The sequence below is a fragment of the Pagrus major genome, chromosome 2 (assembly GCF_040436345.1).
Source record: "Pagrus major chromosome 2, Pma_NU_1.0".
Taxonomy (NCBI): Eukaryota; Metazoa; Chordata; class Actinopteri; order Spariformes; family Sparidae; genus Pagrus; species Pagrus major.
In genome coordinates, this window is record NC_133216.1 from 24,397,304 (window position 1) to 24,522,531 (window position 125,228).

The 125,228-nt window shown below is 40.6% G+C and overlaps 6 protein-coding genes across 11 annotated transcripts; 2 read left to right on the plus strand and 4 right to left on the minus strand.

Moving 5' to 3' along the window:
* Nucleotides 1-8,450: 8,450 nt before the first annotated feature.
* On the minus strand, nucleotides 8,451-18,301 carry tsku (tsukushi small leucine rich proteoglycan homolog (Xenopus laevis)). Of its 2 annotated transcripts, none has more exons than XM_073481029.1 (3): nucleotides 18,070-18,301; nucleotides 12,110-12,421; nucleotides 8,451-11,456 (listed from the first exon to the last, which is right to left on the minus strand). In XM_073481029.1, exons 1-3 carry the CDS (start codon nucleotides 18,082-18,084, stop codon nucleotides 10,716-10,718), a joined length of 1,068 nt encoding a protein of 355 aa, XP_073337130.1. In that variant the 5' UTR covers nucleotides 18,085-18,301; the 3' UTR covers nucleotides 8,451-10,715. The 2 variants fall into 2 exon arrangements, with proteins under 2 accessions (XP_073337130.1, XP_073337137.1); XM_073481036.1 differs by lacking the exon at nucleotides 18,070-18,301 and adding an exon at nucleotides 13,130-13,224.
* Nucleotides 18,302-24,164: 5,863 nt separating this feature from the next.
* On the plus strand, nucleotides 24,165-35,910 carry gucy2f (guanylate cyclase 2F, retinal). Its single transcript, XM_073488734.1, has 18 exons — nucleotides 24,165-24,906; nucleotides 26,620-26,921; nucleotides 28,370-28,724; nucleotides 28,843-28,927; nucleotides 29,695-29,791; nucleotides 29,965-30,090; nucleotides 30,578-30,658; nucleotides 30,896-31,072; nucleotides 31,216-31,372; nucleotides 31,499-31,648; nucleotides 31,811-31,959; nucleotides 32,899-33,062; nucleotides 33,184-33,376; nucleotides 33,600-33,774; nucleotides 34,651-34,749; nucleotides 34,847-34,941; nucleotides 35,052-35,137; nucleotides 35,829-35,910. Exons 1-18 carry the CDS (start codon nucleotides 24,165-24,167, stop codon nucleotides 35,908-35,910), a joined length of 3,315 nt encoding a protein of 1,104 aa, XP_073344835.1.
* A 2,892-nt stretch (nucleotides 35,911-38,802) lies between these two features.
* serpinh1b (serpin peptidase inhibitor, clade H (heat shock protein 47), member 1b) lies at nucleotides 38,803-42,621 on the minus strand. Of its 3 annotated transcripts, XM_073493515.1 has the most exons (8): nucleotides 42,539-42,576; nucleotides 41,899-41,930; nucleotides 40,990-41,139; nucleotides 40,684-40,876; nucleotides 40,321-40,591; nucleotides 40,116-40,214; nucleotides 39,789-40,021; nucleotides 38,803-39,683 (listed from the first exon to the last, which is right to left on the minus strand). In XM_073493515.1, exons 3-8 carry the CDS (start codon nucleotides 41,106-41,108, stop codon nucleotides 39,381-39,383), a joined length of 1,218 nt encoding a protein of 405 aa, XP_073349616.1. In that variant the 5' UTR covers nucleotides 41,109-41,139; nucleotides 41,899-41,930; nucleotides 42,539-42,576; the 3' UTR covers nucleotides 38,803-39,380. The 3 variants fall into 3 exon arrangements, with proteins under 3 accessions (XP_073349616.1, XP_073349607.1, XP_073349598.1); XM_073493506.1 differs by lacking the exon at nucleotides 41,899-41,930 and having other exon boundaries at nucleotides 42,539-42,621; XM_073493497.1 differs by lacking the exon at nucleotides 42,539-42,576 and having other exon boundaries at nucleotides 41,899-42,496.
* A 7,374-nt stretch (nucleotides 42,622-49,995) lies between these two features.
* gdpd5b (glycerophosphodiester phosphodiesterase domain containing 5b) lies at nucleotides 49,996-96,461 on the plus strand. 2 transcript variants are annotated; one of them, XM_073485606.1, is made up of 17 exons: nucleotides 49,996-50,400; nucleotides 66,313-66,486; nucleotides 78,633-78,736; nucleotides 80,777-80,870; nucleotides 81,073-81,132; nucleotides 81,536-81,634; nucleotides 83,044-83,137; nucleotides 84,461-84,606; nucleotides 85,934-86,016; nucleotides 88,202-88,352; nucleotides 89,708-89,929; nucleotides 90,108-90,265; nucleotides 90,377-90,524; nucleotides 91,719-91,801; nucleotides 92,777-92,791; nucleotides 94,354-94,466; nucleotides 95,175-96,461. In XM_073485606.1, exons 2-17 carry the CDS (start codon nucleotides 66,370-66,372, stop codon nucleotides 95,258-95,260), a joined length of 1,773 nt encoding a protein of 590 aa, XP_073341707.1. In that variant the 5' UTR covers nucleotides 49,996-50,400; nucleotides 66,313-66,369; the 3' UTR covers nucleotides 95,261-96,461. The 2 variants fall into 2 exon arrangements, with proteins under 2 accessions (XP_073341707.1, XP_073341698.1); XM_073485597.1 differs by lacking the exons at nucleotides 92,777-92,791; nucleotides 95,175-96,461 and adding an exon at nucleotides 94,735-94,892.
* A 597-nt stretch (nucleotides 96,462-97,058) lies between these two features.
* On the minus strand, nucleotides 97,059-102,085 carry hspa13 (heat shock protein 70 family, member 13). The gene is made up of 5 exons (XM_073480172.1): nucleotides 101,955-102,085; nucleotides 101,504-101,844; nucleotides 100,324-100,537; nucleotides 99,886-100,053; nucleotides 97,059-99,342 (listed from the first exon to the last, which is right to left on the minus strand). Exons 1-5 carry the CDS (start codon nucleotides 101,977-101,979, stop codon nucleotides 98,762-98,764), a joined length of 1,329 nt encoding a protein of 442 aa, XP_073336273.1. The 5' UTR covers nucleotides 101,980-102,085; the 3' UTR covers nucleotides 97,059-98,761.
* An 829-nt stretch (nucleotides 102,086-102,914) lies between these two features.
* On the minus strand, nucleotides 102,915-111,834 carry samsn1a (SAM domain, SH3 domain and nuclear localisation signals 1a). 2 transcript variants are annotated; one of them, XM_073487044.1, is made up of 8 exons: nucleotides 108,918-109,077; nucleotides 107,939-108,019; nucleotides 107,420-107,548; nucleotides 106,815-106,932; nucleotides 106,531-106,682; nucleotides 106,203-106,418; nucleotides 105,637-105,784; nucleotides 102,915-103,715 (listed from the first exon to the last, which is right to left on the minus strand). In XM_073487044.1, exons 1-8 carry the CDS (start codon nucleotides 108,969-108,971, stop codon nucleotides 103,561-103,563), a joined length of 1,053 nt encoding a protein of 350 aa, XP_073343145.1. In that variant the 5' UTR covers nucleotides 108,972-109,077; the 3' UTR covers nucleotides 102,915-103,560. The 2 variants fall into 2 exon arrangements, with proteins under 2 accessions (XP_073343145.1, XP_073343153.1); XM_073487052.1 differs by lacking the exon at nucleotides 108,918-109,077 and adding an exon at nucleotides 111,556-111,834 and having other exon boundaries at nucleotides 103,479-103,715.
* Between the last annotated feature and the right edge of the window lie 13,394 nt (nucleotides 111,835-125,228).

Below are 125,228 nucleotides of genomic sequence, written 5' to 3' on the forward strand. Positions count from 1 at the left end.
TTTCTTTATGTTTCAACGTTACGTTTAAATTTTAAATTGTATGTTGTGACAACAAAGTGCTCATGGTCTGGTTAGGTTTAGGCACAAAAATCGCTTGGTTACAGTTAGGAAAATATCATAAAATATTTTTTGGCGTCTCATTAAAAATATCCGTTTTTGTTGCCACACAGACGGCTGAAAAAAAACAAACAACAGTCACTAAAACTTCAGTCAGACTGATGAATTATGGTTTATTCATTTGTAATGCTTCCTGGAGCCCTCATGCAAACTATCAGATGATGTAGCCTTGAAGAAAAGTGTATGATATTATAGACTAGCGTTGAGCTGAACACAGTTGAGAATTGGAGGAATTACTATTTATTTATGGCACAAATATTCAACAAACTCCTCAGAGTTTCACAGTGAGTCACTGAATATGTAGAAGCAGTATGGTACATGTACTTGTAATTATCTACCTTATCCACTAGAGAGCACTGCTTTCAACCATTTGAGTGCACAAAAGTCCTACTTTGACCCGAGACCTGACAGCTCTGAGACAGATTAAGCAACAAATAGAAAAATATATCTAATACACAAGATATAAGCAACATCATGACAATATTCCACTGTGTGGTGCGAGGTCTCTATGCCATCAAGCGTCTCCAAGATGGGAAAAAAATCAGTCTATGCTTCATTAGCACAAAAAATGTCAGTGAAAATGGCCACATTAGACCTGAACATACCACATATCAAACAGACTAAGCACTAATCATATTAATAAAGAGCCATTACACTCGGTATCTTCATCCTCCAGCCTTCTCTAACAACCCAGAGCCAATGATTTCATTTGTATGTGAGTTGTTTTTCAGGAAATTAAGGATTTGCGTATTGTGAGCAGCCCAGTTTTTGAAAGGTCAGTAGAGTATCTCTTGCTGAAGTTTAGAAAACAGTGTAGCTTGAGCCAAGCAGCATAATCCACAGGCCCAATCATGTGGATGTAATTACAGTGCAGTGAAGCAGTCACCTCATTTGCTCATTTCCGAGGTATTGCGCTGTGGAGGCTGCACCACCGGTTCACAAATCCTGTGTGTTCATCACCGGTGTTCCTTTGAAAGTCTAAGCTCCAGTTTTACAGAAACACAGATGGTTGATCTGAGAGTAATGTGCCTTTTACATGACCCCCTTTTTTTTTTAATCAAATCAAGATTATAATCATTTGCATGTGTCAGAAATGATACTCTCCCTTTAGATCACCACTTCAGAGTTCATGTGTTTTTGAACAGGATTTGTAATTTTGCAGTGGGCAATGGAAAATGAGGAGGAGAGACAAAGGCAACATTTAAACAAGGGAGCTCATTGTGTTATGCGAACAGCAGTAACCGCTGATACTGCTACAACTGACTCCAGGCCTGTGTTAAATGGTTTACAATCCTCCCTTTTCCTGTAACTTCACCTTGATGCTTATCATGTTTAGAGATGCATGTTAGTGGGCTGAGAGAAAGTAGATCCCATCCAACTCTGCAAAGAGGCACTCACAGAAAAATAGCAAAGGTGTCAGATTTAAAGATCAAGCTTTAAATGTTTATCCCAGTGTGAGGATCACTCTTGTCTCGTATACTTGGATGCGTCTTCACTACTTTGGAAAAATGAACTAGTCTTTAACTAAATATTTACTGCTGCTCCTTGGTGGTTTGCTCCCCTTTGGGTATTGACATGACGTTTTTAGAGCAGTGCAACTAAGAAACATCAAAAATTGAGCCACTTTGAGCCAGTGTGGATTTAGAGGTCGTGTAAGTCTCCTTATTTTCCTGCCCCAGTCGAAAGTCATTACCACATCCAACTCTTTCTGCTCATTCAAAATGCAGCATCGAGGATTTGAACCGGAGCCAAATGAAAAGGTCATAAAGCCTGAATTTTAATGTCTCTGCACTGGTTACATGTGAGGCTGAGAAGTGTTACTGCGTTTATTGATATTTCAGGAACAGCCAGGTCAACTTTTAGCTACATTGCAGAGCACTCGCTGACCTGTGAGCAGAGGATTTTGATCCTGCAGCCAAGACTCAAGAAAAGGTGGGTGCGGTTCAGCCATCAGTGCTCTTAGTATGGAATGAGCTCCCTGAAGCTAGAAAATTAACCTTTATCTTCTCATCCACCTCTTATTTTTCCATTTTATTATTTTAATGTTATGTTGAACAGTTATTCAAATTAATCTGTGTTTTTTCTAACTTCAGTTTTATGGGGATATTTGATTACTCATTTGTTTGCCTCTGTTTAGGTACTATAGCACTCTGGAGTTAATAGAGCAAGGGAAGAGACAGTTCAAAGAGGTCAATGGAGAAAAAAAGTAGGAGGTTAAAACAAAGGTGGTATCCTTTGAGGAAACCTTTACGCAGTCCAGCCCAGCAGCTCCTGATGGAAACCAGATGGAGGAGAATGACAGAAAGGGCGGCAGTCTCAGGATATATCCCTTTTCCTCTGGGAAACTCCCTCCTTCAGACCACCAATATGAGAAGGGTGATGCAAGACTCCTGCTGCACCAACACTGAGCTGATTATTCTGAGGGTGGCCAAGCAACAAGACATGGTTCTGGGGAGTTATGAGCATTATTAAGAAAAAAAGCTTTTTCATTGAAACCTTCATTTATGCTCTTTAAACACCTACGAACTGCATATTTGAGTGTTGGGCGATTTAAATGATCTTGTTACACTTTATGTCTCCTGACACACTGGACACATTTCTAAACATGCATGTCAGTCAGTGTGCAGGTCAGCATGTCCTTGTTTCATGTCCTCTTCTTGTTTTTTAAGTGATGAATGTGTCTTTTATAGTGTCCATCCAAATATGTTTATTTTCTGTTTCCTTCTATTGAACTTCTTGTCTCCTGGTTGTTATTCTCAGTGTTGTAAAAAGAATGCAAAGGTCATTCTTGAGTTAAATTAAGGGTTGAGTGTTAAAATAAAGAAGTAAAAAAAAAAAAACCCGTACACCCATACAAATAGTATATGAGTAAAAGTCTTAAAGTATCTGATATGACATGTACTTAAGTATTAAATTAAACAAGTAAAAGTAAATTAAACATACATTTGCATGTATATGCTGTTGCCGTTATCAACCAGGTCAATTTTCAGATCTGATATTCAGCATTTGTCTGATTATCAGAATGTATCAGAGTGGTTTTTTTTTTATTTTTCTTTAATTTGATTGCGGATAAAATGAATTAATTTACAAATGTGCTGCTTTGGCTCGGTTGCAGCATGCAATCTGCAACATAACTAGTAGCTAAAGTTATCAAATATGTACTTGACTAAAAAGTACAACATTTGCAGTACATATAATATGTAAAGTATCGTAAAATGTAAATACTAAAGTAATAAACAAGAGCCTCAGAGTTGTACTTAAGTACAGTACTTTAGTAAATGTACTTAGTTACATGCCATCACTGGTTATTCTTTGTTTTCCCTGCATAGAATAAAGAAATCCTGAAGACAAAGTGTTTTTAAAGCAGCCAGTGCTTCACTGAAAAGGTGCCGTCTGTGTTCCTTCCTGCTGGAATGTGGAGAAAGTCTGAATTAAGCTCTGTGTTGACCCATGAGTAGCTAAGTCTGAACAGATATGACCCCGGGGGCAGATAGGGCTTTGTCGTAAAAGTGACCAATCAATTCAGTAAAAGAGTTCATCTCTTTGGTGCAACAGCACAGCTGGCAGCGCACTTTGAAAATTAGTGGCTATAATGTTTTTAAAAAAAACTTAAGGTGTTATTCGCAGAAGATTAATTAAAGCCGATATTAGTATTTTGTGAAGAAGCGCAGGCAAGGCCTTAGTTGAGAACACAGGAGTCTCTGTATTTTATAAAAATGGACCCTCACCAGTATGCTCTCAGAAACAACAGACCCAGAGAGCATGCCATATCTACTGCCCGTCACTCGGTCTTCAATTCTCAGGCTGTGAGACTGAGACTCCTTAGAAATAAGTTGATCAGCATAATTCTGTCAGTAGCACTGTCAGGGTGTTGCCGTTTCCAGCTGTCTTTGTGTGTGTGATTATGCTTCTTCTTTTCACTCCGTGTAAGAAAACACAGTGTAGGCCAAAATGCAAATAAGCCATTTGTCATTGAGAGTAACACGATCCAGGATTTGTTCCCTGACAAGCAAAGTCATGCTTTTCTCTCACATACCTCATGTCGCACACTGTAGATACAAAACAGATGACCTGAAGCTGACCTAAGGAACAAGATGTAGATAGCATCATGTCATGGTGGTGCAAAGTCAGTGATATATATGGAGGGGAATAATACAACAACCAACCTGTTCCATCATGTGTCACATTGTCTCTGATATTCAAGGGAGATGTGTAAAAGTCAAGTATTATTTCTAACAGTCTGGCTGAGTAACATCTAAATCTGACACATTATAAAATTACTTTGTATGTTAAGTTAAACACAAGCAAAAAATGAATAAATAAAAACATATGGGAAAACTATCTGAACTTGATTTGTGTCGTTTTAACCAGTTAGCGTACACTTGTAATGTGAATACAGCAGCAAACAATTGTTCCGACATGACCTCAATTTGCATTCGACATGAACACACGTCGAATGCAAACTTGTTCTACAAGGTCCTCTCGAAGCAAAATACAACAATCAGCGCAACACAACTGCTACTGTGCTGCTGCTGGTGACCATGAGCTGGTCGTCCACATGCTGAGTCAGCTTTTTTAAATAACGGCTCGATTTAAAGAGTTTTTTATTCTTCTTGAGATGTTTCACTTTTAGCTGATGGGGAGATTTTCGAAAGCCACAGCAGCATTTTTGGAAAGCAGTGGTTCCCAATCTGTTTTTGATCATGATCCCTGAAAACAAAGCAGTGTTTACAGTTTGCATTCATTTGTCCTCAGATTGTGATAAAGAGTGATTTTTTAACAAACTATTTTAATTTGATCTTAGAAACCTAGAGTAAAAGATAGAATTTTTTTTTAAGAAATGTATATTTTTTTCTACTTCCCTCTGTTATTAATCATATGCAAGCCCCTTTGGAGAATCCCAATGACTGTCTCAAACTACAAAGTGGCATCATGTCTTTTATGAGAGTCAAATTCAATGAATATGTCGCATTTTCATTGTTTAAACCAAGTCTAATAGGATTTACCAAATGCATAATAATGCCATACATTGGCACAAACTCCAACAGTTTTAGTGGCTCTTAGACAAACAAGCAAATCTTTGTGGCCCGTGACAAGTTGAGCTGATCTTTTGTTTGTGTGAAAAACAAAACCTCTGTGCTGAGCTGCAGTGCGCTGACACAGTGCCTTGGTGTCTATTGTCACGGCAGCACGACAAGCCAGAGAGCATTCGGAGCATCAATACGTCAATATCACTGCTGTCCAATGAAAACTTCAAATCTGCTTCAACTCTTCTGGAAATACAAAAACAGGTTATTGTCAAGTAAATAAACACTCTAAACAAATAGCTTCTGGGAGTTGCTCCTAGAAAAAAACATTCTTGAGTTTCACGGCGTCCCGCGGGAATGAAAAGTAAAACCTTGCAGAGTTCGGAGCGGTACGGGCTCATTGTTGAGGCAAAGTGAATTAGCTGCTTGGATAGCCTGATCCTCCAGAGGGTCTATCAGGGAAGGTCAAATTACATTTGTTTGATAGCTGCTCAAGCAAGAACAGCGCACTTAATAAAGACACCCTGGTTCTGCTTGCCTGAATTAATTATACACAGTTCAAAGCTTCCCTCTGCTTTGAAGTAATTACATCTCGGAGCCAGACCTCTGCAGAGAGGCAAGTGATTGCCTTATGATTTGTTCGCTCACATGTCCCACACTCCACAAAAACACACCTAAATTGAGTTGTTTTCAAAATATGAAATGAATTGTGATGCTTGAAAATGCTCTTTAAACCGTGGGTGTGCTTTGAAAAACAAACTGAGAACAAGAAATTCAGGTAGATAAAGCCCCCTTTTATTCAGTAAAAGCTGAGGCAAGTCTTATTAAGTCCTGTTTAAACTTGCATAAATGTGAATCTGCTGTTTGTTTAGTAGAGATTGCACCACAAACATAGGCACATTAAAATGCTGTCTTTTCAGGCATCACCTGACTGAAAGCACGTCCCACTCACTCAAGGTCTCTATTGACCCACTATCAACTTTATCTACAGAGAACAACCAGAAAAAGGATCTTTGCTCTCCTGATTACTGTCCCTCTTCCTATCTGACTGTTATTTAGAGTAGGCACTGTATTTATGTGATGACATTACTTCAAACCAAGAAAACAAGATGTCATGACAAAACTTCCAACACTGTCATTGCTCCATGGACGTATTTGAACACGCCTGGGTTCTTTACTTTCATGGGAAGTTAACCTTCTGTTTCAACCGTTAGGCAACCGTATCCAGGTTAACTCTTGGTCACTGCACCTCTTTTTGAGTTCAGCATGGTTTGTTTTTCCAGTGTCAAGCAGAAATGTCAACATTTCTGTTCAGATCTCTATCGATTCCAGCTCTGACAAGAACTTCTGCAACCCCGCTAGCTGTAAACACGTCCAAGTTGCCAGAATGAAACGTTAGCGTTGCACGCTTGTGCGTTAAAGGTACGATATGTAATTATTTCAGGTGAAAATGCTCAAAAATAGATTAAAATCATCAACAGAATGTGAGAAAATAACAGTTTTGACATTACATCGAAGACGTCTATGTAGTGTGTTGCAGAGATATTTGCTGAAGTTATACCACTCTGAGCTAGCTTACCGCTAGCTGCATGGCTAACTGAGCTAGTTGGCTAACGGCAGCTATAGATAGCAGCGGTTTGTGGTCAATCTGATGATCTGCTACCCCCTATTTGTTTAAAGTACGAATTTGAGAGGAGGCCAATTTTTACATATTGCATCTTTAAATGTGTACGTTCCATACGTTATCATATCAACATTTCTACAATCCCAACATAAACAAATGTAAAGTTTCAACATAAATATGGTTTTTAGCATTTATTCTGGCTGGGTTGGGTTAGTAAAACATTGTTAGATGTTCTCTCATAGATTGTGCTTCATCGTGTGTTTTCTTGGAACTGAGCAGCAGACACATGTACAAAGCATCATTGTTGTCAGCCAGCAAGTCTGCAATGTATCATAAAGATCGCAGGACATGTGTGCTGCTTTTCAACACATCTCTGGAGCAGACAGATGGGCATTGTGAGGAGCAAACTGAAATGTAAACAGACACATGACCTGATCTTCACTCGGTGTATCTTTCTGATTAAGTCCTTGCCCCCACTAAAATCTTAGTCATGTGGCAAACACACGGCACTTCAACCTGAAACCATAATGACACACACTTGACTTCATGTGCAGACATGAAGAGCTACAACCGTGGGACCACAGTGAAAAAAAATCCTCTTACTTTTGATGTGTAACCTGATTTGTTGTGCTGATGCATTCCCTGAATGTCTCTGCAATTTCACAGTGACATTCATCACCGCGCTACTGAATGCAACAGGGACTGTTTCTGATGGATGGCTGGTTCCTTAGGTCTCAACATGCCAGCACTTCAGGAGATGGACAAAAAACACCACCAACATCTGGAAGTGTTTTCTGCAATGGGGTCAATCCAGAGAGGGCTCTCCAGCAGCCTCATACCCACTTGAAGAGAATAGTCCCATTCACACATACACCAGCTTAAAGTGACTCAAACACAACTGGAGGGAATTTGGCTTGTTTAAAGACTCACCAGAGGTCCTCTGTATTCTCAAGCACGTACAACCATGATGCAATCTGTGAAAAAAACCTTTAGTTTAGTCAGCCTTACTTTGGCTGTTTCTGGGTGTCTCGGAGTTTAAAAGATGTGTCACAGGAAGGAGGGCATATACATACATGAGTGTTTTCTCTGTCTCACAGGACAAAAACACTCATTGTCAGACACCACACAGGAGATCTGTAAACTGCCATGACTGAAACCCGGCTTTCTTTCCCTCTTCCTCTTTTCTCTTCTCGTCTCCTTCCCTGCCACCTCCTTGGCAGGTTACCAGCAGTGTAGCGTGGTATTCTGTCAAACCCTGGCGTTTCTGCCCACTTTACTGTGTTTTTTAAGGACCGTTCAAAACCACAAGTGTGTGTATGACAGTGTCTGTGCATCCAGACACTTTCAAGTAAATACAGCAACAACAAAAAAAAAGCTCTACACAAAAACATGCTACTGAGCTGTAAAAAGAAAAGAAGCTGTTGTGAGGGTGAAGCTTTGAAATCCAAGCTTTCCTCTTGTCCTATAGAGGGGCACACCCTGCTATGAGTCAGTCCAGTGCTTACAAACGCATCACACTTTGCTTTGAAAAACAGGATCTCATGCAAACCGTTAAATACAGTGTTGACACAGGCACGTTCTTTCCTTGTTTGTGGTTTTCGCTTTTAATGTGTGTTTATGCTCCTTCGCTGACACACCCAACAATTCTTTGTCATTCCTTACATCAAACAGCGAGCCGCAAGTGTGAGAATAGTCATTTTATTACACATATGATTCATATACAGTATATATAAAGTTATATACAATATAGTTACATACACACACATATAAACTTCTACACCGAGACTGGGCTAATTTGACTTTCAATTAACCAAGTTAAAAAAGGTGGATTTCCTTTCAAATTTCCAAACCAAAACACTAAAGGCCATGAGCCTTTTACACATTGCTGACATTCAAAAACCCTAACATGCAGTCTTGAGGCTGATCGTCCCCTTGGGTCCACAGAAATACCACAGGAATGCCAAGGTAAGGCTACACAAGACAGCACAGTGCGGCATGCCGTTTAGTCATCAACATCAACATACTGGCATCACTTCATTACATGTGAAAGTTGCCGTACTTCATTGGTCAAAGTTTGCATTAAAACAGCGGTCTTGCTCAACTGGAGGCTGATTTGACAGCAGGTCAAAATAAAGTCCCGGTCAACGTGGTCACATGTTTGTTTACGCCTGTTGTGTAAAAACAAACAAAACACAAATCAGCGAGCGAGATGTCAAAGGCTGCATGAACCGAATTTGCAAAGGCTGTGCACCGAACCTCGTCTCATTATGAGGACTCATTTTCCAAACACAATGGACAAGTTGTCAGACTCGGGCTAGTATTCATGGAGACTAATTCAAGTAATGAAATGGTCATTTTGCGGGTGTAACAAGAAAAGATCTTTACACTCAGCTGGGTTTAGTTACAGTGTGTGTAACAAGACTTTACTGGAGGTTTCCCAACCAGACCGTTCTCAATAAAAGTATCCTAGTCCTTGGATTGTACATTTTCACATTTTTGGGAAGAACACCATTAGCCTTCTCACTGAGAGTTAGATAAGAACACTGACACCACTCTTATGTCTGTAAGGTAATACAAAGCTACAGCCAGCAGCCAAGATAATCCAGTTAGCTTAGCTGGGAATAAAGACAGGAAACAGGTGGAAACAGCGAGCCTGGCTCTGTCCAAAAGAAAAATAATCCAGCTATTTAACAGATTATATCTCATTTCTTTATACGCAGAACAATCACAAGTGTAGAAACAACAGCTTGTGGTTGTTCAGGGGATCTCCGCCGGTTGCTTTGAGACCTCATGGTGAGGACATCAAGACTCAAGGAAGTCGCTGAACTGGCCATGAAACAGCACCTCCCCCTACAACCACGACCACTTTACTTTGGTGTTCGATGGCTTAAACAAACAAGACATATCATGTTAATTACTGAGCTTTAGTGCTGGTAGGTGGATTTGTACTGTTGGACAGCATTAGGCTCGCTCTTTCCCCCCGTTTCCATTCTTTGTGCTAAGCTATGCTAGCTTGAAGCTATCAATCTTCAGATCTAACTCACCTCTAGAAAGTGAATATGTGCATTTCCCAAAACTCTCCCTTTAATCGTTTCAATAAAGCATCACATTCAAAGTCAAATGAAAAATCTTAGTGGTCAACAGTCGTAAAATATTTCTTCAGTCGGGATATTATGAGCGATGCATTGCTGGTTTTATGTTAGACTGGGTGACATTTCGGCCATGTGTAAGTGCATCGTCATTAAAAAAAATACCATGACTGGAAAAAGTGCAAATAACTCTTAATATGGTCCCACTTTAAATGAAGTACATGATGTAAAAACATTGCTTAAAGTTTTGGTTTGATGAAAGGTTCTGAAATGGTTCTGTGCTATCAAAGATAACATCTTGTCATAGTGTTTCAAAGAAGGTACAAGAGTTCATGAAGGCTACATTAAACCTTTAAGGCATATTCCAGTTTCACCTCAGAACAGAGGTAATTAAGTAGGGGTATCACAAAAAAATGTTTTGCATATCAAAGACGATAAGGCACGGCTCTGGCATCAAGATTGTGAGGGCTGGAGGTTATTCTCTATCAGAACTAGATTGTACAATGCGCTGTCGGACCACATCGGAAAGTGTTATCGTTGTTATGAATGACGACAAAAGAAGGCGCAGTGAAAAGCCAGCCATCATGGGTTGCAGTATTGTTTAAAAAGTGGGGATGATGGAGAACATTTTTACTTGGTGTTGCACTCGGTTGTACATATGAAATGTTAGAGAAATAGTTGTGTCAAGAATGAAAAAAACATAAAGTTGGTGTGAATGTCAGATCCTCAGTTTCAGAATGACACAGAAATGGTCAGACACAGCCTCCTCTAATCCAACATTGAAAAGCTTCAGGTACAACCTATTCAACCACCCAATGAGTTTACTGGCCGCTTCAGGAGTGGTCCATGTCCACAGCCTCACAACACAACACCCTCCACATTACAGGTGAGCACCTCGTTGTGTTGGACCTGACCCAGCTGCCGGTGGAACTGTCCCTGTTTCTGGGTCCTCCAGCACTGGATGCTTTCTCCCAGTGTAATGCTCTTTATACTGGGCAAGTGGGTCAACATGTTATTTGGCAAGGACACCACACCAGAGCCAGACAAATTCAGCTCTTGCAGGGAGTCCAGTCCGCTGAAGACCGCGGGGCTCAGATTCTTGAGCTTGGGGTTGTTTGAGAGATCCAGAACTTGCAGGCTCTGCAGGCCATTGAAGCTGTGTGGCTCGATTTCCTGAAGCTCAGGAAGGCCACTGATGTATAAATAAACCAGATCTTTCAGCTGAGCGAAAGCCCCCTCCTTGATGCAGGTGATGGGGTTATCGTCTAGATTGAGGTACCTCAGCGGAAGACCTCCAAGCTTCGGTACGCTCAGCAGCCGATTTGCTGACAGATTTAAGCTTTGAATGTGTAGTACTCTTCCATGCAAAGTCATGGAGACCGACACAAGCTTGTTATGAGACAGATCCACGTTGAGAGGTTCCCCATTGACTTTAGAAGTGAACGCGTCCATGTCAAACTCTTGGAAGCTGTTGTGGCTGAGGTCAACTTCAGCCAAAGGGAGGCCGGAGAAACAGCTCGGGGAGAGGCTCTCCAGGTGGTTCTGGCTGAGATCCAGAGTCTCCAGGTAACGCAGCTTGGACAAAGCATTGGGGCTTATCTGAAAATGTGAAGGCGAGGGAGAGCAGAACAAAGATGCATTCAGAGACACAAGTTGAAGATATAGTGAAATAATAATATACTGTGAGATTTGACATATATATCCTCATATAAATCAAATACTGTTTAAAAAAAATCATTTTTTAGTATTTCTGTACAATAAAAAAAAAGATCACTTTTAAATACTTTTAATGACTCCGGTACAATCTACAGTGTACAGTGTACAACACACATCTATCCAAACAAAATGAACTGTGCTCTTATGTCATTTAAATAAAATAAAGAGACAAATCGCCAGAAACGCGTCACCAGCAAAACCATTGCTTCCCTAAGGGAAAAGGAGGGGGTGCTCCTTTCTTGCTCTATGTGTCATGTTTTTTTTGCAGTTTTTAGAAGTTAATATATAATGTAATGTAATTTATGTAATATAAAACAACTTGTCATTAAATCAGTCACATATGATGGATGGATGCGCACAGCCTGGCTCCACAGGCTGTAACACCAAAAGTTCACTGAATTCAGAATGGATGAATTATTAATTATAAATAAAACTTTTTTTTTTTGTTTGTCTCAGTAAGAATGTGTGACCTTTTTAAAGGCTACATCTCATTATAGACCAAAAAAGTCTTTACTCAAGTTCCTCAAACCACTGACCTTTGTTATATGGTTGCTGCTTAGGTCCAAGCTAACCAGGGTAGTGTAGCCTGGACCAGCTAACATGGTGTCACTGAGCGGGCCCATGGTGATGGAGGACAGGTCTAGGTGAGAAGTGTCCAGCGGGATGGGGATGGGCATGGCGGTGCTGGGTCCCAGCCCTCGGCAGTCCACCCTGGTCAGGCTAAAGCTGTCGAACAGGCCGAAGCTTTCCACCTCACAGCGGCAACCAGGGTGGCAGTTCTTGACGGCGCTGGACTGGACAGAGGCCAGCAGTGATAGGCTGAGCCACAGGAGGAGTGCCATTATAGCCTGGAGAGAGAGCAAGTTCTTTATTTACATCTGAAGTCTTTTTAACCTGCCACTCTCACTGAGGTAGGAGTAAAAAACATCTTTTATGATGTTCAAAACAGCTTTCATGCTACAATCAGAGAGAGAAAAATGCACAACTACAGTCACCAGATCAGATCAGTACACTTTGTCCAAACTAATTAAAAAGAACACCTTGTTTGTGTTAGAAACTGGAGGAGCTGTCCCTGCCCCAATATGACCTTCAAGGTATTTATTAAGCTCTGTGAGAAGATTTTAAGCTTTTATTTGTGCAACGTGAGTAGCCCCAATTTCCCTCCTTCTTGGCTTCCCAACGGGCGTGACCTAATTTATTTTGATCAAAGAGTTCATTTGCACTTTCTTCGTTTACTCTGTACGCGTGATTGTAATAATGAAAATTTGAGCGGCTAATCCCTGCTCCATTTTAATATTCGGGAAAAAAAACTTCTTAACTTCTCCTTCTGAAAAAGATACTGTAATGGTCTAATACCACAGTAGCACTGCAAGTGAGATAATAGAGGAAGCTTCAAAATCTAAAAAGGAAACACAGCATGCACATTCAAAAATTATGAAACAATAACTTTACAGTATGAATTACAAACTCCTAAAGAAGAGAATAAAATATGACATAATATAATATATAAATGAAAAAGACAGTTTTGTTTAAAACCAGAGAAGATCCTGTCATACCTTTCTTTCAACTGTTTCTGCAGCTGTTGCTGTCCCTCTATGTGTGTCAGTCTGTGTGTAAATCAGTGGTGCTCACCGAGTTCAACTTGAGCAACGTGTACAGTACACACGCGCACACAAACACTTAAATAAGTATGAAAATTGGACAGAGGTGAAGAGTTGCGTAACAGGTGCACATGAACAGTCATGGTCTAGTGACTCATGACACAGCAGAGCAGTGTGTTTCAGATACCATCCAGAGTTTTACAGCACCATGTTAAGTTAAATAAAGCTTTTCAAAATACATTTAAAGCTCAAAACCTGATGCAGAATTGTAGAATTTGTTATTTGTTTTCTCATATTCTTGAAGGTGTTTGTTTATATTATAAACAAGTAAGTTACTGAGCGCACTCTTGTTCAAAATTCAGTTAGATTTTTAATAAGCAAATCCAACCTTTCAGAGAAATGTATGTTCCTGCTAAAATCAGTACAATTAAATGCTCTGTAATCCTCGGACTGACCTGTGTTTTAAATTCAGACAGACTTTTTAGAGTGTGCAGTTAAGATGCGCTAAGTGACTCAGGTTATGGCTGTAATCAGGTATATTATCTAACAGGGGTAAATGTTATTCATCTAGGCTTATGTAACAGGATGAGGTTGCAAGCCCGCATAGTACTTGTGGGTCAACATATGTAGGCTGATTACAATGGCTCAAAGTCTGCTCAGACAGAGCTGTGTTTCTTTAGTTTTAACCCATGAACTCACTTATTGGCTGCTTGTAACACTGAGAATGTCTGATTCTATAATGAAATCACCTGACTGATTGTAGTGTAGCGCGCTTGTGACAACGAAAGTACAAGGGCCATGTATGTTTTAGTCTTTGAGGTGAGAGTTCAGTCACTGTTATCTTATTCTCCTACATAAAGAATGTAACTTTAAATGGTGACAAACTAGATTTGAAGCACCTTTCAACTAAATCCAGGGAATCTTAATATAAAGAAAACAAGCAAAAAATAGTTTAGTGACTGAAAAACACAAGTTTTTGTTAACTTTGTTGGTGTTCAGTCTCTTAACATAAAAAAGACAATAATAAAATCAGTATGTGAAGTTGTCTCTAGCCTCCAGACGCTATGATTTCATGATTATGTGTGTGTGTGCGTGCATGCGTTCTTGCGTGTGTATACAAATGTACCTACTGCATAACCTGACGCACAGACAGTTTGTTACACATCTGCGAAGTCGCCCTTTGAAACCATTGTGGAAAAGGACAGACACAAAACTTCTCAACAGGTGACCGGATGAACCACCCGTCTGTCACCGTCTATCACGGGCTAACTTCTACAAACCACATCAACAGTAGGGGAGTGCTACCACCAGTGGAGCCCTTTGGTAAAAGAAAGAAAGGGTTTTAAGGGTAAGGTTAGAATTAAGTTCAGCTTAGGGTGAGGGTTTAGGGTTGGGCAATTAGTTGTGATGGTTTAGGATAAGGGGCTAGAGAATGCATTATGTCAATTAGGGTGTGTGTGTGTTTTGAGTTCAGGCTAGAGTCCGTCAGCTGTGTAGGTTCCTCTCCTTACCAATTAAGCTGAGGATACAAATCTTTCACCCGCTGGACAAAATTTAACCAGATGTTTAATGGTTGAGCTATTGAGAAGCTCAATAATAATCCACCCATGCAATGAATCACTCATAAAAGACAGAGAGGAATGTCAATGAATGACCTGATCAATGGATTCTCGATATCTTAAAAGATATTGGTAGTATGAGACCAGATTTCATACATAGTGTTTAGGATATTAACTCCACACTTCGAGGTTTTATAGCAACTGCTAAACTTGTATTTTTCTGTGTATATATCACATCATTGGCTGATTTAATAATGATAATAAGGTCCTTCTCAGCCCTCCCTGCAATTACAAGTTTTGTTCAACCTCAAGCAAACTGCAGGCCTCAAAAGAGATCAGCCTCGTTGTTAAACCACAAAGAAGCCACATGCAGACTAAACATGGGAAACTGCCAGTAAAACCAAGTGGTCATACGTTTTTTTTTACCACACCGCCCATCAGCAGCAGCTCGTCATCTACGTGTGGTTTCGCAGCCACATTCATTCGTCCCTCCTTCCTTTTTCCAAGCGTCCTTTGCTCCATCTGTTACTTCAGCGTGGATTGTGAACTTTCTGCGCCAGCTGTTCCTCTCAACCTCCTGCCAATAAATCTCAGCTAACAGCAAACTGCTGTTGCCGCTGCCTTCAAATCAGACACAGTCTAACTACCGCTATTACCCAAAGGCAACGGCAGTTCGGGCTGCGAACCCCCTGAGTGGACAATTGGCAAAGACCTGTGAAGTCACGCCCCAACACCTTCTCACTTTCAGAGGCCTCTTCACACCTTCTTGTCCTGGGAAAGAAGCACAACAACCCCTGCTGTCCTCCGAGGATCATCAGCCATTAGTTGTTTATTATGTATTTACCATCCTACAGCTACTGTATACTTTTCATGGCACAATTTTAACTAAACTACAACTTTTGCCAAACTTTTATTGTGATAATCCTATTACCGTTATCATCGTTATCGTGGTATCATCGTAAACACAATGATTAAATGTGTATCAAAATCCAATATAAAGCCCCATTTTTATTGCCCACAAGCAATATGCTTATCTTAAGTCAAGTAGCAGACTTTTTTTTCCAGCTGACTGTTTCTTTATCAAAATGCACAAAAAACAACACACATAAGAAACTATGCATTTAAAGCAGAAGACAGAATGAAGATCTGCTTTGGTTATCCCATTTACAACATTCATTTGCATCTATGTCACACATCATCTAGCCCTCAATTTGTTCAGCATCCTCTCCTCTTCTTCATCAGTCTTCTGATGTATCCTTCATGTCATTGAGACCGCTCTCTCCCAATTTAATCTTCCAGTTGAAGGCTGAAAACTGTGTAATTAGAAGATGGATGCCACGCTAATCCTTTTAGGCCAAATTAATGCATGACACTGAGGAGGAGGCTGTGAGTTTAAATTAAATTGATAGTACTTAAGTGTTTTAAAACAATTAGGCACCAGTGGGATGCCTACAATGACGGTGAATAAATTCATTCACAAGTCAGGAGACTGATCAAATTCATCAAAGTACATTTTAACGAAGCTGGAAGAGACAGTATTTCAGAAAAAGTGATGAAAGATTCAAAGGAGGTGTGGTTTAACGGCATGGTCTGAATATAATGACCACTTTTTTTCAAGAGACAATCTGATGTAATAGTTTAACTTCAGTATAGGCTGATCTCTGGCTAAAAGACGGTGAACTTTAATGTTGTGTATGTAAGACAGACCTTCAGACTTTTTTTCTCCAAGTTGATTTCAGCCAATAACAACATGATTGTTTCATTTGACACAACAAAATGCTGAAGTTGATATTAAAAGTCTAACTTACCAGAGGAGAAGAAAAGGCCGAAACCTTTCAGTCCTCTGCCTGTATTATAACAGTAGTGATGGTAGTGATGGTAGATGAAACTGATACTGATTTATCAGCTGATATGATCCATCAAAACTTGTTTGTCAGACATTTGTGACAAAGATACGTGATGGATATTTTACTTTTACTTCATTGTCTAAAACGACATCAGTGCACTGAAATAGTGCATTTTAAAGGTCTCAAGGAGACCGATAACTGATACTCCGAATCAATATAGATTTGCACAATCTTGGTGCAATTTCCTTGATTTTTCTCCATTTTCTGCCACTCTATGCTTACTCTCCACTACAATTTTTTGATAACCTAAGTGACTATTGCCAAAGTAGCACATTTTAAATTCATTATTATTTTTATCAGCAAATGGATGGAAAAAAAACACTGATACTGATAATAGGAAAAACGCACAATATCAGCCCAGATAATCAGCCAGGCTCATGATCAGCCTAGCCCTTGTAAATTAACTGGGCATTTAATAATTATAATGTATACAAAGAACCTTTTTTCTGCGTTATAATCTCTAAAAGAGGAGATGTTTTTATACGGAGGAGTATCAGACAGCATTTACGCCGATACTGATGTATCTGTGACGGGCCAATATCGGCCAAACGACAAATCAGTCAGGCTCTATTAGACAGTGATTTATCAGTAATAATAATCTGCTTATTGAAAACATGTTACAACACAGACACATTAAAAAGTAAGCTCCTTTTACAACTAAACAATATGCAACTTATTGCACCATTGCTACTTTTACATCAGTGACAAACTTCTTCCACCACTCTCTCTGTTACAACCAGCAGCTATCCTAACAAACCCTTATTATGCTCTTATTTTCCCCCTTTTTACACCTTCTGCATCATTTATAAGTCTGGCCAACTGAATTAGTCACTGCTCTCCCTGCATTACCACAGTGAGCCACTGCCCTGTCCCGGGAAGTTACCACAGGAGGCGGGTATACAGTCCCTGCATGGGCACCTCTGCAGATCAGATTTCCAGCAGCCGTACGTGGCAACCCGAGGAGAGGCGAGGACGCTGCTGCAGCCCTTTTTCGGTGAAATTAAACAAAACTGCGATGACATGTTCATCTCTGAGCACCGTTATTAATACCCTCAATGTCAACCCCGCCCCTCTTCAGCTGTCAATCACAACTCCACATGTCACCTCTGCGCGCATCAGTCGCAGGAGTTTTACGCTCTGCGTGAAAGTTTGTGTCTCCGTCTCAACATGTTGCGGTAACGACACACTTGAGCCCGGTCAGCTCGGTCGGGGCACCAGGGGCGGGTTTCTGAAACGCGGAGGCAAAACGTGAAATCTGATCCTCACCACGGAGGTCCGCTGGTTCCGCTGCGCGTGTCCGAAACTCCGCCGCCGAGAGACGAAGACCGAGCACACGCTTTTCTGACCGACACCGGAGGAACGTAATAATGAAACTGTCCCACTTTTTGGGACTTTTTCTCGCTTCGCCTGTGCTCGGAGAGCAACTTACTTTGGTGCCGTTCATCCAGACAGTCCGCTCTTCGGCCGTTTGTTTCACTTCACCGCTCCCATTTTCCAGACCCCCGCAGCGCTCCTGTGTCCCGCTGGCTCGCGTGTCTGCGGGTCCGCATGAGCTCCGCAGCTCCCTCCGTGTGTCTGCCCCGCCGCAAGAAACTGTCAGGAGCTGGAAACACTGGGACACACTCGTCTCTTCCCATCCCACAAAGTCCTCCGCCTCGCTTTTACCGCTGTCAAGCACGCCCGTTCACAAAATAAGCGCACTTCCGGTCTGTACTTTCCAAAATAAAACGCATAAAAGTGCAACTTTTACTTGTTACATTTCACTTCTGGTTTCATTCGTTTATGTCGCAACAGTTAGCTATATTCAGCCCATTAAATGTTGTGATCCTGTTCATAGTTCGTTCTTTCATTGTGTTGCCATGGTGCTTTTAATGTCAGTTTTTTTTTTTTTTTATTAATTATTTCACCTGCTAGCCTAATTAGCTTAGCTAAAACACATCAAGGTAAACTACACCTAAAGTTTTTTATTCCTTTGTTTTATTATAGTATGTATTTATTTTTTTTAGGTTGAACTTGAATAATTGGATTCAAATGGAAAACATAATTTTATGCACATGACCCCTCCAGGAAAATAGGCTATTTAATCTGGTCAGTATCATCATGGGTAAATACTATAATCATTCATGTAAGTCAAGAAAGTGTGGTATGGAAACGAATAAGCCTAAAATATTATCTTATCTTCTTTATTGATACTAGCTGATGAAAACCAGCCAACACACAGCCTGACTCTGCTGCCACATGGGTTGACTGTGTGATTTGCTGATAGGGTGAAACAATATAAATGAAGTGTGGTACAGTGGTATGTTTTGGCTGTGTATAGGGATCTATTTGAGGACTGTTACACTGACTGCTGAAATGAGAAGATGCCTTCATTACTTTTTTTGTGGGCTACACCTGCTATTATTTCATTTTTATGTTTCATTTATCTATGGATCTATTTTTATGCATTGTAAAAACAGCCTTATTGTTTTTGAGGGAATGCACAATCAATATTCCTACTCGAAACTGTAACGCACTAAATTGTTCTCCCTCGACCAATCTCACGCTTTTATTTTTGAAGGCCCAAACGTGTAGCTTCCGGTCTGGGTCTGCTGTCTCAGGTAGTCTGGACGCTGTTTGTCAGTGCGCCCTCTAGTGGAGAGGCCGCAAACAAAACCACATGCAAAGAAACCGAAAACATTGTTGCGCAACAACAAGGCGGCGGTTTGTTTCATTTGGCCTGCAGTTCACATTTTGATGAAACTGATTAAATAAAGTGAACAGGAAACCCAGACGCTTCCTGTTTCTGCCTAAGCAGCATATCTGGCCTGTGCAAAGAAAACAGCCATTAGTGTGGTAAACAACATTTTCAGAGACGGATCCTGCAGGTTTATATAAAGTAATAATAATAAATATGTAGTATGCTTACATTATGAGGAAACAGTTCTAGACAGGAATATTACAAAAGAGCCAAATGCAGCTTATTACAGGACAACGTGTGTGTGCATTGTTAAAGAACATAGAAAATATGTGGAGACGTTAGACTGCGTCCTCTTAGATGAGACACTGTAACAAGTTCTCTCAAAGGAGGGCCAGAAACACTCAGGTCAAGTGTGATGAATTATGATGAACATCTGTTACTGCTCACACAATGCTGAGGGGCCTCTGCTCGTCATCTGCTCCCTCAGCCATTGTTTTCCTCCTGAGAACATGACAGCATCACAGCACAGCACAGCACACACCCATACAAACTACACTCGCACTCTCAACAATACACACACGGCTTTTGTCTGAAATTAAGGGAAAAAAGAAACAAAAGAATGATGGCTGTGTCCTCTCAAGTCACGGGTAACTGTCGTACAGTAAGCTGCGGTGGAAAGAGGAACCTATTTGGCGTTACCCAACATGTAGATACTTGTATACACACACATCTCTTGCTTGTTGTGGTGTCTGGGAATCTTCAAGGGTGTAAAGATAAGATAAGGCTGGAGGCAGACAGAAAGCAGGGTGCAGGGTCAGTCTGAAAAAAGAACAACAACAAAAAAAACCTCAGAATCTGTGATATATGATAATGAATATCCTACACAGAGCAGACACTGCGATCACCAGATAGTGGATGTTTGTTGTTGTAGTCCACAAGTTTTACACGTTTTGAAATACAGTCCCACATTGTACTCCTATAACACTGTTGGACTTTCAAAACCTGGCATCCACATTTCCCACAATGCAACTTAACCCTTGAGTGACATCATTGGAGGCAGTTCAGATTGCATGCAGCTTCCTCTGGAGCCAGAAAACGGCATTGTGCTACTTCCCCCCCAAGACATGTAAACATATTTTAATGCATAAAAATCTGTGAAATGACCCTTTAAAAAAGAAAAAAAAAGGATTCCCAATGCAGAGTGTTGTCATGGAAATCATCCCTACTGAATCTAGGTTGAAAGAAGCAGTTATTCAGGTTTTTTTAGCATCCAAAGAGGTGAATCTTATGATACATGGGGTCTGTTCACTTTTATTCCAGTGCACAGTACAGTAAGTGTCACTGCAGGCTCGTCCACTAGATGGTGCCAGAGCTAAAAAATCCTCTAATAAACTGTCTGCAGTTGCACAGTAAAGGCTCATGAAGCAATTCAGATAAAGCAAGTCACTTTTAAACATACGAGTGCATTAATCGAAAATAACAGAAAATTAAAACGAGGTCAGTGCAGGTGCCACATTACAATAGTCAATAGCATTCCACCGTTCAGTATTGATTCATGACCTGTGCCTCAGCTGTGACCACCAAATGTGTGTATTGTGTTCTGGGTAGCTCTTCAGAAACCTTAATTTAAATTATGTTTAATATAGGCCTGAGATTTGTATTGATTCTGCATGAATAAAGCTGAACGTTATGTCCCAAAAGAGACTATAATGTTATTAAGAGTCTGTCTGAGCCAAAAGCAGTCTCACTCACATTGTTGCTCAAATGTGCCTTGATACAACCCTACTCTCCCTAATCAAGAAAAAGTCATTTAATTCATAGAGTGAATTGTATCTCATTCAGATCACATCATAATTAGTGGCGAATCCTCCTCAGTCTTGGTTGTAGCCCAAGTAACATTAAAGGATGGCCCATTGCAGGATAAGTTCACGAAAAAAAAAAGAAAATCCAGATGTTATCTCCTCACCCTCGTGCTGATGGAATGTTGGGTGAAGTTTTGTAGTCCACAAAACATTTCTGGAGCTTCACAACAAAACAGGGTTCCTTAACAATTGAAGTAGATGGGGACTTGTTAAAGATCGTAAAAAAAGCCACCAAGAAAAATCATGAAATGGCTCCAGCTCACCTGGAGTAATAAAAGTCTCCAGAAGCCCTGAGATCCCAAATTGATTTGAAAAGATGATATTTACACCCTTGATGTACGGTCAAGCTTGTGCGACCACTTCAGACAAGGTGCGTGCTAACACCTTTAGCTTAGCAGCTACAGTGAAGATTTTGGCTAAAAAGACGTGAATTACACCAGCCAAGCTGTGTGGAGCCATTGTAGGTCATTTTTCAGTTATTTTTTTTACATGTAAATCTCCATCTGTTGTTGTTAAGGAGAATGCTGCAACGCTGTTTTGCTGTGAAGCGCTAAAAAATGTTATGTGGACTACAGAACATCACCCGACTAATGTTCAGTAGATAATGACAGAATTGTTCATTTTTGGGTGACCTAATCCTTTAAGGGGTCTTGACCTTAACATTGACATGCAAGGTGTGATTGACTTTAAAATACAGTTCAAAATATTAATACACAGCAATTTTGTTCCCAGGTATCTTTATCTGCCTTTCACTGGTGTATTATTTCATGCCATCGCCTCATTTATTCTGTTATCCAAGCACCTGTTTATCTCCTTTTTACCCACTCAGCATTTCAGATATTTCTCCTTGTTCTACACAGATATGTGACTTGGCTTTGTTTGATTCATTTTAAGTCATTTTATTGATCTCCCTGTTCTACATTTTGAATCGTTACGTATTTTTGTTTTGCATCTGTTTATTCCATGACACTACTTTTTCACGTTTTTGGCTTGTGGAGACAAGCCGTCTGAGCAACATCAGATGTGCTGCGTTCACTGCTCGCTGGGTGGACGTAGTGCATAGCGCTGAGTCGTCGCTTCTGGCCTCTATTCCTGGATGCGGGACAGCGTTGTCAAGGTGGTACGTTTAAGAGGCTCATCAGCTTATGTGGGATATGGGTCAACAAAGGTGGAATCACTTTTCCAGCTCCATGTGCACACAATGCAGCGTAATATTCCTGCTGCATTTATGTGATGTTTCTTTACGGGTTTCACTGCCTTTCGTGCCGAGCAGTCAGGATTGAATTTGTCCTCCAGAGACACACACAGTGTCTCTCTGTCTGTCACACACACACAGAGGCAGCAAGCAGCCTTAGCCTGGTGTTGGTTGAAGCTCACCTTGGTTACTTGAAGCTTTGGTTGCTTTTACCTGAAACCAAACATAATGGCTCTGTCTTTGTAGTATTTATTTCCCTTCCTGATTATTTTAACAGTCAGTAAGCATGCAACATTACTTGTTTAGGCTGAAATTGATCATTTTTGCAGTGCTCTTGACAAATAAACACACCATAACGTGATATCAGGTAGTGGAGGCACCTGAACCTGAAGAATCTGCTGAAAAACAACAGATTTTTGATGTATTTTTGCAGTTGTTTGCTTTGTAATAATCACAGTCTAATCACAACCACTGCATGGTGTCATATGGTTCTGTTAAGTCATCCATCCAGCCCACATTTGTGCCTTGCGCCCTGTCATGCAAGGTTGATGTTGTGGCAACCAGCTGTTCCAGGGATCATTTAGCAGGCAGGCTGCGTCACCTGGTGGAGTCTTTTAAAAAAAAAAGACTGACGCAGGCAAAACGCAGCAGAACTCAGGGGACCCACAGGGAGAGCCCTTCGTTATCTTTAATTACCACCACTCCACCAGGGTTCAAATTCATTTTAATCTGCTGCACCGTGGGCATATTAGACCAATTAAAGCACGGAGTGCCATGTGGCTGAGGTGTCTCCATGGCGAGAAAAATGACCCCAGTCTGCACATCTGAACATGTTTGTTTACTAAATCAATCATATCATTAACTGAAATCAAATGGGGAAAAAGTGACTTGTGACTACACGTCCGGAGGAGTGTGATGGGGGAAGGCCTTGTTGGCTCTCCAGCCTGAATGATAACAAAGCTTTTAGAGTGGACTAAGGCCTGCTGTCAATCCTCTTATATTGTGCCTCACTGAAAATGGATTAGTGAATAACACCTATTGGCCCCAGGTCACTTTGGAGGGATTTGATTGAATGGGCCTGTAGCTGACACTGGCCTCCCATATTGATAATACAACAAACAGGCCTACTCGTCCATTTTTGTTATTTTAGAATAGTCTTTTTGGGAGGAAGGTTGCTCGTTTTTGCGTCACCTGGACTATGTGATTTTTTAAAAAAATTTTTTAAATACATATGAATGGGAGAAAAGCAGAGGAGCAGAGCAGAGGTGTTTTTTCCTCCTCCTCCTCCTCCTTCTTCAGACATGCAGCCTGTGAACAGAGGTGTTTGTGGAAACGCACGGGAGCCTTGAGAGGCGCTGACTGCGGGGCGTAAGCAGCTCTCCAGGGTGCTGAAGTTGTCTCCAAACGCCGGAGCGCTGCCTGTCAACTTCCAGCCCCTAATCCAAACACGATGACCTGTGTGCGTCTACTCCGAGGCGACGCCGTGGACCCTCGGGGTGAATAGGTGAGGTTTTCAGGGATGGTTAGGTGACGAATCGTGCGGATAAAGCAGATCCGAGAGGACACCTGTGCGATTGTCTCATCGGATCCAGACGCTGCCCTGATGGAGTCAAACAAACGGTGAGAGGCGCGTTCGTTTTCAACCCAGCCTTGTAATGATTTATAATCCGACTGTGAGGGAATGACCGAGGCTGTTGTGTTTTACCCGTTTTTGCAGGTGGTCTAACTGACAGCCTGCTCCAACAGTGACCACAGAGACTCACCACCTTGGATACCCCTGAAGGACAATGCAACATATTCCTCCAAGCTTCAGAGGGGCGCTATGGGAGTCCAACCATCCATGTATGCCCATAATTAAAAGCAGGCCGACGTTAACGACGCTGCCCTTTTATAACTTTCTGTTATGGGTGCTGCTCGGAGTGCTGACGTTCCCCTGCTGTGTCCGCTGTTTGATATTCAAAGTGGGGGTCCTGGGGCCCTGGAACTGCGACCCTGTCTACTACAGGGCCCTGCCCGCCGCGGCCGCCAGGCTCGCCGTGAGCAGGATAAACGGAGACCTGAGTCTGGACCTGGGTCTGAAAATGGAGTTCATCATCCTCCAGGAGCCGTGCGAAACCTCCAAAGCCCTCACCGCGTTCATTTACTACGAGAAGATGGCGGACGCGTTCGTGGGCCCCACCAACCCGGGGTACTGCGTCGCTGCGTCTCTGCTGGCCAAGAACTGGGATAAAGCCATCTTCTCTTACGGCTGTGTCAACTACGAGCTGGACCGGGTCATAGGTTACCCCACCTTTGCCAGGAGCGTGCCGTTCCCCTCTGACGTGCTGTTCACCGTGCTGAAGCACTTCAGGTGGGCCAGCGTCGTGGTGGTCTCATCCAATGAGGACATATGGAGGGACACCGCGGGGAGGGTGGCCACCGCCCTGAGGAATAAGGGGCTCCCAGTCGGCCTGGTTGCATCCATGGGTATAAATGAGACAGAGGTGGAGAGCACGCTGAGGAGGATCCAGGCTGCGGGGGAGGTCAGGGGTGAGTGTGCAAGACTATTATGTGAAAGTGATACCAGAGGAGATAACCACAGTGTAGTGTAAGATCATTATGAAGCCACAGTTGAAATAGAGGATTTATAGCAATTAATAATATAAAACCTGTAATTAAAAAAACAAACAAGAAGGGGAGCAGTTTGTACATCCCAGCTGGAGACATCCTCTCCAGCTGGCTTATCACTCCACCACCTGACTAGGACGCCATTTTGACTCTGCAGGTGTCACCTTGTTGTTGAGGTGAACTGGGACAACAATAAGGGCTGGGCTGTATGCTGACAGCACCGTTATCTTCGTGATATGAGACCTCATATCATCTCAGATTTTTTGATGTCATGGTGTCGTGACACGGCATACGTGTTGTCTTTTCATTTCCTCAACTTCCCAGACTGTTCTGCTTGTTCAAACACTCACCTTTACCCAGTGTGTCATTATGTCCCCATTACTGATGGTTATGTGCCTTCTCTGCTCGATCATAGAGAGCTGTAAGGAAAAAGCGGAGAGGGAGAAAGGTCTGTGGCGAAATTCAATTATTGTAGATGTTATGTGGTCGGTTCAGAAAGGCCCCCAATCCTCCAGTGCACCCCATCAACTCATTTTTGGAGTGTTTTTTAACCTGTCCAAGGGTCAAAGGGCTGTAAGTGCCTACCAACCCACACTGTATATTCATAAGAAGAAGTAAATAATGAATATATAGTAGATCCATGCCCCACGCATGAACCTTGGGAGTGTGCTGGTGGCTGAACTCTAGTAAGTCTGCTAGCTGCTATGCTAAAGTCAACTTAAAACAAGAGATGTGTCACACATTTTTATTTACTGTTAACACTCAATAGAATAAAACACATTTACAGTTATAACCAGACTGCATTTTGTTTGGTCCTTTACCTCGTAAGTGAATCTTCTGCGTCAATGTGACTGTATATGTCAATATGGGAACATAGCAGCTTCTTTTAACATGCTGGTGCAACCCTAAAGTTATTTACCCGTCGATTATCCAGTGTGGTTTGATAGTAGTCATCAGCATTTCTTCTATATGCATTTAGTATAACAGTGTTTTTGGCGGCACCATTGGTGTCCCCTTCAGGAATTGCTCTGGAGAAATGTTTCTGTTCATTGTCCCCTCCCCCCCAACAATGAAGTGAAATATCCTTATCCCTTGTTTTGAGTATATCGCTGTCACTTCACTTTAAGGGGACATTAGAGTAATCTATCCAACACTGCATTCGTCACTAGGGCTGCAACTGACAATTACTTCCATTATTGATTAATCTGCCAAATATTTTCACGATTAATAATCAGTAAATCATTAAGTTGGTAAAATGTCGAAAAGAATGTGAAAAAAGCTCATCACGATCTCCCAGAGCCCGAGGTGACGTCTTCAAATTGCTTGTTTTGTTCAAACAACATTCCAAAACCCAAAGACTCTTCATTTATTACTATAAATGACAAAGAAAAGCAGCAAATCCTCACATTTCAGAATCAGGAGCCAGCAAATGTTTAACATTTATGCTCAGAAAAATGACTAATGATTAATTAATAATCAAAAAAGTAGCAACTGAAGTGATTAATTGACTAATCATTCCAGCTTTATTTGTCCCCTACTGACACATACAATCATTATGATGCTGAGTTCAGTCATGTTACTATCCAACTAATATTTTAACAAAACCCCATCTTATGTTTTCCTCCTCTGTTTCAGTCATCGTCATGTGCATGCACTCCATCCTGGTTGGAGGCGAGCAGCAGGCTACTTTTCTTCTAAAAGCGCAGAAAATGGGCCTGACCTCGGGGAAGTACGTGTTTGTGCCCTACGACACCCTCCTCTACAGCGTGCCCTACACCAACGTCTCCTACCTCCCCCTGCTGAACAACAGCAGGCTGAGGGAGGCCTACGACGCTGTGCTCACCATCACTGTGGCCTCGGAGCCTCTGTCTTTCAACGAGGCGTTCACTGCCGCCCAGAGGAGCGAGGAAGTGACGTTAGCTGTGCAGCCAGAGCGGGTAGGAAATTAACGGATAGGATCACATTTTGTAAAGCTCACATTTCAATGTATACAGTAAAAAAGGTAGTGGTTGTCCATACTGACCATGAAGTGAATCCTTGAATCCTAGCATGACATGATGAGAGATTGGAGGTAAAATCCACAGTCCTAAATGCAAACTATTATGAGTTAGTTGTCTTTTTTTAGACATTCGGTTTCAGCTTTGTCCAGCAAAGTTTATTCACATTTTTAAAGCAGCATTATGTAACTTTTTTACCTTACAATAACAGCCTAAAATCATGTTGCTGGTACAGTGTCTTGTAATAGGCTGAATGGTGTCTCTGTCTCAGCCACTCCACCCCCCATCACTTGTTTCTGCTCTATGTAACTTCAGTGAGAGGGTAGGATCACAGCGTTACATACATGTTTACTTCAACATACACGTTTTCAACACATAACATTGTTATGATGTAATGAGTTTTCTTTGTAGTTAGCACCTACATTAGGTCTGACAAACTGTTACAGACCTGGGATTTGTGTTTATAACAGTGGTGTTGCACTCAGAAACTGCGGGGGGCGTCAAATCACACAAAATGCCATTTTCTACATAATGTTGCTTTAAATGACTGCTCAAAATCTGTGCATTTTACAATGTTGTTCCATATTGTGTGCCCTGTAATTATCAGCAAAATGTGACTGTGTCTGTGGTTTTCACATATACCTTCAATTCCAACTCATGCCTGTCTGCTCGTCAGTATGGCAAACATCGAGTGGACTGGAAGTATAAAGTAGCAGAAAATTTAAATATTCAAGTAAAGTAACCCATCATTTTTACCTAAAGTGACAGCAGACAACTCCCCCCCTCCCCCTTGCATTTCCAACTCCTATCATTGTTGGCATCACTGTTGCAAAGACAACTGGATCATTTCCATTTTCCTCAGTTTTTTAATCATTTAGTCTGTAATAGAAATGGATCGCCAGTTAACCTTGCCTGTCCTTCTCGAAATTCTCTAGATTTTAATCTTTTAAAGATTTTTTTTTTTTTTGGCTTTCAGCCTTTATTTGAGTGGACAGTTCATAGAGTAATAGAGAAGAAATTAACTCATCCTCTGCACATCTTCACTGATATGAATTTGCAGTAAAACCTTTACATTTTATAGGTCACCCTGGTAGTTTGCCTGGTAGAGTGTACATCCCATAAAATTAAATTTTTACTGCAAATGCATATCAGTTCTGAATACCGGTCCTCAGTCTCCTCGGCCCTGAAAATAACTCATTTGTGTCCCTACTAAAAACATCCTATACATACTTATTATACATATTTTTGTCTCCATCTTCACTGAGCCCTCTATGTCAGCCCAGCTCTGAAACATCTGATTGGGTCCCTGTCATTCCTACAGAGGACGATTTCAAATAGTTTGAATCACCTGCTTGTACATTTCATGTCTTTTCTTGTGCCTCTTGCAGGTTAACCCTCTCTTTGGGACCATCTATAACAGCATCTACCTGCTGGCCAAGTCCATCCACAATGCCAGGAGAGCAGGCATGCCGCTGTCAGGCTCAAACCTGGCCTACTTCACCAAGAACACCACCTTCAGCGGCTTCAACCAGAAGGTTTGGGTGGACACTGGTGGGGAAGTTAAGACCAACTACGTCGTCCTGGACACTGACAACAGGGGGAGCCGGCTGTACCAGACCTATATGGTGGATGTAAAGTCCGGAGTGCTTCGTTTTGCAGGGAGGTCCATTAATTTTCCAGGAGGGTCTCCTCCGCCGTCTGACTCCAGCTGCTGGTTTGATAAGAACGCCATCTGTAAAGGAGGTAATAGGCACATGGATGTATGGGTGGATGTGTTTGCTCTATGTTCTCATAAACATTTTGCCATTCATTCATCATTCCTCATTTACCACAACATCAAGTTACCTGCTGTCATCCTCAGGTGTGGAGGTCACCTACATCATAGTGGTGCTGGCTGTCATCTTCATTCTGGCTGTAGGAGGGCTCGCTATAAGTCTTTATATCAGGTACAGCCTGTAAACACAGACAAACTCATCTTTTCCACCAAACAACTCTTCCAGACTTTTTTTATCAGACAAGATGCATTCATATATTCGATGATGTGATGTGCACAATAATGGATGGTCTGTGCAAATGCTTGAAAATTAGAAAGGAAGATTTGCGAAAATAGTCCCCCAAAGACATCGTCTCTGGAGGAAAGGGAATCATAGCTGAACAAAACAAAGATGAAAACTTGAAGATCATCTCAATTATTTCAGTAGATTGGTCCGACATCAAACGTCTTGTTTTGTCCACGGCCCAAAGATATCCAGCTTACTGTCATAGAGGAGAAGAGAAACCAAAAAATATTCACATTTAAGAAGATGGAATCAGAGAACTTATACCTATTTTCCTTTAAAAAGAAATACTCAAACCGATGAATCGATTATCAAAATAGTTGCTGATTAATCGATTATCATTTAAACCGCACTATAGTGGCGTAGACGTAGATGTCAAAGTAACCTTTACTTTGAAAGTACCTTAAGCAAGTGCTTTTAACAACACAAGTGAATGTAATCCAAAAGTAAAGACTTGATTACTCATATCAGAAAACCTGACCCTTTTTATATTCTCCCATCTGACTACAGGAGACTAAAAGTAGTTCTTAGATAAGGCCGAGCTTTCCTTGTTCATCATCTGTCTTTGATCCAAAGATCATCTCTGACGTAGTTTTAGGAAACACTCTGCCATCGGTTGAACTGATTTCCTTATCTTTTCTAAATCTCATTGATAGGAGGAGACTTCAACAAATCCAGCTGGTCAAAGGTCCCAATCGGATCGTCCTGACCTTAGAGGATCTCACATTTATCAATCCTCAGCTTAGCAAAAAGGTAAGCAGCATCACCGTCATCCAATCAAACTAACGCACATTTAATCTATTGTTTGTTTGTTTCCACATTCTTTGGACACAACTCGTTCAATTTTAGTTCAAAATATGGAATAATGTGCACATTTGACAAATAAAATGTTTCAGGATGCAGCTAATTTGTTTGATGCCACACAGAAAATCACTTTGGAGGATTTGAGTGAGTCTAAGAGCGCTATCGAGGAGAAATCTGCCGACCGCTCACACTCTATGAACAGCCTGCAGACGGCAACTCATGAGACCACCAATGTAGCTGTGTACGAGGTAGGTGACACTAACAGAGTCATCGCGCTTCAGTCTGTACGTATACACAACATTTAAAAATGCAGTCAGTATGTAAGTAAGGAAGGGAAGGGTCTGGGCCTCATAACACTGCTTTGCATTATTTTGTTTGAGATCACTATTTTAGGGGGTTCTGGTCAGGCTGAATCCATTCAATTGTTTTGGCTAAAGTTTGAGTTAAGTTTTATGTTTGTTTTGTTTTCCAAAAACATTTTCTCATTAATTCAAAAATGACTTTAATGCCTTTTTTCTACAATCTACAGTTTTCTGTAAGATTGAGGTCATTTTTTGTGTGGGGTGGATGAACAGGCAGCAGTTAAAATAGGTATTGACTTATTTAGAAGTAAAAAAAAAAAAAAGGTTTAATACCTCTTTCAGGAAGTAACACCATCTTCTTTTTTATGCGCATGGCAGAAAGTACTTGAGCCAAACGTTTGAACCTGCTGTAACAACACGGCTTCTCTTCCAGGGTGACTGGGTGTGGCTGAAGAAATTTGAGGAGGGACACTTCAAGGAAGTGAAGCAGAGCACCACAAAGATTTTCACAAAGGTAGAGCAACTTGTCTCGATCCGTAAGAAGAAACACTGGTGCCGAATTATATTTTTACTGTAATAAGGTGGTTTGAAAAAGCTACACACTACCACAAACTCATTGGCCTCATATTCAGGGCAACAAATATTGCAGTTGTTAAAAGATAGAACCTACACATTAAGTCCCAGTAACAAGGCATACTGTAGATTAATCTGTTGTGACAACCTCCATGAACTTGTTTATCTGCTTCCTCAGATGAAAGACCTGAGAAACGAGAACGTGAATCCATTCCTCGGCTTCTTCTCCGACTTCTCCATGTTCGCGGTGGTAACGGAGCACTGCTCACGGGGCAGCCTGCAGGACCTGCTGAGGAACGAGGACGTTAAATTAGACTGGATGTTCAAATCCTCGCTTGTGCTTGACCTCATCAAGGTAAAACACTCATATCCTGAATAAAATTAATAATGATTATCCACCGTGTGTTCCAGTTGTCCTGGTCATCTTGCACATGCACAGTTTATTGTGCGATATTTGCTTTATGATTAATTACACTGTTGAACTTATTGTGCTTCCAGGGTATGAAATACCTTCACCACAGAGATTTCCCCCATGGCAGACTAAAATCTCGTAACTGTGTGGTAGACGGGCGCTTTGTCCTCAAGATTACTGACTATGGCTTCAATGAGCTGCTGGAGTCGCAGAAAGCTCCTATAGAGGAACCTCCACCTGAAGGTACCTAAATGTCTCATTACTGTTCACGGCCAGCCATATATTATCCTTTATGTGCAGTACATTTCTGTGGAAAGAAGGTACCAGGTCCCAACTCTAATTCTCAATCTTTTCTCTGTCTTCACTCAGATCTATTTTGGACAGCTCCTGAGTTCTTAAGGGACCTTGCTAACTCACGTAAGGGAACCTACAAGGGAGACGTGTACAGCTTTTCTATCATACTTCAAGAGGTGGTGGTCAGAGGGCCGCCGTACTGCATGCTGGGTCTGCCACCCGAAGGTGTGTATCCATCAGGGAGGAAGAGGTGTAGATAAAGAGATGCCTTCATGATAATGTGTTTTTCTCCCTCTAACATACAGCAGAGCTAACAGTGTAACAGAATACTGATGTGGTACATGTTGTAATTTAAAACATGACTGGCGTGTCCCATCTCCTCACCAGAGATCATCCGCAAGGTGAAGAAGCCTCCTCCAATGTGTCGGCCCACCGTGGCCCCGGACCAGGCTCCTCTGGAGTGCATCCAGCTGATGAAGCAGTGCTGGAGCGAGCTGCCTGAGCGCAGGCCAGCATTCGATGAGATCTTTGATAGGGTATATTTCTGGAGACTACTTTATCTGTAAAGCCCTTTTTAAAACATGGTTTTAAAGTGTTTTAGAAAACAAGATTAAACAGTACACACAGTCAATACAGAAACAAAAAAGTAGCACAAACCGTCAAAATAAAAAACAACCAGAGTAAAAACATAAAACACAAGACCTGAGTGTATTATAAAAGCACACAGATAAAAGTGATAAACGAGGGATAGAAAGTAAATACAAAACAGGTTTATTATAAAAGTGAGTTTTACCTCAGTTCCTTAAGGAGTTTCACAGTCTCTATAGAAAGGAGAAACGCTATGGTCTAAAATACTCTATTACAAGTAAAGTCTTGAGTTCAAAATGCTACTTAAATCAAAGTACAGAAGTATTGTTATCAAAATGTCTGATATTAATTTGTATGTATTTAAATTTGAATTTATAGTGATGTACATGTATTAATCACTTTCTTATTAGCCATGTGTGAGCGGATTGTAACGTGGCGTGAAAAATGAGACCCTCCCCATTTCTCTCGGTTGCCTATACAAGCCTGTTTAAGTTGTCTCATGCTGCTTGACTGTGCAGCATGAGACTTTCTTTGTGTAGGACTCTCGGTGCCTCTCTCCGCTACTAGAAAGTCGCTAGTAACAAGAAGTGTCAAATAAATGTAGTGGAGTAAAAAGTACAATATTTCCCTCTGAATTGTAATGGAGAAGAAGTGTAAAGTGTCTTAAAATGGAACTACTCCAGTGAACAAGTATGTCAGAATTGTAATTAAGCACAGTACTTGAGTAAATATACTTGATTACATTCCACCACTGCACCCTTGCAGCCTTATTGTTTTCGAACCTGACAGTTAACTGTTATCCAACTTAAGTCAACCAGTTTTAAAATATTAAATGTGTATTTATATAATATATACTCATTGTTTAATATGATGTTGAACTTCTTTAGTTCAAGTTAATCAACAAGGGGAAGAAGACGAACATCATCGACTCCATGCTGAGGATGTTAGAGCAATACAGCTCCAACCTGGAGGACCTGATCAGAGAGAGGACAGAGGAGCTGGAGGTGGAGAAACAGAGAACAGAAAAGCTGCTGTCAGAGATGCTCCCACCGTGAGTTTACACACACACACACACACACACACACACACACACAAAATCAATCTGAATGTAGCCTTCGCACGTCTGATGGGTTTAGACACATCTAATAAAACGCCTGATCATCCGTCCTCAGTTCTGTGGCTGAGGCCCTGAAGACCGGCGCCACAGTGGAGCCCGAGTACTTCGACCAGGTGACGATCTACTTCAGCGACATTGTGGGTTTCACAACCATCTCCTCGCTCAGCGACCCCATCGAGGTGGTCGACCTTCTCAACGACCTCTACTCTCTGTTTGACGCCGTGCTCAGTAACCACGACGTCTACAAGGTCAGAGAACATGCTCAGTATTTTTAAGTTGACTCTTTATGAAGATGTTGAGTTTATGTCTTATGAGGGATTCTGAACATATTCACAGGTATGTAGGTCTTTAAATATTAGATTAAGTGGTTTGTTTTCCACTGAGAACAAGTTAAAGGCAGATTAACATTGACTAAACTAAATACACACATTGATGTGGCCATGATTGAATAAATATGTTGACATTATCCAGGTGGAGACCATTGGTGATGCCTACATGGTGGCATCTGGTCTGCCGAAGAGAAACGGCAACAAGCACGCTGCCGAGATCGCCAACATGTCTCTGAACATCCTCAGCGCAGTAGGAACCTTCCACATGCAGCACATGCCAGACGTGCCGGTCAGGATACGAATAGGAATCCACTCAGGTGAGACGATACAAAGCCGGAGTTTCAGTCACTCTGTTTACATCGGGGTGATCCAGTACCTGTGCAAGAGCAGTCAATTAATCCAGAAAATAATTGACGGATTCATCGTCAATGAAAACACTCGTTATTTGCTGCCCTAGCCTGTGCAGATGAAGGCAACTGTTGGCCTTATTTCAACTGCATGTTTTGTCTGTTTTTGTTGAGATTTACAATAATAGACCATATTCTCACTGCGGCCATTTTTCTCTGACATCACACTCGGGGTGGGAAGCTCAAAAGTGCTGTATTCTAGGTCCCATGTACTATAAACATAGTGAATCAGACAGAAAAGTTGTAATTTCATTGCTTCCTGATTGATCAGCAACTGAAAAGACAACGAATAGGTAAAATCTGGAGGATAAATCCAATTAGCTTCCATTAGACATTAGCTAACGTTAGCATCCAACCACTTCCTTGCTAAGATTACAGTTAGTGTACAGATAGTGTTACACAGTATGATTATGTTACTCAAGATTTTCACCCTCAATCTTATTAACAGCCGCTGATCAATCAGGAATCTGTGAAATGACAAGCATTTGTCAGATTCCCTACATTTATACGACTTGCAGCCTGGAACACAGCAGCACTACATTAGCCTATCATTTGAGCGTCCCGCCTTAAGCATTTTGACAAAGGAAAATGGCCGCCATACGAATATGGTCTATGGTCCACCTCAGAGAAGACGCTTGGTCTCACCCATCACCTCGACAGTCCAGGCTGCACCAGCTGTCTACACCAACGCTGACTTTGTGATCTCCTCAGTCTCACTCCTTACAGTGTCCTACTGTTGACTCCATGTTTAAACTGGACAAATGTCTTCATTCTTTGTGTTTCTAGGGCCCTGTGTTGCCGGGGTGGTGGGTCTGACTATGCCTCGGTACTGCCTTTTTGGAGACACCGTCAACACTGCCTCCCGCATGGAATCCACTGGGCTGCGTCAGTGTCTCCCGCACACATACCCGCCAGATTTTTGTCGTGTTGTTTCATGTTTTCTTTTGGTCTGATTTCGTCTTCCTTTCTCCTCGTCCCTCAGCTTATAGAATCCATGTAAATATGAGTACTGTGAAGATCCTCCATTCTCTCAACGAGGGTTATAAAATAGAAGTCAGAGGCAAGACGGAGCTGAAGGTAACAGTCTATAGCCTCTTGTCTAACTTTAAACCTTTTAATGTCAGTGCTTGAGAATTGAGAAATATATTTTAGAGTCTATTAATTTATGCTTCCTTTTGTTGTTTCAGGGTAAAGGAATTGAAGAGACTTACTGGCTTGTGGGGAAAACAAACTTTACAAAACCTTTGCCAAAACCGCCAGAGATCAAACCAGGGTAAGAGCTTCAACCTGCTGTTGAATCAAGAAAATAGTAATTAAAAGTGTACAAATTCTTTAATACATAATGGTTGAATATACACTTCCACTAACCTACTCTTACCCATCTGATCTAAAACTGAATAAATACCTTTGCTACCCTCTACCTGCAACAATGTGCATATAACTTCAGGGCAGACAATCACGGGCTGAACCCTGAGGACATAGCTGCGTACAGGAGAAAGAAAGCTGAGAAAAAGGCTTGACCATCTTAGTCCGAACACAGGAGGTAGAGACCTGCACGCCGGCTGGTGTCTTGTGGTGGAAATGTTACTGTGGCTGTCAGCTTGATGTGGCCGAAAGAGCGTGCACACGCACAGTTTTGTCTCAGTGATTCCTGAATGTTATTGATCGCCCTGTGACCTTCTAGTCTCATTAATCTCTTGATTTTATCACCTTCTGCATCTTCTTATAAGCAGATTGGGGAAAGCCCTCTTTGTTTAGGTCATTCTCTTTCATTGTGGCTGGCTGGCACACTGTCATGATTAACTATTTTCCTGTGTTTTTGTCAGCACTTGTTGTGTTTTTGTCTGTTTTGTGGTGTGCTTTTATAGTTTTTTCTCGTGTCTTTTAATCCCCAGTGTTCTGCTTAAAAACAAATGTCTGTAAAACACATTATCGGTCTTAACTCCACCCTCTGTATTTACCAGGGACAACTGGCAGGAGATGGTGACAGAGGAGATCAAGACCCTTTTCCGCAAGGCCAACAGGCAGGTGGATAATAAGATCTGAAGTGAAGGAAAGTTGTGTACGAAACAAAACAAGAGGAGCAGAGGAGAGGAGAGGAGAGGAGGACACATCCAGGGGACAGAAAGGGACAACGATCTAGGAGGAGCAGGCAGGGAACAGAGAGCACCACCCAGCCTCTCACTGTGGCTTAATGCAGACTTGTTTAAGAGGATTGTCCATCGGCTGGCTAATCTGCCTGCAGCCAGCGCAGCAGAACACCACGGTGCTAATGTAATGAGAGTTGTCACATTACCTGCCTACGTAGCACAGGAAAGCTGCGTCGCTCCTTCATAAGGATGCACTCATTCACTCCTCTCCGCACTCACTGGCCACCAAGTGGTCACCTACTTCAGGGCAACCAGAGGTTCACCCACTGGAAGATTGAACACCCCAAACGCCTATTTCTAAATGAAATGTTTATATTTTCTGGTGATCATGTCTGTTTTAGTTTGCCATGAAAGCTCAAAATAGAGTCATGAGGCCAAGGCTGTCACTTAGCTGTGGATGAATATTATAATAATATTATTAGCTCTCCAAAGTTGGAGGCAAAGGCTGCTACTGTATATAATTATCTGAAGAGGAAAGGAGAAATATGCCACTTTTATTATATTAGAGCAGAATTGAGGTAGGAGTCGACCAAGTCCATTTAAGTCCATTCAAATAAATTATTTTTTAAAAATGTTCAACTGTCACCTTTTTATTTAAAGAGTGACAGTGCTTGGAGAGTGATGGGAATGCTATGAATGTAATGAAAATAATGTTTTTTTTCTATTACAATCAATACAATTTTAAGGTTCCTCTGTGAAACATGTTGCTGTTTTAATCCACTGACACGTATTGTTGTAAGGCTAGTTGTCAGCATCTATAAAATTGAAATGAGTTGGTTGTTTGTGCCGCATGTCCAAATCTAAATCATACTCCTGCGGTATTTGCTTGCCATCAATAATAGACCTGCAATATAAAGTCATAAATTACATCAGGACAGTGATTTGTGGTGGCCAGTTTCAGCATCATAACAACTTGAAATATTGTTAGTTTGTCATATCACAAGTTTACAACCTTTCTTTAATGTCTCAATATGAGAACACAAACTCTTGATGCTCATACAGCAATTTGTATTTCATAATTTATAACACTGATCAAAATTTCCTCAAAATTAAATATTACTTTGTGATGTCAAAGTAACTCTTACACATAAATGAATGTATTCTGGTTTATTTCTGAGGTCAGGAGAGCAAAAATGTGTTAATGTTAAACTATGGTACTTTTAAAGACTTCTGTTTTCAGAAGAGGTTTCCCTCTCAGATGCATGATGTGTCTGTGGGATGCTTACGGGCACCATCTAGTGGTTAAATTAAGACGTGTTCAGGAGCAATGAATGGGTGTCGAGTGACTTTGAGTACAAATTAAAAAGCAACATGTTACTGTGGCATGTTCACTTTCATTTATAAAATGTCATGTAGTAAGTGTCATGTCGTGTGTGTAAGTAGAGCACACACTTATAAATGATTTAAAACTAAAATGATGATAATATTAAATATGTTATTTGATAGAAGTGTACCTGTGAAAGTATTGTTTTGACATAACCCCAAATATAAAGTCACCTCTCAACCGAACCATACCTAATAATGATTATAATAATTATTATTTTTTAATAAAATGTGAAAAATAATCCCCTGCATCTCATCATAATATTCATGCAGACTATAGGAGCAGCTTAATTCATGCTTGGTGTACAGAACAGCAGAGTCAGTCAGGAACATGTACATTGTGTAATTTATGTCTCTATTTGTCTTGTATATAATCACTGCAATGCAAAGTATGAGGTGTGTGTAAATATGATGTCATTAAGTAATTAAATCATTGATTTGTAACACCTTCATCGTTTGGCCTTCCTTATAGTGTGACCACTCCTTTTCCTTTGTACAACCAGAGGGTGGCGCTATTATACAGAAATCCATAAGGCTTTTGTTTCTTCTAAAGGGATTACATCATTATGTAAGAGAGTAATAGTCAAGATTTTGTTTTTGCATTCTTTGATGCATTTTTTGTGATTATTGACAATACAAGAAAACATTTTATGCTTAAAGGTGCGCAAAGTAGTTTGGGGAAGACATTTTATTCAGAAGAGAAAGATCTTCAGTCTGTCTAAACAAGCTAATTACACAAACTGTCTTTGGTTTCATGACTGAATAAACAAACTGACCTTAAAGGGCAACACAATTTCATACTGTTTTACTTTGTTTATACTTAGCGGACTCTGCCACCTTTCTAGCTTCAAAGAGTGTTTGGGGACCTTATTTTCCTCTGAGAACAGCTGTTTATTCACTTATGGGGGAAAAAAATGAATATTTCATGGTTTGTATTATTACCTCATTACTATTGTAAATAATAAAATTCTGAGTTTGAATTTCTTCTCCAAAACTACATAGTGCACCTTTAAGTTGGATGAAATGCACCTTTAACACTGTTCAGTTGGATACTTTTGTCGGTCTGCTGTTGCAGTGCAGCTCCAGCTTTCTATTTGCTCTGTTGGAATTGCAGGTGACCGAGCATCCCATTCACCACGAGAACCTGCACTCCAGTTTTTGCACCGCAGTGTGCTTTTCCCCTGTTTGAGACACCCCAACAAAGATCCCACTGACATTAAGCTGGAGAAATGAACCACAACATTCTCAAGCAGATTAGCAGTATAAGAAGAACGCCCTCATTGTTAAATCCCTGCATTCCAGATCTGGGAGGATTGTTTTACCTCCAGCCGACTGGAAAGATCGTTATCCTTCTCGTTTGAGATGTTAACTCTAGCGAGCTCACATTCCTCTTCTAAACACTCCGCAGGACTGTATCAGCTGTGTTTGGATCGTATTCAGAAAACAGAACACACACACGCACAGATCTTTTTCTTTATTTTTATTGAAAAATCAACACGTTATTATCACACAATTCCAACAGCTTCTCTGCGAAAAAACAGCAACAAAAATGGCACAGTGTGGCTGGCGAGCGAACGCGAAGGAAACGCCAGATATTTGCCGCCTTTTTTTCTGAACAAGAACAATTCAGTGCAGGCTGGACAAAAATAACAACAATGAGAAAGCGAAGGGGGAAGAAGTGAGACCGAACTGTTAAAAACCTAGCTTGTGCATTGATCTTTTTTTCTTTAAACGTTAAAGATAGTGCAAGAAAGCACGCATGGATAGTGGCCGAACTAATACAGAGTGTAAAGAAAAAGAGATCATACTTAATATAAGCATGTTGTCTGCTGTGCCAACTGCTGTTTGTTTATGGAAGATCTCACAAACTGACGTTTTCACAGAATTGTTCCCTGCGAAAAGGTTTAGTGTATCTTAAAAACAGTACGCTCAGATAGCCTGTTGGAATGTGCTCATGAGGTAACAGACATACCAGAAATATTTTGTGTTTCCTGCCATTCATTTCACAAATAAAGCTACCCAGCACGGCTCACAACGTTAACATTATAGCTCGTCGCGCATCTTTTCTCCGTTTGGTCTAACCACCCTGCCGATGTACATGATGGAGTTGGTCTTGTTGTCCCTCACTAAGAAAAAGAAGGGGTGATCTACGTAGAAAAGTTTGGGGTTCCTCAGCTTGTCGGAGCTGAAGATGCTGGGGTCGTACGGGTTTCCTCCCACGTCCAGCTCCAGGGCTGATGCGTGGAAGACGTTGGAGAGGTAGAGGTCTTTCTTTCCAGAGATGTTGGACAAGTCGGCCTTGGCTTTGTCCACGGCCTCGGTCAGGCCGAGCTCAGCCAGGTGTTTCTGGAAAAGAAAAATTGTTCAGGTCAAAGGGTTGCTGTCGGTTGACTTTTAGATGTAACCACACATTTTTACAACCAATCGATCCATCGTATCACCATGACTTACCTGCAGGTTGTGGCTGACGTCCACTGAGACCTTGGGGAGGGAAATGGCCACAGCCCTGCTCTCCATCTTGCTGATCCAGGTGTCCACCTGCTTTCTGGTTAGGAGTTTCTCCAGACGACCGAGGGGCTCCAGGTGGTAGGGCATGATCATGATCATAGAGGCCTGCTTCTGGCCCAGGGGCATGTTCAGCACATATATGCGGTTCTCCGTGTCCTCGTAGAAGTCATACAGACCTGCGGGGAGCAGACAAATTAGATAATGTTATCTTGCTTGCATTCTTGTGGGTAGAATCAGTTTTGAAGACACAACAATGATGGAGAAACTCACCTGTGCGATGCATCATGGGAACTCCAATGGTGAATGAGCGGGTCACCAGGAAACCACGCTGGTCCACCATTTTCTCATGGAACTTCTCGTCCCAGTGAGCTGTTGGCACAAAACATAGAGGACTCGGTTACACATCTCCATGTGATTGAGATGAAAAAACGAAAACATAACAAGGCTTTGAACAAGACAGACTATTTATACTTACGCTTGAAGAACATAGCGTTGACAATCATGGCTCCGTCTGTGTTCTGCACATCCTTGGTGATCTCAGGCAGCTTGCCATCGGTTGACTTGGCTGCCCACTCGTTGATGGAGTTCACCGCACTCCTCTTGTCCCTGAAGTTGATTTTCGAGTGGTCATAGTTGTAGTGCTTCTTGCTGCTTTTCACAAACTCGTCAGCAAAGGAGACGGAGCTGGGGCCGTAGAGGCGGTTGTTGATCTTCCAGGTAGTGTTGCGCTTCTTGGCATCGCTCACCTGAGAAAGAGCAACATATTAACGGTCACAAATGAGCGATGTATAGAAAGGACTGAGGGTCTAGTTTGTGTATTTGATATTGTTGTACTTACCTCAGTGAGCAGCTCCGACAGGCCTGCATGCAGATGCTCATCCTTCAGTTTGTCAGCACTGAGGACGGTTTTGACCTGTGAGGCGGTGGAGGCCTTGCCGCCAAGAGCCACCATCCCCAGAGAGGAGGCCACCACCACGGGGGAGATGAGGATGTTCTCCATGTCTTTCTCCTTCGCCATGTTTTGGTAGAGGCTAAATCAAAATCACAAAAAAAAGATGATATGCTTGTGTTATACTTCAGCAAAACCAAGTGTATCACCATCACAATACACGATTCTAGTCACGGAAATGTGTCGATGTCAGACCTGAAGGCCAGATTGGCGCTGGTGTCAGCCAGCGTGGTGGCATGGCTGCTCAGCTTCTTGTCCTCTGCAGAGGCCATGAGGCCCAGCAGACAAAGAGCAACAACGTTAGTCATCCACATCCTGTCTGTCTCCTGAAGCAGTCTTGGCAGCCTGCGAAAAGGGAACAAAAGAAAAAGTTAGGGCTTAACGTTACTCAACCTGCGTTGGCTTCCTAAAATCAAATAAAACAGGTATGTGTATTGAGTTTGAGATGGAAGGCACGCGTTCAGAGTATCTCCCCAGAGTGGGTTTGTGGAGTGTATAATCTTCAGAGCTGGACTATGATTGGGATATGAAGCTGTAAGTGGAGGGGCAGGGCTGGCTCAGCCCACACAGAAGCTTGGGAAGGCCTCCGGTTTCAGGCTGTACCTCACCACGTCAGCAGCAACTGAGGCTTTTAGCTGTGCAGCTGGAGCTGCCGTCCAGTCAGAGTGAAGCTCTGCGCTGAGTCAAGACTGAAATATGATACCTCTCTGTTCTCTGTTTATTGTAAATGATGCAAACTGTTGCATGTCTGCATTTTGATGACTTTAATGACTTCTTCTTGAGCCGAAAGAGGATAAGGATAAGAAATCACTGTGTTTCACTGTGCAGGGTTTGTTTTACACATTCTCTACAGCAGCTCTCTGAGCCGTCTTTAGTCCCAGAGAAAGGGCATGTGCCTGCAGGCTATATCTAACTCATCCCATCACTTGTTCAAACAAAGCGCTCAATACATAAGGCTGTGTTTAACCAGCTGCTTCCGCATCTCTAAACATGTTTCTGCTCCCTTTCCACCATTCTGAGTGCAGATATACAGTACGTCGTCTGCATCTCTGTGTTTGCATATTTGTGATACAGCAGAAATGACTTTTCATCATGTTCGTATACCTTGAGATCTTTTGATGTCTGTGATTTTCATTCTGAAAGACAAGAGGTGCGAGCAGGGTGTAATTCATTAAACAAGACCTGATGCAGACATATTCTGTGTTGTCGGAATTTTTCCATCTTATTTCCCAGTTTTCAACCTTTTAGAGTTAAGTCGTTATGCAAGTTAGTCACCACTCATTCACAACTTTTTTCATTGGCTGAGCGCGAGCCAGAACAATTTCATCCAATCAGCTGCGCCACAGTGGAGCAGCACAGATTTCTGGAGGGCAGGGCTGGACCTCTCAGCTTCACAAAGTTAAGGATTCAACAACAACAAAAAAATAATAATTGGGTGCATATGACGTACTTTCCTAATTGCACTTAATACATTTAAATGTGCACTGACAAGCAAGAGGCAAAAGCTTTAGTATCATCATGCTGGGAAACTTTAAGCTCAGCAAAAGATTTATACTTCTTTTCCTCTACAGATAAACTCAAATAATCTGCGTGCAGGTCAAACAGCCAGAGAGATAGTTGAGATTTAAAACTGGTTAAAATGGAAAAATGCTGCACTGTAACTTTGAACCATAAAAAACAAAGCAGTCCTTTCACCCTCGGCATTCCTCCCTGAAAACAAAGACAGTTCTTTTCTAATCCTTACCTGGCACAGATTCGCTGTGTCTCTCCTCTGAGTTTTGTCCTGTGAAAAGCACAACTGCAACACACTCTCCTGCCCTTTATATCCTGAGACAGAACTTTCTAGAAGTGGGAATGGAATATTCCAATGAGGGTGTCTGTCTTTCCTCAGGAAGTTGGGAGTTGGGACGTCCCCCTTTAAACCACAGGCTGGAATGAGAGGGGCGGCTGAAGTCTCAGCACTGGTCTGGGCTCAGCTTTGAAACTTTCCCAGTAGTGGTTGCAGATAGAAACAAAGAGAAAATCTGATTTATGGTCAGTCTTAGCTGCTGATGTACAGAAATACTCCTCTGCCTCTTGGTCCTAAAGCTGCTCCCTGACTCAATCTCTAACACTGGTTTCATCACATGTAAAATATGAAGAATAAACTGATTTTTAGTACAAATTGAATGATAATTGTGCATAAAAAGTTGTGGCATGTCGACACTGTTTTTGCAGTTGTTGAAAACTTGTGTGTGGGAGCCTCTTTGGAGCACCATTCTTCTGCAATCTCAGTCGCTAACATTGACAGCGAATGGGCTCATTGTTTTCAAATGTTCCCAAGTAACAAGAAAAGCAGTGACTTTATTATTGTTAACATTGTTAGAAAAATGTCTGATTTCACATAGAAGTTTTACAGAGGCTCACAGGGATTGCATGATCTCCATCCCCTGCCCCCTCCCCCACAGTGCCACGTCTCTCCAACCCAGCTGCTGATTGCAGGGTTGTTGAAGGACGGGGGTGTAAAGGAAGACCACTGTCGTAAAAAAAACTGCAGTGTCCTGAGCAGAGACTCCTTTCTTAATTCATTTAAGAACATTTTAAAGACATTAAACTATACAATGTATTTGTGTTAACCTGTCTGTCCTTTGCTTGATACGAATGTCTGTACAATGCTTGATACAATGTTAGTCATAACATGTACTTATGTTTCTATATGTTCTGTCTAATCTGCAGAAATCAGTGAAACATTTGCCACAATTATATTCACTACAGAAGGACAGAGCAAGACAGTTGATAGATGAGTATAAAATATTGATCTTGGTGTCTGATGCAAGCTGGAGGAATTCCTTCACTCTTAATCCTCCTCTTTTGCAGCCCTCTGCAAACTGTCCGGACATGCCAGCTGATAATTGGCTCGGAGTTTTTATAGTGGCTTGTCGGGCGAGACGTCAAGAAAGTTCTGCAAAAAGAAAACAGTCCCCAGATCTCAACGCTCTCATCTCATTTGAAACAATATATGACTCAAAATTTTGGGGACAACGAGCCCACCTAACTAACAATTTCATCTTTAAAAGGTTTTCACGTGTGCTGGCTTACAGCCACTTCCCTCACCTCAGGGGGTGTTTGTCATTCTACAAAAGCCCCAGGGGCATAAGTTCACTGTGAAATTCCTGAGACTGAGGGCAACTTCTGGGCCAAGTCTGGTCAAATCTCTGAGTACACATGATCTTTAAAATAGCAGTTGCATTGTCTGCTGTTATGTGGAAGAGGCCTGGAACATCCACACAGATCCCATAAAAAGTGGGAAGAAAAGGACTTTGAAAAGTTTTTGTATTTGTATGATAATGGTCTGATCTCAATGAAGACGTGTGATTGTGATACTACATTGCATGTGTGATTTACAGAAAAGACTCTATTACATGCAGAATAAAATAGACATGGGGATACAGGATTAGTACATCCTTGATACTGTCCATAGATACTGTTTACGTATGTCAGTGTGAGCATAAAGAAGCTTCCAGCACTTTCCTGAACCACCACCACACGCAAACATCTAAAATACTGTGAGACTTTAAGATACGGTAGGAAGGATGTAAAAGCAACACTAAAATGATGCAATATTTCACCAAGTGAAAATGTAAAGATGGTCAGAGGATTGCAACAGAATCTGATAAAAGAGCAGGAGTGACAGCCCTCAGAGGGCGGAGCCACTCCTAAATAACTAGAGCAACGAAATGCTATGGAGCCCGGTCAACATCTGGCTATGATTACACTAACCTCAGCATCCATCTCGGTCTGTTGCATCATCAGTTGTGTCTTTTTCAGTGTTGCTAAAAGAAGATCAATCGATGAGGTTTTTTTCTTGCTTGTTTCCTTCAGTAAATTTGAGTTCATTTCATGTTCATGCATTTGGATTTAAATGATAAATTATGGCTGACAGAATCAACACTTTTACAAACAGGATGGTCAATATTTTACAAGTATTGATTGGAGAAGGAAAAGTAATTATTATTACATTTAAAGGAGACATATTATGCTAATTTCACGTTCATAATTTTTATTTTGGGTCACTTCCAGAAATGCTCAAAAAACACATCAGTTTTCTCATACTGCACTGTATTACCCCTCTGTCTGAATCACTCTGTTTTAATTGGTCAGCTCACTCACACCTGAGCCAGCACAGGCAACAGTGCTGACAACAACAGAGCAGCTAACAATATCAGAGCAGCTGTGCTAAATCAATTTCTATGTGCCAAACTAGCCGCTAGGCATAAATTATGCAAATGTGTGACACGATGATGTAGTGTGATGTCAAAAAGTCATAGAATTAAAGGTGAGACTACTGACGAGGTGTTTCAGGAGCAGTGTTTTTGGGGGGAGAGAGGAGCTCTGTTGGTATGGACTTTGACCTTTTTAACTTTCAAGATCTTTTACATACACAAGAACATATATAAAACACTGAAGGAAAAAAAAAAAAGCCGAGCAGTTCACCTTCAAAGGCCCAGTGTTTAGGCTTTAGTGGTATCTAGCCCTGTGGTTGGAGATTTAAATGTTTAATGGCCCCTCCCCTACAGAGGCCATTAAAAATGCAAAAGGCCCGCTCTATATCCAGTGTTTGATTTGTCCATTCTGGGCTACTGTAGAAACATGGCAGTGAATGTGGTGGACTCATTGTAAGGTAGCAAAAACACAGTTCTTTGTTCGGGGTGACTATACACTAATGAAAGCATAGCTGCCAATAGATCCCCCTAAACCCTACACATTGGTCGTTGCTATTTATCAAGTTATAAGGAACTCTTTATTAGAAATTCAAACAGCTGCTCGTTTTTAAGTTGCTACTGCAGAGGAGAACGGACCCACATGGGGGATGAGAACAAACATAGGAGTTCAGGAACTCTCCCGTCTGACCATCTGTGTTAGTTCTTCAACCAAAAAGACAAACAGGATTTGGCAGCCTGTTGGGCTCTTAGGAGGATTTCTAAACACCTACTTCCAGACGTGTCAGCGTTGACCCTTCCTCATTAATGTTCTTTCCATATGGACAAACAATGTTGTTTACAGATTCCTGTGCTATCAGCTAAACTCTCCCAAGGTGTATGGGACAGAGTTTGAAGTATTTTCTGTTTTCTTTATCATTCACAGTTGCCATAAATAAAAATGTTCTAAAAGAATGTTAACAGTTTAAAATCTATGTTATATATCATGTATGTTTATCAGTGTTGGTTGTAATCACGTCACTCTGTTACAAACTACTACAACTGCACACTGAGGAGCTGCTGGACACAAGGAGTCTACTGAGGGAAGCAGAGCACTGCAGCTGCCAAGAGAAGTGTGACGTAAGACCTGAGAGGTGTTTCATCTTTGCAGCATGATGTGACATTCTGTACTTTTGAGTCTATGAGTGCGGCATTCTGACCCAGGCTTAAATTAGCCATTATAAAATGATAATTGTAATGCATTTTACATCCACTGGAGAATTAGGACCACTTGCTTTTCTCTGAAACAGACTGACTGCACAGTCAATTTTGAACATTCACATCAATTTGACCATTTGAACTGTGTACTAACTAAACTACTGATGCTTTACAAGTAGGATTTACTTAAAATCTTCTAATAAACACTACTACCCCTGAAACAGTTCCATTAGATAGATATAGATAGATAGATAACCTATTAATCCCAGAGGAGAAATTACTTCCTCTATAATATTGTGCATTTAACAAAGAAAGATTTATCATCATACCACATCCTGTCACTAAACAGTAATTTAACAAAGCAAATGAGAGGTGGATAATTACACGGTCATTTTGTGCAGTGTAACTGTCTAATTTGGATCTAAGTTGGTGACGACAAGGCAGCAGCGCTGTGGTGAGTCCTTCCGATGGTTTTGATAATGAATGAAAATGCCCCCTGGTGGCAAAAGTTTGAAGTTGAAAAGTTCCTCCAAGGCCATCAAAGTTCTCTTCACAGTAATTAAAGTCTTAATTGAGGTTGTATTAAAGCTTGGATTATTTCTTTTACTCTAGAGATGTTGTTAAATTTAACCTCTTTTAATTGTTATTTTTTTAATCTCCCACTATGTGCATGAGAAAAAAATGCAAAAAGAAGAATATTGCTAAGACACCAAAGACATCCAACCCTTAGAGTTTGTGAGGAAGCCTTAAATGTTGGATATAAACACTGAATGTCTACGAGTGGAAATAATGTTCTATTATCTGTCAGACAATATAACTATTCTGCCACTGCATTGCATTGTGGACTGACAGCCACTAGATGGAGTGCAGAGCAACATAATAAAGTACACCCTCTGTGCAAAGGAAGGTTTTTCAAGACAGCATCCTCAAAGATATGCAGATGGTGTTGTTGTTGTTCCTCTACAGCATGCAAATATTAAAAAGTGAGGCATTTTGAGGAGTCAAATCAAGCTGCTTTGTTGACAGTCAAGATATAGTGACTTCCACATTCTGTTTAGGGGGCACTGACACATTTTTCTGTTTTCTCAACTGAAGCAAAATTAAAGGTGCTACATGTAAGTTTACCTGCCAACAGCTGTCTCCAGCAGTGTGCAGGCTGACTACTGTTTTCCTTCCATGTCTGTCACTTTTTCTTTTTGCTGAGGAATGTGGTGTCTTGAGGCGCTACTTCATCATCATCACACGTTGGACCGAGGGCAGACTACATATAGCTCCTTATGGAAAGGAAAATTGAAAGCAAAATACGCAGGCAAACATTCACAAGCTCAGTGAGTGTGACGGCTCCTGACACCAGTGTTTATCTACCTGTCAGATAGTTGTCGCATATATTGGATAAACTGGGTCAGATCAAAGTTACAAGGTTCATATCGACTCCCTGCAGCATTCTTTAAAGTGTTATATTAAATCAATGCTGTTTCATTCCCCCGTCAGACTTGCTGCAGTGAGGCCTCTGAACAAACCACACCCTGCTGTGAAATTCCAGCCAACCTTCAAAGTCATAACAAGCTGTTGAAGTGGCATTTAGACGATACAGTCTGCGTTATTTTCTTCATTGGTATTCTTATTATTTCATCCTCATTCCCCCATGTCTCTGCACCAGTCGTGTCCCGCACCCTTTCAGACAACAGCGGCCACAAACTCTTCCATCGATCCTGTTGCATTACATAACACCACATGCAGAGGAGACCCCTACCAGCCATCCCACCCTTCCTGCTTGGTTGGCATTTCCAAATGGGTGGAGTTCACAACAAAATGGAGCAGCAGGAGCTACTGACTAATACCAACCTGTGGAGAGAGGAGCAGGGAGGCTGGGGTCAGCCACATCAAACAGTGATATGCCACAGGAAATGGTCCTGAGGGGAAGCATCTCCCCTGCTTCCCCACCTGTTGATGCTCATAGGGTGACAATGTCAAGGTGTGTGTGTTATGTTTGTTGGCTGCACGGATGTGAGGACGAGGGTATAATCTCAATATCAAATTGCCAGATGGTTTGAGCGCTTTTTGGTCTGACTGCAGTTTTATGCAACATGCCTTAAGAAGGCAACACATACACAACTCTTAATTTCTGTCAGAATGATGCTGAAGTATCTGGCAGCATCACCACACTGACTGTTTCCCTGGTGATAAATCTGAACTGTTACTCTTTATAACCACAACTCCTCCTCCACTTAACATAGGAATGTTCAATGTTCAGGCTAACCAATTAAATGCATCTGCTCTGAAAATGCTTGAACGCCTCAAACGCTGTATCTGTATCTGCTGGTGAGTCATGTCACACCCCAGAGACCTGCTGACCACCTGTCATTGTCCTGGACGATCATCACAGTGAGTGAGTGTCCTCTCTGATACAATACATACTTGAATTTGTCTGTGTAGCTTTGTTCCAGAGAAAGTGCATGTGTATGAAATAAACAGTTAACTAAACATATCACCACATACTGCATGTATGAAATGCACCTTAATGTGTGCAGTTCAGTGAAAGATGGTGGGCTGTTGGCCACTTTAGTAGGTTTCTTACCTCTTAGAAATACAGATTCTGATGTCATGGAAAATCAGTCTGTGTAATCCAACAAACTACTTTTTTAAAAACAAATATTTGCCTTTTTCTGCATGAGTGAATACATTGTATCCATGCAGTCATTACACTGTGTTTCTTGATGTTTCCAGAATCTTCATTTGTGGTTAAAATGGGGTTTCTGTTACGAGTATTGATCCAAGTAACAAAGGAAATGTTTTAATCATTACAAGAGGTCAACATTTGACACCACCCACCAGCACTGTGGCACTATCAGCAGCACATCTATACAGCTAATGGAACAAATTAGAATGAATACTTGATGTGTCACAGTGTGTGTCAATGGTCGATGGCGAGGCCCTGCCTGACATTACATACTGCCTCTGATTATGACTGGAGAATGTTCCCGTGACAAAAAAAAATATCAATAAATCAGTTTTGTTTAATGAGTCATCTGGTGTGCGTCAATATCACTGAAAGCGACAGAGTCTAAACGTGGAAAACACTGAATGTGGAGGGGCCGGTGACCCCTTTGGCGGATAGATTGTTTACTTTGTTGAATTGCCTGGTCGATTAATGAGGCTCATTCGAACAGTAACTAACTTTATCAGATGCAATGGTCTCTGATGGTACTGGAAAGCAGACCTCACCGCCTGTTAAAGTGGACGACAATCACAAAAACACTAGGATATCAAAACATGTAATGCACATGAGTAATCTGACTGAAAAGAAACCCCTCTTTCATTTGCAGAGAGAATAAAAAGATGGAAATGTTTTCGGTCACGACCTATAATCTTTGTCACGTCTGATAATCAAACGCATTTTGTTCATTATTTCTTAATATGTACAGTGTGTTAGGTGTGTCACTGAGATAATAAACAGACTGATAAAAAATGCTCTTTTGGCTTAAATGACATTTGCACGTTGTTGCGTTCACATACCATCGGATTTTCTGACAACGAACAGTCGACTGGGGAATATGGCAGTTTAGTAGCAGTTGGCTTCGATTTATCTCACTAAGCGTGTTATTAGAAATTATGACAATAATGTTTCAGTTAATTAAAGCAACGTGAGCGCTTTTAAGGTGTACCAACGGCGCAGCAAACACCGGCCATCGGTTAATTTTCGACGTGACTTGAACGCGCAGACCGGGAGTAAAGTCAAGCCTGGTGACGCTCTCTCACTGTACAGGAGGGCTGGAGATAAAAAGACCGACACACACTCCTCCCACCATTCAGCACACTGAATCGGGGTGTCGGTGTTATACTGCTGTTCACAAAGGGACGAGGAGGCTTTACCTACAGAGCGAACTGAAAACCACAGAGGACGGAGTAACTGAAGATATGAGACGGGACGTTTTTCTAGCTTGACCGAAGCCACCGCCAGCACCGTCCCGCACTCACCTCACCCGGCTCCTTTCTCCTTTGTTTTTCGCTGTGAAACTTCGGCTCTGTCAGCATTTACCGGCCACCCACCTCTCACACGTTACCTCTGACACGGGTTGTCCCCGTTTGACTCTCGGGGAGGGGGACGTTTTTTTTTTTCTTTTTCACCGAGGAGAAAGAGCCTCAACTTCACCGTGCGGCGCAAAGCTAACTGTGAAATCAAAGAAAAGTGGCAGCAGCCCTCAGACAGGTGAGTGTGTAACGGTGTTTACCTGTGGGTGACTTTTTTTTTTTTTTTTTAAAGTTAGCAACATCTGCATACATTTTCGTTTTTTTTTCTTTCTAGAACATTTTTTACAGTCACACACCTCATGTTCATATGTTTTAAAAAGTGTTTGCAGCTCTAATTGATGGGAGTTTTTTACCATTAACACAAGCTAACTAGCTGTAACTTGCCTGCAGTCGAAACAAGCTAGTATCCCTCACAAGTTGACATGTTTCTGTCCTTTAATGGACGTTTACGTGTCAAAGTTAAAGGCTGGATCTTTGGGCTCTCTCAGTGATAGGCATCATCAGTGTATTTTTAGCTATAAGTATGTGTTTTACCCATCACAGGCTTTAAGCTCGTACTTGCCACACTGCTCACTGGTGGTCTCATGTGCACCCAGAGGAATGGGACACGCCCATGATGTTGTTTCCCATGATAGCTAGAGTTTCCCTTTTTGGTGAAACCGGATTGATTCACACACCTGAGTTTCCCATTCACCAATTGATGTCTATCACAAAAAAATTACCGTTCATGTAAAGCTGAGGCTGTCTGTGGATTCCTCGGTCCATGTGTACAGCATGAATTGGGCCGATATGGCCTTAAAATAATATCGCAATATTTTTAAGCTATATCACGATGCATGATACATGTCTCGATATCTTCAGATCTCCTCAAAATCACTCCATCGAAGCCAGAACCGGGCGACACAATCTGAAAACAAGAATTTTTTTTACCAACGCTCGTTATCGATGTTGCGACTTATTGTAGAGATGACTAATGGTACTTTCTCAAAATATGAACACAATGATTTTTGATTTAAAAAATCTTCAGATAGTGGATATAATGATTAAGTGGGTAGAGCAAGTAGAATAGTTTGAGTATCGGAAATTACATCATTTTACTGTAACACAGCCTTAATAACCAGCAAAAGACACTTATCACGATATGACTACATGTCTAAGAGAATATACAGTCTCATACGAAATAACTATAATGACGACGATATGATATTGATATATTGCCCAACCCTCATATCAATTTTACTCATGCACAGCTCTCTTGCCACCGACATTCATAATTCATGACGCCATTATTTTTTCTTTTAAAGCCAAGGATCATCATTCGGATGTTCCTGGGAACATCAGTATTCCAAGAAAGATTTCAGTGACTTGTGTGAATCATAGGATCACTAATTGCATTCATGTTATGCAGCACTTCATCAGAGAGAGTTTAATCTAGTAAATATGCAGGCTATACTCATCTTTAAACTCTGGCCACTGGAGAGGATCCATTTGGTACATCGTCTCTAACCTCTAGATCCTACTTGACTTTGTTCACACGTCCCCATCTGTCAATGCAACACTTCCAGTAAAAACAACTAACACTTATTTGTTTTTGGTAACATCTTCTAGGCATGTAAATAATTACTTTTAAAAGGATTACAACCTGCTTGGTCAGAGTTTCAATAGACGGATGACTCAGGACGAGTCAAGACATTAAAAGTGACTGTGCAAGGCTGTTTGTGTTTATCACATTTTTACAACGTCTATAAATGGATTGAGGGGCCTCGGAGTGGAGTGTGCTGAATACTGTGTTTTTTAACCTCTTTTTGGCTTGTACCACAGTACTGTATATGCTTCTGCGTAGTGAGTGAGGCTCCTGTCCCGAGGGTAGCCAGCACTATAAAAATGTTTTCAGGTCATGACATTGAAACTCATATTGTTTGCCACGTGAGAAAATAAACATTACTCTTGATGTTCAGATCGCTCCAGTTTCAGCTGTGCAAAAAAAAATGGTACAAAGCGTTGACATTTTGAGGTTAGCATATGTGGCATAACGTATACATTTGTACAGTTCTTCAAGTTTGCTTGGATTAGAGTGGGATATGCCTGTCAAAAAATGTCAGCAACCATGCTGAAAAGGCTTTGGCTTGTTTTAAAGATTACCCTCGACTTGAAATGTTATTTTAGGAGAATAAATAGAGAATGGAGGGAGATATAATAGGTCAGAACATGGAGGAATGCAGTGTGCTGTGTTCACAGCAGTAATCCACTTACTGGATACCGACTCTTGCACACACAGTGTTGCAGATACATTGAAGATCTTTTAAACCTTTTCTTTATCCAGCTTCCAACTTCCATGCATATTGCTGCTGTTTGTAAAGTAGATGTCCTGCTGATTAGACATGTAGAGTTGCACTGCGGAGACAGTAGCTGGCCCTATTGTCCATGTGAGACGAGTATTGATTCTGTGTTTCAGCCATTTGGCTTTGCCCTGCTTGTGTAACTGCCCATGTATATGTTTATGTACTGCATCCTCAGAAGAGAAACATACCCAACACTCATCCTTCTATGGATGCAATATGGATGTGCAAGAAACACATCTGTAAGATCATTCAAATCTGTATAGAATTATCCAGAGTACCAGTCTGACTTGTAAAAAATGATCTGCTATTATTGGTTACCCTAAAACAGTGAGGTTAAATCCAGCCCTTTCTGTCTCTCTCTTACACTCACATGCACAAACTTAGACATGCACACATCTTCTGTGCCTGTCCCCAGTAAGGATAATGAACCTCCACTGAGAGCTAGCATGCTTCTGAAACCGTTAGCTATTAATTTGTTGCACCCACATAAAAGAAAAATCAGATTTGCATGTGGTTCCACTCACTGGAGCAATAGTAAACATTTCATGCAAAAGTAATGGGTAGCTAAATTGGATTTAAAGGTTTGAGGAAATGAGGAATAAAAAACATTTGTACAAGTCTGTGTACATATCAGCCTTGCCTCAGAAGAGAACCATCATTTTCATAGTATTTTTACTTCACACACCGCTGCTGCATCCAATTTTCCTTACTGCTAGTACATTTCAGAGTTTAAAGAGCTTAAATGATGCACATGCTGGCAAAGATTGGGTTCAAATTGATGCTGAGGAGTGGCCGTGCTCAAGACTTTACAATATGAGCTGGTCTATTTCTGTGATTGTTTGGGAGTTGTTGAAGCATTGTTGAAGCAAATGCGGATGCATAACAAATGTTTGTTTTTCCAAAACCGATGTTGAAGCACACAGTCAATAACATGCAATCACATAATGGAGCCTTGCTTCACTGAGAGAACAAGCTTACTCAATACAGACTGAATATAAACAATAGGTTGAAGTTGAATGATTGGCTAACAGGGGGAAAATCATTTGTTTATCTGGAAGACCAAGTGACAAGCCAACTCTTTATCTGCATGTGATATTACACACTTAGTCAGCGTCTTTCAGTCCATGGTTTTCAGTCAAAGAACATAATGGGCTTGGGGGCAAAGTTTATTCGTATTTGTAGTCATTTTTGGCATGCAACTGATACGTTGATGAGTGAAACAGTCCCTAGAATGAGCTTGTACGCTATATTAATAATTGTAATTAATACAATGAATTGTCCCAAATAAATTATTTTTGTGGTTTTGAGACCATTTTTAACCACTGATAAAATAAGAATATAAAAGCATAGTGAGGCAAGTACACTTTTCAAGAACATAGCTTTCAATTCTTAATATTCAGAGGTTGGAATTGTAATGTGAAACAGTATTAAAATATCCTAAATAAATATAACATAAATAAACTAAAACCACACAACCAAAACAATAAATAAAATGTGAAAAAACGCTGAGGTGCTGCGCCCAAGTCTAATATGGTAGGGAAAACCCTGCTATTTATTCTGGCATCATATTAGCTAAAATGGGGGTTACATTTTTATGTAAGCAAATTTGCATGTAAAACAACAGGAAATTGGAAAGTCTTTAAGACATGTATGATTATTCGGTAATGTAATTATCCCTTCTGTGTCAAACACACTTGATATTTGCAATGAATAGCAGATCCTGTTAAATTTCAGTGTTCAGCAGAACATGACATTCGTGTGTGAAGACCACCTGATGGACTGTGGATTCTGGAAAATTGTTGTCAAATTGGAGCCCACAATAAAAGATCCAGGGCTAATTGCTATTAATTTCTCCGTCAACACTGGAGGCTTTGGTTCGCTGTTTTTGCTAGTTTGCAACTTGAGCTCTCTTCAAAGCCCTACAAACTGGGTGGTGCAAAGCAGAGGCCCCCCTTTGAAAAAAGGCAATAATACCTCCTTGACTGCATAACAAGTCTGTTTGTTTTTCTTTCATTCTTGGTAATATTCCCAGCATCTGAGATCCACTGCCACAGAGTTCGAACATTGACTTCTGTTGCTCAGAAAATGCCAATTTAGTAAAATAAGTTTTTCGTATGTTCAGTGCCTTGGGTGTCTCTGCATCACATCTTTTAGAACTGATTAAGATTATTATCTAATCCTTTAACCATGAGAAGGAAAGTGGTTTTTCAGGTTATTTCATCATCTTAGTTTATTTCAGACACATATTGTACTTGTATTTAAAATTTCTTTGCAACTAGGAAATGAAAGTGTTGTTTTGTGTAATCAGTCCTGCAATGGAATTAAAGAAGTTGTATACAAGAGCATGTTTATATATTGAGAAAGCTCAGCTCCAAAAAACCAAAGATACCATGGTGGCACCTGCTCGTCTGGTCCTGCCTCCTGGGCTCAGACAGCAGTCACAGTAGAGGACAGGGCTCGGTGTGATGTCAACACACAGATGGTGGTGAAGAGCCCTCACGCAGACATACAGATGGCACCTTGATAAAACATGCTAGTCCACCCACTTTCTTTTTCCTCTCAGCAGTGTAAAACAGTCGGACTGAGGAGGCCAGAGGGTGAACTAAGCCAATGGAGTTGTCCATTTGCCCACAACAATGGTTCCCACCATGTCTCTGCATGCCACGAATGTCTTTGTCAGCTGTTTGCTTTCCCGGCCACAGTATCAGCACGACAGTATCACCTATGATTAGGAACCCAGAGTACTTTGTCTCAACCCTAAATGGCAGACAGGCCAGTAGGCATCCAGACATAACCCCTTTTGCTGTATGTTTCTTAAAAGCCTCACAGTTGGGAACATTGGGTCATGGCAAATTAATTTAGGAAGCACTGCCGCTTGTTGTATTACAGGAAAATAGAGGTGTACAGTGGAGTGTTGGAAGTAGGTCCATCATTTTCTGCCAGGCAGCACTAAAATCGTGCCATGAAGTGCCAAGTTTTCATCCCATCCAAAGAATACAGTCACTGATTTCATTGATGACTGCAAAGTTACAGCCAAAAGAACAAATCTCTTAAATCCTCTCAAAACCTGATTGCTCTCTGCTGTAGAAAATAAATTCTCAGCAATAGATTGCTACAGTGATCGCTTGACTGGTAACGGCCCCACACACCCCTTTTTGTTGACTGGCATTTTATGGCAAAAGCAGCTGTGAAAGCAGTGATGTGTTGGATAAAATACTGTAGGTTCAATCACATGGGGGCACTGTAAAAAAGTAACCGTTGCCTTGGTTGAAAAGCAATTTCAGCAGGCTTGAGAGCTCTCAAGTGGTTGTGATGGGCTGTGTGTTTGTTGCGGCCTTTACACTCTTTCACACAAAATGCATTTTGTAGGTATTTTAAATGGACCATTAACTTAATCAAGAACCATCAAATAAAAAGCATCCAAAAGTATCTGCCTGCATTTATCTTTCTTTATTACCAAATTCATGAACCATGTTATGAACAGTTTGGAGAATTAACATTTACAGACCATTTAGTGGAAGCTGCTGATGTGCCAGCGGAGCTGAGCATGGGAGCCTAACGTCTAGTTCACGTTCGTTATCAAAACTTTAGTAATCGGTGTGAAGGAACATCAAATCCAGATGAAAGTGACTATAAAAAGCTGTTTAAAAAAAGAAACCTCTTCATATAAGGCTTGAAGCATTGGATCCAGATGTTGTACACCTGCTGCTGGTTACAACACCACCATACACTGGTTTGACAAAGGAGGCAAAGTGCTCATCTTTTTTTTTTCTCTGCAAAACCATTAATCCCCCTGCCCTTTTGTCCTGACTGTCTCTCTCCCTACCTACAAAGTGTTTTTGTAGAAAACAGAAAGGATGTCAGAAACCCCTTGAGTCATTTGGTTGCTTTATCCAACTTGACTTTTTTTCTTGCGCCACTAACAGGCCACAGTTTTCTACTTGTCCAGCACAATATCTCAACAACTACTTGGTCTTATTAACTCATGAGGTTCACCTTTGTGCTTATAAGTGAAATGTCTAAAGAACATTTGAATGAGGTGCCATTATATTTGCCACAAACATTCAGTGCCATCATCAGGTCAGAAATTCAGTTTGTTCAATACTTTGGTTTATGATAAAATAATTGCAAAACGAGAATGGCACTCAGTAGAGCATATACCTCCATCAAGGCCCAACAGTCTCCTTTTAATACAATCAAACCTAATCCAATATCAAACTCAACAGCCCCATATCATTCTAAATTTGAAACCACATTTAACTGCTTAGCTATGATTTAAGCTCGCCCTATCTCGCCATGTTAAATAAAGTGAGAAAAAATTCCTGGATCTGTCCCTTCAATCGAATCTGAACCAAAAGTTAAGGGTGTCTATTCTGGGACGAGACCCATCCTCAATCCAAGTTGCGTAAAAATCTGCACAGTAGCCTTTGTTTAATCCTGCTGACAAACCCAACCTAAATCAGTTTAGCATCAAAATGGGAACATTGTCAGTATATTAGCATCCTGGTGTGTGCTTAGTCTGTGCTGCTTGTCTGTTAAAGTACAGTGGCTAAAAATTAAATTCTAAAAAGTAAAGCCAGCATTTAGCTTTAATTTATGGATTCTTGTCAGCTTGGACAAGTTGCATCATGGACACAGACATTCAGCTCAGACATCCCTACAGAGTTCTTCCTGTTAGCTCTTCATAGCCTGACACTGGGATCAGCCTCCTGTCCTGAGTGCTTCCCTTCACTATCCCTCTAGACATCTGAAATCACAGGCTGTACTGAGGTTCATAAGACAGCACAGTGCAAGTATACATTAAGCAGACAAGAGTCAGTGTCATCCAGTCTTTAAAGGCGATAATTATTCCCACCCACACACACCATCAGCTGCCTCAACAGTGGCCTGGTGGAATCAGAGGTTAGCACTGTCACCACACAGCAGGAAGGTGCTTGGTTCAAACCCCTCAAAACTGACTGGGGCGTTTCTTTGTAAAGTTTGCATGGTTTCCTTTCTGCCTCTACACCAAAACGTGTGTGGGTGGTCCACGTATCTTAGGCATTGGTAATACACCTGCCTTTGGCCTTGACACCTAGCAGAAGAAACCTAATAGATGTTGCTCAAATTGTAGATCCCTATTTTAATGGTACATTGGTTGATGCCTCAAGGGAAAAGGACTGCATTTGCAGCACCTAAAACGCATAAATCAATAATGACAAACTCCTCCACCCACAAGGCTCCATAAAGATCCTAATATGGCTTTATTGTTTACTTTATCCACATTGATTTGTCAAGCACTGTCCCTGCACTGTCAAGCTATCAAATCACCTTTGCTCAGACTCCAAATCTTCAGTCCATGAAGAAGCCTTCACGCTATAAGGTGAAGCCCACCTTCATGGACTGAGTCCAGATTATTTTTATCTCCAGATGAATGATGAGAGCAATATCTCCACACATCACTTGACCCACTTACACCTCTGTCATTTTGCCCGCACTGAAATGAGTGGGTGGATTTCCTTCTCCTCTCCTAATCATTCATTTCATTTTGTTTTGCTCTAATAATGGAAATGAGTGACAGTAATGACTCTTCGTCTCCCGTTGTCAATTTCCTAATGTGAAGTTACTGATGGGCTGTGATTAGATTAATTTATCCTCGGGATTATCTGTGACCCATATTTTTTTCCCATTGATGGGCTGTCAGTGTGATGAACAAAGTGTCAGATTGTCTGGATGTTCTTGTACCGTACCCCTCCCTTCAGCTTTATTAATTCGATTGCTGTTTGCTTATATTGTGTCAGCTGAATTATAGCAGTCATTTTGTGTTGGTTAGTTTGAAAATGATTTCCCCTCACAATAATTCTTATTTCTCAGCTGACTTTGAGCTACACTTGCATTACTCACTGCCTCATATAGCAGAGCCCTGGAGTGTGACTCTTTTAAATCTCAGGTTTAATATATTTGATAGTATGAGCTGTTGTGATGTCTGCACAGCTCAGTTGGCCAGAAGTAGAAGAATCACTCTCTGTCAGGTTGTGCTAAATAAAGCAGCCTTGTCCCCTATGTTATCTGGTAAATGGTTGTATTAATATAGTGCCTTTTTTTTCCCCTAAAGCATTCTTAATGTTATAGAGGATACATTTACTCAAGATTAGTGGTGTAAATGGATTTGTAAGTTTCAGAGTCAATAATCATTAAATGCATATCATGACCTGTTCAATGTCAATAGCAGGAAGGATATTAACAGCCAAGAGCCCTTACGTAAGTGTTTTGCTATACCCCTCTATCCTCATTTGTCAGGTCAGGATGTTCTGGCACCATTGCCTCTTCTTCAGCGCCAGTATGTGTTGAATAGTACTCAATAATATTTTTTTCTTGATGTCATAAAATCAGGGGAACTGGAGGAAACCTGAACATCGATTCATGTTACTGAATATTCATTATTCCTCAAGGCTTGTATGCTCTTATGAATATGTCAAGGACTGTTTTTTAAGGTCACAAAAGTGACTTCAGTGGACTAGCGCCGTTAGACGTGTCCTCTCACACTGCCTCATGTCCTCCGTTAAAAGATGCACTTTGCACCACAACTACATCCACCTGCTTTGTCAGAAGAAGTGACGAGGGATGTGTAAATCACCTTTTTCGCACTAGCGCTAGAGTCTCTTTTCCCTCCTTGTGTCCACTGTTGAAAATGAAAGAGTGAAGACGTTTTAAGACAAAAATCCCTGACGTCTACCTTTTCTAACATCATAGCAAACTGCTTGTTAGCCAGCATGCACTTAATTGTGCTTTGTCAGTGCTTATAAAATTGCTTTTTTGCTTACCTGCAGCAAGTTAATCAGTATTCCTCCCCTGATATTTAAATATTCTGTGAAAGCAGGCTGATGATTGTCAACATCCTCCTATTTGTAGGCGCCTGGTCACCCTTGGTGGCCCTGACAAAGTGGAATCAATGGCTGTAATTGATTCTACCATTGATCAGTCATTTGTCTGTCAGTCAGTAGCAAATGTCTGGACAAAGTGGATACATAACTGGAAAGAAACTTTGCTTAGATTAAAAACTTTAAGCGCGTTGTGAGTTCAATTTCAATCTCATCTTGTGGACCCATGACTGAAAGGCTCGGGGAAGGTGACAAATCACCTTACTTCTATGTGTGCTGTAGGAGTCACTGACTTGCAGAGCTGACTGGACAATCTGAGAGTGGTTTGTGGTGGGACTTGATGTCAGACTCTGGAAGAACAGGAGCTTTGGGCTATAGGCTGTAGCCATATATTCTTTGCCTTCTACCACATTGACTCATGGGAGTGATATATAGTGTTTGTTTAGAATTATGTTGGTAACTTATGTTGACCTGTTAGTATTTATGGTTGCATTTGAGATTAGATGGAAACATTATATCTGTTGGGTAATGCAGAGGCTTTCTACATTGATTGGCATAAAGCCACTGCAGCAATGATTAAGAGGCTCAGTTTATACAGTATATTGCACCATGTTGTTAATATATTATGCATGCTGTACCTTAACACCACCAAAAGTATGTTGTATGCCTGTTTCTCGTGCTTGTAACCTTATCTGGAAGTGGATATTTTTTCACGCCTTTTTGATATTTTTGTTGTTGTACTTGTTGATTATTTTACTTTATTAAGTGATCTTCACATCATGACGATCGCAAGGAGCATTAGGCGATTCGACAGAGGATGACAGGGGTTGCATCCCACTTTGTTACAAATGACCAAATTGACCTAGCAGTCCAGGAAACTGACGGACCAATTGCATGCGTTGTAAATTATCTCACGTCAAGCTACTCAGCCAATGAAACCTGTGCATTTTGAGAAGCGCTGCATCTCAGTGAGTGGAAAGGATAAACGCACAGGGGAGAGTCGAGATGGGAGACAACAGTCTGAGAAATAAGTTAGCCAGAGAAAAGTAATTTCCCATGCCGTGCTCTAAAAAGAGACAGACATTGAACACAGATTTAAATAAAGACTGGACAGACTTACACTCCTCCCATGGGCAGTTCAAAATCAGTATGTCTCATATCCAGGACTGTGGCGATTTATAAAAAGTGGCACTTTTAGACAAAGCACAAAGCATTTTTTCAGCAAACATACCCACTTAAACCCTCAGGGCAAAGAAAATAAAATACAGTATATTATATGCTACTGAATCATGACACAAGTTAGACATTAGGAAACTTTCTCAACTCGACCACTTTGAATTTTAATCCCTCAGATATTGAGCAACTGAGTTTGTGATTTAGGGTAATACCCTCCACTCATTAACTCCATGGTTATTGAAGGGGGTGTTACTCGTAGCTGTCACCATGTGATGGTGGATACAGCTTGTTTAGTTGATTATTATGGATGGAAGAAACCAAATGAAACCGCTGCTTTGAGGGCCTCAGAAGTCATTTAGCGTGAATAAGCAAATTGATATGGTGGACACAAGCCTATTACCTGAGCTTTTTAGTGCCTGCCACATGATTAAAATGTGTGTGAACATAGTTGTGATGTGTGTTTCCAGACTGTTCTTTATGATGCAGTTGTGCATTTTTTTTTTCCGCCTTTACAATATATAACTTTTTGCAGTGTTTTTGCTGGGATTAAAAGTGTTTAGATTAATTAATGCTGCAGTAGTTTCCATTAAGGAGGCGTAAGGCCAAAGGTAATATTGAGTAAAGTTTAATTATGATATATTATAGTGTGAGAGAAAATTGACTAAGCAGATTTTTTGGAGCCAAAGCCTGTGACTTTCCTGCTGGGATTTAGTGTGTTCTGCTGCCTAAATTAAAACTTGGATCTCCTCTTTCTCCCTGATCCACAGTGCTCCTTTATGAATACATTTAATTTAACAGAATCTTTTTGGGACAGTAGTTTGCCCTTGCGTCACCTGAGCAGTTGAAGGAGTTATATATTAAAAAGTGTGCACACAGCGCAGACACACACTCGCACATAATATATTGCCTGTTAGAACATGTCTCCATATTTTAATTTTCTTAGGAAACTAACCTGGCTTTGTCACATGGCAAGGGGAATTAAAGAAAGTAGGTACAAGCTTAGCTGGCATTAGTGTGTGTCTTTCTTTATAACCTGTGTTCACCTCTGTTTACATAGTTGATGATCTTCCTCTTTTTTGTTCAGAAATGATCTGAGGTGCAAACTACAGTATAATACTGGAAAAAATGCTAGTCACATAATTAACTGTATACTTTAAGTTAAACATCTGTTTTATTTAATGACTAAACCAACAGCCATTTTATTAAAATCTAAACTCTGTAGTCTTGTGCTGCAGTGCACAGGAGGTGAAGGGGTTCACTTCACAGAAAGCAGCAACACTGGTTTGTTTTTGCTTAAACAGCACAAGAGGTGAGTAGCATTGGCTACCAGCACCAAGAGCATAGATTATTTGGGGGGAAATGGACCTTTCACGACTTAATTTCAGATGTTGCCAAGAATCTCTACAGTGAGTGTCCTCAACTGTCCTGGCTGAGCCAGCTTCAGCTGCTCTGATTTAATGACTTGCGTTGCTTGTTGTAATGGGCTTTTTCACCGATGTGTCACTAATCAACTCCCTCGCATGCATCTTCTGAAATATTTTTCAGAAATATTCCTTAAGGAACTTCTCATTCTCACCAGTGGCCTTCAGACCCATTGTTCTCTGCTGCTTGCCCTGTCCCTCCGTTCCTTGGCCACTGAAGAAGACACTGTTTTCTGCTGAGAAACTGCTGAGGCATTTCCTCCCCTGCAGACTGTTTTCCCTCACTTTGCCTTTGGATTGGAGGAAATGAGGCAGCAGAAAAGAAGATGACAACAGCTTTTTAGGGGTTCAGGTCATACACCCCTCATCATCTCTTCATATTCACCCAATTTCAGACAACTTGTGTGACAGACACAAGTGTGGAAAGCTGTTTCTCCTGTGCTGAAAAGCATTAAACACTTGTTGATTTCACCTATTTCAGTCACAAAGAGGAATTATAGCTGACAAGATCTAAAATGGTCGTTCCAGGCTTAGCAAAGTAGATGTATTTCTGAAGATATTTGGATGTGAAAATAAGCATGTGGAAGATGGTCTTTTCTGATTTTGTGTCCTGGTTGATGTGTCTATGACATAGTGAGTCACTGCGATAGTGCAGCCCACATGGTGGTCACACTTCTGCACCTACTGTGGCCTGAGGTGTCACATCCATGTTGGCAAAATATGACCGTGCAGCTGCAGAGTCTTGGATGAATATATTTTCTTTCTGATTTTAATTTAAGGAAAATTACTGCTCATGCTGTATTTAACTCGGCTTTTCCAATTCATTACAGTTTATTCAAGATTTAATTGTCTCCACTGGGTCATTTTTAGCTGATGAGTTTCTGGAAAAACATCATGTTGATAAAAGGATTAACTGCAGCGTCTTTATGCAGCCTGGAGGAGGGTTGGAGATTATTAACTATGAAGTAAAAATGGATGAGCCTCCCATTTGAGGATGACAAACCTGTGGCCTCAGTGCTGCTCAGCCTAATTATGATAATATCCCACATCAAATAGTTGGAATTAAAGGGCTGTTTGATGTTCAGCTCAATGTAGTGTGTGTGTGTGTGTGTGTGTGTGTGTGTGTGTGTGTGTGTGTGTGTGTGTGTGTGTGTGTGTGTGTGTGTGTGTGTGTGTGTGTGTGTGTGTGTGTGTGTGTGTGTGTGTGTGTGTGTGTGTGTGTGTGTGTGTGTGTGTGTGTGTGTGTGCGTGCGTGCGTGCGTGCGTGTGTGTGTGTGGACTTTGAGGATACAAGTGGCTGCAACACTGCCATGAATGGAAGCTTTTCGAGGTAAACATGTTATAACAAAAAACACATGAACCACTTGGCTGTGACAGCATGGAGATATTGCTGTGGATACAGGTTTTAACAGTATAATTTGTCAACGAGTGACAACACGACGGTGCAGAAAGTGGTTGTTACTTGGCCTCGATGAACACGCCAATGGGGCTTTGCTGTGTCAGCTGCACCATTGTTTTTTAGTCTTAAAGGCTTGGTCAACATGCCCAGACACATTCCCATGTTTGTCTTGTTCATTAGATGTGGAGTTGTTGATCATACTCAACCGTCATTGAAGATCAGGCCTGCCAATATTAATATTAAATCTTTTAATCCATTTTGGTCTTTGTTTAGCAATGGATTTATTTCATGTCAGTGTTCTCCCAAGTATATTTATCACAGCCAAATGGAAACAGTTTTCACATTTTTTTTTTTAATCCTTTAAATCGTTAGTACTAATTGGTCAAAAAAGCAGTCCAAATTTGTACCTGCATAAAAAACAGAAAATACTTTCTCTCCTGTGTTAGTGATGGTGTTTCTGTCCTTCTGTAAAGAAATGTATTTCATGTAGCAATAAGGGAAAAAGTCTGAAAAGACGAGGGAAACATATCTGAAATTACAAAAAAACAAATAAAATGATTTGGTATTGATCATCTTTGTATATCGTTTGAATATCCACATTGAATTTAATGGGAATTCACTGATTCATTGTTGACGTTTAATGTCAGACAAGTGCCCATTTTAATCTGTTTTTGGCACCATGAGAAGTTTTTTTAACTGCTTGACCCTCAAAAAGAGCGACTGCCAACACCATCCATTGAGCCCTGCTGCCAGTGTAGCTAAAAACGGCAGGATTTTGTGCTCTACCTCTTTTTTTTGTGTGCAAATTTTATCCCCTCAGCAGACCCAAAATCCTGTGCTTACCAAGCTGTGATCTCCATCCATCCGACAGACATGATTTATTCAGAAGAAATATCAGACAAGCATAATTGCTATGCCAGTAGTCAAGCAGTTCTGATCTGATTAAGGTCCAAATCCCACAGACTGTGATGTAGCTACTCGGTAATGTTGGCTGCTTGACAGCTTTATATTTGGCAATACAGTAGTACAGATAAGATGATTATTGAGAGCACACTGGCAGCTCATGGTGTATTTAGACAGTGGTGGAAAGCAAAGTGATGCTCTGCATTCGTGCAGTTCATGCCTGGTTTTGTTTGACACTGTTCGTCCCATATCAGTCAGTGCCAGTGTTAGGGGTTTGATTCTCATTTCAGCCAAACAATAGATTTACTCACTGTATTTAAAATGTTTGATGTTTGAACAGTAATCCAAATCGTATGCTTTCCAACCAGTAATTCAGCATTTAATTCAACAATTCTGATCTTATTCCTTCCAGTAATTTAATATATTCCAGACTTAATCGCTGGTCATCAAATTAGTTGGCCTTGATTCTCGTGGTCTTTAAAGAGGTTTGATTGATGAGTTAATGGTTTTCTGCACCAATGTTGTTTCAATGGCTACATTGCTGCTTGTAATGAAAGCAGCTGTATGTTCTTGATTTAAGTGTAACACTTTTCATCTTAAGGCATAGAGCAGCATTGCACATTGCCTGTCAAGACCCTTTTTAATTCTGCTGGGGTGGGCCAGTAACATTTACCCTCTGGTCAGGCCAGCCCTCCTCAGAGCAGTTTTACTAATAACAGGAAGCATGGCCACTGCTGCAGATGCTAATGAGCAGCTGTCCAGAGCCTGAGACAAGCTGATTACAGCAGGAAGAGTGTAGTTATCACGCTAAATGCTCTGTAACATCAAACTGACTTAACCATGTGCTAGCTGTGCTTCAAAACTGCAAGGAAATAGATATATCACCAGTAAAAGTGCTGTGTTTGTGTGTTGTTAAGCATGTTTGTTTGACTCTAATTAGCACGGAGGGATTCCATTAATTATGCATAGTTTATGCTTTCATAACCCCAACATGCACTTTCAACCCCCAGTTTGTGTGTTTTGCAACTGTAGCAGCACAACAGGCTCCATCATTTCCCTGGAGAGTGAGTTAAACTTGTGATAACAGCCAGCACTGCTGTAACATCATTATTGTTATTATAGCTGTTTGCAGAGTCTCAGTGCTGAATCAGCAGCAGCTCAATGGGAGGACTGAGATATAACTCTGATTATTCACAGCCAACGCAGCCTGGTACGTCCTACCATGGTCAACACCACAGCATTAGACAGGCATGAAAGGGCTTCTGGGTTTCTTCTAAAGCATCATGGCGTTCTGCTGCTCCTCAATGTTAAGAGGGGGTAGTGGAGTGGTAGTGGAGCTGTAACAGGCACCAGGGTATGATGGCTTCCTGACACTTACATTTTAAGATAAAACGTCAAATTAACGCAAAGACCCTCTGATTTTTTGAGAGATCTAGAGAAGGCAGTAGAAAAGATGGAAAGGCCATGCTTGTTTGGGTTTACAAAGCGGCATGCATTGATTTATATTCTGTAAATTGAATGGTTTTGCTAAAATGCCACTATTACGTTACATCCTTGTTATGCCCGTTGGCCTTTTCTTTGCCTGGCCTTTGTTCTTGGCCTGACATAAAAGATGGGGCCTTCATGCTGCCTTTTGGCCCAGACATGTACCGACTGTGTGATATATTCATTGTCACTGTAATTTAATGTGATGTTCAAGAGATGGTCTGTTCACCAAGCCCCTTTTCAATTTCATTTTACCTTTTTTTCCCCTTAATCATATTGATGAAAGCTGCTAGCAGTCTCAGTTGTCATGTGAAACAGGAGCTGGGAAACAAGGTCTTAATTTGAGGCTGGGCGTTTTTTTATCAAGAGCATGGTGTTTTTAAGCCAGCATGTGTTTTTCAAAGTACCAGACATGTTAATCTAGTTACTATTTGTTCTGTAGATTGTTCAATTTGGTCTTGTTGGTCTCAACACTTTACATTAACGCTAACACTTTTTTTTCAGGATACTTTGTCGTCAGTGGGATGTTAGAGCTCTGGCAGCAGGACTGACTGAAGGAGCATGGTGAAACACCAACCCCTCCAGGTCTATGAGCGCCAGCTGTGTTTGTCATGTATCACCGGGATCTACGGTTGCCGCTGGAAACGCTATCAACGTTCCCATGATGACACCACCAAGGTGAGAGGGTGGGGGAGCCCCTATTGTGGATGAACAATAAAAAAAAAAAAGACATCAAGACCGTAAAAAAAAGACATCAAGACTTCTTCTGTTGACCAAGTGCAGCGTATTTCATTACAGTGCAAGATAGAGTACATCTATGTGATGGTCACTAGATAATACACATCACTCATGTGGGCCTTCAGCAGCCAATCTGTTAATGCACTGGGATGACATTTGACTGACCTTGCAGCATTTTACTGCATGTCTGAATCTTTCCCATCTTACAGATTTACTTAAGAAATTTTACATTCAGGAGATTAAAGATAACCTTTCCCTGTGAAAAAAGAACCTTGTTGATGGTTTGACGCTCTGGTACATTGAATTTTCAAAACAACACTGGTTAGTAAAGCAGTGAGGCTGCGCTTGCTGTCATTGATTATCTCACAAGATAATTATATTCTATACACACACACACGTGTGCACATTTGCTCACATCAGGTTAGCAGTGAATGAGACCTGATTGTCTCTTTCTCTGTGGAATCGGTCTTGTCAAGGTCATTTACCATGATGGCTGCCAGGTGTACTGAGAGACATCAATGTAGATTATCAATTGCCAGTTTATTGTAAGAGCGTTCCCTTTTTTTTAAAATGTGAATTTCTATGAATTTGATTAAGATACTGCAGTGTTTCTTGTCTGTTTTATATACATCTTGCAGTGACCTACCACCTACGTTTTTGGCAAATCCATGTGTATAAAAAACGTCATTCCTCCTCTTGATTTTGGCTACTGAATTTAAAAGCCTTTATTGTAGCGGTTGCATTAATGTGAGTGTTTTCACAGCTCTGAGTAAGAAGATGTTATGTAGGAACTGGAACATTTTCAAACGTACTCTGTTACTGAATGTACTAAACCCATAGAACCATCTCTGTCTGGCATCCACTGCAGTGTGCTCGAACACTGCATGGTCTCTAGATGTTTTCTCTCAGCATTGATTTACAAAGAACAATTATCTTCAAACAAATGTCCTTGCTGGCTTATCCAGCATCCAATAACCTTGAGCTTTCAACATAGAGGTGCATTTGAAATTACAAAACTCCACTGCTTCCAGTTATCTGTCATCTCCTATGCTCTGCACTTGTTTAATGAGTTTAATCAGATTTTGTGATGAATATTATTAAAAAAATGTTTAAAGGAGTTGAAGGAGTCATATTTTTCATACTCTGGAAAGATTTTGAGACAACTAAAGGTTAAAGGTCGAAATTATTTTTAAACATTTAAATGAAAGCCTGTAAACGCTTACATTCTTAATAATTATGCTGTTGCCTTTTCATGATTGTTTCATCACTTGTAACTAGAGCTGCAAGAATTTATCGAAATATTACTGAAATCGCAATATGACCAAGTGCAATATCCAAATCTCAGAAGCTGCAATTTTTTTTGATAAAGGTAAATGTCTGACAAAACAGCATTATAATGAAGTAACATAGTGCTGCAGAGATGTCCTGGCCAACAAATCTTGGAAACATGTTTGTTTGGTACAGACCTCAGCAAATGTCACATCATGCCTACTCCCCAAATGATCATGCCCACTAATCATGAATCATATTTTCATTATCTGTCAACAAATTCGCAATATGATTTACTTTTTACCATATCAAGCAGCCATGTTTTTTACACATATGTTGTTTAACTTTTTATAATAAAATTAGGGATGCAACTAATAATTATTGTTTCATTATTGATTAATCTGACAATTATTTTCAACATTAATCGATTAATTGTTTAGCCTATAGAATGTCAAAAGATTGTGAAAATGCTCATTTTTTTGTCTTCAAATTGCATTTTGCACAACCAGACTCTTCATTTACTGTCATTATTGACAAGGAAAAGCAGCAAATCCTCAAGCTTATAAAGCTGGAACCAGCAAATGTTCAACATTTTTGCTTGGAATACAATTAATTGATTATCGAAATAGTTAGCAACTCATTTTTTTGAATCGACTAATAGCTCTTAATAAAACTCTAAGCCTAAGTGTGCAACCAGAAGAGTCACACTACACTCCCAGCCAAAGAATAGTACAGTGCTTTATTCTCATACTAGGCACATGCCAGGATAAGTATTAAAGCCTACACAAGATCAGCAATTCATCCTGACCTTTTCCCTTTATCTCCTCTACTCTGTATTTAGGAAGGACACACAGGTTATGTTGCTGCAACAAACTCAGACACACAGCACATACCCATGTCTGCACTCTCATGCGCTCGGCTGGATAATTTATTAATGCCCACATACCATACTGTAGACAAGCAGCAACCTAGGACACAAGCAATAGACTCATGTCACTCAGCACACACTCACAGATGCAGCAAAGAAAATATATGGCCTGCATTAAACCTACATTAGTTGTGTAAACAAACAGACATAAATAACACAGGAAGGGATGGGTGGCTATATCTGATCGCTCTTGGATCATATAAAAAGCAGAACTAAATAAAGACAGATTGATTTTTTCCCTCCTGTATGCAGGAAACTGGACACTGTAGCTCTGTTTCCTGTGGCAAGTGGTTGTCTTTCAGGCCAACTGATAGGATAATGCCGAGTCAACATTCTTTGTCCACGGTGCTCATCCTTTGTTTTGACCGCGTTGGTGGTGGATAACACTTGTCTTGACCTCAGTGTAAGAAGCACACAGTCAGGCACATGCTGTCAATTTCAGTCAGGAAGCGGATATTTTCCCCTCTACATTCGTTTAATCTGTTTTACATAATGAGTGGAGAGAACTAAAAATAGATTGAGCCAAAATGATGCTTGTATGAACAATAGAGGAACAGAGCTGGTGCCTGACTATTTATATGTCTGTAATTAACAAAGCATCTATGAGGAGCAGAGAGCTATCATTTCCATTGGGAAAACTTCCCAGCATAGGTCAAGGTGATATTATATAAGTCTGCATCTTTAACGATCCCAGTAAACAAACTGTGACCAATCAAGGACAGGTATCAGCTACATGTAACTGGACCTGAGTGAATCACAGAAGCGTGAGAACTGAGAATCTCATGTTGAAGCAACTGTAGACTCATTCATAATCCACAAGTGGATCATTCAAGACCATTTCTCTCCTTTTTCATCTTTGTTCACTGCAATGAGCTGTTCCAGGTTGACTGGCTGTCTCAGTGAAGCTGCTTCTCTCTGTGTTCAAGGTGCTTTGTAGAAAGACAACCCACGTCATGCAGTGCAAGCTGATCTGGCCTCTCAGTAATAATTGAAAGTATTTCCATTTAGCCAGTCTTTACCATTCAGTCACACAAAGGCTTCAAAAATAGGAACAAAGCTGCTCTGCCTTCATTTGTCCGTGATCTTGTGGTCTTCATTAGCCCTGCCCTGTGAAATATTGGATATATACGACTACACGGTACCTAGAACTAGCAGTTGCACTTACATGGTGTCAGGAATGATGGTGACACAGCTTGGTGTATTGTTGTTTCATTAGCTTTGTAAACATTAAAAATGGCAAGAGAACAGGAGAGCAATTGAGCAGAGTTAAAGGGTAGAGATTTTAATCGTAGAATGGCCTTCGCAAGCCCTGAATTTCTTACGTGTACTATTTTTGGATCAGTGTCTTGTACACATTTCTGAAGGACATTAACATTTTTTGTCGAATTTTTCTTTCCTCTGCCTTTTGAGAGCCTGATCACATTCTCGTCCACTCGCTTTCCCTCTACTGAAAGGTCATAAGCTTCAATACATCAGATGTGAGTTGACTCAGTGATGAGGCTGAGGGTGTGATGGATGCTTAGTGATGTTTTTAATGTAAGAATGGTAAAGATGATGAAGGTAATTCTTGTAAGACATTATTAGGTTTTGGTATCCTCTAAATGATGTTTTCTTCTGCTAACTGGGTAGGACAATCCAAAAAAATTAAAACAAATATGGTTGTTTTCCTGGATCAAATCCTTCCACTAGACCTCCACACTCTTTAAATCCAATCTTCTCCAGTGGCCGAGCATCTTTAATCTTTATTCGTCTTTGATTTTTGGAATCGCATTTGCTATAAAATATGATGGTCTTGCAGGTCCACATTGAGAGTTGTTGTGCTGCTGAACACTATAATCAATATTGTTAAGAGAAACCATCTATCATCTATCTAGAGGTCTCTATTTGATGGTAAAGCCACAGTTTCAAGTGTTTATTCAACAATTTGTCCATTTTATTTGATGATATTCATTTGTAGGATGTGATGTAAATTCCAAAATGCTTCATAAGTTGTTTAAAAAAAGTTTACACCTTCACAGCCTTTTATCAGACCTTTTTATTTTTCACCACATCCCTAAATGTCCATTGACAGTAAAGTAACCAATATCTTTTTTTGAAAATCAATATCAAATTTAGGAAACTATAGACAAGACGATTCATAGATTATTGGATAAAATAATCCATCATGAAAATGGCTGCAGCCTTACACCTCACTCTTACTGTAATTCAAAACCATTAATAATGATTTATTGAAGTCTTTTTGTTAATAAAGATTATAATCTATTAAAGTGCAGTATTAATATAAATGTAATAAATGTGATGGGCTGACTTCCCCACCTTGCTTGCAAGGCAGCAGTCACAGAAACACCTCACACTCACATGTTCAAGACAGTGAAACCAAGGCCTTGAGGAGTGACAAATTTATTTGTCACTTCTCTGTTAAGTCAGCACACGATGAGACAGCGTTGCAATATTATTCTTAAGATTATCAGTCATTTGTTTGAAACTAGAGCCTCTAGTTATCAGGCAATCACTTTAATGTGTATCAGCAGCACAGAAGGTTGCTTTGAAAATGTAACACAGGGGAATCAAAGCGGCTGTCGCTAAGGGACTAAAGCAGCTACAGTATGTAGAATCTAAAATATTAACCGGTTATCACCTGAGTGCTCTGATAACTAAGGTTGTTGCTGAACAACATATTTACTTTATGTGCTGTGATTAGTAAATCAACAGTCTGCTTCCTGGTGTGTGACTGTTCACCCCCGTGATGCCTAGAGTAAGTGACTTTTGTCATATTGTCTGGTATGTGATTGCCTTTTAAAGAGGTAGTCCCAAGCATCTAGTAAATTCAGAACATACATACAATGTGCAAAGTATAGAATATTTCAACTACATTCGGTGTATGGACATTTTTGTGGACTGTCTGGCACTGCTTGTGATGCGAGAAGTCTCATGCTTAGTGTCATGTTTAGTACTAGAGTGTTGATCTTATTGGAGGAGTTAACGACAACCACAAATACTGTGACAAAAATCCTCTCGCATGTGACCCTCTCACAGCAAAGAAGTGATCAGATTTAAGGATGGTTAAAATGAAAAAAGCAATTAAGGATCAGCAAACAATGTTGACTGCCTTTCCATATAAAGCGACGCATTAAGTATCAGAAAATTAAACATTTTTGTCAGTAAAATACATTTACGGTGTTATTTCTGTATTTGGTTATTTTCAGTTATCAGGGCCACCTTCCTACCTTTGCATACACGTTAACATTGTGTGCATTGCTCTGCTGGTATAAATGCATTATAGAGCTGTGCACAGCAGCAGTGTGTGAAATGCCAGGGACTTATCTGGATATGTTCAGGAATGTGACAAGGGACCGAGGTGTTAAATCCAGTGAAGATGGAGGCAAAGAGGCATGTGAGGCTCGGCCTGACTGTGCCTCACAGGGAAAGAAGCACCGTCAGCAGAACATGAACAGCTAAAGCAGCTTTGCTTTTTTTTTTTTTTCTTTTTTGTAAAGCGGTATGTGAGCGGAAAATGTCTCTCCTACATTTACTTGAGGTTTCAAGTTTATTGGCACGCACCAACATGTTTGTGTTTGTTTGGATCTGTCTGTATTTATTCTTGACAGTGAGTTGATTCAGGACCATCCCACACCATATTTTCTCTCCACAGTGTTGGCATGTTCAGTGGCAGCATACTGAGTCAAGCTGCCATCTAATTGAATGCATCGTTTAATTGTGTGTTGTCTATATGGTAGCAGAGGTCTGTACTGAAATGATCTGGTTAGAAATGATCTCTACCATATATATGTACAGTAACTTAGTGTTTGTATACATGAATGTTAATTGTCTATTTTTGTAGAGGAGACTAATGTCTGCTGTCATATTTTATATCCGATAAATACAGAAACATATTACTTGAACTAAATAGCAGCCTGCTTGAAATTTTCTCTAAGCTCAAGTATGGGGATGCAAATTCTGGGTATAATCAAGGTGAACATTTCCAAAGGGATTACAAGGGATTTATGGGAAATAATAGGATATGACATGAATATAATGGAAATATAGGGGTAATTTGCTCAGGTGCTGTTAAAGGTGCAACATGTAGCTTTGATGATATGTCTGTGGATTATGTTAAAGAAATATCTACTGAAGTTGTCATGCTAACTAGTGCTAGTGGTGCAAGTACCAACATGCCCCCAGTCTTACGAGCTCACAGTCCGGACTGCAAGCTGCATGACTAACTGAGCTAACTAGCCAACGGCAGCAACAGCTTGCTGAAATTAGCGACTGCTCTGGTGACATGTTGTCCCTTCTTTGTTTTGAGTTTGGATTTGGCAGGTGGCCTATTCTACATATTACATCTTTAAACATGTATATGCAGTTAGAAACAAAAGCTTTACCATGCTGGAAAGAGTTTATTTCAATTGAACTTCCAATAAATGAGTTGATTAATTTGCCAAAATTTAATGGAACGAGTTTGATAAAAGAAATCCTTAAATAGGACTATCATCAAGCTACATCCCACATGGGACATATTTAGCTAGCTGTTTACAAATTATAAACTGTGTCCTTGGCTTTTGGCTACTATCTGCTGGTTAATTGTTTGAATATATTTAATACTTTTAATAATATTTTCCTCACTGTAGTCCTTTGGCTCAGACACTGCAGTAGTCTTGGCAGTAGTGTGGGCTGCACATGTGATGGGAGAATAAACAGTGCCTGCAGTGGGTTGTTATTTGACTGAATTGCTATTTAATGGGATGCTGAAAAAATAACTGTGCATGTGATGGAAGAGTGTACTGCTGAATGTAGCGCATGGAGGTTACAGTGCAGTTAAAAGAGGATACAAGAGGTTACGATTTGTCTTTTTTAATGTCTTATCTTGCCGTATGTCAACATGCATTGTCATTTCCAGAGTTATATCATAGCCTGAAGCAGATAATCAGTCGAGCGCAAAAAGTGTTGTCTTGTGATACCGTACATAGCGACCTACTGTACATGATGCAAGGACACTTTCTTCAAAAAGTGCATACACATTAAGTTAACCAGCACACACCCAAACATGCTTCATTATGTCTCTCGTGTTGCTTCATACTGCAGTTCTACAAAAAGAAGTTGTGTGCAGTTATTGTTACACTAGTAATCCACATGCTTGGCTGTGTGATTTATAGGCTGTTGAGCTGTGCTTCTTTCCCTGTGTACTGCTGTTAAGGGAGCTGGAGTTAAGCTGCATGTGTAGATTTGACAGCTTGAATAAATTTGCACATAAACACAGCAATACATAATTTGACTTGTGAATCTAGAGAGGGCTTCAAGAGTTTCAATGTGTGAATGCGTTTATTTATTTAGTATCACTTGTCAAAGAACAATGCATTCTGGTTCCATATTCATCCCAAGGTTGACCTGCAAATTGGATGCAAATCAGAGTAGATAGTATTAGCATTTGCATTGTTTATGTAACCATGCAGCATGTGTTTGTGTTTTCTTTTGTACACTAAGTAACCAAGCATGTGTTTGTCCATGCATGTATGCACTGTGCTGTAGAGCAGCTGTCGAGTGTGAGTAAAAGTCATCCTGTGGATATAACTTTATATTGTAGGCTAGATCCTGTTTGACATATTGAAGCATTCTTGGAGGTAAAACAGGGTGCACAGGTCATTCAGTCATATTGACAATGTCATTAGCAGCTGTCCTCACAGGGAAAAGTAGGCAAAACGAATACCAGAGAAAATCTCTGTGACCATTATAGAATAAAAGACTTGAATTACTGTTCACGTTTTAATATGGCCATATTTTCTACATGGTTTTAATCTGATGGCCACCAGCTTGTCCCAAAGAACAACATAGAAAGTGCCAAAAAGCCTAAAAAAATATATCTATTTAAATTATAAGTAATCTACTGTAACTACAGTAAATGGGTTTGGTAAACTCTATCCTCCTGGCACCACAAATGATATTCACCATGCACTAAAGACAATATTTACCAAGCTTACCACAAATTACCGTCAGGTCTGCAAAATTTGGACAGGAGTATGGTTTCTGTTTAGCGAGGTATTTACTAAAACTAATTACTTAAATTCCGTTAACTAGATTTAACCTAAAACACTTGATGCTGGGCTGTCTAAGACCCACCATTGAGGCAGTGGAGCTCAAACAGGTGTTTATTGAAAAGCTTGATGGTGTCAGCTCAACAAGAAAATCAGTGCTATAATTCAGAAGGCTTCCCAGAATTATGTGAGGCACTTTAAACTTTGCAAGATTATTGGCTCCTTCAGTTGTAATGTACTGTACTGTACTGTACTGGGCTTGCTTTGAGCTGTTAAAAGTCAAGACGTATACATTTACAGGGGGAAGCAGAAAGGTAAAATTGTGTATTTTTGAACAAAGGCCAAAGTTGTCTACTCTCTCTCTCCACACACCTGCTTTTCCCAGCTGTTAACTGAGGCAATTTCTTCTGGCGCAGTAATGAGTCAGCAATGATATATCAGTTATATATAATATCAGTTTTACATTTTTTTCTGGTTCTTAACAGTTTTGCTCCAAATCCTCGGTGCAATCCCTTAATAAAAATGGTTGAACACTGTTTAACTCTGCAACACTTAAAAGGGCTGTAGATCCTTTTAGATATATTCCTAAAAATTGTCTTTTTATAGCATTGAGTTCAGAGAGTACAGTGCAACTGGAGGGTTTTCAGGAATGTTTTTTTTTTTTGTTTGTTTTAATATGAGTGTTTATAATTCTGCAATGAATATTTCCTGATCCATTTGATCCCTCTTTTTTACCAGTGGCATTTGTTCTGTAGGACTTATTCATTCTTCTGTACCTTTTCAGTATTTTTGGTTTAGGAAGCTAATTTGCTCACCATTCTGAAAACAAAATCAATCCTAACCATCGCAGCTGTCTAGACTACATTCAGAAAAGGTCCCTGATCGTTTTTTAAAAGTCATTCCAACATTTTTTGAATTACTTTTTAATTACAGCACACCCCATAATTTAATTTAAATTCAAGCTAATTCTGAGTCTTTCCAAGGAGAACTTGTCCCTTTTGTCCTCTATGATTTCTCCAAGGGAGAACAGAACAGCACTACACCAATCAGAGTAATTGTTCGAACAAAGCACAGTTGACTGTGAGCCTACGCTGTTAGTCAGACACTTCCCAGAGATTATGGTGGTCTGATAGATTTCTGTTGCCTCACTGTCAGTCTGTGCCATGGGATAAAATGCCAGCCATGCAGAATGGTAATGTGATGTCACTAGGGCAGGCCAAGTCGAGGCAGGCTGAACAAGCACTGCTGCTGAGTTAGCTGGCAAACAGAGAGAGAACATCAGACCTAACGAGAGAGATTAAGAAAAGTAATTTGTCTTTTAGAAAAACTGTCAAAGCTAAATATTTTCTACTTGGCTGTTACAAACATACAAAATGTCCACGACTTAAAATCAAAGATGGAATAAACTGTATGTTGATTGTGAGACAAGATGATCTCCCCTTTGCACTTTTGTTTTTGTCAGTTTTTATTATGTGCATAGTAGTAGTAATGATAAGAAAAGGGTGGTAGAGTAGAAAAAATGGACACAGCATAAATTAATACTGCCTCAAGAGATTTGTATATAATTGCTATATTCAAGCCAATGTTGTAGTGCAAGTTAATAATGGATAATAAAATCATCAGCATCAGATTTCAGTAATGACATTGGGTTGATTAGGTTATCCGATTAATTAAAGAAACCTCAGTGTGCATAACACATGAATTTCTCTCTCAGGGGCATCTCAGGATGCATCCATCATAATCCACAGGGGAGGGGAGGTGGGTGCATGAATGAAAGGGTGGGGGGCTAACAATCTCCCAGGTAGTTATTAAGGACCATGGGAACCAGAGTCGGTGCTTTGTCATCACTGAGCAGAGATGCCTCCCGCAGAGACCATGTTAACCTTTTTATCACTTGAGTGATTTGCTGTGCTCTTCGTCAGAGGACATATCTGAATGTAGGTAATGCTTTGTTTTGTTTTGGTTTTGGTTTTTGCTTTTGCTGTGTTTAATAGTAATGATAGAAACTTATTAAAAGTTTTTTTTTTAGCTTTAATTTTTTTTAGTTTCATTTCATTCTTGTAAAGACAGCCAGTGTTATTTGATGCCCATATTATTTGATGAACAAGGACCTTCTTGCATAATATTGTTTTTCTTACACTTCTGAAATGTACTTCAGAAGCCATGCCCATTTATGAGATGGGATTGAGCAGCATTCCCCCGGGCTTGTTTCCCTTTTTTGTACAACTGCTCTCTGTTATGCTATAATCATGCCCAGCAATGTAATAACCCATCTTTATACCATCGTGATTTCCACATTAAATCTGACCCCAGGTCCTCCTGTTGAAATGTGGAAAAGCTCTTAAAACAAGCCTCAGGTCGAAATATGACCTTCAAATGCTGCACTGTTTTGAAATAATTTCAGGAAGTGGATTGAATCATGATTCAAAACTTCCATATTAAGCACTTGAAAAGCTTTAAGAAAAAAAAAAACCATACTGGGACTGAGAGCATTTTAAAACGGGTCAGACGGACTGTCTTACCTGTGTGTCGCATCAGCTGGTCGAGGCGATAATAATCTGATCCTCGGTGCACACAACAATGGTGCATTCAAGCTGATATGCTTAGGTTGCTTAACTGAGTGTCTTTATCTTGACACAATCGTGCACACAATACACACATGCAGAACGTACAGACAGCAGCTTACCAATATGGATTTTTGTTCTCACTGAAAAGGATCACCAGTCTGTACCCAAAAAATACTCAAGTTACAGTGATCATAAAACAACAACAAATCCCCACACTTTGAGAGCTGGGGCCAGTGAATTTTGGGCATTTTTGCTTTGATTATTCAATTAGCAAAATGCTGATCAACTCTACATATATCTGACACATGATTTTTGCACTAAACGACATATCGATTCATGGTAAATACCTCTTTACTGTTCATGCAAATGTTTGCACATATTTGGTTTAAAAGTCTTAGCCTTCCTAAGGACATGTTAAGACACTTGACATCTATAATGTCTACAATTACAGTTGACCTTTTGATGTGACTTTTTTTAGGTCATCTAAAGAAAAGATTACTGACAAAATGTGCAGTGTGTTGAGATGACACAATTAAAGTCATAATTCAAGAAGCCTAACTACTTGTTTATCTTAGAATGTGATCATATTTGTTTGTGGTTTTGTCACACTACATTTTAAGTAGGCAAATACTGCTGCTGCCCAGTTATTTCAGGAGTTTTCTTTATATAATAAGCAATTTCTGTGGTTTATGAAAAGGTCAAACGGTTCTTGTCTGACTCACACAAAAAGGGTTGTTTTTAACGTATGCTGAGAAAAATGAAGATGAGCATGCCTGCATGCACGTATGCCCTTGAGTATGGCCGAGTGGTGTGTTTCTGTATCTGTAGATGTCGCCAGTTTAATATTTGCCATGGTACAAAAGTTCATGGCAGAGGATGACAGTAATTAGTCAGCTTGCATGTGAAGTTATTAAAAGTAATTCCTTGATAATGAGCAAAGTGTGTGAGGGAATACTCTCAGCAAAGGTCAGCAGCCAGGTTGACATCATGTGCTCAACGTAGGAAAGTTTGTGTATAAGTTTACTTCTAATGAACTCTGCCGGTCTCTGAAGATCTTCTGTAAAAGTTGAAGTTGTGCTTATCAAGCCGATAAGTTATACAAATTCATCCCACAGAGATTCAGCGTCATGGCTTTCTGTCCACAACAGTAGAATTCTCTTATCTTTTTTCATTTGTTTTTGCAGCCTTCACAGCTGCTCTGCATTAATTGCCACGTCAGAGACCAGTAAATGTGCTTTTTAGTATCACCAAAATTAATTGTATTCATGTGTGTGTGTGTTTGTGATTGCGCAGTGGGAGCTGCTGTGGTCCCTCATCCTCCTCTTTACCTTCTGTCTGCTGCTTGTCTGGTTCTACTTCTGGTGGGAGGCGCATAACGACTACAACGAGTTCAACTGGTGAGTACACAACCATAACCGATCGTTCCTGAGTGCTGTCAGGTCAAACTTGAGCCAGATTGTCACCATATTGTTTTGGCTGTAAATAAATTGTATCCATGCTTGTCGGCTTGTTGATTTCCTAAATCAGCTGTTTAATCCGTCCTCTGCCTTAATCTGACCGGATACCACCGAGCCCTCTGCAGATTACATCATTACATAACTGAGATGGTTTGACCAATATTTCCTGTTCTGTCAATGACTCAGCCCCTGGTGGTTGCTTTTATGTGACCACTTATTTATGTGACTGAAAACATAACAAGCAACCAAAAGCGAAACTTATTCCAAACCTATTAGCAGAATCCTTTTGTTTTTAAGTAAAGGATTCAAATAAAACCACACATGCAATTTTCATTAAAGCACAAGAGTTACCATTATTTCATGCAATAAGTGTTGGTGAAATTCAAAATAGATACCTCAAGGTGAAATAACTTAATTAACCATTCAGAACATTAAAATGATGTATTGATGGATGAAGTTTCAACATTCTGCAAGCTGCGACTGAGACGACTCCCAAGACATTCTTCTGCCACATGCTTTTTAAATAACAATAAATTAACATTACAATCTAATGGTAGAAATTGATGTTATGTATTGTTTTAAATCACGATCCTGTACATGCTTTAGTAGAAAATGGTTACTGCTGTCTGTGTCCCATAATGTCACATACCCTGGACTTTCTCTCCATCTACCTTTCCCCTCCCCCTCTCCACCTGCTCTCAGTAGCCTCCACAATGTCACCTTTTTCTCTATATCCTCTGTTTCCTTCCATTACCTCCTCTCACATCCCTTTCCCAATGCAGTGATTTCCCAATCCAATCTCTATTATATGCCTTCTGTTTTTTTCTCTTTTACCTTCAGTAACCCTTTTCAGAACATCTATTGCTGTGACCCTTGTCTTTCAGTCTCCCAATCAGTCACCACAGTCCAGTTTTTTATCCTCAATCTCACCAGTGTTTATTAATCTCTGCAGGTCCATATGGAGACTTTTTAATAGAAAGTATCCACTTCCCCTGCTTTCCTTCCTGCTTTTTTGGAGGGACTGCACAGATAATCATGGAGATGACATCCCTGCCCTTATGTCTTCTAGTGATTTAGCAGCAGGGAGTGTCCCAGTCCATCTGCAGTATAAATATATTCACAAAGGGCTGGGAGCATCAGCACTAAGTGACCCTGCTGTGGCTCTGTGCCACTGGAATCACTGATAAGGCTTTGAAAGTGATTAGTGCTATAGGCCCAGACTGACATGTCAAAGCACACATGCGCACACTCACACACACACTCTTTACTCTTTTGAGCAACTATGTCTGGCTGTATCTGTTTGTAAAAAAAAAAAGTGATACATGAAGGCTTGTTCTCTTTGCTGTTGCCTCTGCTGCTGTTTGCCAAACTAAAGGTCCCCAGAAGACAGAAACCAGCTGTCAATAATTTGCCATTCAGCCATTAATATAACAATCACATAATCTCTCTGGTCTGAATCCTCCCTATAGCCCAACAATAGTGTCTGCAGTCACTGAGGCTGCTGTCTGTCTTATCTGTGCTGGATTTATTGCAACAATAAAGCATTAAGCTCGGGGATACTTGATGTGTGTCTGTTGCCATTTCAAAGGTCTTTGACTTGCAGACAATCTACTGTAGTTTATGAGTTGCTCACAAGGTTTTTGTTTTGTTTGGGTGCTCGTTTTTTTAACCTTCCTTTTACCTGTCTTGCAGATCTGTTGTAAACTGATAACGCTAAAGACCCTTATTGTCACATTACCCTGCTATCCATTTAGCAAATAACAACTGTTGCAGGCTGTTATTGTGAATATGACATAGTGTAATTCTTTACATAATTGTAAGTAAATCAAGGTTTGGTTTAAATAAGGTGAAAATGGCGAATACTGCCTTTTTAAAAACACAAAAGACTGAATTCTCTCAACTCTTCACCCAGGGTAACAATGATATAATGCAGGTGAGCTGTCAGCAAGTGTAATGTTATTCTTGTTCTTGTTCTGTCAGGTTCCTCTATAACCGCTCCGGGGAGTGGAGTGATGGCACTGTTCCCATCCTGGCCACCACTGCTGCTGGCTTCACCTACATTGCATTTTTAATGGTCAGTCCAACATCAGATGTTAAACATATTTCGTTCATCATAATGCCCTGGCAGTGATTTAGAAGCTTTTGAATTGTTTGCATGTCTTTCCAGCTATTGTAACTGTTATACACGTGGCAATGTTGAGCAAGTTGAGATCTGCCAGGCAGCAGACTTGTTTTTCTACTCTTACATGTGTCTCTTGTTTTCTCTCTTTTTTCAGGTTTTAGCGCTTTGCCACATTGCACTTGGGCAACAGTTGAATTTGCACTGGCTCCATAAGGTAATTTGCCAAATGTGGGAATGAGTAACAGTGTTCGTGTTAGTGTGTCGGTGGGTGGCTGGTGAAAATTGGGAGGCAGAAAGGGATGGGTGAGATTTACATATGTGTCTTTCTCTACGTTGTTTGCTTGGTGTCTGCGTGTGTGCTCTTTCATTGTCGATCAGCTGAACTCGTCCTGAACTTACAGTTTGGATCGTGTAGTCCCAGGAGGGTTGTGAAAGCTCAGTAAATGACCTGGTCTAAAATGCTATCAGCAATCCAAATACAAACAGTGTTTGGGGTGGGAAAGGGCTGGGAGCTATTTGGGGTTATTCTGTTGCGTGGGTTTGTGTGGGCGTGTACATGTATTTATCCAAAATGACAGCCTCTCTGATTGTGTGCATCTGTTCCTCTCTCTTTACAGATAGGAGTTACCGCTGCTCTACTCACCACTGTTGTTGGGGTGATATCTGTCAATCAAACATGGGGCCAAGAGTGGGATGTTGTCCCCATCTCCTTGCAGGTTAGCAGACTGAAACACAGGAAAGCCCTGAAGTAGGATTGAACAGTTAACCGAAACATTATCAAATTCTCAGGCCAAGTGCGACATCCAAATTGCAGAAGCTTTATTTTTTAATAAAGATAAAATACGAGACAAACACAGCATTATAATGAAGTCCTGTAGTGCAGCAGCATGTCCTGACCTACAAATTATATTATCCAGCTGTAAGAAAACACGTTTGTTTGGTACAGGCCCCATCAAATGTAATAGGTTTTTCAGTAAAATGAAATTTGTCTTACCCTGAAGGCACTTTTGCTAATGATCACTGATGATGCCAATTTTGAGCACTAAACTGTTGTGATACAGAGGGTGGAGGCAGTCAGTTATTTCAACAACCTAGACTTTGACCATTGGTTTGTGAACACTGAATAAACTAATTGAGCTGTAAACACAGTTGGCTGGATAAGGAAGTCCAGGGTAGATTGTTTGAAAACTTCCTATGTGTTTTCAGTGAAAGTTCTCAAATACCTGTTTTAAGCCTGGTTTCATATCAAATACCAGTCTTTATATCAATCAATCCCACCTGCAACAGCTGCGTTTATATACACATCGTATATAATTACCTAGTTTTGTAGTCTTTCAAAAAACATCCTTTAAAGCAAACTGTATGTGGATAATTTTTAGGAGTGTAATGAGTTGTTTATGATTACATTTCCATATTCAACATTTTCCAAAAGAAAAAGAGTAATATTTTAAATGTATGCTGCAGTGACACAACGATCAATTCATATTTGTCCTGAATTAAAGCTTCAGTGTGTAGGATTTAGTGGCATCTATTGGTGAGGCTGCAGATTGCTATCAGCTCAATGCTGCTCACATTACCCCTTCCCTATGGTGGCCTCTAAAAACTTGAGCCGTCCTAGGCTACTGTAAAAACATGGCAGTGCCACATGGCAGACTCTATAGAAGAGGACCTGCTCCATCTGTAGACATAAAAAGTGGATTCTCGGGTAATGAAAACACCGATTCTTAGTTTGTGGTGATTATGCACTAATGGTAAAGTATGTTTTAATTATTTATAACTATGAATATTATACTCCATTTCTGACAATGGAGCCCCCTAAATCCTACACACTGGATCTCTAACAGCTAACAAATATCCAAGGAGTCGAGAGAAGCATGTGATTACCGTTTCACTGTGAGATTATCGGAGTGGACGCACAATTCCACTGAAACTGACGCCATTAAAATTGAATGCCTCTACAAATTATAGCTGTTATCTCTGAATAGCCGATAATGTCTGTAATTTAAGCCTCTCTTTGTTTCTCTACTCCTTTACTCGCTGTCATCTCTCGTAAACCCTGATTCTCTTCCCTTATTTCCCCTTTGTCTACAATTCTCTACATCATCTGCCTCACACCTCTGTCCAGGCCACAGGTCCGTTCCTGCACATCGGGGCTCTCGCTGCGATCACAGCACTGTCATGGATTGTAGCCGGACAGGTCGCCCGCTCTGAAAAAACAAGTATGTTTTCTTCTACAACACAGCATACGAGTTACACTCACCTGCTTGTATCCATATCCTACACACGCGTGCACGCACAGGAAGAGTGGTGAATGATTAACACTATGTAGACAGAGGCCAGGACCTCCACAAAGGGTGTCAGAGATAACGAACATTCCTACAGGCTCATGTGATGTTTTCCAGCCAGGACACCTTGGATTGTTTTCACCCGGAGCACAGGACCCTTTTTGGGGATTAGCAGCTCTTGGTGTGTAGTCAGACTCTCGCTGCGATCACTGTCTACATAAATGAAAGTCAGTATCATTTATTCAGCAGTTTTTCTGTCTTCTGAATGAAATTATTACCAGATAGCATTGTAAATGCTTGGTCATGTAAATCATACAATTTATTTAGAAGTAACACTCTTCATTCATTTAAAGATGCATTCGGAGATACGTTCACTTGCTGTTAGTTCCAGAACTTTCCTTTTTATGACTGTCCTCATACTGGACAAGGCAGTATGTCCTTTGTACTGTGAGAGACATTTAAACTAATAAAAGGGATCTTTTGTCCTTCATTACATTTTAGTTTGTGCTTTTGGAGAGATTTGACGCGATGAAAAGGTCTTGGCCATTTCACTCCCACTTCAGCCTGCTTTAATGCAGAGTGGAGTGTGAATACCAAAGAGGATGTGAGGGTGTGTGTGTGCGCGCAGATGAAGGCTGCGAGTCTCCTGTGTGTAACAAGAGTTGTCCACTCAACCCCACCCTGGAGCTGACCTTGAAACAAATACATTACCCTGCATGTGTGTCTGTGTGTCCACCTACAAACACACACACACACTCACACCGCATCACTCACTTACACTAAGGTAAATGTAGGGGAAAGTGTATCCCCTTGGCCCCCTGTGTTAATGTTGATGGCCACTGTGAGTAGTTATAAATGGTACTGAACATTACTTGCATCACACATCGCTCTGAAAACTAAACACGAAAATGTTCTCTTGGGTACAAATCAAAACATAAAATATTTCAAATCAACATTTTCTCATGAATGTTGGTGCTGTAGCTTGAATTTGTTTATCTATGTCCATGCTTAGGATGTTTACTAAAAAGAGACAGGCTTGGCAATTTTGTGTCTACATTCTTTATGATTGTCGTTTTTACATGTTTTTTGTTCAGATCAAACAAACAAGATACAAGATTAATTAGTGAGCTTGTGAGGTTCTGGTCTCTGGTCACTGGACAAAGCTAGGCTAACCATTTCCCCCGTTTCCATTCAACTTTTCTTTTCACTTCTGTAATAATATCACCTTTAACTGTTAATTATCTTGTCTTCTCCCAGAATTCCAGGTGGTGGTCGTACTGCTGTATATCAGTGTGTTACTGGGACTCTATGTGGTGCCCCTCTACATCACCTCTCCCTGCATCATGGACCCCACCACCCTCAAACAACGCCCCGATGTTATTGGCCATCAGGGGGCCCCCATGGTCAGTCACCTGACCTCTAATCATCCAATCAGATGATAGAGGTCACAAATTGTATTCACACTGCCATATACTTTAAGCTACCTGACATTGGCTTTACAGAGGGTAAACCCCCTTACCTCAGTTATGTTCATGACAATGAGCCACTCTGTATATGGATCCTTTAACTTACTTTTACTCTGATGGGGAGGAGACAGCGGAGAAATTGTGCTAGCGTTATAGAAATGTGTTCCCCGTGTTTTTCATTCATTTGTCTTCTCCTGTACTTCCCAGGGGTATTCTTGTCTAATAATGACCTTGTGGTTGTGCAACTGAAAATAGTGCACAAACGTAACTGAGTGAAAGCATGGAGCCTGGAGCTCTCACTGCATGATGTATGGCAGGAATATATTGAATATATTGAATATATGGATTTTGTGAAGTTCTGCCTGACAATGACTTGGCGGCTCGACGTGAAAGAGAATTGATTAGAGATCACTTGAGACCATTTTCACTGCTGTGTCTTCAGCAGTTACAGCATCCCTCTCACAGATCAGATTTTGTAGACTCCACCACACTGTTAGAAAGCCTGTTGTAGCCTGTTAGCTAAGTATGCATCCAGAGGCCACATTAATGTATGACTCATGCACACCAAAGTGCATTTTTATATTTGATTTATCTGCTTGGATTAATGTTATTGCTTCTAAATGTTAACCTGAAGGAAGATTTATGTACTTGGCACAATATCTGGCTCGGTGTTGTACAACACTTGCTTAGAAAGGGAAGGTGGATTCCTTGTTATTCATAACAGTTACTCACAGGCTCCCAAACACACACACCCTGATTTTTGTGGTATTTGTGTAAAGTGATCGATCCTTACAGTGGAATCTAAAATTAGGAGCGGCTCTGCAGGGCGGTGAGAAACTTCCACAAGGAAAAAAAATACACATGACTAGAATCAGTTTCCAGGAAGGTCTCTGTATTGATTTCAGCATCATTCCTATCCTACTAGTCACTATCTTTACTCATAGGGTCTGAGGGGAGGATGCCTTTCTAGTAAGTGATGTTTAACCTATTGACTCGATATTGATCATTACCCTGACGTTTTGATTTCACAACATTCCCTTGTTTGCAAAGTCTATTTTCACATACATCCAACTACAGTGATGTTTATTTTTTACTTTGCAACATAACCTACTTGATAATTAATTAGAACTACTTGCTTTGTTCATCTAACATTGTGTCCGTCATGTTTTTTTTTTCCCGTAAAGTCCACCAATTAGGTAATTGTTACAGGACTACATGTAATGGTGTTTGTTTGTCTTTACTGTGTGTGTGTGTGTGTTTCCAGCTCGCTCCAGAGAACACACTGTGGTCCTTTCAGCGAGCTCTGCAGATGAACGTCACTGGGTTTGAGGCTGACGTGGCTATCAGGTACACACGCACGCGATCAATACAGCGTAACGACAAAGCCAAACAAATGAAGGATTATTTAGTTGTTCTTTCATATATTTGGTTTACCAAAACCTCTAAGTACCAGTTGTAAGATCTAACTGGAATACATATGACCAATCAAAACATAATGTGTTGCTTACATTTAAGACATGAAAAGGTGAATTATTAAATTGATATCCCGCTGCAGTACATTGTTCAAGCTATTATAATCTAATAAAGTGGATTATGAGGTCTATCAGAAAATACTGTCTTAAAGGAGGAATAGGCAAAGCAGTAATATTCCTTCAACATGAAAAGCAAGTAAAACAGAGTATTTGAAGAGTCAGTCTATGAATCAGTCTATCAGCAGTCAGTAGATGGAGGCAGGACATCACCAACATAATGAGAGATGACAGGCTGAGCTCAGAGAGACTCACTCGGAGGAAGAAAGAGGAAGTGGGGAGGGTGGATTGAGAAGAAGCCTTGGTATATGATGGATAGTGGGTGTACATGTCCACTCATGCATGTGCAGTGATGGGGGGTGAGTGATTGTGTAGGGATGGGGAGTGTTGCTTTAATGGTGCTGTGTGTGTGTGTGTGTGTGTGTGTGTGTGTGTGTGTGTGTGTGTGTGTGTGTGTGTGTGTGTGTGTGTGTGTGTGTGTGTGTGTGTGTGTGTGTGTGTGTGTGTGTGTGTGTGTGTGTGTGTGTGTGTGTGTGTGTGTGTGTGTGTGTGTGTGTGTGTGTGTGTGTGTGTGTGTGTGTGTGTGTGTGCGTTTTTGGACCAGCGTTGTGAGGACATGTTTTTCATGACTTCAAAGTGCTGTTTGAGGGTTGAGATTTGGTTTAAGGTTAGAATTGGGTTTGAGTTAAGGTTAGAGTAAAATGTCGGGTTAAGCATTTAGTTCTGATAGTTAGGGTAAGGGGCTAGGGAATGCATTATGTCAATGAGGGCCCTCACAAGCAATGCAAGACAAACAGTTGTGTGTGTGTGTGTGTGTTCACTTTCAGTCCTAAGGGAGTTGATTGTGTGTGTGTTATTGGTGCAGCCTGCTGACAGGTGAGCTCCTGACTGTGCTGAGTAATTAGACTTGACGACAACCAGAGCGACAGAGAGACTCCACTCCTGCAGCAGACCGTGGACACACACACACACACACACACACACACACTTTGAATAGCAAATATTGAGAAATAGGAGGGTTTTTTTCTTCATTCTTGGTCTGGTCTTTGTGTTTACTCGACACCATGCCGATTTGAACTAAAAAAGGGGGGAAGTCATTTGGTATTCAAATATTGAGAAGCAGCAGTTTCTTAAAAAAAAAAAATTAAAAAAACCTCACATTGTCTTCTCTGCTCTCGATTTCTCTTTTGGTCCTGTTTGAGGTGATTTCAAGAGTTTACCCTCAAAACAACTTTCTTATCTTATCATATGTCTTAAGTAATTGTCATTTTGAGAGCTTGTATTCCTCTAATAAACACGACACGATACAGAAAAGTTACCTTTGATCCCTTTTTCAGTCGTTTTTGAGTGTGAGTGGTCACTCAGTTTGAATTACTATAAGAATGTGAGCAGCACTAGTTGAGTGATAAGAGGAAAACCCCTCTCCTGTATATGATGTTATAGAAAATTACACAGTGAAACACTGCTGTATGAACACACACATCACTACTTAGTTCTCTAAAAATAACAGCGCTCTGGCCAATAAGAATCAAGGATTTTTTGTAAACGATGTATAATACTAAATATTATAACTACGGAAGCCTATTGCTGCCATGCCAGCAAAAGAAAAATGGATCAGTATCATGTTATAACGTGAAAAGTTTATTGTTATAGCAAGATGTTTTCATGTTAAAATAGGATATTTTGACGTTATTACACCATATAAACTTTACATTATAGCATGAAACTCTTCCTTCTTCTAACAATGTATTATTAATCTTGACATAACGTGAAACATTTTATATTTTAACAAGCATATGGTAATAACAAGAGAAGTCTTTTTATTTTAACGTGATAAGTTTGTATTATGTTATAACGTGAAAACATCTTGCTATAAATATAAACTTTTCACTTTATAAGGTGATACTGATCCATCTTTCCATTTCTGTTCTGGCGGCAATACGCCGTCATGATAAACTAGCTGACTTGCATGTTAAAAGTCTGCACCTCCATCTGATCTTTAGTGTGGACGGAGTGCCATTCCTGATGCACGACCACACCTTGCAGAGGACCACAGACGTAGAGAAGGTTTTCCCAGACAGACAGGCGGATGACGCCTCACATTTTAACTGGACAGATCTGCAGCAGCTCAACGCAGGACAGTGGTTCCTCAAGGTACTTGTTGTTGATGACGAGTTTAGAAGCCATTTCAGCTTTATTTAACAGCATGACGTGGTGCGGTGTGATGTGTGTGTGTGTGTGTGTGTGATAAAGGTCATTAGCCCATTGAGTCATGAGTACTCCTCAGCATGTTTCCTCTCTCACTGATACTTCATCACATCCTCTGGTTTCATCCATTAATGCTGTAGAGATGCTCTCCTGTATGCAGAGAGGATAAGGGTCAACTAGTGCTTCAAAGTAATTGTTTGTTTCGACCTGCCTGAAGTATGAGACTAGTGGGGCCAAACAGGATGAAAACACACCGACAAACGAGGAATACTGCTTGTTCTGGTACCCAATTATTCCTTCCTGCATAATGATGCTGCACCGTCCACAGGAAGTGGAGAAATGACCCACTCCCACTCTACTGTTGTATTCTCCTGCAGCCATTACCTGCAGATTGTGTGAATGCATTTATCTTCATATTCTGTTTCTAAGGGATATTTGAATGTGGTGCAAGATGCAGTGATGTAGATACATGGCTTTCTGCTGTGTTCCACTTTAGTCCCTGTGCAATAGCCTCCAGTCATGTTATTGTTCTCTATATTTTTGTACTCGCTCAAACTGCTATAGCTAGCATTTGTAAATGTCTAAATCTTTACACTTACTGTGTAGGTTTGAACTCATCTTGTGTTTTCTTAAATATGTTCTTCTGAGACTTCAGATTGTTGTAGAAAGACACTTTGCTCTTATGCCTCTGATATGTCAGTATTTGTTTGAATCTTCATTATCCTCTCCACTCTCCACTCTCCGCCTCAGTCTATTTACGTTGCATGTGGAGGACATTGTAGCAGGAGGAGATTGTACTCCAAGAAAAAGCTACCTCTCTGTGCTGTTATGACAACTCACTGTCATACTCTGATTTCCATACGCCCAAACATGTCTTAAGCTTTGTCATTTTACTGACACTTTGATTACACAATCAAGACAGATTAAGTGTTTTTTTAATCAGTAAAGTGAAGCACATCATGGAGGATGTATATAAGTAGCATCTGATCTGATTCTCCTGCGTGCTCTGACAAGAAACGAGGGAGCAGTGAAGCAAAAAAGGATATGAAGGAAATGAGGAAGAACATTCAACTATTTTTATTTCCCGTAGGCGTTGTCCAAACGCTCTACAGAACACTTGGATGGATGTTGCTATTTAAAGCAACTCAGAGGGTTATGAATTCATATATATTTCTCAACAGGTTTCCAAAAGAATCTTTACAGGCAGGAACGTTATTACTATACAGTAATTGTATTTTAAACAATAAAACCAATGATATTACACTCTTATTAAACACATGTGTGATCCTCGTGATTTTCAGGATGACCCCTTCTGGACGGTGAACAGCCTGTCCCCCCATGAGAAGGATCTGATTGCCAACCAGAGTGTATGCAGCCTGGAGCAGCTTCTAAAGCTGGCTTCCTATCACAACAGCACAGTGGTGTTCAGGCTGAGGAGACCTCCTCCAGAGCACCCCTGCTATGACAGCTGGATCAATGATACACTGCAAGCTGTGCAGCAGTCTGGGGTCCCTCAGAGCCTGGTGAGTATATAGGGACCGAAGGCTCTCCACAGCATGTTGTGGGGTTAAAGGGTTTAAATGTGAATTAAATCTAATAATAGATATATAAATTAATCTTGCAGAGTGTTCCCTGTTACTAGTCGTGTGAATTCAGACCCTACCACTTCAAGTGTAACATTAGTGGTGTGTGTGTGTGTAGGTGATGTGGACTCCAGATGAACACAGAGCTCAGGTGAGACAGCTGGCACCTGGTCTGATCCAGACCTCAGTGGACAAACTGACTCCTCAAACTCTTCATCAGTCTGGCATCAGCAGGCTGCTGCTCAGATACAACCAGGCGAGCACACAGGAAATCAGGTAAAAACACACACACACACACACACAAAGCTGATATGTTATCAGGTTGGCACCTTAACACACATGGGTTTCTGTTCAAAGCTGTGCCTGAGTGTGTGTGATTGCTTTCAGAAACTTCTCCGAGAGCAACATCAACCTCACCCTTTACACCATCAACGAGCCCTGGCTGTACTCAGTGCTCTGGTGCAGCGGGGTGTCTGCAGTCTCCTCAGAGGCCCCACATATCCTCAATAAGGTGCCTTACCCCATCTGGCTCATGGTAAGGACCCATAACACATAAACTGTTTTCTTCTTCTTTGCTTGGAAATTCGCAGGTATCACTTAAAAATCAAGCACTGGCTTTTTTGTTAATAAAGTAAAAAGGTTTCATAAATTGGCTGTAGGTGGAATCATTGTAGATGTTATTGGACTAAGCCTGACTAAACTAGATTCTAACGGGTGACAATAATGGGACCTACGTGTCGACCGAGCTCATCTAGTCTGTTTATTCCCTGCACTGAACATGCTATCATCTGATTTTAACACTCATCTGAGGACCCAGCACAGTAGAAAGGCAAGCATCATCACTGGAGTGTATCCTGTAGTGGATGAGTCATGGCTTTCTAGTTCACTCGGCTCAACATGGGTAGCACCCACACTGTGCCGCTCTGGTATTGTTCCACCACCACCGCGTCTTTGCAGTCTGCAGGCCTGGCCTTTCCCGTCTGTATCGCCATACGGGAGCTCTGTATGACAACATGTGAACGTGACCCAGGCCCCCCTGCTGTGGTTCAGGGGGAGTTCGAACTGCCGAGGCATCTGGAGCACTGTCTGTTCATTTGAACTGTGAAAGTGAACTCTGCCATTCAGTGTTGTTAAGGCCAATGGAGGTGAATATTTATCCTCAGGACATCAGTTTTCCTCAGGACAAACTTTTGTTTCCTCTTCTTCTTTTTCTTTTTTCTTTTTTGTAAGTCACCTTTTATTGCTTTTCAAAATAAGAAACATCTCACAGAAGAAAAACATCACAAACAGGAGAGAGAACAACAACAAAGTGAAAGGAAGGAAGAAAGACATCACAAGAAAGCAACATTAAGGAAGAGATAGAAAGGAAGGAAAGATGGACAGATTGAAGGAAAGAATGGAAGGAATGAAGGTTGGATAGAAGGAAGGAAGGAAGGACGATGAGAAGGAAAAGAAGGAAGGACGGACAGATAGAAAGACAGAAGGAAGGACAGATGAAGGCCATCCCTCACAAATTATGGTTATACCATCTTACTTACTTAATTAATAAGGTTTTCCCCTTTTTGTTACTGTACATGACAAATTTAAAGATTCTTGTTCAAGACAGTTTGAATGTTGCTGCTCATATTAGAGATTATATTGTTGACCTAAAGCTCCACCCAGTGGTGAACCCTGCCATGAACCTGTTAACACCCGGACCTACCAAAACCCTTCATGTGTGTGTTTCCAGAGACCAGATGAATACTGCCTGATGTGGGTGTCTGCAGACCTCATCTCCTTTGCTGTAGTCATAGGAATATTCATTTTCCAGAAGTAAGTCCACTCACTCTGTGATAAAACTGTAGTCAAATCATTGTAGTGAGTTTTAACACAAGAGTTAATGTTTCTGCGTTTTTTTTCCCCTGCTGGTTTATGAAGAGGAAAGTAAATGCAGTAAATGTTTGTGTTTTCTCTCCTGTTGTGCTCTTTCACACCCAAACACACATGAGTACATATCACACTTTCACACTTTTACTCAGTAAATATGTCTTTGTCTGCAACAGATAGTTAAAATAACAGCTCATACGTAATTACCAAGGTAACAAGGCGATTTATTTGTCATTATACAACACAGGGTTTGTAGAAGGAAATACGAGTATGTACTTTCTTCATGCTACACAAACATGGATCATGCAGTTATTGATATACATAAACACATACACACCAAGGAGACAATTCATGCAGCTTCTTTGCATTTTAATCACTTTTTTATTGATTTCACAATAATGACCTTCAAAAGAAAAAGGCGAGAAACACACAAAGTTATGTTTCTCCGACATGTGTGTATTATGTGGTTTCATAAGCTGCTATGATGTATTTTTGCTGTTCTCTCCCCCTACACCTCAGTGTGGCCTCAGAGAAGATGTACTTTGTACGAGCATGTTTTCTCCTAGCTGAAACATATAAACCCCTCACACTCCTCTAATATTTCTGCTCCTCTGTCGGAGAGTGTGCTTTTGTCTGTTTCTGTGATGACTCCAGAGACAGATGGCCCGTCCTCCTGTCATCTCGGGGACGGAGGGCACCGATCTTTCTTTCTTTTCTTTTTTTTTTTTTCACGGTCCGGTGCAGGTTTGCTCTGCTTAGCCGAGCTCTTCAGTAGCTTCTGCTGGCTTCTAAACTGACCTCTCTTGTCTCCTGCCTTCTTTTGTCCTTTTTTTGTCCTTCCTGCCTCTTCCTCGTCCTCTCTCCTCTGCCTGATGTGCATGCTCTTCTCCTCCTCTGCTGCATTCTGGCATCTTCTCTCAGCTATCACATGATCAGGTAACTGGGTCACCTCTTCTGACCCGAATACTTCTCTTCTTTCACCCTCCGTCTGTCTTTTACTATCTTTATCTTTCTTTTGTCTGATGCATTCTTTTGCTTTCTTTCTATCTTCTTTCTATACTTTCTCTACTATGACATTGATCTCCATTTGATTTTGCTCTCCACCTTACTTCCACTATCTTTCTATGTTTATTCTCTCTCTCTCTTTCACTACTACCGTCTCACCTGAATCGTTGTACTGCACTGCTGCCACTTTCCTCTCGAGGGAGGAGCTCACGTCTTTATCTCTGTGGGCTAAACAAAATGAATGCTTTCCACCCACACAGCGCAAAATATCTACTGCGTTAAGTCACCAATGAGATTTAGAATTTATTATCCATCTAATTGAGACAACCGATTAAATGTCCAAGAAGAACTACGGGAATTCATTCATCAGGGGAAGTGCTTAAGCGTTAGCTTTTATTGATGCTGATGAAATAAAAGCCCTCCTGTTTGCATTTCTGTCTCTAAATGCCTCGGTGCATTAGTCGCAGTTCATTGTGACTAATGTTCTTCAGTTAGGTTAATTAAAATTAAGGCTCTTTTCATTAAAGCAAGGACACCGGTTTTACATTCAGGAAATGAATTCATCTGATGCGACTGATATTTCAAAGCTAAATCCAGTGAGTCACTTTATGTGCAACTAATAAATGTTGATGAGATGAACACTGCCTCATGGAGAAGAGCAAAATGTTCTCTTTTTTTATGACATTGTACTAATTATGAATTCAGAGGATATTTTCAATAAATATACAATGAATGCAGCGAAAAAAAATAAAAAAAATAGAGAACACTCTGAAGAGCAGTCATGTTTCCCTGACTCATTCATAGTATTTTCTGTAGGTAAACAACCGACCCGAGTATACAATCTGCTTCCTGGTAACAACCTCAAGCACATTTGTTGTATGGATGCAGATTATTTCTGAAACGGTGCTAAAACGCTCAGTTTACAAAAATACCTGTGTACGTGTGGACTAGGCCTTAGTTTCTGAAAGAGGGCTGGAGAGGATCAGGACCAAAATAAATTTATAGACTTATTATTAAGCATGTATTAATGGTTTACCTACATTAATAACTTTATTACCAAACAGAAAGCCGACAGTTGCAACATAAACATGATAATTAAGGACCCTATCAGAAAGTGGTGTCCGTATTTTAGTGCTCATTATACACTTTGATAACATGAGAAGCAAATGATGTGTTGTGTTGTGTTGTGTCAGCCTAAACTGAGCTCCATACTCTGCATTTATATTCTCCATTTAGTCACCTTTAAACCAAATCAGATGAAACAAACCGTAGCTGCACTTCAGGAGTCAGCAGCTCAAAGAAATACTCAAACATTTGTTTTCCATTTTAAAAAAAAGAGCTGGGTTTGTACACCTACTCCAAAAATGTAAATGTCCTCCCTCTGTAGAGCAAAAACCTGACCCCGATCTGCATGATGAGAGTAGAGGCAGCAATATTAGTAGCACCATTATTGTCTTGAGGAGATCTCTGACCTCACGTGTGACCCCCCGCAGGTATCGGACGAGCGGTATGCGCAGCTACAACCCTGAGCAGATCATGCTGAGCGCCGCCGTCAGGAGGTCCAGCAGAGACCTCAACGTGATGAAGGAGAAACTTATCTTCTCTGGTAAGATGTTTGTCACTCTTGGATGTTTTGTAGCCTGTTCTTGTTCTTGTTGTTGTTCGGGCTCCTGAACTCTGAGATAAATTCCTCCCTTTGCTTTTTGGAAAAATCAGCATATCCAGTTTCTCAAACTTCTATCTTAAATATAAGGAATGAGCCTTTCGAGTTTCAGGCGCCCAGCGAGCATGTCACTCCATCCCAGCATGCATCCGTCTGAGTGTCTGTGAATGTTCTCCTACTCTTCCTCCTCTTCCTCTCTTCCCTGTTGAAGGTCAGCCCCAGTAGCAGCCTGTGTGATGTGCACCACCTCCTGTCCATGCTACCAGCAGTGTGACTTCTTCCTTTATTCCATGCATCCATTGCATCCCTCGTTACCCACCACTTCTCTGCCTACTGTGCCCCTCTCCTCCTTCATCCATCCATCCATCCCTTCATGCACCAAACCTCCCCCATAAACCCTCCCACTGGAGACTACGTCATGTGTAGGGGAGCTTATAGACGCCCCAGTCTGTCTAGACAGCCCCTAGTGCTGGGGGTCAAAGGTGAGTCACATCAGTGCCAGAAGTTTGAGGTTCTCCATCAGCTTCTCATTCATTTTTTCATTCAATGTCTCCTATATCTTAAGTTTGTCAACCTTTTGTGGTTTCTTGTGAAAGTGATGACATCACACAGTTCACTGACTTTTTTTTAAAATCCTTTGGCGCCCTCCAGAGGTGGGGAATGGAGTTGGCAGTGCTGAGGAGCTGTACGGGGACAATGGCTACGACTACTACACCAATCGAGGTATCAGCCAGTGATTGGGACCGTGTGAACCTGCTCGGATCATTCCTGTTTAAGACGGAGTGAAGTCTGTTCTCCTCCTCTGTCCGACTGATCAGCTGACAGACTGCTGTACATGACGGAGGAGACATCCACCCAGTTGCTTTGTGTACATTCTGTAAATAGTTTTGCTTGTCAGACATACTGTATATCGCATGGGACTACACGCACTTTTTATCAGCGGGATACGCCAAATCCGTGGCCTCCTCTCTCACATCTAAATGTCCCAGAGGCCCCTCTGAGTTACCGATGCCTGCTTCTTTTTAAAGATGTTTTTTCTTTCATGTTTTAAGCTAATTTTCCAAAGCAGTGTCTCGTTCTTAACCACTGTACATGGTATTGTTCTCTCAGCAGATGAGTTTCTTTTTAACGAGGCTTTATTGCAGCATGAGACTAAACGCTAGCAGCTCATTATGCCCCCCCGCCTTCTGTCAGCACTCCACTGTGCTGTTGTTCATAAAAGTACAAGTATTAATATTTATATTTAAAGAGGAAAAACAAAAAACACAAACAAGCTGTTTACAGAAGTCCTGCCTTCTCCTCCAGGTGAAATATTCACGTGGTGTATGTAAGATATCACCTGATGTGTGTGAGCTGTGCTCCCAACAACCAGAGGAACTGGTGAAAATGGATTGGGGAGGAACATTAGTGTTGTCTTTTTATGGTTAATGTGAATGTGTTTGGATTTTTTTTTAAAGATGTGTACGGTGTATTGTGTGTATTCTGGCCGGGTACATATTTTTTACCCTGTGTGCAGTGCTACGTTGAGTGTGTTATTGTACATAAAAGGTGAACCAGTGCATGAGATGCTCCAGCCAACTAAGAATTACATTGGAACAATGTGACAGTGATGAAACTGTTGAATAACTCCAATAGCAATAGTCTGGTCATGGTGGAAGTCGAGTCACTTCCTGCTCAGCCTCTGAATTACAGTTAAGTCTGTGGTATTTTAGTGTTGACATGCATCTAACTGTTGGCTGCTGGTGTAAAACTGAATGCTGTAGGTAAATGAAGTGGATGCTAAATGTGAAAATAAAGCTCTAAGCTAACTGAAGGGACACTACAGGTATCACAAGAGGCAGCACAGGGTCAAGAAATGGATTGCCTTTTGTGTTTCTTTTCCTTTCTTTGGGTACTACTGTGCCTCAGAATTAAACATTAAAAAATCTTCTAAAACAGTTTACTAGTTGTTTTGTATTTTTACAGCCTTAAAGAATCCGTTTTAAGGAAGCCATTTCAAACTATTTTTCTCCCCTACATACATACAGACACTACAAAAAAAACACTAATCCTACCACTAAGTGAAAGCTTGTTGTGTCCATTTATATATATCTTATATATGTTCAGGATGTCAGTCAATTCAGGGGAACTAAGGATGTTATAGAAGCTCAGAGAGGCAAGTGAAAACTAATTTAAGGATCTTTAAAAGATTATCCTGACTTTTTTTCCCCCTACATACTTAATACATAAATAGAAAACTAGTTAGATATGACTTGGAAAATTGATCACCAGAGTTGTTTTTTTTTCTCTGACTTGCCTCCCAGGGGTTACATACAGTACCATTTTGCATCTTTATACATCGGGTGTCTGCTTTTGGCCCGCGGTCCACTGAGTGACACTTTTGGCCCTCCAAGGGGAAAAGGTTGGGCACCCCTGAGCTGGAAGATCTTGATACAACATGAGCGTATGTGAAGTGCTAAAGTATGTGTACGTGGCCCAGCAGTCTAAAGTCAACAAAATAAGTTTGACTCTTCCTCAAAATAAACAGACAGTGAAGAAGTTGCAGAATTGAGTTTTAATTGGCTGAAAAGTTGGTCATAACAGTTTAACTTTGTCATTTTTTAGTTGGCTAGACTCTGACAGTGAGTAGAACATGATATAAAAATAGACCTTAGTCTCAGTTTGTTTCTCCCTATTTCAACAGGGACTGATGTTTTTTTTTTTTTTACAGTATCAAAGGCAAACAGTATAGCCTTAGCTTCATCTTTCCTAACAGCTGTGTTACATCAGGATCTCAGTTCCAACATGAGAAATACATTTGGAAAAGAAAATGAAATAAAGGAAAACACCAGCTCATGAAAGACATTTGGCAAAATAAGTTGTGACAGTTTTTGAAGGAATGTTGGTACTTCTAGTTCTTGGTTTAAAATGATATTGGACCGTCTGTACTTCAGAGATACAGAGTTCTGGGTTTTATGTTTTCCAAAGACAGTCTTAGAATAGAAACGGAAATCAACTTTCATACTGGACGCACAATAACCAGGCAGTGGTCCACCAGAATGAAACAGTTTCTTCACACAAAATTATTGAATAAATCTCATCTTTCTCTTCACATTTTAGGCACTACAAATACAATATCAAATACACAAGGCACCAGAAAGCAACGCTTTGGTCCTCCTGTGGGACTCAGAGTTGACCTTACAGCAGCAACAGCAGGCTGTACTTCACTCTGATACGCAACACAAATACTTAAAGTGTGCGTGCCATTGCCTTTTAAATGAAGCATGCACTATTGCACAGAAAAAGTAAAGTTGGCCAACAAGTGGAAGTCCTCAAAGTGCAGCACTGAGCATGACGTTACTAAATGCATTTCTTCAAACGAAGGGGTGATGCTAATGATTTAAGATTTACAGTACTGTGAGAACATTAAGGCTTTCTCCAACATGCACCTCACGAGACACCTTATTCATTTATCAGGCGAGTAGCCTATACAGCGGTGAATTTGTTTTGTTGTGCATAACTACATCTTTGCACTTCCTCTGTTCGCATGACCATGCAAAGTTTGACAGGAAACCACCAGAGTGCAGTGGTTCACCTTCACACGCAAACTTTCACAATACAGCAGCTTCCTGCACAGACACACATCTCCTCTGTTGGAAATATGAAAAAATGCATTAAAGTCCTGCTAAACACCTGTATACACATACACACACAAACATACACACAGTCAGCCACACAGTTAATGGGAATAAATAAATAAATAGCTGAAGATGCACTGATCAGTCTTTTAGTCCATTAAAGGAGAGGCTGTTCCCTGAATTGAACACCATTTAAGTATCTACCACGAATAAGCATCATCAGTGAAGCTGAATGGATCAGCAGATACACGAGATGTCACTTTTAGAAAGGCTTGTCATTTATCGCTGTTATTTCTGCTAAAGCATCGTGTGCAACAAAAGCAGCCGTCAGTTTCGAAATTATGAAAAGGACGGTTCACGTCTGCAGATGTGATCAGGTTACTGCGCCTAAAAGAGGAATGTTGGTTTCAATACATAATCATCACATATTTTCCGCTACCGCCGCTTTTCCCAGAAATGTAAGCAACCTGAGTATCTTGCATGTCTTCATTCGGGTGACGCTGCCTTTTGTTGCTTCAGCAGATTTTAAATTATGCACATAAGAGCAGCATGAAACAGTTGGGAAGCAGTGACAAGTCTCTGAGGCATCACTTTGATGTTAACAAATAACCTGGATGAAGATTAGCTGAAGTTCGTCTTGCGCAGGTGTCTGTTGGGGATTTCTATAGCGCTCACTTGTAAAGGCCAGGAGCCGCCCATGATGCCAGCCTGAATGGCCACACCTGTGACCACAGCCAGGTCAGGGTCCACCGACGTGTTGGGCTCCTTCCCAAAGTACTCGCTGATCAGCCTCCTGATGCGCGGTATCCTGGTGGACCCTCCGACCAGAACGATCTCATCTACGTCATGTTTCTCCAGGTGGCCCTCCGCTAACACGGTCTCCACCGGAGCCAGGATCTTCTGGAAAAGGTCCTTGTTGAGCTCCTCGAACAGCTCGCGAGTGATCTCAGCCTGGAAGAGAACTGGAGCAGGATCGGAGCCTTCGGGTGACTCGGAGCTGTCGTGGGTGTGAAGGTGTAGAGGCACCCTGACGGTGACACTTGGTTGGAGGGTGAGGTTGAGCTTGGCAGCTTCCACAGCCTGTCGGAGACGGTGGATGTCCTCTTTGAGAGTGGGTGGGACGCCAAACTCCTGTCGGACTCGCTCTGTGGTGTACTGGAGCAACCTCTGGCTGAAGTCTTGACCTCCCAGTTTGTTATTCCCTGCAGAAAAATATTGTCCACTTAAGATTAGGCCACTGTTATCCTCCAGCAACAACACTTCCACAACCTCTATTAAAAAAAAAGTTGGGTCACTGTGGTTCTTCTCACTTTGTATGTTGCAGGCTTCAAACTCGTAATGAGTGTACATTTACGAAAAACAGAATTCATCAGTCTGAATATTAAATATCTTGTGTTTGAACCGTATTAACTGAATATAGGTCGCAGCATCCCAACTTTTTCGGAATCAGGGTTGTAATTCAGACAAATATTACTTAAAATTAACCAGACTATTGTCTGAACAGATATTAGATGCCCATACTTTCCTCTCTCTGTAACACACTGACTGGCTGAATCTTTGTGAAAGTTCTGACCCCACATTATTATCCACTGTTGAATCCACTTCAATCATGAAGAGTAGAGCTCTGACTGAAAGGACATTTTAAGCCTTTAACTGGGATAGTGAAACAATATGTAAAGTTCCCTTTTTCAGACAACCGCAGGCTCATATCAGTTTCTATCTCTTATCTCTGTGAAACACATTACCTGCCATGGCTCTGGTGAGGAACATGCCCCCCTGTTTGTTGAGGAGAGAAACATCCAGGGTTCCTCCCCCGAGGTCGACCACCAGCACGTTGAACACGTCCACCTTGTGCAGGCCGTAGGCCATGGCTGCAGCAGTGGGCTCATTGATCACTCGCAGGATCTCCAGGCCTGCAAGACGAGGAAGAATGTACATTTTATTCCAGATATCTGTGTGCTGATTGTATTTTTAATTCTTTTGGGGAATAACAGCCAGTATGGATCTTATCTGAAATATATCCAAGTATAGCAGTAGCAGAGTGTGTCTAGAATGTTAGTGTTTATTTAAATTTCATTTTATTACCCAAAGACGGAAATTAATTAGTTCACAGGTGAAAAAAATACACAGATGAAGTAGAAAAATACACAAAAGCTTAAAATAAGAAGTGACTGAGAACTGACCGGCGAGGTTGGCGGCCCTGACGGTGTAGTTCCTCTGCCTCTCATCAAACTCTGCCGGCACTGAGATGACAGCTTTCTGGATGGGCACACCCAGATGTTGCTCAGCCATCTTCTTCATCTTCAGCAGCAGCCTGGAGCCGATGAACTCTGGGCTGACGGTGAAGGTGCGGTTTGTGGAGACCACGAACTCTGCACTTCCATTATTGTTTATCACCTGGAAGTAGGGCAGTGGGAAACAATATGAGGAGATAAAAAAAACTGAGAGGCAATAACGGGCGATATATTAACATGATTTTGTTTTCTTACATGAAAGTAGAGTAAGGCGATCTTATTGAGAGATAGCTGACATGGATTTTGATGCTTTTATAATGTGTGTATCTGATTGCATTTAATAAAGGCTGATTAAACTAGATGATGGTTGACATGGCACATGCCTCTATTGGGCCATTTTACATGAATATAGATACACCTTGTATACTGCCAAAAGGTTTCAAAATACAGATTAAAACATTATCTTAAAACCAACGTTTCCCAGAACTGTCTTACAGCAGTTATTAAAGTGAGATCACTTATTTTCCCACATCATCTGTGTGAAACAGATAAACAAGAGATCATAATAAAGAAAAAGATGCTTGAGGTCATTTATGATTATAACATTTCCAGTGAAGTTGTCATTTTAGACAAAGTTTATTGTTAAACTGTATAATATCCTACATCTGTTACATATCTTTGTCACAAGTGTTTGTAAACCACATTTTAGAGATTGTGTGCAAAATGTGAATGTATCTGCCAATATATTGATACTGGAATCAGCCCCAAAGATTTAATTAATAGTAAAGCTCTAGAAACGTATAAGAAGCTCTAGAAAAATAATTTATAAAGAAACTACAAATGCAGGACTGGCATATATTTATTTAGAGTATTACTTTTAGTGCATTTAATGGCATGTTAATTTATTTAGTGAGACATTTTTTTATTTCTACCCTTATTTTTTTATTTAGGGAGCTTCAGTCCTCCATACATCAACGTGGCATTCCACTCAAAAAGACTTAAATAAAACAATCAAAAAACACCTCCTATATAACCCTGTGCTAAAGTGACTCCACTAAAGAAACCACTCATTCTGCAATAACACACAAATAAGCCCACAGTCAGATGTACCAGCACCAGCATGACCCACCGTAAACGGGTACCGAGCACTCTCCTGCTCCAGCACCTCCGGCTCGAAGATCTTCCCGATGAACCTCTTGGCATCATAGATGGTGTTTTGAGGGTTGCTGTCGGCCAGGTCCACGGCTTCGTGTCCGGACAGCACCGCAGCAGTGGTGAATGACACGGCGCTGGGGATGCTCTTCCTCCCATCTTTATCCGCTATCACCTCCACGTCCCCGCTCCCCGGGAGGAAGACGCCGACAGAGCAGAAGGTGGTGCCCAGGTCCAGGCCTATTACTTTGGGTTTGGGGGGCGGTAAGTACTGCTGGCCCAGGTAACCAGCCAGGAACAGGGCCAGGATCACCGAACCTGTGGCACGTTAACAACACGCGTATTACAGGTGGAATAAACCGGTTAGCTCATGTGGTAGCACCCAGTCACCGGTTAATTACTGGAGAAAAATGCGTAATTAAACTTACCAATCATTGAAATTTCTCCCGTCATCGTACCACACTGTTGCGAAGTCACCCACCGCTTGAATTTCACAAAATGTCGGTATAAATTGCTCAAGTTGCGACCAAATGATGCTTTGATAAGTGGATGATGCGATGTAGGAAGTTTTTAGACTACCAGCAAAATACACGTCAATGTTTTATCACTCCTGGTGTATGCTGGGTAATGTAGTTTGCGGGTAACACCATCGACGCCACGGGTGGCGCAGCACATAATAGTTTAGTACTGCATTTCCCGTCAACGCTTGCGATATGCAACGTAACGCGAAGGTTTTGTGACGTATCCGTGCACTCAGCCAACCAGGCACGGCCAAGACAGTGGAGCATTTAAAAAAAAGGAAAAAGAAAATGTTCACGTTAAATTAAAATGTTAAAATAGTTTAATGATAGTTTTTCTTTTTTAAATAACTAAAATAAAATAAAATAAAATAAAATAAAATAATACAAACAAAAATAATTAATGCAAATAAAATTAAAAGAAAAAATAAACTAATAAAAAACAAAAATAACGAATTCAACTAAAATAAAGTAGAAAAATAAATAAAAGGAAAGAAAGAAAAAGTAAAAATCACAAAAAATATTAATTCAGCTAAAATTAAAGTTAAAAAAATCTATTGTAAAATACAATATTGGACAAAATAAAAAGAATACGAAAATAATATATATAATATAATCAAAATAATAATTATATAAAAAATAAATGTTAATGTGTAATATATAGAAATAAAGAAACAAAATCAAAAATAGTAATTTCAGCTTATATTTAAGTAAAAATTAAAGAAATCTAAATAATGTTTTAACTTTCAAATTAAAAATCACGTTTGTTTCTTTTATATTGTATTTCATTTATGGTTATTTAGGCCATCAATCACTCAAAATAGGCAGTGTACTAGTAGGTGAAATAAATAACTGACTGACAGGAAAACATCATTTTAATTCTCCTTTGATTTTATTTACAAAAAGTTGTGAAAACAGTTGAATTCTGACTTTCACATGAATGCACACACAGGCTCTCTCCCACACATTCTCATATCCATGCACACACATTCAGAAAATAACATACACATTTTCCTGTACAGTATAGATCATAGGCAATATTTGAAATGCATTGTTCAAACCCATCACAGAAACATCCATTCACCACTAAGACCAATAATTCATAGGAAAGAGATAACACTGGATGTTGAACTGAGATTGGATTTGATGAGAAAGGTCAAAATGATGCAGATGCGATAAATAAAGGCTTTATATGGAAAAACACTGAATGATTTAGAATGCAATAAATACAAGTGACATTTAATCAATGAAATGTCACCTTTTCAAAAACATAAAATAAAAAAAACTCAAGAAATCTTACAACTTGATTATTAGCTGACAAAGTGACAAATGGATAAGATGACATTTAGAATAGTGGTTGTCCGTTCTAAACATCACACTTTTAAAATGCTTCTACACCAGGCAGACTTGTGGCTACCTTGTTGGAATAAGGGTTATTAACATGACATTTTGAGAAAATTAAGGGATCATTGAATTCCAAATGTTATCATATCCATCTGACAAGTAATGAAACACATTAAGAATCCACAGCGTCTGTGTGCGGCTCTGTGTCCTCTTTGCTGTCTGAACATTCGGAGGGAATGAAGCAGCCCGAGTCTCTGGGACAGTCGCTGTCTTCTTCCTGTAGAATGTGGGAGGATTTGTGCTCCTCCGCCTCCCTCACATCATCACCTGCGACCACAAACCAAATAGAATTTAATCAAATGTCATATTATTCCAAGTTTCTGTTTCCAACCACATCAGAGAGATTACATTCAGTGTGAAGTGCTTCAGTCACTGGAAATGAACCCATATTTAAATGTATGAACCTGATGCTCTGACATTTAAATCATTTATTGCTGTGACAGCAACAGCACTGTAGATTGTTTCCAAGATTAGAGGCTGTTATTACTCAAATGACGTAGAAAATGGAACAATGTATGGCTGGCTGATTGAGTGGCCAAATGACCCAAAAGCTAAAATAACTTGTGCAGGTGTGACCCAGCAAACATCCGCAGTAAATCATGTCTTCTTCTTTTAGATACAACACCTCAAAATGTCCCCTTTATTTCCCACTCTCACAAAGTAAAAATATTCCACCATTCTTTAATATTTTCACTTCACTGATGGAAGCTACTAATCCTCATGTCCGGGTTGCCAAACCACTAACCTAATGGAGCTTGATTAAATTACTGGCCTCTCATGTGAGTCAATAGGCTTGGCAGGGTCATGCCACGCTGGCCACTGCCATCTGTTTCACTCAAACTGTCACCCGACACAAACATTACAATGACCTTTCCTTTGTCTTGTACACAAACTGCAGTAAAACACCAACAGACTGAACAAAACTGGCCGTGACTGCTGTTCCTCTCTTCGCACTGGAAAGTAGTTTTGTTTTCATTCATGCAGGATCTGCGATTATCAGCCTTCTGCTACAAGACTTCAGATTACAGGAACACCTTCTGCGCCATTAAGCACTTTCTATCTGAGTAACAGGAAACCACTGATAAGCCTCTCACAGTGCGGAGGATGTTAAAGAATAAAAAAACACCTTTCTATTCTACAGCAGAATTTAATTCGCAAATAATTTCCAGCCACGTCAGCAATAAGGAACAATGGAGTGACAAAAATATACTTAAACTGTTGTATATTTTTATTTATGTTGAACTAGTATTCTTTATTTGACAGAAAGACCAAAGTCACTAAAGCCCTTTGTAACTTGAAAGTGACCTAGAACTACGCTTGCTATGGTGTTTTGTTGAATGCTCATTTCTGATTGGCTAATGAGACAAATTCCGAGGCCTGTCAGCTCACACAGGTGTGTCACATTTAATCATAATTACTGCTGCTGCTGTTTGATTGCTGTTAGGAAGCACGACGCCATCCACACAGATAGATGCAGAGGGATTTTTACAAGACTGACTTGATTTACTGAATGATTGTAAAACCTTATGACTGCTAGTTAAAAGTTGGAGGGCAGTAATGCCAGATATGTCAGTGCCAAAATTTCTTAGAACAGTTTTGGGTTTAGACAGGAGACATGGAGACCAGAGACACTGCAATCATATAGTGTCACCATGACACAGCTACACTTCTTTTAATAAGCACAAACAAGTTGTGTAAATAATTTATCAGCCAAATTTTACATGAAACTGTAAATGTTGTCAGTGAGGGTTGTAATGAAGAGAACAAATGACAACTGTAATTAAGTAAAGTGGGAATAAGCTTTTATCACAGGAGACATTTGGACTTTTAAAAAGTAGGTGAAGCACAAATATAACTGATAAAATAAATGATGGCTGAATTCCATTTAGCTGATTCAGTTTCAGGTTACTGATATTGTTCGTGTCAACTGGGACACTTTAATGGGACAGAACCATCATTAGTGTTATTAGTAACCTGTTTCTTTGGGTTTGGGTTAGGGTTAGGGTTAACCTTTTGGGTTAGGGTTAAGGGTTAGGGTTTCCTGTTTGTTTCGAGTATGATTTCAACACCCTTAATAACTCTGGGGTTTTATCAGGGTTTTAGTCGACTATGTGGCTTCCTAATTAGTGATCTATAAAATGAAATGTTAATTGTTAATAATATGGTCATAGCTGTGTGTGTTGCTCACCTTCTGTGTAGCGGTACTCAGCAGCAGCGAGAAGCTTGCGTCTGTGCTCGGGGTCTTTGACGTTCAGCTCTATCAGGTGCTTCTCTTGCAGGTGCAACAGGTCCTCCACTGTCTGGTAGCCATTCAGCAGCAAGGCAGAGGCGTACTCCTGCAACAGCAACAGGGGTTGTTTTCATTGGAATCAACTCGGTAAAAAAAAACCCAGTGGCGCAAACATTCACCTAGTTTCTATCAAGTTTCTGATCAAGTATAGTACAAAAGGTTAACAAAGGTGTCACACTGGTTTCAAATCGGAGACAACAAAGACTTGATAATGTCAGGTGTTTTACCTGCATACATCTATGAGGCTGAGGTATGAAAGTAGGGCAGCATTTCGTGGTAAATGAGATGAATTTAAAAGGATTTCTTTGAATTTGCAGAACAATTTGTTTTCACTTATGAAACGAGGTTAACGGCATCGGAAGTGTTGCTACTCATCAAGAATAATACTAAACAGAAGAGTTCACTGAACACTCTTTTAACTGGTTTTCTGTCTGAAACCTTCTTGTAAACGGACTAAATCTCACCTCGAGGTTCAATCGCTCCAGTAACTCCAGCAGCGTTTTAGGCCGAGGTCTTTTGCATAGTTTCTGTGGTCTGATCTTGGGAGCTTCTTCTTCTCCTTCCTCTTTCTCCACCACAATGTCTACGTAGATGAACTTGAAGTTGCCCACTTTGTTGTTTAGCATGCCCGTCCAGATGCCCATTGGAGGCTTACTGATGATGTTGATAATGTCACCCACCTGTGAGTGTAGAGAAACATTGAGATGATCCTGATCTTTATGTCTTGAAAGTATAATGTCTTGTTGATGTTGCTGCTGCACAGCAGTGTGCACAAACAGTGCTGTGTCTTACCTTGAGTTTGAGGGAATCTGTGTCGTACGGGCTTGGAACGAAGTCCGTGTGGACGCGAGCTTTGCCACAGAACTCTCCCTGATAGGAGCCGTCCTCCTCCAGCCTCAGACTGTCTCTCTGACCAGAACCGTTGGACTCACTGGTCACACCGCCTGAACACACAAACACAACATGGTTATGGTTCATTCATAAATACATGGATCAGCTGAAGTCCAAACTCTTTTGTTGTGGATCAACACAGCACCCTTTGGTCCAGTCTGTGTGCAGATTGTGCAGATACTCACTCGAGGAGCTCTGTCCGCTGTAGAGACTCTCTAAGGAGTTGCTTGTCTTTGCAGAGTCTTTCTCAGCCGGAGCCCCACTCTCCGTCTCTGCCTCTGGGTCTTTGTCTGTGTCATCACCCTGGTAGGAAAAAAAAAGGAAAAGATATAAAGTCATGTCATTGAATACAGACATAAATAAAATCTGCTAAAGTCAGCAAATTCCCGTAAAGTCCACATGAAAGTAAAAGTCAACAAGGAAACTAAAAGAGAGAGCTTCAGATAGGGATGTAGGCTGTGAAAGTTGCACAGCTTGTCAAAAGTTTCATCTTATCGCTCCATCTCCTCTACAGTCAAAATTACCAGATACTCATCGGTGTAGAGCAGCGTCAGAGCTGAGGATGTGGGTTTGTAAGAGATGAAAGTGATAAAAATCCTGAGAGAAACAACGCAGGTTTGCTGTAACTGAGGCACGTCTGAACTTCTGCTGTAATCTCACCCCTCGAGTTACTAATAAATGTGCATGGATGATGAAAGCTTAACCTGTTGTGGCTGATAGCAATTAAATAAAAAGGGGAGGCTGTGTGTACGTGAGTGTTTGTGTGTGTGTCTATTTTCCAGTGACTCACTGTCTCCTCAGAGAAGGACTTGGCGTGTTTTTTGCCCATTTTTCTGCGCATGGTCAGTGAGATTGCCTTCATCTTCTTCCCGAGTCCGGCTGATTTGTGCTGGTCCGGACTCTCATTTTCTTCTGTGAGCTGTGTAAAGAAAGTAGGTTTAGCACATATGGTGTTGCAATATTCATAACAGTGAATTTATAACTCGCCTCCTCAATTTTTGTCCCAAACAAACTGTACTTCTGCGCCATAAAGACAGAGCAAAATGCACCACTTCCTGTGCAGCAAAGGGTTTTTCCCAACATGAAGTTTATTTTCCAATGTCATTTTCTATAAAAAAAACAAACACCTTGCAGCATCATGGCTGCAAATATTTGTATATGTGCACATATTCAGCACTCCTTATCCAAATCCTTAATGCTAACGTTTCTTTCACGACTTTAAATTACCATATATAATTCTTGCTGCTACTGTATCTGACATTCTTTGGCATCACGCATACACAAATGAAATGAAAACAAATCTACACACCACGGTTGTTCCATTTTCCTCTGGCTTGGCTTGTGATGAGTGATGTCTGAGACCCTCAAACTTGCCAAAGCTGGTAGAGCGCTGTGAGGAGGATTCAAAGACAAAGCGTTATAGAGGCGACTGTCACCATTTGTGCAGCGGGGTTTAACAGCATTGCATAACACTGAGACATTGTGAGTCCTCGTCCCAGCTGTCTCAAGGCACAAAAATCCTTCAAAAACCTCTGTGACCCGAGTGGATCTGTCTGATGAAACACGAGTGTATACAGGTGCACCAGTAAACCTGTCAGTATTCACAATAAGTAGATAAATACATAAATGAAACTGTTGTCTCCTCACAGCAATGGTGATATGCACACACACACAGTGGCTTCACTCTGGCCCTGTTTTAATACATTCCCCCCCTTTTTCCAATTTTTCATAAAACTAAAAGTCATTATAATCCCATCCTCTCCACAGCAGCAGAGCACCGAAATAATTATATAAATGAATAATCCCTGGAAATCCTGGTTAAATATGAGCTCCATACTCCTAGACGACCCTCTGTGGATTGATTTAATGCAGCGTCGTCTGCCAGCCCCAGTTTTATATTTATTTTTTTTGCTGCGTTATCTACAAATACAGCAGCAGAATTCAAGATTGTCATTTTATATCAATATCCTTCCCCCTATTTTTAGTTTTTGTGTTATTGTATCATTGGTATTTTATTGTCATAGTTTGTCTGTTTAACATTATGAAAATTCACTTTACTCTTTAAAACTGTATAAAAGTGGACAAAAATATCCCTTTATGTCAACTAGTCTTTTAGTTTTCCTTTACAAATACAATTTAACATTTTCAATTTTCAATGACAATTCAAACAACGTTTACTTCAGGTATGTCTGTATGACATTGGTCATTTTTTGAGCGACTATGTCAAAAGTCAACTTAAAAGGTCTCGGCTTCCAACATACTTATATTTTCTTTAAATGTTCACCTACCTTCGGCTTGCTCTTTGCTTTGTCCGACACATTGGAGGCTGCCCTCTGCAACATTTTCTCTTGTTTTAAGGTTTTTTATTGTCAAATCTCAGCCCTTTGCTTCTCTCTGGTCTTAACCCCACACTCTACTGACAGTGAAGTGTTAACTCGCACTGAGGCTGCCTGTCTGATGGGCTGGCTGGCCCACTTCCTTACAACACAGGATGTGAGGCAATTGGCATTGTGTCTCTTGAAGCAGTATCGCTTTGAAAAGGGGAAAAATACAAGTGCTTAAGTGTGCATTTTGTGGCCTGCTCGACGAAAACTTTGAGCACCACTTCCAGGAACGGCCGTATTTAGGTTTTAAAACTGGGGTAGCTATTGAAGAGCTGTTGTAGAAGATACAAGATTCTCCGGTGAGGATGAGTTTGTGTCACATCTGCTGCTGAGGTCGATCTGCTCAGAGTTGTGCTGTAATGTCACAAAGCAAGAATTATACTAACCACTGGAGTGGAGTCATGATAAATCAGGATTAGGGTTACATCCACATGAACTAACTATCAATACCACTATTCTGAACTTTACAGTGAAAGCTGTTTATTCATGACTAAAATAACGTAAAAATGTCAAAATCTTTCAATGAAGTCATTTCTTAAGTCCAATATTCCTCAAAATGTCCTTTTCACAACAAAGGGGAACTTGGTTATGGTAAATGATGCTGGAGTAATTATTCCTATGTGTTCATTTCTTAATGTGGGGCCAACACTTTTGAGGAAGTGCTGACGTACAGCAGAGGAACAGCTGAAAGCGGCAACTTTGCCATGTCGAAACACTTTCCGGTTTGTCTCTGCTCTCAATATGGAAGAGGAAACACTTCATTTGAGGTCGTAGAAACACTTCACTGTCATATTTCATGTGTCTGGAATAGATTTTTCTTTTTGATCACCAAAATAATAACCTGTGACCTTCTCACAAAACATAGCCTCCACACTGAATCTGAGATCGAGAGGCGATTGGACTCCTCACGGGATCCTACATTTCTGTTAGTCATTGCTCTCATGTTGCCATGCGGGGATTTGCCACTGTGTTTACATTGCGGGGGGTTTGAAGAAAAGGGAATTCTAGTGACAAAACCGTTGACTAATCCCACGGTTTGCAATCAGCCGTAAACTCCTGTCAATCCAGATTAAGGTTTCTAATCTATGACTTCAGAGGCTCCCCGGGGAGGCAGTTGTTCATCTGAAGAGTTCAAAATGAGATATCTGCCATTTGAAAAAGTCACCTGATCTTTGTTGAAATATGCACAGTCAGGGGAGGATTATGAGTTAGATTGTTTTAAATAGTTTTCAAACGGAACTGAGAGGAGGATAGATTTTATTAAAATACAGCAACATATGTATTTAAGGTTTATGTCTGTTATAGCATATATTGTAAAGTACAGCATGTTTAGCATTTCAGAAAGGTTTTCTTTGTACTCATAGGAAAGCTATGAGGCCTTTAGGAGGAAGCACAAAGACAATCTTAATCTCCATCATCATCATCTCTGGCTCTACTCTAAAGAGGCTTCGTGGCTAATGAAATGACCTTTTATCTCTAAGAACCAATGACACTATAGATCCATAGGCATCTTGTAATCTCCACACCGGATCATCCTTTTCAACTTAGACAATTTTCTCCCAAGTCATGTTAAGCTTTAACAACAGCTTTGTGTCACACAGGGCACACAGGGCACACGTGCTCACTGGCTATCAGCAGAGGTCTAATGCTGAGAGATGTCAAGTGCACGCAAAGGCACTGGCCTTGAGGTCAGTCTGCACCCTTGTGTGGTATTAGCACCGAGTGACCATTGGACTTGTGGTTTTGAACAGCAAATGACTGAAGGAATCCCAATAGGATAGTCTTAGATTAGTTTAGAAATGACTTGACAAATAAATCGAACAAATATCTCTTTTAGATGGCCTATCAACGTGCACCTGTCACCGGGTCTGTTGGGTATAACTTATGATATTTGCTGTTGGATTAGGCTTGATTGAATTTGAGGGGACTGTTGAGCATTGTAGGAGGTATGTGCTCTACTGTTTGTCATTCTAGTTTTCTGATCGTTTCACAATGGTTCAAGCACAAATAAACATGGTCACTGCCACGCACAATCCTCTGGATTTTGTGTGAAACCAGCCAAAGTGCGCACTTCATAGTCTCTGCTTTTTGACTCTCTGCTCTGCCTGTGTGTATGTGTGTGTAACCTTGCCCTTGCACATCCATGACAGCCAGAGAGCAAAGGAAAGAGGCTGAGGCAGCGATGTAACCTGGTCGCTATTTTTGTTGATGTGTGTTTTTTGTCAGGCTGGAGGCTACACACCACTGCCCAGAAACAAAAACACAGCAAAATATGAAGAAAATATGAAAAAACAGGCAGAGAGAAGGGTCTCTGCAGACAGAGATACTGCCACACACTTCGAGTGGACTGTAAGAGAGGGATTACTTTTGTATGAGTCAGCTCATTAGTCAGCTCATTAGAGCTGCATTGTGACTGTCAAACTGCAGCTGCACAAAGCACTTCTGAAGTCTAAATGTCAATGATGCAATAAAAGCATCAGAATAAAAACAGCTCTGACTCGGATCTCTTTGAAAAACACGTATCCATCCAGCAGCTACTTACATTTGGTTCTGACAGATCCACGTCTGTGATTGATCGCGGCACCCTTGGGGGAAGCTGGGGTTTACAATCTCGTTTCAAGCTGTCATCCTGGGCCGTCCCTTGCTGCTGTCTTCCCTCCCACTCCTTCCCTTGGGCCGTGGCAAAGTCATGGGAGTACACGCGATACTCTGTGAGCGGCCTGCGGCAGGTGTGCTGGGCGGCTCCCCAGGCAGGACCGCTGTCACCTGGGTTGCTCCAGCGCTGGTGGTAGGTGTGGGTGGGTGTCGCTCCACCAGGGAGGTTAGCTATTTCTGTGCATCGGCCCGGGGTAGTGTTCTCCTGGGCAGGTAGGGTGGAGGACTTGCCAATGTAGGGTCTCCTGTCAGACCTGTATGGCACGTCCAGATAGTGGGGCCCCATGGTTGGACTCATAACAGACGGTGGGGAGTGCACTGAGAGAGAAAACAGAAGAAAATCTGAATGAAAAACTGACATTTACATGTTTCTGAGACTAGGGAAGCCTTATTTGACCTCTTTTAAACTGCAATCAAACATGTGCGTCATATTGAAGTGTTGCTACACCAAAACTCTTCATTATGCCAGAAAATGATTCATAGTTCTGTGTATGCTCAGCCCACTGAGTGTCATAGCACCACCACAGAACTTCTGTTTAATCTCTTTTAAACATTACTTTGTACTTACACAATATCCCAATAGTGAAGACAGTGAAGAGACATTTTGCACTAGAAATGGCCACTTAACACATCGAAGCAGCACCGGAAAGAGTGTAGGCTGAAATTTGAAGATGGCCAAACAGCATTCTTGTGGTGTCAACCTTCGCCTTTGAAACCCCTATGTGTAGTGTGAACGGATGTGTGCTGGCTGTAAAGCAGCCCCTCTGTGTACCTTTGCTGTAAAGACACCTCAGACAGACACCTACAACTGAAGGTGTTGCAACGCTTAAAAGCAGAAGTATAATTTAGAGGAGAAAAGTCATGAACCAGAGTTGCTACATCTTGATAAATTCTGTGTGAGCCTCTTTTGCTAGTGCAAGCATAAGCCAAGTTTAGTCATGCTGGGTAACTGAGTCACGCAGATGCTAGAAAGGTCAAAAACAACAGACATTACTGTTATCTTGCAGTACAGTAATTGTGGAAAGCGGTCTCACCTGTGGCGTTGTGGCTTTTCTTTGACGCCTCTTTCCCGCTTTTTCCAGCTGGTTTCTTTCCAGGCTTTTGGCTTCTTTTGACAGCAGGTTTAGACTCCGTCACCACACCATTGGCATGGACACTCTGAAAAGAACACACAACACATTTAAAATACTTTAATTCCTACATCTCTAAAGTGTGACATCTCTTCTGATTGTTTAATAAAACATGTATGGAAGCTTTACGTTATGGTAAAAGTTTTAGCAGCATAGCTCTAGGGATGGCACTGTCAGTCCTCCAGTCGGTTGGTCCACATTTAAACAGCAACTATGGGAAGGACTGCCATTGAATTTTGTGCTGACATTCATGGTTCCCAGGGGATGATTCCTACTGACTTTTGGAACATCTGACTTTTCCTCAAGACAGCATGATGTTCACATTGTTGTATTTTAGTGAGATATCTCAACAACTGTTGGTTGGAGTGCCATTACATTTAGGACAGACATTCACATTCACATCCCTTCACTTTCCATTTCACACCATCATCAAGTCAAAACGTTTTTGTCCAGTACTATGAAAAACATACCTGCTAAACTAATACAAATCTCATGAGCATTAGCTGTAGTTTGTGTTTTGAGCTAATTAGTAAATGTTAGCATGCTAACATGCTCAACTAAGATGGTGAACATAATAAACAGTATAAACCAACTTAACATCTGCTTGTTAGCGTTGTCATTTGAGCATGTTAGCATGTTAATGTTGGTATTTAGCTCAAAGCACTGCTGAGCCATTAGCATGGCTGATGGTTATTTAGAGACAACAAAGACACAATATCTTTTACCAAATCCTATTTGGGTCACTGGTTCTTTTAGCACATTGTGAGGTGCTGAGAGCTGCTGCTGATCCACTACTGGCAAGCTCTGTTTTGTTTGCTTCTCACTATGATGGGCATTAGTCAGAATGGGCATTGGATGACCTGGCGCGAGGCCTCTAAACCCTCCAAACCCCAAACACACACAGAGGCAGTCCTCTTGTTTTCACATCTCTCTGCCATGTGGCCCAGAGATTACACTGGGGGCAGTACCCTCTCTGGACCATCTGCACTGCATTAAAACCCAATCAACATTTGCGGTAAATGATTGTGCCATTTAGGCCACCGGAGGCTCTCTGGATGTCAAAAGCAGGTGGCAGCTTGAAACTCCCAAAGTTGACACAAAATGGCCCTGTGTGCCATGTGACCACGAGTCTGCACTGTCTGTAAACACGCTCCCCTCGACTGGTGCAGCAACAGGTCCATTTAAATGCGGCTCAAACACCAGATTGGGCACAGATGCATCAATCTGTGATGGACACTGATTTCACTTAATGCCTGTTAATAAAAGTGCTATAAGGGAGTGTGTTTTTTTGACACGTCACATGTACTTGATCTCAAAAACAGGTTAATGCTCCTCCATGTACCCTCTTTGTGGTTGCTGCTACTGACCTATAAACTGTTCCACTACTCTACTTCTACAGCTGTGTTACCCACAGCCATGCCTACAAAAAGCATTTAAAATATAACTTTTTTTTTTTCATTTTGCATCATTGCAACATTTTTGCATTAAAATATCTGTTGACTGAGATTATAAGATTATAAGACTGCAGCGAAGCTTTTTATTCTAACCTGGCTTGAGGGCGGTTTCTCCTTTTTCTTTGTGCCAGAATGATGAGCTCCTTTCCCATCTTTGGTTTCTGTTCTGTGTTTAGTCTTCCTCATCTCTACATGGACACAAGATATTACAAAAAATCACATCAGGTTAGTGAAACACTGGAAAACCAAAAGAAAAACCAAAAACAAGAAATAAGAAAGTTATGCAGGAAAGTGATTTTATCATGTATTCATCGACTTTCACAATTAAAGGACAGGTTCACAATTTTTCAAGTCATTTCAAGTATTAAAACAGACAGTCAGGTGCCCATCTGAACACTGAAACAGGTTTTGCTTGCTGTGATCACTTCTCCTGTTAATACCAGACATATGTTGTCCTTATGTGCTCCCAATGGACAAGATCCACATTCCTCTTTCTGTGTGAAAGCCTATATGAGGCTTCAGCAGCCTGAGTTAAGTAAATCAAATGGATATCTTCCAAATTTCCAGTCCGAGCAGTTAGAAAAGACCTCCCGCTATGCTCATTGCAGGCCTGTGTAACGTTATTAAATACTCTGTAGTTTGGGACACAATTTTGGTGGTGAATTGGTTGAAAAGCCCAACCCGCATCTTCAGACATCACGCTGAGAGTCCAAATGAACGCTGGCACATAGATGAGCTTAACCTATTTATTTCCTATTTACCTTCATTGTGATTGTTGGTGATGTGGACTAAATCTTCTCGGCTCTTGGCGGGCTGCCAGACTGCGGTATTACAGCCGGGGTTATCTGCCACGGAGGGAGACAAATCACCAACATTGAGGATTTTAAGTGAAAAGTCAGGGTGAAGTGAGGTCACAGGAGCACACCAGGCTGAATGAAATCGTTTTCGGAGTCACGGACGAGCTGAATTGTAGGTTATCTGAGGTTTAAATCTAAAAACTAGACAACAATAATTTCTTCGGTAAATGATTTACTGTAGTCTCCCTGAGGGTTTATGATACAGTTGAATGTATGGGTGGCAACACAGGAGCTGGTGTTGGTTTAAGTGTTTGGCCTTAATGTTCGGTAATACTTAAAAATTAATAATTTTCTTGCTGCTGTCGATTCCCCTTGAGCCTATGCAAGTCTTTAAGTTAATCCAGGATTAACAAAACACAAATGAAATTGTCTGTACTCACCAAGTGCTTCATTATCTGATGCTGATTTGGATATATGTGTTCTGAAATCAAAGTTGACAAAGATATATATCATCAGTCACGTGTCTCTTAGTGTTTGAGTCTTCTGGAGCTTTAATCTGATAACAAATTACAAAAAAAAACACACTATATGATTGTGTTTTTATGATGTAAAGTCACTTAAAGCAACATCGAAATATGTCAAAGACAGAAAGAGAGAGTGTAGATATTGTGCAGAAGTGTTCTTTGTGAAAGAGTGATCTACTTCTTCTCTGGGTTGAGAAACCACGCTGTGACCACAAAGTCGCGTTTCTTTCAAAGTAAAGGGAGTAAAGGTGTTGAGGCGACTGGGGACTCTAAGTAGGTGGGCCTTGAATCCGCTTAGTCCAACTAGCCCAAAGCCATAATCTGCCTTCTGCTGGCCCTACGAGTCCGCATGGCCCTGCTTCTCAAAAAACATTCACTACCAATCAAAACAATCTTTATAAAGCTTTTTTTTTCCCTTTCAATTGTGTCTAATGGGTTGTCAATCCCTCTCCCTAAAAATACAGGATTGCGTCGCAGACCAAAATGAACTAAAGATAAGGATGAGGAGGGGAGCACTGCTGAAGAGCCCGTCTGCTCTGCTGCTGGAAGGATTTACAGTATTAACCCTCAGTGAAAATAAACAGGGAGCCTTTCAAGCCATATGATTACTGTATGGGAAAGCCCTTTCACTTGCATGGCAGATTTCTGTGGCGACAAAAGAAAGACTTAGGTTATAGGGTAGACACACAGGAGCCTGAATTCCTGGCAGGATTACATTGTTTTAATAAAATTTCATTGTCTGTTTTCAGCGCAATGATGTGATTAGAAGAGGAACAAGTCACATGATCTAAAAGTAGATTTACCTGTGAGCTAAAAAACAGTGTGATTTGGTGCAACTATATCAGCATGTTTGTGTCAAATTCTCAGGTGAGCTCACCTTCTTTTCTTTTTGTTGTAGTTGGTCCCCTGCATCTGAGGCATGTCCTGAAAGAAAACCCAGCATTTTCAGTCACAATTACATTCAACTCGATGTAATAAATAAAGTTTGATTCAGTCTCATGCCATATATATTTACTTGCATGCCATCGGTGATATTTAATTTGCATGACAAGCTTGAATTAAAAATTCTGAATTGTCTGCCCCTCACAGCAGCAGCTGTCGACGGGCTCTGTTCATCATTTCATAATCAGCTTTGTTTTATAGGTACAATCTGGTGGGTAGTCCAAAAGTCCCAATTCCTCTGAGAAGTGACCTCACACAATCTGCTCATGATTGCTCACATGGCCCCGTCATTCACAGTCTGTATGACATGTATGTTTGCAGACATGTGTAAATGTTTTATTGTTATTCTCAGGTCCTTTGAATCTCTGTCGCTGTTTTTAACTCTCCTGTCTGCACAACAAATTTACCCTTGGGTACCAATAAAGAAACCTTGGGCCTTGTTTGGTAAAAAAAACAAAAAAAAAACAGTATGCATTCCTCTCACCATAGAAATAGATCTTCCAGAGCCTCCCCACTTTGTGTTGTCGTCCAGCAGGACCGCTGGGCTGCAGGAGCGGCTGCAGGAACGACTGCATGAGCGGCTGGAGGAGCGGCTGGGGATGGGCGGCGGCGGGCCATCAGTGGAGCTCTGCACCGCCTCATACAGGCTGTCCATCGACCCCTCCTGATGCCATGTGGACAGACACACAGCTGTTAGACAGTGAAATTTGGCAGCAGGAGCAATTTATGAATGGATTTCATCTATCCTGTTGGATTAAGTCTGATGAGCACTTGTGACAAACACAGTGTGCACATAACAAACAGGTTTAATAGGTTATCACACATCAGTTTAAAGTTTTAAAAATGGCTGTTTCCAGAGCCTAAAGCTGAGAAAACCTAAAGAGTGTACAAGATTATTTCCAATGCAAAGCATCACAATTTGATATGACTGTAGGGATGTGCTGCTGATGCTCTTCCAAAGCTCCTCTAAAATTGCTTGTCAACCATGGATGTAGGGGAGGATCGAAAATTCCTCAGGACAGATTTCAGCCTGGATTAAAATGTGTTTGGCTTGTTTGGATTCCTTCTAGGAATGTAAAACCAATTTCTGTCTTCATCCATCTCGTCGTGTCCGCACGATGACATCTTATCTGTTTACTGGATGGACTGCCATTTGTAGTGGCAACAAGGGAAGGTGGAAGGTGATTTTTAGTTTTTTTGATCCACAGAAATTCTCACATTTGGACATTTACACAGTTTCCCTCTGAGTTGTAACAACTTCATTGCGGGTATTTCAAAACTAATTCCTTTAATTCATGCTTTTAATTGTTCTATATGTAATATGTTGAATCTTTGATCTTGCAAATTCATTACCCTTTTACGTGCGTGTGTTTATTGCACCCAGTTAAAGTCGAAACATTTCAAATGGTATTATTGTTTGCACCGCTGTTGAAAAGACAACTGGATCATTTCAGATTTTCCTCAGTGTAGTAGCTGCCAACAGCACTGGACAAAACATAAATGTATTAATTCAATTAGTCTAGACGTGGAAGCATATAGGAATGGTGCCAGGCTGCCAGCCTGACTTCATTTTACTGGGAGATTTTGTGCCCAGTGGCAGACAAAATTGCATCATGAAAGCGATGTTTATAAGGAATCAATCTAAATGCTGATGGTGTCATTATCCTACAGTCATTACACTGTGCAATCAACATTTACTTCATAAGAATAAGTTAAAGGGAAAAAAAAGTCTATAGCCAGTTTTGAAGGAGTTTGTGTTCGCACAAGAAGTCCCTGTACACGTGATGTTGAATCAGAGCAAGAGAGAGGGCACACTCAGTGTGATCACAGTTCAAGCCTTTGTTTACCGTAGCAAGACGTTAGTTAAAATCCTGATTATTGGTCAACATCCGCAACATCTGTCTCAAGCCAAGTTTCTGTATACATGACCTTGTGCCCACGTGCAGCGTGACAGCTGCAGCAGCATCTGAGGGACCATATGTGTGAGCGGTGCGTATGTGTGCGCCTGCCAACACACACTTATCTTTAACCTTGTCGCTTCACTCATCAATACTTTCTTTCTGCTTTCTCCCTCGCATCATGAAAACAACAACTTATACATTAACTACAGCTCTTACGTACACACATGTGATGCTACTGTCATACTCTACTCACATAGAACATGCAATGTCTCATAAAGCACATGAGTTTAAAGAAGTATTATTACAGGCAGCTGAGATGTGGATGGTGCAAAAGGAGAAACTTGTTATTAGGGGGATATTTCTAATAACTGAATGGTGGGGAAAATGATCCAACTACAAAAGGACTACTACTACTACTACTTTGTAGATTTGTCATGCCTTGCTTGTGGCCAAGCTCACATTTGCATCACAGTTCTCTTTCCCACAGCATCTCACACACAGCTGGTTCAGCGTAGATGAAAAAATGGTGTATCTTACCAGGGAGAAGCAGAAAAGGTTCATGCTGGCTGTGAGAAGTCCTGTTGGTGTCGATGCGTCTAATGGAGGTGAAACAGCAAGCTGAGTGACAGCCAGAGACCGAGAGACACAACAGCTCAGTGTGAGCCCAGCCCGGGCCGCCTGCTGTCTTCTCAGATTAATACCACAGTGAAATCCCTCCACTAATCCAATAGATGGACCACCATTACTCTACCAGCTGAAGCAGAACTCACTCTTGACAACAAGCCCATCATTGGTGGAGCAACAGGATGAGTCTTTGTTTTGAATCTTTTTTTTTTTTTTTTTTTGTCACAGGGAGGTTTTATCCAGCAGCCAAGCTTTTTTTAAACATACACTCAGTGGTGGAAAAAAGTATTGTATCATTTCTGTATTTTATCCTTTGCTTCAGCGAAAGTACCAGAATAACACAAATGATCCATTACAAGTAAAAATGTTCATTAAGGTCCCACATGACTGATATATTTTCATAAATTACATTATTTGATAGTTAAAGGGCAAGTGTGTAGGTTTTTGTGACATCTAGCAGTGAGGTTGCTGACTGCAATCAAATAAATACCCCTCGTCTCACCAGGTCTCAGCTTAAAACACGGTATAGACCCGGTCACTATCCAATAAGAGTAGCTGCCCTGTCTGAGAAGTGCAAGCATGATCTTGGATTGCAACACTACTTGGGCAAACCACATGTAGTACTGCAGTAAAACCATGCACCGTGTGGTTGCCTGTCACAGCTTATCATATTCTTCCATGTTCACATAGTTGTTATTGTGTAGTGTCCAAATATTTGTCAAAAACTTTTCATGCTTTGGCTGTATTGTTCTTGAAACTTTCATGCCAATAAAGCCCCTTGAATTGTAATCATTATGTTATAAATGTTATTATTAGCAGATATAATCCTAATCACAAGATAACTTAACAAATTGCCGGTGTTACAGTTGTTCTGTGTGTAGCTTGACCGAGTGGTGTTTCCATACCCAGCCATCCAACATGGCGGACATGCTCGCAAAATCATAGATATTATAAAAGAGACAATTAAAACTGTTGGCAGGACACTTCAAACTGCAAACAAGGTCAATAAAGACTCCTTCTATTATGAATTTATGATCCATGGGGGATTTATATTTGTAAAACATTCCTGGAGCTGAGAACAGCAATGGAAGAAAAAAAAATCTGTGATGTCATCACAATGTGAAGTCTATGGGCCGAACAGGAACGTACAGGCAGCCACTACTCATATTCAGTGTGCTGCATAACCAGGAAGTAAACCCGGAAGCTTGAAAACTTTTTTTTGTCGATGGCACTAGGTGAGCAATTGGATTGATTAGGCATCATTGTTGTGTGTACTACCTAGTATGTATGCTACTCAGATCACGCAGTTACTCAGATTGGGTAGTGACAGCTCCCAATATAGTATAGTATATAGTATATAGTTTATAGTATATTGTTCAAAAGGCTCAGTCTTAGGAACACATGATTATGCACTAATGAAAACATAATCAATCAATCAATAGTTTTTCTTTACTATTTACGATACCTTTTTTACTATACTATAAACTAGTAGTTTAATCCAGTGGTTCCCAACCAAGGGGTTGAGTCCCCTACACATGTTCGCGACACAATACAAATCTGGGGGCTCTTGAGATGATAGTGAGAGCAAAGAGAAATTTTTGATACACTGTTAAACCATAAACTGAAATGTAATTAGTGATTATGTCTGTCAAATAAGTGCAGTTATATAAAACGTATCCTTCTTAAATGAGTCCAAGTAGGAACCTCTACAGAACTGGAGTAAATGTATTTTCCACCACTGCCTACACGATGCTTCACATGCAGTGAAATCCCTTTGGTGCTCAACACTAATAATCAGTCGCTCTCTTCAGCACCATCTCCTGGAAAATATCATTCCAGTTGTGAGGTGATGAAAAACTTTCAGCTCAGACCGTCTGGATAAATGGATTCATCCGCACACTATTTTACCAGCTGTGTTATCATTCATAACAGTAAGATGCTACAGATGATTGAAGAATGACTCACATAGTGTATGATGTGTATGCGTATTACCGGGAAAACAAACAAGTGTTTTGTGATAAGAAAAAAAAGTGTCAGCCGCCAACCACTTCTGTTGGAGGGGTGAATGACATTTAATGTTTAAAAAAAGCCCTTCCAAGGAAATGACTTTATTTACAACAACACTGCCCTCATGCAGTCGTCATTTCGATATCAAAACAAACACGCACAGCGAGAATGGTGCGAGCTGATTCTCGAATTCACAGCCACAGCTCTTTCCTGTGTGGGCAGCAGATAAGTCTTTAAGTATTTTTCTCATGCCCTGAATGTGGCTTTGTGCAACATACTGGCTTCTTCAGAAAGCACAATAATCACTCCACATGATGGAAAGCTTTTACATATTTGTTTTGGTGGAAGTCACCCGAATGTGATGCAGAGAAAATAAAAAAACATTTTGTTGTGCAGTGATGTAAGACATTTTTTCTAGAAGTCGTACAATATGTGTGTAATAACCGGTAACACTTTAAGTGTTAAGGTTGTGGTGTGTTAATCCACCAATCATCCACCTCTGATGTCTGAGCTGCTCTAATGTAAAGAAGAAACAGCTGGAGAGATTAACGTTGATGACCTATATTTTCATGCTGATGTGACGAAAGTATGAATTGCTGTAAGTGGAATCATCTGTGATGGTGAATCAAACCGGTCAGTTCACTGTGTATTCAACTGTTACACAATGCTGTTATTTGAGCAACAGGAAACGTAATTGAAACTAAACATGAGTCCTCTGTGAAGGTGCTTTAATGATCATAGAGATATCACCAGATTATTACTTTCCGTGTCAAGCCTCTGAATGACACTGGCTCCGCATTGTTTTGATTCTGGGCTTTGGTCCAGAATGCCGGGAACTGTGCTCATCTGACAATAACAGAATGTGACATGACCACTCGCCCTCAGGGTGCAGCGAATGAATGCTGCCAGACAAGATGCACCTGCAGGTGTCTGAAAACCTTGAACATGACTCATGGGTTGTTTTTGTTCTTATGTGTTTTATTGTCTAAATGAAAGAGAAACTATTTAGTCAAGTGGGGCGTTTATTGATCTAAGTGAGATATTTGTGTGTTTACACGTGGGTTAAACATGTATTTAAACATGTATTTTCACAATCAAAACAATGTGGAGCTAGTGTCATTCAGAGGCTTGACACGGAAAGTAATAATTTGGTGATATCTCTATGATCATTAAAGCACCTTCACAGAGGACTCATGTTTAATTTCAATTACATTTTCTGTTGCTCAAATAACAGCATTGTGTAACAGACACTTGGTTTTACACACTTGGATCTATAAGGAGCTGATTTTGGAATTATTATGGCCTTACTGGTCCAAATGCCGGTGTATTTGGATTAATGTATGGACTACGTGGGCATTCTGGATAGGATAATTGGCTGCTACAGTTTATTTTGCACACACAGTTATATTTACATTTAGCCTTTTTCATTAAAATGCAACATGTAAAGCTTTGAGGCCTATAAAATCTTGACCGCATTTTCTTCTTCATAAAACATTTGCATTCGCTTATTGCACCACCTGTTTATGCATACATGGCTGGTTACACTTTATAATAAGGGTACAAATCATATACTTGAGCATTGTACCTGTTAAGAACTGGCCTCAAAAACATAAAAATTCTTGGACAATTGCTTGCCCAACATGAATAGATTGTTTTATAACTCTGCAACCACAAGGTCTATATTAACAATCAAGAAAGAGCTCACTGTGTCAGAGTAAAATGAAGTTGGAACACAGCATAAATACAAAATATTTAATCAAAAATGTCTGTACCATTTTATATTTCTCATGTTACAGCCAAAACAACTTATTTAATTTTTCTTACATTTCACTATAGGTACTCATTACATCTAAATACAGCTGTTTTTGGCCTTGCATCTGGAGAGTCTCAGCTTTTATATGGCATATTGTTTGTATTGTTAGCATGGAACACTATGATTGCTAGCGCCAGCTTTGTGGGCATGCACTGTTGTTGTTGTTTTTGCTTTAGTTGCTTGGTGTTGGAATAGCTTTTTGTTTTGGTCCAAATGGTTATGATGTGCTTTCAGCTGAGCTTCTTCCCATTAAACAGGCTTGCTGCAGGACAATGTTGCTGCGCCATTAGCATGCCCTTTTATGGCGTGTTATGCAATATGACACCCTGCCCCCTGTACAGGGGGCACTAGGGTTCTGATGATGATTTAATGCATGAATTAAAACAGCATTCAGCCTTATTTCAGACCCATGTGTTTGCTCAGCCCCTCGAACAGCAGGATCTCTTCCTGAAAATATGTTCCCAGAAATAAGAATGTTATTTTTAATCAAACTGGTCATCAGATGAAATATTTTATATACAATACAGTTACATAGTTAAATAAGATAAAAATAAAACATGTAACAGAAATCCAGCTAACTTTATCATATATCAATCAGTGTGAACTAATCACATAACATCATGGTGACTTGATCGTTTGATAAAGGTGAGCAACAGGAATTCATGATACACCCTGATTTAAACCGTGAATTGACGCTGCTATTTTTGAACCTGTCTTGGCTCGGTCTAACTTGGAAAAGAGATTTTATATACATATATTATACTGTATATATATATATATATGTATATATATATATATATATATATATATATATATATATATATATATATATATATATATATATATATATATATATATATATATATATATATATATAATCTCTTGTATTGTATGTATGTATGTATGTATGTTTGTATGTATATGTATATATATGTATTAAATTATCATGAGTCATGCATTAGTTAATCATTACTTCAGAATATGAATTGTACCCTTAGTGATATAGCACACATAAGCATCCTCGTGTGTGTTGATAGAGACTAATAAAAAAAAATAAAAAGTCAGCACATCTCAGCTACAAAATGTCAGTGAAACCACTCATATGATCACGTTAACTGTGTGAAGAAGAAAGAGAATTGAAACTGTAACAAAGGACAACTGAAACAAATGGATGAGATCAGTTCAAAGATTTATTCATCCTTCATTCAGTGATTTTGAAACAGATAAGTTGGTAGTCCAACTTTGCATTGCAGCACAGACAGACAGCAACCCACATAGCAGTAGGCTGCTGCAGTGACCCACTAAGTGACATCAAGAGGGGATTAAGTATGTTTGCTGGCATGTGTGCCTGTGTGTATGTGCGGCTGCCCCGCTTCCAACATTATTCATTTAAAAAGAAAATAAATCATGGCTGTGACAACGAGAGGATTGTACAGCTTGAGGCGGCTGATGAATGAGGATCAACAATTCAGCATTTGCAGTTCTCATTGAAAAAGAAAGACAAGGTTGTTCTGATTTAAGTTAACATTTTTTTTCACACTTTTTTGATTGAGAAAGAAAACGAAAGAAAGCTGAGTGATGCCTCGTCTCTAGCAAAGATCTGTTGAGCAGCAGGATACGCCATACGTCTCTTCAGAACATGAAACCTCACAAGTCCGAGAGGTGATATCACCCCCTGAAAAACAAGCACAACAATATGCAATGACTGAGCCATTCCTCTGTCACTCTGTTACAGCTTTTATCAAAATATTTAAACACATATTAAAACATGAATATAAGAGGAAACACAATCAATGCAGTAGGACGAGTTCTACGTACCTGACTCTACGGTCTTGCAGAACTGAGCTGTTGATGAGCACACTGTCTCCGTCTTACAGTCGGAGTCACTTGCACCACCACAGGTGTAGCATGTGAGTGTGAGCACTGATGACAAGACAAAACCCATCAAAATGAACATTTTCATTTGCCACAATATAACACTGGATAGCCTTTCATTATCTAATGGTGCCATTATAAGTTAAAGATGCATATTAAATTAATCACGTCCTCATTTTGACCTTTGCTTTAGGAAGAATAATGCAAAAATGAAATAAAAACCAAAGTTCCCTCACCTTGAGTGCTACACAGCAGCATCACGAGCGTGAGGAGTAGCAGCTTCATGTTGTCAGATGGTATGTGGACAAACCTCCCGCACAGGCGCTTTTATACTGAGACGCAAACAGCATACCAAACAAAGAATGAGTCCTGCACTTCCTTGTGTCGGATATTCCAGTAACTGCCCTCTAATCTATTTTCTCAAACTAAGGACGACACCTATGTGAGTTATTTAATCAGCGTCATGCTTTACTGATGAACAAGGTGTTCACTG

What these genes read in the sequence shown, in the direction of transcription:
- samsn1a (XM_073487044.1), bottom strand. Translation starts at nt 108,971, where the DNA reads ATGTTGCAGAGGGCAGCCTCCAATGTGTCGGACAAAGCAAAGAGCAAG. An exon ending in AGGAAAATGGAACAACCGTG is followed by an intron (nt 107,549 to 107,938) that starts GTGTGTAGATTT and finishes TTCTTTACACAG; the next exon opens with CTCACAGAAGAAAATGAGAG. An exon ending in CAGCGGACAGAGCTCCTCGA is followed by an intron (nt 106,683 to 106,814) that starts GTGAGTATCTGC and finishes TTGTGTGTTCAG; the next exon opens with GCGGTGTGACCAGTGAGTCC.
- gdpd5b (XM_073485606.1), top strand. Translation starts at nt 66,370, where the DNA reads ATGGTGAAACACCAACCCCTCCAGGTCTATGAGCGCCAGCTGTGTTTG. An exon ending in GACTACAACGAGTTCAACTG is followed by an intron (nt 78,737 to 80,776) that starts GTGAGTACACAA and finishes TTGTTCTGTCAG; the next exon opens with GTTCCTCTATAACCGCTCCG. An exon ending in GAGGCTGACGTGGCTATCAG is followed by an intron (nt 86,017 to 88,201) that starts GTACACACGCAC and finishes TCTGATCTTTAG; the next exon opens with TGTGGACGGAGTGCCATTCC.
- tsku (XM_073481029.1), bottom strand. An exon ending in GCAGCAACCATATAACAAAG is followed by an intron (nt 11,457 to 12,109) that starts GTCAGTGGTTTG and finishes TCACATTTTCAG; the next exon opens with ATAAGCCCCAATGCTTTGTC.
- hspa13 (XM_073480172.1), bottom strand. Translation starts at nt 101,979, where the DNA reads ATGACGGGAGAAATTTCAATGATTG. An exon ending in GGGAGAAATTTCAATGATTG is followed by an intron (nt 101,845 to 101,954) that starts GTAAGTTTAATT and finishes AACGTGCCACAG; the next exon opens with GTTCGGTGATCCTGGCCCTG. An exon ending in GTGCTCGGTACCCGTTTACG is followed by an intron (nt 100,538 to 101,503) that starts GTGGGTCATGCT and finishes CCCTACTTCCAG; the next exon opens with GTGATAAACAATAATGGAAG.
- serpinh1b (XM_073493497.1), bottom strand. Translation starts at nt 41,966, where the DNA reads ATGAATTACACCCTGCTCGCACCTCTTGTCTTTCAGAATGAAAATCAC. An exon ending in TGTCGGAGCTGCTCACTGAG is followed by an intron (nt 40,592 to 40,683) that starts GTAAGTACAACA and finishes GCTCTTTCTCAG; the next exon opens with GTGAGCGATGCCAAGAAGCG. An exon ending in ACGTCAGCCACAACCTGCAG is followed by an intron (nt 39,684 to 39,788) that starts GTAAGTCATGGT and finishes TTTCTTTTCCAG; the next exon opens with AAACACCTGGCTGAGCTCGG.
- gucy2f (XM_073488734.1), top strand. Translation starts at nt 24,165, where the DNA reads ATGCAACATATTCCTCCAAGCTTCAGAGGGGCGCTATGGGAGTCCAAC. An exon ending in GAACGCCATCTGTAAAGGAG is followed by an intron (nt 28,725 to 28,842) that starts GTAATAGGCACA and finishes TGTCATCCTCAG; the next exon opens with GTGTGGAGGTCACCTACATC. An exon ending in GAGGCAAGACGGAGCTGAAG is followed by an intron (nt 34,942 to 35,051) that starts GTAACAGTCTAT and finishes TTGTTGTTTCAG; the next exon opens with GGTAAAGGAATTGAAGAGAC.